Source organism: Lactuca sativa, chromosome 4, assembly GCF_002870075.4.
Source record: "Lactuca sativa cultivar Salinas chromosome 4, Lsat_Salinas_v11, whole genome shotgun sequence".
Lineage (NCBI taxonomy): Eukaryota > Viridiplantae > Streptophyta > Magnoliopsida > Asterales > Asteraceae > Lactuca > Lactuca sativa.
The window spans coordinates 382,367,323-382,511,501 of NC_056626.2; the positions used below are offsets into that span (position 1 = coordinate 382,367,323).

General features: G+C 38.0%; 4 protein-coding genes and 2 non-coding genes across 17 annotated transcripts; 3 read left to right on the top strand and 3 right to left on the bottom strand.

Moving 5' to 3' along the window:
- Nucleotides 1-23,078: 23,078 nt before the first annotated feature.
- Nucleotides 23,079-29,706, bottom strand: LOC111885718 (uncharacterized). Of its 12 annotated transcripts, none has more exons than XM_052770678.1 (8): nucleotides 29,219-29,706; nucleotides 28,335-28,716; nucleotides 27,601-27,797; nucleotides 27,375-27,519; nucleotides 26,672-26,825; nucleotides 25,406-26,574; nucleotides 25,139-25,208; nucleotides 23,079-23,365 (listed from the first exon to the last, which is right to left on the bottom strand). In XM_052770678.1, the coding sequence occupies exons 1-6, from the start codon at nucleotides 29,275-29,277 to the stop codon at nucleotides 26,549-26,551; spliced, it is 963 nt and encodes a 320-aa protein (XP_052626638.1). In that variant the 5' UTR covers nucleotides 29,278-29,706; the 3' UTR covers nucleotides 23,079-23,365; nucleotides 25,139-25,208; nucleotides 25,406-26,548. The 12 variants fall into 12 exon arrangements, with proteins under 12 accessions (XP_052626638.1, XP_052626636.1, XP_052626635.1 ...); XM_052770676.1 differs by adding an exon at nucleotides 24,666-24,811 and having other exon boundaries at nucleotides 25,139-26,574; XM_052770675.1 differs by adding an exon at nucleotides 24,478-24,811 and having other exon boundaries at nucleotides 25,139-26,574.
- A 5,287-nt stretch (nucleotides 29,707-34,993) lies between these two features.
- On the bottom strand, nucleotides 34,994-36,268 carry LOC111885817 (uncharacterized). Its single transcript, XM_023882056.1, has 3 exons — nucleotides 35,413-36,268; nucleotides 35,307-35,361; nucleotides 34,994-35,192 (listed from the first exon to the last, which is right to left on the bottom strand). The coding sequence occupies exons 1-3, from the start codon at nucleotides 36,266-36,268 to the stop codon at nucleotides 34,994-34,996; spliced, it is 1,110 nt and encodes a 369-aa protein (XP_023737824.1).
- A 528-nt stretch (nucleotides 36,269-36,796) lies between these two features.
- On the top strand, nucleotides 36,797-36,903 carry LOC111885898 (small nucleolar RNA R71). Its single transcript, XR_002848261.1, has one exon. It is a non-coding gene; the product is annotated as a small nucleolar RNA R71 (small nucleolar RNA).
- Nucleotides 36,904-61,308: 24,405 nt separating this feature from the next.
- On the top strand, nucleotides 61,309-65,692 carry LOC111885701 (protein COBRA). The gene is made up of 6 exons (XM_023881945.3): nucleotides 61,309-61,546; nucleotides 62,165-62,244; nucleotides 62,744-63,200; nucleotides 64,193-64,352; nucleotides 64,921-65,198; nucleotides 65,274-65,692. Exons 1-6 carry the CDS (start codon nucleotides 61,456-61,458, stop codon nucleotides 65,555-65,557), a joined length of 1,350 nt encoding a protein of 449 aa, XP_023737713.1. The 5' UTR covers nucleotides 61,309-61,455; the 3' UTR covers nucleotides 65,558-65,692.
- Nucleotides 65,693-68,703, bottom strand: LOC111885708 (COBRA-like protein 4). Its single transcript, XM_023881954.3, has 6 exons — nucleotides 68,513-68,703; nucleotides 68,358-68,437; nucleotides 67,651-68,107; nucleotides 67,410-67,557; nucleotides 66,820-67,097; nucleotides 65,693-66,059 (listed from the first exon to the last, which is right to left on the bottom strand). Exons 1-6 carry the CDS (start codon nucleotides 68,562-68,564, stop codon nucleotides 65,782-65,784), a joined length of 1,293 nt encoding a protein of 430 aa, XP_023737722.1. The 5' UTR covers nucleotides 68,565-68,703; the 3' UTR covers nucleotides 65,693-65,781.
- Nucleotides 68,704-76,845: 8,142 nt separating this feature from the next.
- On the top strand, nucleotides 76,846-76,952 carry LOC111885888 (small nucleolar RNA R71). The gene has a single exon (XR_002848254.1). It is a non-coding gene; the product is annotated as a small nucleolar RNA R71 (small nucleolar RNA).
- The last annotated feature ends 67,227 nt before the right edge of the window (nucleotides 76,953-144,179 follow it).

A 144,179-nucleotide genomic window follows, 5' to 3' on the forward strand; every position in this document is an offset into this window, starting at 1 on the left:
AATTTATGAATATTTTGATGTCATAATTATGCCCATGTAAATGATGGTAAACTGGATCTAAGGTCAATGAAGTGCATATTTTTATGATATGAAACTAAAGTGAAACGTCATCGATTATGGTGTATAAAAGAAGGAAAAGCTCCAAAATTGTTATTAGCATATATGTGACCCTTGATGAATCTTCTATGTGTAGCCAAAGAGGAGGTGGTACAAATGTTGTAGGGGAATAATCAGGGTGCTAGCAAGAAGGTGGAGTTTATAACACAAACCCCAAATAGAGTTGTGATAAATTAGGAACAACTAGGAGACATAGAACAACATAGGCATGTGGAATATCATGAAAAACCCATTGAAGAAGAGCCTTATGATGATGATACTGTGATATGTGACTTGAAGGTGCTACTGAAGAATGAGTTTGTGATGAAGGATTTGGGAGCTAGAAAAAATATATTAAGTATGGAGATTTAGAGGGATATAAGAGTAGGATGGTTATACATTTCTCACTACATTGATAAAGTCTTGCAATCATTCTATTTTGATCAGTCCAAGCCTGGTGGTACTCCTTTTCCAGTTCAAAGTAATTATGGAAATTTTCATTGGGAAGCATTCAAGTGGATCATGAGACATTTGAAGGAAACATTTAATGTTTTTCTTGTGTATGGTTCTAACGTATGACATACTGACTTGGTTGGATATGTATACTCGAACCTTGAAGGTGATCTACTGAAAATAAGATCAATGGTGTATTGTCATGTTTTGAAGGTGGAGAAACTTATCATGTTCTGGTATAGATTTTTCATTTAAAGTATTGGTATCAAGGAGAATCCAATAAAAATGTTGACAAGGTCATTGCATATAAAGAAGTTCAAACTTTGCTTGGACTTGGTAGATGTTCACAGGAGTTAAGTCCCTACAAGGCAAGATGGGAGGACGGGAAAGAAAGTTTTTGGTTTCTGGAGTCGTTCAGAGTATTATAAATTCAAGGTGGAGATTTGTAAATTTGACTTGAGCATAGTAACGAAGCATTATGGAAGAGCATTATGACAAAGTATTGTGATTGAGAATTGTTGCAAAGCATTTTGAAAGAGCATTATGGCAAACAATTATGACAGAGCGCTATGGCAAAGGTTTCTGTCAGAACTTTCTAACGAAGCTATCCGGCATAGCTTTGTGATGGAGCATTATGCCAGAGCTTTCTCACAGAGCATTCGAAATAGCTTTCTGGTGGAGCCTTTCTGAAAAATAATTTGAACGAGCTGATGTTCCTAAAAGTATTGATGTTCCTAAAAGCGTTATGATGTCACTGAAAGCATTGGGATGTCTCTGAAAGTGTTGGGGTGTCCCTAAAAGTGTAGCTTAGGTCTAAATGTGCTCTCTGCGGTGCAAAGGTGCTCTCCAAATTCAAAGGTTGAAGATTCTAGAAGCAAGTACATTGCGATTTGTGATTTTTTAACGCCTTTATGGACATATGAATTGATGGGCTTAGCCTATTAGGGTTTTAGTTCTGATCCCTTGTCTGTAAATAGGAATGTTTATTAGTCATTTATTTTATCTTGATTCCTTAGTGAGTAGGTCGAATCTCTGTTTAATTGTACTTGTAAACTATGTGTTGAGAACTCTTGAATAAGAATACTCCCTCCTACCTGTGGACATAGGTTATCTTGATCGAACCACATAAATACTTTATCTTTGTATGTGTGTCTGGTTTCGTGAGTTATCCACTTTACTTCCTAACAACAAAATACTATACTTTTTAGCCAATGTAGCAATGTACTTATAATAAAAACACACTATGAGTTTTATAACTCTTATAGCAATCAATTTAATCCATAATAACAACATATTATAATTTTTATCCATTATAACAATGTACTTTATCATAAGAACATGTTATCAATTTAATCCATAAAAAACATACCTCCTTCTTTATATGGACAACATTATCTTAACCACTTCTTCCAAGATTGATTGTAATTAGACCTTATTGGTTGTCAAACTGGAGATCATCCATACCATATTGAGCCTCGCCATCTCACATCATTGTCTAGTTCATCGACTTGATGTAAAAACACGTTTTTATACGGTTAACTAAATGGGACTGTTTATATGCATCAACCTCCGGGTTTCCATGACTAGCAACACCCATACTATGTTTTCCATCTTTAGAAGTCTCTCTATGGCTCAAGTAATCTCAAAGAGTATGTTCCATTGGTTTGCCTCTTTTATAAGTAACAATTGATTTGTTCATAACAATCTGATTAGTTTTTTGTTTATTTTATAGAAGAGATCTCATATGGCTTACTTTAATTATGTTAACGACATGAATTTAACAACTTCCCCCAGAGAGCTGCTTCACCACATTTTTTATTTCTTGGGCAGAGAATTATACTTATTGGGTAGCTCTGTCACCAGAAACTCCCATGGAATGTTTCTCTCTTAGAAGTACTCCCATGAGATACTTAAAATGTCAAATATGGATAATTTCAACCATTTCCATACTCCCAATGACATGCAATCAAAGCTTCATCAAATGGGAACACTAGTTTCAAACCCGACCTTGTACCGTAAAATGGTTGATAACGTGCAATAATTGGCTTTTACCCAATCGAGTCTCTCTTTTTGTTGTTCAAAAAATATGCCTCTATGTGTATCATCCTCAAGAACCTCGCATATATACACTTAAATGCAACTTATGATATGTGTGTGCGACTTGATTAAGGAGATATCCTTCATCACGTCTCTCTACTAGCAGCTATTGTAACACCTGGTTCCTAGTATGTATTTAAATTCAAGTAATTTTGTGATTTACTCTGGGACTCAGCGAGTTGGAGGCCCAACTCATCGAGTAGACTCGACATTATGCGGGGCTTTAAGTGGCCTACTCGACAAGTCAGGATACCGACTCGACGAGTAGGAGCTGTTTGGAAAAAACCCTAATGTTTAAGGTTTGCACCCTATTTAAATAGTTTATCTTGTCCTGAACCAGCCTCCATCACCCTTCCAACTCAGAGAAGCCATAGATTGAAACCCTAAGCCCTTATTGAGTGTTCTTGAGCCTTTTGGTTCCTTTTTGTGTGTGTTTGAAGTTGGAGAAGAAGAAGGAAGCTTGGAAGTTCAAGTAGAAGCAAGAAGATCCAGAAGTTTTACTCCATTCTCAGTTCATTCAAGGTAAAAAGCTGGAATCTTGACCATCCATCTCTTAGATTTTGATCTGGGGCTATTTCCACCCTTTTTATGAGTTTAGAGAAGCTAAAATCGGATTTTGTGGGTGTGCTTGGAGTTGCACTTTGGATCTAGAGCTATTGGGGGTCCTTATGGAATAAAGGTGCCAACTTTGTTGCCATAAGCACTCCATGCATCTTGTAGACCTCTTTTTATGGCTTTTTGAGCCAAAGGCCCCATGCATTGACATCAAGTTTATAGCTTTACGTATAAAATGGACCCTAAGAGGCCAGATCTATGGTTTTGATGCATTAAGACCCATTATAATCGACTGTATAGTTTTGGATAAAGAGGGACTCGACGAGTCGTTCATGGGACTCGGCGATTCGGGGTGTCTTTTTCACCAAATCCTTTCTGTTTATGGACTAGATGCTAAGATCGAAGGTTCCCCAATTGTTTAGGTTCACTAGGGACCTGGAAATCATAGAACTCAACGAGTGGATGAACAGACTCAGCGAGTTCAAGGCAATGTCCCAACGACGGACTCGGCGAGTTCAAGGGGAACTGGACGAGTCATAGACTGAACACCTTCTTATGGATGAAGATGAAGTCGGCGAGTTCAAGGACAAACTCGGCGATTCGGTTGAAGATAGTATGATGTTTTGTTGAAGGCAAACTCATCGAGCTCTTGCTAGACTCAACGAGTAGGGACGGGATTATGGCATTTTGCGGATATGGGGACTCGACGAGTTGGCGGGCCAACTCGGCGAGTCGAGTCAACCAGATGTTGACTTTGACTTGGATTTGAGTGACTCTTGTAAGGGTTATGAGTATGATTTGATAACTTAAAAAAGTTTTCATGTAGGGATTGAGGAGTCAGGGAGAGTCGATTTTCACACCGAGGACAGTGCAGACCCTACACAACGTTGAGGTGAGTTACCTTTTAGTAGAAGTGGGTCTAAGGCACCAAGGCCAACCCACTAGTATTTGATTACAGTTGAGATGATTGTCTTTGTGATAATTGTCTGGTTTGTTTTTACTTGATGTGTTCTATGTGCCAATATGATATGTTCTATGTGATAGCGGTAGTAGGAGGGGAATAGTCACCCGATTCGGTCGTTAGGACTGAAGGGTAGGTCGGACACCCCAAATAAGTCTGACAACATGTTTATGATATGTTATTATGTGATAGTAGTAGGGGGTGAAATAGTCCCCGTGACCGGATGAGATAGACCGGAGGGTAGGCAGGCACCCCAGAATGGCCTAACACGGGTAGGTCAACACCCCAAAATGGCTTGACATGGGTAGGTCAGCACCCCATAATGGCTTGTCATGGGTAGGTCGAGAACCCCATAATTGTCCGACAGTATGTATGATTGTATGGTATGTAGTATGATGGGGGAACTCACTAAGATTTGTTCTTACAATTTTTTGGTTTGGTTTCAGGTACCTCTTCAGCTAAGGGGAAGGAGTTGGCAAGGTAGCAGCACATCGCACACACATGATTTCCTCTTTGAGAACGCTGGGATTGTACTCTAATATTTTACTATTAAATGATACGGTTTTTGAGACTTGTGATTTGTGACTTGATGTTTGAAATGATAACAATGATGTTTTCCGTAAACTATTTTCATAAGTAATATATTTAAGTAAAAAAAACTGGGTCTCGATTTTGAGATGTTACAAGTTGGTATCAGAGCCTTGGTTTGAGGGATTCGGGCACACCTTTGGGGTGTCCGAACTCAAATCGAGGGCTTGAAGGATTTTTACAAGAAAAATATTTTTCTAAAGTTTAAAATAAGGATTTTTGAGAAAGAACAAGGTGTGTGATGCGTGCGACCGGCCGAGCTCAAGTAAGTTTTCCCCCAAGATACCCATACATGCTATGTTATGTTATATGATATGATTATGAGAACTGCATGCTAGATTAGGGATAAGGATCTAGGAAGGATGCCTTATGTGCTTGCTATATGAGTTTATTGAGATATATGCTAGGGTTGGTTAGTCCGCAGAATGGTAGCCTGATTATGTTATGCTTAGTAATGGTTACTCAATGCTTGAATGTTGGTTGCTTTGTGTTGATAGGGGTTCCGGCTAGCTTTAACTAACTAGTAAGCGGATATTTAATAGTATCCGCAAGCGAGTTATGGAAAGATGGTATTGACTTCTTGTGCAACTGATAGCGGAGAATAGGTCGGAGAGTGCCCTAGGAAAAGCCTAGGATGAGACTAGTTGGAAAGTTGTATTAGTAAAAGGGACTTGGTGAAGTCAAGGCAATTCTTGAGGAAAGTAAAGATAGATGTGGAAGGTAGTATGGGCCCGTACTACTAGAAGTAGAGGAACCGTACTCGAATCAAGGAGGGTTGAGATAGAACCAGGAAACTTGGAGAGTGTGTAAGACCTCTCGAGAGTATGTATGACCCTGACTTCATTGTGTTTATTTTCAGTATGGCGATTACGCGACGTGGAGCAAGATCTGGGTCAGGATCAGGGTCAGGCTCAGGTGCGGAATCCGAGTAGGTTGATGACGGGCTACGCGATTTCATCGCGTTTGAGATCATGAGAGGTATCCTTGAGGCGACCCCAGTTATCTTCGGGTCGATCAAGGAGGGGATTATTGAGCTAATGGAGGATCGCCTCCGAACATTCAGGAGTGATTTGGCGTCCAGCCAGTCAGGTACGCGCACACTGTCCTTCAAGGACTTTCGCGGAAGTGGTGCGCCAGAATTTCATGGGGCGAAGGACCCCATTGCTACCAGGAGATAGATCGCATACATCGAGTCTATGCAGTTGATGAGCTTCTGCCCGGAGGGGTCGAAGGTATGCTTTGTTGTGGGTTGCTTGAGGGACAGAGCTAGGGATTGGTGGGAGTCAGTCGGTGACCCGTTGGGATCCCCAGCCATTGAGGCTATGACCTGGTCAGACTTTGTGACTAGGTTCAGGGCTAAGTTTGCGCCAGTTGTGGTGCTTCAGCAGCTGGCCAGGGAGTTATTTGATATGAGACATACTACAGAGTCAGTGGCAGAGATCACTGCCAAGTTTCGGGAGAGGTCCTTGTCGGTACCTCAGTATGCAGGAGATGAGGACATGCGGAGGACCCGCTATCACGACATGTTGAGGGCTGATATCCAGGAGCATGTCAGCTTCTCAGCCTGTCTGATCATGGAGTCCATGATTGCCAGGGCGAGGGAGAGAGAGATTGACTTAGAGAACCTCAAGAAGAAGAGGGCAGAGACAGAGTAGAGTACTGAGGTTTCGGGGAAGAAACCCAAGGGATCCGACGCTAGGTCGAAGGGCCATTCAGGCTAGAGCCGGTGCAGGAAATGCGGCAGGCCACATGAGGGAGATTGTAGAGCGGGATCATCAGGCTGCTACAAGTGTGGAAAGATGGGACATTTTGGCAGGGATTGTACTACTCCTCCCCCCATTGTTCATACTTTGGATCTGATTTGCTTTCATTGCAATCAGAGGGGCCATAAAAAGGCCAACTTCCCTAGATTGACGATAGCAGCAGCGCCATTAATGGTGCCAACTCCAGCGACTACATGGGTTACGGATGGCCGGAAGGTCAAGCCAGAAGCTCTAGTGGTGAGGAGCCAAACTTTTCAGTTGACAGCCGATGAGGCACGCGTCGCACCCGATGTGCTGACGGGTATGGTTTCTTCTCTTTAAATTTTATTATATGTCGCTTGTGATATTGATGTGTTATGCTTTATGTTTCGTTTAGGATCGTTCCATGTGAATGGTATCTCGGTTCAGGTGCTGTTTGATTTAGGTGCTACCCAATCATTTGTTTCTCTTGCGCTTAGCAAGAGGTTTCCTGAGTCTTCAGGCATGCTAGATTGCCCTCCAGAGGTTGAAATTACGGACGACCGATCAGTGCGGGCGTCAGAGGTTTTCAGAGATTGTGTTCTGATGTTGTACAAAGAGTGTTACTTGGTAGATTTTGTTCCCATACCATTACGGGGGAACAAGGTTATCATAGGGATAGATTGGTTGAGCCCCAATTAGGCGGTGATCGACTGTAAGCAACAGTTGGTTCGTATCAAGACCCCAAGTAGGGGAGAGCTAGTGATTCAGGGAGAGAGGCCACAACGTGGACCATCTTTATGTTCAGCAGCAAGGACTGGGTGCTACCTCCAACAGGTTTGCACGGGGTATATCGCCTATGTTTTGGATACTCAAGAGGTGGGTCAGGCAACGGTGAGTGATGTGTCAGTGGTGCGAGAGTACGCGAATGTATTTCCAAATGAGCTGCCTAGGATACCTTCGGAGAGGAAGGTGGAGTTCAGGATCGACCTGGTCCCTGGTGCGGCTCCGATAGCCAAGGCACCGTATCGGTTGGCTCCTCCTGAGATGTTGGAGCTGTCTACACAGCTGCAGAAGCTGTTAGACAAGGGATTCATCAGACCGAGCAGTTCGCCCTAGGGAGCCCTGATAATATTCATGAAAAAGAAGGATGGGTCGCATCGAATGTGTATAGACTACCAGGAGCTGAATAAGTTAATGGTGAAGAACCGTTACCCACTCCTGAGGATTGATGACCTCTTTGACCAGCTCCAGGGAGCATCATGGTTCTCCAAGATCGATCTACGGTCGATTTACCATCAGATGAGGGTCCGAGAGGAGGATGTGCAGAAGGTTGCTTTTCAGACGCGATATGGTCATTATGAGTTTGTGGTGATGCCTTTTGGGCTCACTAATGCTCCTGCCGCATTCATGGATCTCATGAACTGCGTGTGTAGACTGATGTTGGATCGGTCTATGATAGTTTTCATTGATGACATATTGGTCTATTCCAAGACTCGGGAGCAGCATGATGAGCACTTGCGGGAGGTATTGGATACTCTTTGGAGGGAGACCTTGTATGCCAAGTTCTCTAAGTGTGAGATCTGGTTGCGTGAGGTGCAGTTTCTGGGGCACCTTGTCAACTAGGACAGGATTTCATTCGATCCGGCCAAAGTGGAGGCCGAGGTGAGGTGGGAGGTCCCGAAGTCTCCATCTGAGATTCGGAGCTTCCTGGGATTGGCATGGTACTATCGGAGATTCATTCAGGACTTCTCCAAGATAGTTGTGCCTTTGACCCGGTTGACGAGGAAGCTGTGGTTTTTTGCTGGGGGTCAGAGCAGCAGGATACATTCGAGACTCTGAGACAGAGATTGTGTGAGGCGCCAATCTTAGCTCTGCTAGAGGGTATGAATGATTTTGTGGTATATTACGATGCATCCATTTCGGGTTTGGGTGCAATGTTGATGTAGAGGGGGCATGTTATCGCCTACGCTTTGAGGCAGTTGAAGCCTCATGAGGCAAACTATCTGGTGCATGATTTGGAGTTAGGGGTAGTTGTTTTCACCCTCAAGATTTGGTGTCATTATCTTTATCGGGTCCGTTGTACCATTTACATAGACAATAAGAGTTTGAGGTATCTTATGGATCAGCCAAATCTGAACATGAGACAGCGTCGATGGCTAGATGTGGTGAAGGATGATGACTGTGAGATCCTTTACCACCCGGGTAAGGCCAATGTTGTGGCCGACGCGCTTAGCCGCAAGGCAGCCCTGATCAGAGGTGTTTGCCTAAGGATGACCGTGGTGACTCCGCTATTGGAGCAGATCCGTGAGGCGTAGGTCGAGGACTTGAAGGAGGAGCGCTGAAAATGCGAGCGGATCATAGGCCAAGTGGCCTCGTTTGACTATGATAGTAGCGGATTGTTGACCCTGCATGGGAGGGTCTGGGTACCGTACTGGGTCGGGGTACGACAGATCTTGATGGACGAGGCCCACAAGTCCAAGTTCTCTATCCAGGGGCGACGAAGATGTACAGGGATCTTTGTCCCGATTATTGGTGGCCCTGTATGAAGCGGGACATCGCATGGTACGTTGAGAGGTGCTTGACCTGCAGAAAGGTCAAGGTCGAGCACCAGAAGCCTCACGGCAAGATGCGGCCGTTGGACATCCCCATATGGAAATGGGAAGATATTACTATGGATTTCATCATAAAGCTTCCCAGGACTGCACGAGGAGTGGATTGGATTTGGGTCATCGTAGATTGGTTGACCAAGATTTCCCATTTCATACCGATCCAGGAGAGCATCTCTGCCAAGAAGTTGTCCGATATCTACATCCGAGAGGTAGTAGCTCGGCACGGAGTGCCAGTCTCAGTGATTTCGGACTGATAAATGTGGTTTACTTCCAGATTCTAGAAGAAGTTTCACGGAGAGTTGGGTACTCGTCTGCACTTCAGCACTGCTTTTCACTTGCAGACGGATGGTCAGAGTGAAAGGACCATCCAGACTCTGGAGGATATGTTGCGGGCGTGTGTTTTAGACTTTTGAGGTAGTTGGGATACTTACCTTCCATTGGCCGAGTTTTTTTTATACCCTTTGAGATGTTGTATGGAAGGAATTGCAGGACCCCAATATGCTGGGGTGAGGTTTGCCAGAGGGTCATGGGGAGTACCGATGTGGTACTCAAGACTACGGAGAGGATCCAGCAGGTGCGGAGCAGACTTCAAACTGCTCAGAGTCGGTAGAAAAGTTATGCCAACAAGCTTCATTCGAACCTGGAATTCCAGGTTGGGGATATGATGCTCCTGAAGGTGTCACCTTGTAAAGGTGTCAGCCGATTTAGGAAGTGGGGAAAGTTGGGCCCCAGATACATTGGACCTTTCAGGATTGCAGCCCGGGTGGGTAAGGTAGCGTATAGGCTAGACCTGCCAGCTGAGCTCAGCCAGATTCACAGTACTTTTTGTGTTTCCCAATTACGGAAGTTCCTGGTGGATGATTCGGCGGTGGTTCCTTTGGAGGATATTCTGGTGAATGACAGCCTGAACTACATCGAGCGGCCAGTAGCTATCCTCGACATGAAGTCGAAAGATCTGAGAAGCAAGAGGGTGGAACTAGTGAAGGTGCAATGACAGCACCGTAAGGGCTCGAAATAGATCTGGGAGCCGGAGGGCGAGATGAGGGAGCACTACCCTGAGCTTTTTCAGGATCTAGTAGCAGACTTCAAGGACGAAGTCTAAAATAAGTGGGGGAGATTTGTTACACCCAGTTCCTGGTACGTATTTAAATTCAAGTAATTTTGTGATTTACTCTGGGACTCGGCGAGTTGGAGGCCCAACTCTTTGAGTAGAATCGACATTATGCGGGGGTTTAAGTGGCCTACTCGACAAGTCGGGAGACCGACTCAATGAGTAGGAGCTGTCTGGACAAAACCCTAATGTTAAGGTTTTGCACCCTATTTAAACACTTTATCTCGTCCTAAACCAGCCTCCATCACCCTCCCAACTCAGAGTAGCCCTAGATTGAAACCCTAAGCCCTTATGGGTGTTCTTGAGCCTTTTGATGCCTTTTTGCGTGTGTTTGAAGTTGGAGAAGAAGAAGGAGGCTTGGAAGTTCAAGTATTAGCAAAAAGATCCAGAAGTTTTACTCCATTCTCAGTTCATTCAAGGTAAAAAGCTGGAACCTTGACCATCTATCTCTTAGATTTTGATTTGGGGCTATTTCCACCCTTTTTATGAATTTAGAGAAGCTAAAATCGGATTTTGTGGGTGTGCTTGGAGGTGCACTTCGGATCTGGAGTTATTGGGGGTCCTTATGGCATAAAGGTGCCAACTTTGTTGCCTTAGGCCCCATGGCACCCCATGCATCTTGTAGACCTCTTTTTATGGCATTTTGAGCCAAAGGCCCCATGCATGGACATCAAGTTTGTAGCTTACGTATAAAATGGACCCTAGGAGGCCAGATATATGGTTTTGATGCGTTAAGACACATTATAATCGACCGTATAGTTTTGGATAAAGAGGGACTCGGCGATTCATTCATGGGACTCGGCGGGTCGTGGTGTATTTTTCACCAAATCCTTTCTGTTTATGGACTAGATGCTAGGATCGAAGGTTTCCTAGTTGTTTAGGTTCACTAGGGACCTGGAAATCATAGAACTCAGCGAGTGGATGAACAGAATCGGCGAGTTCAAGGCAATGTCCCAACGACGGACTCGGCGAGTTCAAGAAGAACTGGGCGAGTCATCGACTGAACACCTTCTTATGGATGAAGATTAAGTGGGCGAGTTCAAGGACGAACTCGGTGAGTCGGTTGAAGATAGTCCAATATGTTGTTGAAGGCAAACTTGTCGAGCTCTTGTTAGAATCGATGAGTAGGGACGAGATTATGGCATTTTGTGGATATGAGGACTCGACGAGTTAGCGGGCCATCTCAGCGAGTCGAGTCAACCAGATGTTGACTTTGACCAAAAGTTGAATTTGACTTGGATTTGAGTGACTATTGTAAGGGTTATGAGTATGATTTGATAACTTAGAAAAGTTGTCATGTAGGGATTGAGGAGTCGGGGAGAGTCGATTTTCACACCAAGGACAGTGCAGACACTATACAACGTTGAGGTGAGTTACCCTTCAGAAGAGGTGGGTCTAAGGCACCAAGGCCGACCCACTAGAAGTTGATTACAGTTAAGATGATTGTCTTTTTGATAATTGTCTGGTTTGTTGTTAGTTGATGTGTTCTATGTGCCAGTATGATATGTTCTATGTGATAGTGGTAATAGGAGGGGAATAGTCCCCCGATTCGGTCGTTAGGACCGAAGGGTAGGTCGGACACCCGAGATATGTCTCACAACATGTTTATGATATGTTATTATGTGATAGTAGTAGGGATGAAGTATTCCCTGTGATCGGGTGAGATATATCGGAGGATTGACAGGCACCCTAGAATGGCCTGACACGGGTAGGTCAGCACCCCAGAATGGCTTGACATGGGTAGGTCAGCACCCCAAAATTGTTTGACATGGGTAGGTCCGGCACCCCAGAATTGCCCGACAGTATGTATGATTATATGTAGGGGTGCAAACGAGCCGAGCCGAGCCCGAGCCTGGCCAGGCTCGGCTCGGGCTCGTTTAAGTTATATGAGGCTCGAGCTCGAGCTCAGCTCGATTCGAGCTTTCTTGTACTGAGCTCGGCTCGAGCTCATAAAGAATTATCCAAGCTCGGCTCGGGCTCGGGCTCGCCTCGTTTGTTATCTGACGTGCCTAAATAAGCTTAAGCTCGGCTCGAGCTCGTTAAGAAGCTCGTTTACTAATACCCTAAATCCGTAATTCCTGTAATATATATTTATTTTAATATATATAAATAATAATAAATTATATTATGTAAAGGCTCGTTTAGGCTCGCGAGCCTAATCGAGCTTAATGACATAGGCTTGAGCTCGAGCTCGTTTAATAAACGAGCTTAATATTAAGCTCGAGCTCGGCTCGGGATCGTTTAAAATCGATTTCGAGTCGAGCTTTTAACGATCTGATCCCGAGTAGCTCGCGAGTAGCTTGGCTCGTTTGCACCCCTAATTATATGGTATGTGGTATGATGGGGGAACTCACTAAGCTTCGTGCTTATTGTTTTTAGTTTTGGTCTCAAGTACCTCTTCAGCTAAGCGGAAGGAGCCGGAAGGGTAGCAGCGCATCGCACACACATGATTTCCACTTTGAGAACCCTGGGATTGTACTATGATATTTTACTATTCGATGATACGTTTTTTGAAACTTGTGATTTGTGACTTGATGTTTGAAATGATAACAATGATGTTTTCTGTAAACTATTTTCATAAGTAATATAATTAAGTAAAAAAAATTTGGGTCTCGATTTTGGAATGTTACCGCTACTATGGTCATTGATGATAATATCATATCCTAGTCCTCTAAGCATCAACCTGTTGTCTCCATATCCAGTGTCGAGGCTGATTATAGAAGAGTCATGAATGTAGTTTTTGAAACTTGTTAGCTTCACAATCTTCTGTGTGAACTACACAATCCTCTTGCCAAAGCCACCATTGTTCACTATGATATTTCCAACTCCATGTATACCTCCAACAACTAGGTTCATCATCAACGAACCAAATATATTGAGATTGAAATCCGTGACATCCCTAATTTTCACGGCTAGAAATCACCGATTAGTTTGTGCTTATTTAAAAATTAGGGTGTAACACCCCAAGATTCATGTACATTTATTTCACCCTTATTCTTTGTCAATTGGTCATGATTTGTCCTTGAGTGGAGGAAGCCTTGCAAGTGAGTACGTTGGGCGTACCAGAGGGGTACGCTGCGCGTACTCATGCGCTTATTTTGGACACGTAGTAGCTAGGTATGTTGGGCGTACCCCTAGTTACGCCGGGCGTACCCGGCCCAAATGCAAAACCCTAATAAGACATGTGCACTATTTAAAGGATGCTAAGTCTCATTTCTCAGCCTCCATATCAGTGAGTAAAACCCTAAGAGAGAGCCTTTCATCATCCTTAGTAAGTGTGTGTGTTCTTAGAGCTAATAATGCCTTGGTGTGTTATTGAAGAAGGAAGAAAGGAGCTTGTGGAGACTAAAAGCTTGAAGTGTAAGTTTAGATCTGAGATCTACAGAGAAAGGAGCTGCATTTAGAGGTATAAAGTTCAAAACTTTCCTCTTCTTTTTGGTTGTTGTTGCATGTGCCATTTCTAGGGTTAAAAACCCCAAAGGTTGAGAGTCTATGAGTGTAAGGTGCTTCATGGTCCGAGATCTGTCCCTTTTCAGTAGTATTTGTGGTCTAGATCCATAAAGTCCCCATCTTGGTCGTTGATATGAGGTCATGCTTGAGTTATATGCCTTCTAGGGTTAGAGAATGAGATGTTTTGGGTGCTAGTGACTTATTCAGCCATGCAAGGGCTTAAAGTCATCGACTTTATGGTTTTGGAGGCTTAGAAATGGTCAGTTCTAAAAGTTGGACGTGGGTCTTAACTGTTTAAGACCCCAAGAGCTGAAGGACTGAAACTGGGTATTACGTCGGCCGTAATTCCAATACGCACAGCGTAGGGGGCGGCGCACCCCGATCCTCTGAAGTTAGCGGTTACACCCAGCGTACATGTTTGGTACGCGCAGCGTAACCCAAAGGGTTGACTTTTGTTGACTTTTAGGGTTTGGTCAACTTTAGGGTATTTGAGCCATGTGAAGGGTAAAATGGACTTTTACCCTCATGAGAGTATTAAGAGAAGGGATGGTCTAGCCTTAGGAAATGTGTTGATATCGAGTACTTATTTCATATGATTAGGCGAAGGCTAGGTCTTATCCCACAGAGTCCGAGATTTCCAAGATTTACGAGTTACCGAGCTACACGAGGTGAGTCTTCTCACTATACGTTACCTAGAGTGGTATTTATGTGGACCGGAGGGTCTTATGTGTTATGTATGAGATTATGTGAATCTATGTGCTATGTGATATTTGTATGCTATATGATTGTTTAGACCGGACCGGAAGGTCCAACGATACAGACCGGACCATAGGGTCCAACGATTTAGACCAGGCCAGAGGGCCCAACGAATTACGGGACTGGAGGGTTCCGTCGAGACACATCGACCAGAGGGTCGTACAGTAGCCTCGAGTGGCGTATGTGTTGTATGTGGTATTTTTGAGGAACTTACTAAGCTTTATGCTTACAGTTGTTGTGTTTTGTGTCTCAGGTACTAGTGAGGACCGTGGGAAGGCGCCGGCGTGACCCGTACACATTAGAGAAAGGATTTGATTTCATGTGATCTTGGGAAATGTTATATTTTGATAACAATTGTTGAATACTTTTTGAGAATGTTTTTGCTTAATTTTGGTTGTTGAAAAATGATAAATTTGTTTTAAAAATATCGTCGTTACACAGGGTATCCTTTTTGAAGAATAATAATATCGCGGAATTTGTTCCCAAAAACATAATAATGATATTATCATAGCATTTCCGAAGAAATGTATTTATTTATATTAAAACATTGAGATGGCATCGTCAATACATAAACATAAGCATAACGAAATATTACAAGCCTTAAAATAATTAAACTGATGGCGTAATACTCATTAAATCTCTCGGCATAATGTATCCTTAATGTCGTTACCTGTGATACAATAAACTGAGTTGGTCAGGTTGGGAAATATGGTGAGTACATAGGGATTTCAATCCCACAATGTTATATATATATATATATATATATATATATATATATATATATATATATATATATATATATATAGGGTTAGGATTAAATGTGGATTATAAATATTTTATGAATGTATAACCAAATTCTAGCCATTGGATAAAAGAAAAATCAAAGTATATGATCTTAGGGTACATGTTATTAACATGGACTACCACTTATTATATAATTACACTCATTTAATTATAATGGAAAATATGATATTTTATTAGGAGAGAGAAATATAAATTACCTATATTGTTGGCAACTAAAATCAAGGTAATTAATAAAAAATATCAAATATTGTTTTTAATTAAAAAAATTCAAGTTAAATCACATTTTCTAAGAATACGGTATCATTAAATATATATATATATATATATATATATATATATATATATATATATATATATATGAACACATTTTTTCATTCTTTCATTCTTAAAAAATATGGTTTCATTCACAAAGTTTTTCTAAGTATTAACATTCATAAAGAATATGCATTCATATAAAATAACATGTCATTCTTTAAGATATATGTATCGCCATATAACCAATAATATATTATAAAATAAGAACCATTCTTATTACTTTTATGACAATAAACAAGAATGTATATAAAACACTTTGATGAATATAGATAACCTTTTATTTTACATAATTTAAGAATATCTAATCATTCTTACAGAATATACAAAAAATCTTATAATATATACTACATTCCTTAAGAATATGTCGTGATTCTTGAAGAATTCGTCTTTGCTTTTTGATGGTTTTCACATGTCTCTATCTTACCTTTGCACATCTGAACCGAAACCAACAAATAATTCAATTAAAACTTTTGTTTCCCTTCTATAAGCAAGAAAGAGAAACAGTTAGAATATTTTCTACGAAGGTTATATATTTTTTAATTAGGAAAAAAAGTTTAATCATAGAAAACCCAACTTTTCCCATGAGCCAATTCACAAATTTGGAATGAGCATTTTCAAAAAAAATATGTTCACTTTTAAAGAATAAGCAAAATGATCAATTTTAAAGAATGAACATAATTGATCAATAGAAACATATATACCACGACACACCGTCTTTAAGGTCCTACTATGTATGCAAATAACATTTTCATCTTGCACAACAAAATTACTTTAGATGAAACAAATGAAGCAACAAAAATAACAAATTACAAATGTTTTCTTTAAAGGTGTGCATGTTTATAAATGTTACAAACATTTTACCATCTTGGTTGTTTAGAGCTTTTTTGTATTCTTCACTAAGCGGGTCTAAGTTCGGATTTGGATTTGGGATTAGTGCCATTTCAAATACAAGTTCTGGACTATCTTCACTGCTTTATAAATAGTTTACAACCTGGAATTTGTAACATAAAATTAGGAATTGATAAAGTTATCAATAACTTACAATTATACAATATAAACAAACACTTGTAACATATAAATGAATTTCGATTCCAGGCTATAATAAAGCAAATAAAACACATATTCTTCTATTTCATAAAGAAGTTATAGACAATTCTAAATTAACTATAACTTTATCCTGAACAAAACAAAAGTGACATGCATTGATTTTATTCTATATTTTATAATAAAAACATGCTGTAAGTGCTAAATCGTAGCTATTTTATTCTAAAACTTATCATTTGGAGATAAAAAAATAAGTACAAAAATAAGAAAATTTCATGGGGCTATAGATATGTAACAAAATTCACATTATGCAAAAATGTATTCATTTATCATTTTATGCAAAATTCGTCATGTACCATTTAACAAAATGTCTAAAAATGATGGAATAAACACCATAAACTAAAAAGGATGGAGTAAACACCATAAACTAATTTAGGAACAAGGATAAAAATTACAGGTTACACATTGTTCTTATTCTCATGATTGTTATAAAAATCAAGGAATACCTTGCGAGTGTAGACGTAGATGAGAATGGCGCCCCAACCATCATTGTTGAAACATTAGAGAGAGGATAGAAGATACAAAAGGTAAAACACCATTCTTATGTAATTGACTGTGAAACGACTCCGATCAAATATAAATAATGAAACTCACTTCACATAAATCAATTACACAATGTGAACTGATTAATCCCTAAACAAGGTGGTTGCGGTGGTATTGATGTAGTTAAAGGAGATTAATGGTGGTGTCTGGTGGGTTGTAGTTGAAAAGAAGATGACGATGGGGGTGTTTGATGAAGACGGTGTATCTACGGTTATAAAGATTAGGCAAACGTAATTTAAGAAGATAAAACATGATTTTAGGGATTTTCATTATAATTAAACTTATTATTTTAATTATATTGTGATAATTTACATATTCACCATTAAATGAATTATTTAATATTTAATTAGTTCTAAATTCCTATTGGTTCATACATTCACACGATACTTGTGGGATGTATATGAACCTAACTCTATATATATATATATATATATATATATATATATATATATATATATAGAGAGAGAGAGAGAGAGAGAGAGAGACTTAGTTTATTCTATTCTAACTAATTACTGTGTGGTTGTAGGAATGATTGTGAGTCAATCATTTTATTTATTTTAAGAAAGTGAATAATACATATTATTAAATTAAAGATAATTAGAAAATACCATCTAATTTAATTTTAAGAGTATTTTAGTCAATTAACATAAATTAAAAAAGGAAAATTGCATAATATTAATTTTAAAAATCTGATTATAGGGATGATAATTATCAGATATTCTGACAGATAATGTTTATCAATATATTGAAAAATAACAAATATGCTTGAACTATAAAAGAGTACACATTCTGACAGAATATATATATATATATATATATATATATATATATATATATATATATATATATATATATTGATTTAATGAGTTTCTTGAAGATTAACAAAAATTTGGATACAAGTTCAATTTTTTTTATTACATTCTTAGAATGATATATTGAAATCAAGGTAAAATACTAATATATTCTAAGAGAATATTGTTGTTAATCCATTCTAATAAAATAAAATAAAAAATATATTCTTAATGCATAACAAATCAATTCTATAAGAATACAATGTCAATGACATTTTGTATAAATACATTATGCTAGAATATATTATCGTCCCTCCATGTTTTCTTTCTTTTCCTCTTCAAAACCTAAACCCACGTGTCATCTGAGCTTTGCAACTGCATAAAGTTAGGAAAAAATTAGTCACCTCGATCACCATGTGTGTAAATTAATATGGAAAAACTGAAGTACGGTTTATCATAGCTTAACAACTGTGTATATACCTTAATTTGAAGCTGCAAGAACGTCACATAGTGGACAACTTCTTCAAGCATTGTGCTAATGTCAAACTTCGTCCCATTTGGAACAAGGTTCTGAAGGACTTTCATCATAGAATTTCTTCCATAAAATCATCAGAAAAAACTTGGGCTAGTAATGAGGAGTTATAATCGTTTTCATCATAGAGATCAACCGAATCATGATGCAGATGAGAAATTATTGAGAAGATCAATGGAATTAGAATCTGAGAAAAGGATGAGTATAAACCCAAAACCCCATTGATTCAACCTAAACATCCATTCACATCATCATCATCATCATCAATTTCCTAGCAAACCCAAAACCCCATTGATTCAATCAAAATAAAGAGAAAGAAGACCCCTTACCTGTTAGTCATCGGAGCAGCAACCTCCTACCATTCCCACCGTCTCTAGTCTCATCCATCTCCGAGCCACCCTCCGATCCACTCACCTCCTATCAACCGGAGAAAAACCACCACCGAAGCCTCGATGCTTCCCCCTTCGTTCTTCAACGTTAGCTACTGTTGTTGTTCGTATTCTTCCCATTAGACCCTTCATCAAACACTTCCCTTCACACCCTACTGTCGGAGGAGGAAGAACGCAACCCCACTGCTCCATCACGTCCCCTTTTATGGCCAAACGAGAAGAGGGAGAAGAAGACTGGGCGACAACGACAAGGTGATGGTGGTCCGGGAGAATCGTACGAAGGACGGAATTGTGGTGGGTCGATGCTGATATATTGTATATATTGTAGGGTTTTAAACTAAAATCCCTAATTAAAAGGGGATATTAAATGTTTTCAAATTTTACTTAAATTAAATAGATTAAACATTACTATTATACCCTTTAAATAATTTATTAATTGTTTACTATTTCTTAAAAATTGATTTGTCCACAATCAATCCTACATTCACACAATAATTAGTTAGAATACTTGAACCTATATATATATATATATATATATATATATATATATATGTGTGTGTGTGTGTGTGTGTGTGTATATATATATATATATATATATATATATATATATATATTAGAACTCACAAGATACAATTTCACCTCATATAAGCAATTTACCCCACCGTGTCGATCCTCACAACGACACGATCCATACTTTCGGATATAAAATGAACGACTTTACCTAATCCATACTCCCTGATCAAGTATGAACAGCTATGTCTAATTTATGCTCTCGGATCAATGACAAATGACTATGGCAACTTCATACTCTCGGACTAGGGACGGATGACTATGACTAATCTATACTCACAGATCCGAGACAAATTTTAGAGTTCTACCCTCCGTTTATATCTCACTCGTACTCTTAAGGAGATACTACCCAGTATTCATCTTAATTAATTTAGGTTTATTTTGTAAGTCCTAAATCATCATATATTATTAGAAAATATCTCACACATAACTCTTTAACATATATTTAATACTTTAATTAATAATTGTATTAAAAATCATGTTCATGAAAGGGACTATGCACTCACTTGTTAAAGTGATGAATCGAAACTCGGACAACGCTTTGCTCCTAGCAACTGTCTTTACCTTTGATGTAACCTAGTATTATTATAACTAAGTCTTAGTATAATATTTCTTTTGACTAATTTTTAGCCTAGATTCATCATTAATTCAAAGTCTACTTCAAGATCTATCAATTAAGGATCAGCCAGGCACAACAGTTGGGAGGCATGATCTTTTCGGCATATAGCCTTTCTAAAATTCAACAACCGATCCAACGTAACCATTTTAGACACCTCTCTCGTAAGTAGATCAACCAATATAATGACTTGGAATCACTAATAAATGTTGTTTATATGTTCATAATAACGATAATGAACTTAAACATAGGTTAAGTATAACTTAACTTACAGGTGGTTTAGCGAGAAACCAGACTTTGCATGGGCAGAGCTTCTGAGCCGAAAGCTCTACTTCTCGAAGCTTTCTGATGCTTCGGAGCTTCACTACTAACACCTAGGAAGTGCTAGAGAAAGGTCTTGGGACCTTGGAAGGGTTTTGGAAGAGTTTGGATGGAAAGGTGTGAAGAAAAGAGTGAAATTTGGCTCTATTTATAGGTTGTCTAGGGGCCTCTCATGTCATGAGACATGCTTCTCACGTCATGAGCTTGCGTAGGCACCAAGGCTTCGTTTGGTGCTAATACGTGGCACCGGATGCAGGTAAAACTGCAGATCTTCAAAATTTCATAACTTTTTTATACGAGCTTTGTTTTTTACGTTCTTAATATCCACACATAGGTATTTCCGAGTACTACAACTTTCTTTTTGATCTTGTCATTTAATCTCCGACCGATCTGAAATTTAACAGTCTAAGAAGATTAATGACCATGTAAAATTCATAACTTCTACATACGGACTCCGTTTTCGACTGTCTTTTTATTGTTGAACTCCTATTATTGAGATCTTCAATTCTCGTTTAGATCATCTCAGCTAAAAATCGACCGATCTAGAATTCGATTTCTGAGTTGTATACTGCTACGTTGAAACTTCGGAAAATCATAACTTCCTATTATGAAGTCAAATTTGGACGTTCTCTATATGCACGCTCTTGGTTTAACGATTACTAAGACTCTCGTTTAGATAACTAAGGCTAAAAATTATTTTATCAAAAATTTACTTTTTACGTTACGCAGAGTCATACCGGTTTAAATCGCAAAACTTCAATCGGTTATAACTTTTTCGTTATAAGTCGATTTCAGCGTTCTTTATATGTACAAAATCCTTGTGACATATACTATAACTTTTATTAAGATTATTTATTCTAAATAATCTTCTATCAAAAAATCATTTTTAACGCTTATTATCTTTAAATTGACAACTCGAATTTGTAGCCATTACAACATCCACTTCATTTGTGTAAAGGTTGCAAACACACAAATTTCTGTCCTTTATCTTCTAGCCATCAGTATGTCGACGTCTTCACGAATGACCTTTCCACGTTTTTATTCATGAATTTCATATCCAAGACCTCCCACTCAAATTGTAGTGACATATTAGTGTATATTACTTAGCCTTATGGAACCTACTTTAATGATGGCTATTTTTCACGAAAATTGTGATTTTTTTTGTACAAAGATTATTGCAAATTATAGTCAATATTTGTATCCGCATTGCAACATAGATTAATGGGTATTAAATCGTTCCCAAGATTCTTTTATTTACTTGCCGTTTGCCCGCGCCAAACGATGGGTACGAATAATTTTTCAGAATTTAATTTGCAGGGGCGATTAGTTCTTTACACAAATAATTTACTACATCGAAACTATCATATCACCTCCTTAGTTGTTGGTACCACCACCCTATATTTTATAACTAAAGTAAAATTAAACAAAAAATAATAATAATAAGGGCAATGATATAAAACTTATCACATTTATCTATCCAAACTAATTTCAAAGTTAATCATAAATTTACAAATAATTGTTTTTGTATAATGTTGGATAGTTGTTTAAATGTTAAGTTTCTTCTTTGAAATTTTGAGTTGGATTCTTTAATAAGTCATTATTCGAATGCATATTCACCATGTTACATGTGTTGAATAAATTAACAAAAATATGAAACATGATTGCGTAAATATCCCTTCTAAATGTATCAAAGTTAGAAATGTAAATATATAAATGTTATTTTTTTTCTTAACAGATAGAAGGTATTAATAAAAGTAAATAGTTTTGTTTTCTCAAATAAGTGTCATATTTTCACATATTAACTACTATATGCATAACTTGAAACTAATATCAGGTTGTTAAAACAAATTAAATAAATAATATAAACTAATGTTTTTCGATATAAATTCTCAACAATTTTTAAACAACTTTTAATATTAAATTAAATAACAAATGTTAATTGTACTTTTATAAATAAGATCTTTATATTCTCTCAAATGTTAATTGTACTTTTATAAATTAGATCTTTGTTTTCTGTATTTTAAATTTAATTTTACATATTGGAAAGAAAAATTGATTATTTTCTTCGTTGAGTTCAGTTCAAAGTATTAAATTTTGATTAATGTTTAATAGAATATATATATATATATATATATATATATATATATATATATATATATATATATATATATATATATATATATATATATATATATATATAAAGATTAAGAAACACAATACAACTTAAAACATAGGAAAAGCTACCGCATACCATTTGTATGGACATAACTAATATGATATATAAATCCACTTATGATAGACTATATCTATCTTTACCCATGTTGTGCTAAAACCATTAACTTGATACATACCATATGTGTGTTTATAACCTTCTAAATAGGTTCACTTCCATGAGCACTTGTGTTCAATGCTTTAACTCGCCAATTGGAGTAATTATCTATTTGCCCTTTGATGACTCTAAATTTGCCATATCTATATAGTTAACCTATGACGCTAAGTTTATAACCATAGACCACATAAGCGGAATTAAAAACCAAACACACCCAACCATGTTGCAACTAAAACCTAACTGTACAAAAGTGAAGCAATGGAACAACTTTTACACAACATGTATGGCACGATCCGGTACAAAGCATGGATATTGGAAAAATGCTAAAAATTGGTTGATAAAGAATATTGAGGGCCAATACAAAGAATAAAAATAACTTTTTATTAGGTTTGGATATCAAAGAAAAACAAAACAGGAAAAACTCAAATACTCCTTGGTGTTGGTCTCTAGTTGCAATAAACTTTTTTGGTGAAGATTGTTTTAATCGCAGTTAGGTATTAGGTCCAAATCAAATTTCAATTTAATGCATACATGCAACATTTCATCAACATAACTGCCAATTCAAATGGTTATTGAGTTTTTTCCCTAAAGATGGTAATCCTCAAGATAACGAAGTTTAAGATCGTCCATCGTTTCAGATTCTCCGTTTACCTACATTGCCAATCACTTAGCTTAGAAAATTTTGTAGAATGCTATAACAAATTTTTCTAAGCTTCAAATTGTGCAACATTTAATAGTCATGAGAAATATGGACAATTATTAAAATTCATGAGAGATAACCAAATTTTGTTAAAACTAACGAAAATATATAATATTTTTAGAAAAAAATATATAAAGCAGAAAATAGAAGACCAACCATAAGTTGAACCAATATAAGGCATTTGAACATAAGAACAAAGGTTACATGAAAGGAGGCAAACTATCAAGACAAAACACAACATAAATGGACAAAGATATTGCATGATTCATATTGTAGTATTCCCATTTAAATATGTATGAGGCTCTCACAATCCAATAAAAGCAACACATAAATTGCATCAGCATGTAATAAAAGGTTCAGGAACTTATCAAACAAGAATATGAAAACAGTAATCGACAAAATCCAAACAAACCTGAGAAAATGGTCAGCAAACACTTTATAGTCTTGACCCCTTTATAATTTTGTCATTCAACAAACAAATAAAAGCTTACATGATTATCTCTAGAGTAAATTACACGAATAGTCCCTATGGTTTAGGGTAATTTGAGCGTTTGGTCCCTAACTTATTTTTTTAACTCGGAAGATCCCTATTGTTTGTTTTTGTTACACGCTTGGTCCCTGTCTTACCTAAAAATACTATTTTTCCCTTGATTTTTTGATTTATTTAAATAAACACACCCCCAATCCCACCGTCCTCACCTTACCTTACCTACCTCACCATTTTTTCCTACTTAAATAATAGTCTTTTTACGTAAGATAGGGATCAAACGTGTAACAAAAATAAATAGTAGAGACCAAGCGCGTAACAAAAACAAACAATAGGGACCTTCCGAGTTAAAAAAATTAGTTAGGGACCAAACGTGCAAATTACTCCAAACCATAGGGACCATTCGTGTAATTTACTCTTATCTCTATTTATTTGCCTGCAATTCAACAGATCGAAAAGCTAATCTGAATGTAAACATAACAATAGAAACTATTTATTTGTATATAACATTAAAATTCCCAATACAACAATAAGCCAAGAAAAAACCAACATCAGGAGAATGTGAACAATCCATACCTGAAACAACTTGAAAAAAAAGGCATGTGAGTGATAAAATCCAACATATAACAGGGCTAATCTCACCCCGGTTCCTTTTCTGTCCCAGAAAGAAATTAAGATACTAAATCTAATTCTCAATTTGCTCCCTGAAAAAATTAACAAAACAAATAATAAGAATTTTTATTTTCAATGGAGTTAGGGCTTACACTTGAATATGAGGGGAAACAGAGGAAATCATTTGGCAACAAAAGGAGAGTTTCAGGGTGTGGAGACATGTTCTCATTATCACCCGATTCTTTGATCATCGTGTTCAACTTTAGAATTGGAGTAGATGAATCATCTCCCAAATGTTCTTACACAGAAACAAATTGAAAGCAAATAAAACACAAATAGTTAGGCAAACTAATAGAAAAGGAAAGAGAACTAAGAGGTTGAAGCAGACTATCGTACACATTCTTTGAATGAGAGGAAGGCATAGTCAAAAATACAAAAAGAAGATGAAGTAGAGGAACTTGAAAAATCAAAAACTAAAAAGAAACTTGAAATCGACAACAACAAAGTTATATATATATATATATATATATATATATATATATATATATATATATATATATATATATATATATATATATATATATATATATATATATATAGAGAGAGAGAGAGAGAGAGAGAGAACATGGGTGATGAGGGCGGCAAATTTGTGGTGGTAAGCTGCTTGTGTGATGGACGTTGGTAAACCTGCAAGTCTGCAACGATTACAAAATATAATCTTGTTAACTTGCACATGAAAACAGATGCAACTGACAACGGCTAGAGAAGGCAGATTTGACAATTGACAATGGCTATGTTTTGTGGTCTAGGTTTTTCACATATGTAAGGTTGAATAAGGATCAGCATTTGAGTGAGTACATGACAATTAATGGAGGAAGGGATGTTCGATGACCTTCTATAGGTTGCAGCTACGGCGGAAGGAGGGTGGTGGTATCGAAGGTCCATTGGAAACTGAAGTGAGTAAGGAGAGAGATAGAAGAGATGTGGGTTTGACGGCGTCTAATGTTGTGTCGATAAGGTTAGGATTAAGATAGGGTAAAGATACCATGAGTTACAAGGTATGATCATGTTGTAATAGAGGAAATATGTTTAATAATATAGTAAAGATTTTTCATGACTTTATCATCTTTGTAGAGCAAGATATGCTTTCAATACTTGTAAAATAATTTTCTGGAATAAATTTTTTCTAGCACCTTATTAGTTGTTTTGAATTATTCTTCGTTTCATATATCTCAGTCTTATTATTTAAATTTATTTATCCTACTTTATATCTTTTTATTGTGCGTTATATGCTTTATACTAAAAGGATTTTACTTTTTGTAAATAATTAAATTATAGGCATGGAAGACAAACCTTGAATACACAATTTTATTTAGTTCCAATTTGTAACTTCCCTACTATGGGAGCTTCATGTTAACTTTTAAAGATTTTTACAATTAGTTTGCAAATTTCTTCCAAATCTCTATCTTTTTGATTTTTTAAATTTGCTTGGTGTGTTAATATGGATATGTGTAATAGGAACTTTGAGCAAGTAACATGAATTAAAAACGGTTGACCTTTTAACCAAATGTAAAAATGTAACACTTGAAAAATAGTAACAACCAAAATGAAAGAGAGTTTAGAAACAAGGGTTAAAGATGTAATTTCACACTTATTATTAGCCTAGCTTTTAAAAATACCAACTAAACATTCCAAAAACACCATACATTTAGCTATATAAAACATGAAAAAAAAAAACATCTACTTATCATTTATGTGATAAAAAAGAGATTACAAAATACAACCTTGAATCATCGAATCAATTCTAGTATGTCAAAAATGGTTAAAAGAATCAAGAATGATGTATGAATCCATACATTTGCTTTTTTATGTGAAGTGATCTAATTCTTACTCTTCATGTAAACCAAAGAGAGAGAGAGAGAGAGAGAGAGAGAGAGAGTATATGTATACATGCATGCATCCTCAACAAGTAAGAACCACAAAAGTATATCCAACAAACCCCATGGATTGAAACGCGTAGTCAACGACGCACTAACTACAAATCTTGAGCACATATCCGCTCTACAAATAAAAAAAACAAGAAAAAGGGTTATTTATATAAAATTAGATTGCTAATTTTGTTGCATTTAGGGTTAAAAGAAAAGGGAAGAAATCGTACTCAAATATTCATATGCGAGTATCATGGAAGTTCCCCATGCGGACATGCTAAAAAACCTCGGACCAATCCCTCTATAGAAACCTTTCCAACCGTCATCCGCAATCAATGTTTTGATGACTTGGCGGGCAGAGGGTCGCTTTTCTTGTCCCATTACCTTTTACAAAAAAATTAAATTAAATGAGCATCAAAGTGTATGGATAAAGTGAATGAATGCCATGGGTAATGTATAGAAAAAATGTTGTATACATAAGGTATGTTGTTTTTCTAGACGAAATAAACCGTCTGAATCAGACTAAATGACCATTTTACCCTTGCATTCCAACAAACAATTTTCACAAGATCATCAATTTTAACAAGTCGGTGGAAAAAAGAAGGGAAAATAGGTAAAGGGTTGGTGTCTTAATACACTACGTCAGGTTTTTTGGCTTAACCCATTAAACCATTCTAACATTTGTCCATGAGTTTGGGTGATTTTTCAATTTTGGTCCCGAAAAGTTTTCTCTTGCAAATTTGTTTTTGTAACGTTTTTGGTCCCTGTCCTAAGTAAAGTAAAACGAGTCGCTTAAAATAAATAAACTTTTGGGACCAAAATTGCAAAAATCAGCTATACTCAGAGTCCACAATAGTAGTCATTTTATCTAGAACACGGACCAAAAACGTTACAAGATCCTCAAATAAGGACCAAAATTGTATATTACTATACCTGAAGTCGAGTCTTTATAGTATCAAGTGGAGTTGTGACACATGACGCTGCGGCCCCCGCGAATATTCCACCCGCACCTTGAACCATAACAACTGTCCCTTGGCTTGGAAGAGATCCATTGCTATCATTTCCATGACCTAATAAACTACAAAAAAAAAAAACAAATTATACAACAATACGAATATATTTTTGTTTTAAAAAAATAATAATAATAATAAAGACCTACTTCCATATAAGACGTTGACTAGAGCCATAGCTGGCCCACCAAACGGCACTAGAAGGTGAATAAGTCATGACAGACAGACCGAATCCTCTGTATAGCCCGCGGATTCCATCTTGTTTTAAGATTTTACGGGCAACATCTGCCCCTCCATTGTAGCTCGCATGCCCTGAATACCCTTGAACCATCAATCTTTGACTTATCTGTTCATGTTTCAATATTTACAACATTAGCCCCTACACTACCTACTATTTACTCTTTTTACCCTTATTATACCAACTTACTTACATTTTCTACAAAATAATATCAATATGATGTAACCACTTATTATAGCAACTTACTTACATTTTCTACAAAATAATATCAGTATCTAACCAATAATAGCAACGCCCTCACAATATCTACAAAATACTATCAATATGTAAACCAAAAATAGCATCCTACTTACATTTTCTACAGATAATATCAATGTGCAAGTGCAACCAATAATACCATGACACGTAAGCAATTTGCTATTATTGGTTACATATTGATACTATCTGTAGAAAACTGAATGTTTTTATTTGTAAAAAAATAAAGTAACATTGTCTATAATGGTAAAAAGAGCAAAGTACACATTGGAAAATCTAACAAATTATCTTGCAAAACCAAAAAGTCACCCCATTTTTGGGTATTGATCTTGAATCTTGATGTTAAAGTTGATTAGTATAATAAAGATATGATGAAAGCAAAGAGCATACCACATCAATAGGAACAAAGACACCCTGAGAGCAAAGGGAAGCTGTCATTCCAGCAAGTCCATTAGCAATAGCAGCTTTTGTAGGATCCGAAAGCTTAAACGGGTCAACCATTTTGAAAGCAGCAACTTTTGTGGTCTCCAATGCTGTCAGAAATATAATTCTTGCCGGAATTGCCCCTGTGATAACTGTGCCAAAACCTCTGTATAAACCTGGGATGCCTTCTGTTTTCAGTAAACCTCGAATAACATCATAAGCACTCTTTTCAACAGACTCTTTTGTAGCTACCTGCATTCTTGTTTTTACCACAGATATTGGGTAGAGTGCAACTGTAAGTCCTGTAAATATTCCTGCTCCTACCACGTAAAACTTAGTTTTATCAAGCCTGTATAAAAATTAAATTACATGTTATTAGATTTTAGAATAATCAAAACAGAATAACAATTCACCACAAAGTGTAAGGATATTGATGACCATGGGAATGTTGTAAATATATAGCTTACCCTATTTAATCTAAAGTAAAAAAGAAAAAGCACAATTAATGTAGTCATCGTTTTTTTTCTTAAAAACATTCGCTTCTTTGATTACTTTGATGCACCTAATAATCTTAACTTTGTAAAACTCATATATGCAAATACCCCCTTAAATCAATTTTTTAAAGTTAGAAGTAGATATTTTATTCAACACAAAATTCATAAGGAGGCTTTTATTTACAGAGAGAAAACAGGATTCATATGCAATGTCAAGATATTACCCAAAATTTGCGATATGTTCACAAAAATACCTTCAAAACCACCCATAAAAGAGATGACAAACTTCGTGAAATGCATGAGGAATGAATATTAAATGGAGATAATATGTCGAAAAGGGAATAACAGATTGCTTACTTGTCCCAATTAATTTCGGTTTGGGCGAAAGATCCTGTTTCCGAACGAGCGGTCTCCATTAACTCGATCAAATCTTTTGCTAAATGTAAAATTTCAAGAACCCACGACAGAAATAGAAAACAAAACCCTAACAGAACCCCAAGACAATTATTTTCTTCCAATTACAAACAAGTTTCTCGTTGTTAGGGTTGTTGAAAATCAAATCGCGCTTGATTACGGTTTTAGAATCTCAGCAGAAAAATTGGGGGAAGAACAAAATGGTCCAAAAGAATGGGAAATGAGAAATGGGAAATGGGAAAGGGGAAAGGGGGAAGAAGAACCATAAATCAACTGTCGAAAAGTTCCACGATGACAGTTAGGTTTTTCAGTCCAATTGCGTCTGCCAATTTGATTCTTTTTATTCCTTTTTTCAAAGAAAGAAGGAAAAGGAGGTGGATTTAGATCCACGGTCTCCGGCTCATCACGATTCACGCCTACAAAATAAGCCCAAACATTTGTCCACGCCTTGTCCACCAAGTTATTGTTAAATTTATAGGACAAATTTTAAACAAATAAATTTAAAAATAGATATAAATAAATAAATAAAAATACTATATTTCAGCTTTTCACTTGAGAACTTATAATTAAAAAACATCAGACAAAATATTGATGATCAAAAACATTTGTTGGAACCATTATATATTTTTGTTAATACCGGTTAGCATGTTACTAATATTAATTTGGATACATCTAAGGTGGTCTTGTTATTTCGAAACAAAAATATATGAAGTCTTTAAACCACATTTGTAACCATTTGTTGTAGAAGACGTGAATCAAATAGTTGCAGCCTTTAATAAATATATATTTGTTTTTTAATATTTGCAGACTGCTGAGATAAATTGAAATTGACCATGTAGTAGTTACAATTAATTATAAATCAAAATTTTATTTATTTTAATCATATGAAATCAACTATAAAGATCATTGTGACGAAATGATTTTTAAAAACGTTTATATAAAATAATTAAACATAATATTTGCTAAATACCAATAAATAAAATTATTAATTTAACGAACATGTTCATTTTATTAAATTTTCAAAGACGATGGTTACCTTTTCGGGTAGCTTCAACAAATTTGGTAATTTTAGTGATTAGTGGCAAGGGGTGACACTCTCAAATGAGAAGTCATGGGTTCAAGTCTCATTAGGAGACATAGGTGGTATTTAGGAGTAGGTTAATTTGTCGGTTCAAAAAAAGATTAACTATATAATTTATTAATATTTGGCTATAAGCGATAGGACACAAAAAATATTTATATGACATTTACCAAATGATTTTGAAATTATGTAAAATATACTCCAATTGTTAATAATATCATTCATAATATTATTAAAATAATAAACATATTGTTTAAAAAAAATTCAAACAAATCTATATTGAATAATATAACTTAAAGTAAGGTTGGAAGTGGTTTGAAGATGAAAGTTGTGTTGCACCATACAACACACGCGCATCACACGTGCAGCAGTTTTTAAATCATTAATCTTCTAAAAAACAAACAACTGTGAAAGACCAAATGATGCGTGTGTGTTGTGCGGCACAACCATGCAAAAATGGTCAAAAGTGGTTTTTATTAAAAAAAAAAAAAACAAAAGGAAATGACATATTAGCCTTATTATGTATTGCACATTTGCTCATTCAGTCTCTTAAGTTATTTTCGAGCCTTTTGAGAGAACAATATTAGTTTTCACCTGCTTATTTAGTCCTTCTCACCGACTATTACCAATTTCATGTACAAATGGCTTTTACTTAATTAAAATAAATAAATTAAGTCCATTTTATATACAGTTTTATGTAAAAATGGCTTTTGATTAATTAAAATAAATTAATTAAATCCATCTCACCTCTTTACCTCCTAACAACGTCTTCCCGTCTTCAACAATTATCTTCAACCACCTTTCAATACAAACATAATTGGTAAATGAAACACACGATCAATATTGATTACAATAACCAAAACCTACAACTAGATAAACATATATGTGTACCCAACTCTTTGAATGTTGTACATGTGGTTGAAGATGATGTAGACCATAAACATTAATGTGTTTGTAATCTCCCAAATCATCAACCTTGGAGAACACAAGTCAGGCCAAGCTGCCTCTTTCTCCTCTCCATTGTCTCTTTTCACTCTATTCTCTTTTGAATATACTCTTTGTATCTCTTTTTCAGGTCATCGCCTTTCCCATTGTACCTTGTTTTCCGCCGCTCCGCCACCGTGTGTCCTAAGTAGTTAAACACGTCCCACTCACGTATAACTCCCCGCTGGTTCTTTTAACCCCGATGATGTTATCGACGATATGTTCGTCGATGAGTTCTTCTTTGTGTTCCATGAAAGAACCCAACAAGTCGTTATGTTATGTTGGTGATTTTAGTGTCATCATTATATGGCCAACTGAGGTGCCCAACGGGAGAGGGAGATTTTGACTAGTAAGTCGGTATGTGTGTGTATGTATATGTGTGTGTGAGATGGGGAGGGATACCTGGGTAAAAAAGAGAAGAATCGGCAACAATCTAACTGTTATTGGCTTACACAATCAGTGAATGGGACACTAATCCAATTTTTATTGGTCAGTTATTACATAAACAGCGAGAATACCAAAAGAGGGACCACAAATGTCAAAATAAAATTTTAAAAATTAATTAACCATACGATAGTTAAAATTAATTCTAAATCAAAATTTTATTTAGTTTAATATGTATGTAAATCAAATACAAAGATCATTGTGATGATATGATTTTTAATTACGTTTATATAAAATAGGGAGAATTTCATATATGCCCTTCTTAAACATCAAAATATCATATTTACCATTTATAAAATTTCTAAATATCATATTACCCTTTATAAAATTTCAAAATATCATATATATATATATATATATATATATATATATATATATATATATATATATATATGCCTTTTTTAAACATCAAAATATTATATATGTCTTTCTTAAATATCAAAATATCGTATATTCACTTTTTAAACATCAAAATACTAATGGTAATATCTAAAATATCCTCCATCTACAACATATTAATAAACAACAACAACAAAAACTAAACGATCAAAATATATATTCCATAGAAAGGGTTGAAGATGAATCTTTTTGTCTGTCAAGAGGCTGACATTCCAACAATTTAAAAGTTCACATTCTATTATCATAGACGTAAGGATAATATAGTTAAATTTTTAATTATTATAATAATTCTAAGGTATAAAAAATGATTATAAAATATTAAAACATTATAAAAAAGGATTTTGGCAAATATTATATTTTGAAAGTTTATGAAGGGTAAATATGATATTGAGAAATTAAGCTGGGCAAATATGATATTTTAAAGTTTAAGAGGGATATATATGAAATTCTCCCTATAAAATAATTCAACATAATATTTGTTAAATATCAATAAATAAAATTGTTAATTTAGCAAACAACATGTTCATTTTGTTATATATTCGAACACGATGGTTATTTTTTCGGGTAGCTTCAATAAATTTGATAATTTTAGTGATTAACTTTATAATTAATTAATATTTGGTTATAAACGATGTAACACAAAAAATATTAATATGAAAATTACCAAATGATTTTGAAATTATGTAAACATATTATTGAAATAATAAATATATTATTTACAATATCTTTTATAATATTATTAAAATAATAAACATATTGTCGAAAAAAATTAAAACAAATCTATTTTAAATAGTATAACTTAAAGTAAGGTTATAAGTGGTTTAGAGAGGAGAGAGTCTGGTATTGCGCCACACAGCACACACGTAATAGTTTTTAAGTCAGAAATTTTCTAAACAACAAACAACTACAAAAATCCAAGTGTTATGTGTGTGTTGCACGTAGGGATGTCAACGGGAGCAAAAATAGTTGCCCCCGGTCCCGCTCCCGAAATCAGTTATTGCCTCCGCACCCGCCCCCGACCCCGATGCCCCCGTTTCTAATACATAGCCCCCGATCCAGCCCCGGATACCTTCATCGCCCTCGGTCCCGCTTCGATTCCCCGTTTTATAGGCTTAAAATTGACTTTTTTGCTAAAAATTGTTATATTTTGGGCTAAAAAACTATTTTTCATAACTTTAAAAACTTAAAATCTAGTTTTTTAACAACTAAAAAATTAAAAATCCAACATTACAAAACGACAAATCCAACATACTTACAAATATAAAATACAACAAATCCAACAAAAATATATGACCAATTCACTGTCTTATCGTCGTATGTTGTGAAGTGGAAGAAAGTCAAGACACCCTAAAATTAGATAATGTATTGTTATATATATATATATATATATATATATATATATATATATATATATATATATATATATATATAAATTGTCCCCACACGGGAGTACGGGATAGAAATACCTACTCTGGCCCCCGCCCCCGAAATTTTTAAAAAATTAATCTCGTACGAAATCGGGGTTTCACGTCCCCACACGGGAGTACGGGATGGAAATACCTACTCTGGCCCCCGCCCCCGAAATTTTTAAAAAATTAATCTCGTACGAAATCGGGGTTTCACGGAAGCTTTTGACATTCCTAACTGCACGGCGTAACAAAAAAATATCAGAAATAGTTTTTCTGAGAAAAATAAACAAACCTCTAAGTTTTGTCGAAAATATCATAGTCCAAATCAATTCACCCAAACAACTCAATAAAACGTAACAATGTGATATATCTTAAGTTGGTCAAAAGTATAGTGTTTTTTCTAATGAAAATATAAAATATTTTTAAAATTGTTTAAAATACATGGCAAAATGTATAAAAACATAATATTTTTTATTTAGATATTATTTGGAGTAATTGAGCTCTTATTTTTGGGTTATTTAAAAATCACCCAAAATCTTCATGTTTTTTGGTTTAAACCAAAAGATTTTTTCCAATTAAAACCTATAACTTATTTAATACTTTTATTTTGCACTATTAATTTGGTGGGTTTGGGTCGGTGTTATAAAATCAACAAATTATTACTTCACATGTCACGTCATCCTTAATATCATATTATTTAGATAGGAAATGGTGTTCACATGTTATAACATAGAGAAAACTATATACCATGCATGGTGCGTGGTTCTTTTGGTGGCAAGATAAGATCGCATGTCGTAAGGGTGACACCACACCCTCAAGCCTACTAACTCCAAATACCCCATTTTTGGATGTACACTTCATTACAAGTTGGACAATCATGTAGGGACAAAATTAACAAAAATTGTTAAAATGGTAAACCGTTGAGTGACTCAAGTCAATCCGCCTAAAGTCTATATGGGAGGTCAATCGTAGAACTCTAGCAATATTTTAGGCGTGTCATGATTTTAACCCCGAACCTCCTGTGTGGAATATTGCACTCAATAACTAAGCTCTCATCACAATGGCATAGAGCATAGTTTAGATGTTTTAGAATCTAGAAAATCAAAGTTTAGACCAATTTAATAGCATGAATAAATACCATTCTATCATAAATATATGTAAGGTTTATAGATTTTTTATTGACTTATATTATGTAATTGTTGTTATGGAAGTGGAGTTACATTTTAGAGATTAGATAACTTCCAATAATGCATACTCCATGTGTTCGGGCAAAGCTTTAATCTCGACTTTTTGTTTTTCGTCATATGCCACGATGTGGACCTCTTGCCACGTCGTGTTGTCGAAGTTTTTAATGTCATATCGGGAAAAAAATGATGACCACGATGTGTTGATAGTGTCACGTCATGTTGCTTCTTCTGCCTCTTTCTTCACTTCACAGTACTCACTTTCTTCCAATAATTTCACCAATTCTTTTATATCAATTTCGGCATCAAAATCACCGTCTCCTAGCACCATATATCCCTCGGTCTCTTTTTCTTTCCACCCTCTTAGCTCTTTTTCAAGTACATCATCAATTGAAAAAGCCATGTCATCATTTATCCTTGAATGTTGAATTGCTCGATTCAATCCAAAAGTGACTGCTTATTCTCCAACTCAAAGAGTGAGTTTGGACTATGTAATATCTACTAAGTCTCGGGCGGTGCTCAAGAAGGACCTTCCAAGGATGATTGGGACTTGTTCATCTTCCTCCATGTCTAATACAATAAAATCTGTGGGAAATAAAAACTTGTCAACTTTTACTACTAAGTCTTTACAAATACCTCTTGGAAAGGTCATAGTCTTGTTAGCTAAATGGATGACCATTCGGACCGGTCTTGGTTTAGGGAGATCAAGCTTTTTGAAAAACAAATAAGGCATCAAATTAACACTTGCTCCCAAGTCGACTAGAGCATGACTAGTGGTTATGTTCCCTAATTGGCACGGTAAAGTTATGCTTCCTGGATCACCCATCTTCTTTGGTAGCATGTTTAGCATTGCAGCGGAGCAAGTTTCATTCAGTATCACCTTAGATAATCCCTCCATTTTCTTGCGGTTTGTTAACATGTCTTTGAGAAACTTAGCATATTTTGGCATTTCATCCAAGGCTTCAAGGAATGGAATATTGATTTCAAGGGACTTGATATGATCTAAGAACTTTTGGTGGTCTTCTGCGTTCTTTTCTTGGATTGCTCTACTTGGGAAGGGCAATGGTGGGTAGTATGGCTTAACGGGTTCAGAATGTTTCTTTTCAGAATCTTGCCACATCGTGGCATCAGAACCACGTCGTAGTGACTGCTCAGTTTCTTTTCTTTGTCTTTCTTCTCGAACTTCCTGCTCCACATCCGAGTTGTTTTTGTTAATAGGAGTCAGATATGTAATGATTTCCCCACTTCTTGTCGTTACAGTTTGGATGTGATCTCCCTTCAGATTTTGTTCAGTATTTCCTGGAAGTCCTCCTAGTGATCTTTCATTCATTTGCTTAGCTAGTTGCCCAAGTTGTTTTTCAATGCTCAAAATGGAAGCTTGTTGATTTCTGAGTAGAGTTTGTTGTTCCCTCATCATAGTTTTTTGCTCTCTAATTGTTGCTTTTGTTTCCTCATGCCTTTTTTCGGATGCAGCAGCAAAACAGGTAAGCATTGACTCGAAATCGGGTTTCTTATTAGGCTTGGTTCCTCTCGTTGGTAAAAGCCTCTTCTTCTTTGTTTATATTTCTCTTATTTGGCTTTCTTGTACTCATCATAAGGTAACCACTTCTTCTTAGGCTTTCTCTAGTCTTCATCAAATCTATCGTCGCTCGAGTAGAAAGCTTGAACCTCTCGGTTTCCATTCTCATCAAGATCATAATCCTTATTTAAATGTGGCCCATTACAGTTTTCACACCCAACTCTTATTGCATGGATTGTTTGATCCATCTTAGTCATCCTCCTATCCATGTTTTGCAACATTGCCAAAACTGCTGACATGTCTTCCAAAGCAGCATTAGTCGATCCCCTTATTACATCATTTCGCGGGTTATGGTATTCTTTAGAATGTTTAGAGAATTCTTCAATGATCTCCTTGATTTCCGTGGGATTTTTCTTAGTTAAGGGGCCTTGAGAATTAAGGAGTTGTCTAGTTGTGACATGCACCCCATCGTAAAAGATAGAAACTTCTTGTTGTACATTGAGGTCGTTTTGGGGGCAATTTCGAAGTAGACCCTTGTAGCGCTCCCATGCTTCAAACAGTGACTCCCTCACTTGTTGTTCAAAGTTAAAAATGGCCTTTTTGAGCTTAGCCACCTTGGATGGTGGGCAAAACTGTTCTTGAAATTCCTCACACATTTTTGCCCATGTAGTTATCGCGCCCGGTGGTAGTGCCTTCAACCAGTCTTTAGTTGCTCCCTTGAAAGTGACCAGAAGCATTCTCAACAACATCGTTTCTCATGGAGCATTCAGAATGTTGAATTAGTCGGCGATGTCATTGACTTCATCAAGATCCTTGTAGGCATCTTCATGATCTTTTACGGTGAATAGAATCTCCTTAAGTGCAGCAAGGATGTGCCCCCCTGAGTTTAAATGTGGCAATGGTAGGCATGGTGGGTTGCACAAGTCTTGGTCCAGTGTCATCACAAATTCTCTTCTTGTATGCCTCCATCAAAATGTCTACAATGTCTGTCATGATGTTGTCGGGCTCGCTTTCTTGATTTCTACCTTTTTCCGATTTGTTTTTGCTTCCTTCCTCTTCTGTTTCGTATGTGCTTTCGTCTTTTGGTGCCTTGATGGATTCTCCCACTTGCTTTCCCTTCTTCTCACTAAAAACCTATTTTAGATTCTTAAAAGGTGATTTCTTTGGTGTTGCACCTCCTCCTACGATTTTATCCGTGTGTTTACGAAAGGCAAACTCTGGGTCTTCAAGTGGTGGAATCAGAGGTGTGTTAGATCCTCTGGTCATAAACTTCTACAAAAGAACAAATAAAACATGTAAAAAGAACAAAAACGAAAAACAAAAGGTTTACTGTTACGACCCCACGACGTGGTGCTAGTTATCACGACGTGGTGAGTCAAAAAGAAGAAAAACCTAAAACGAAAATTAAAAGCAAATAAACAGAAAAAGTCCTAATAAAATAGCAGATTTAAAGTAACTAAAAAAGAACCGTTCTCTGGCAACGACGCCAAAAACTTGATGTGTGTTTTTAATGTATATTTTAGTTATGCAAGTTTTAGATTTATAAAAATAATTTTCTTTAAACTAAACTATTAAACACACTAGGCAGTATACCTAATCATGTAACAGTATAGCTATGCTAAGAACAAGTGTCAAACTCAAGGAACGGTGTTTTAGCTAAATTTTATCTACTACTAACTATATTACTAATAAAATAAGAAAAATGGCACTACAAGAAAAAGACCCTTTTACGACGCGCAAAACACGACGCTCTTTGATTTATGTTACGCATTAGAGAGCGACATTAAAAAAGTGTCATCTCTTCAAAAAATTTAAGGATTTAGGTCGCGCATTCCTGAGTGCCCTTAAATTAGTGTCTCATGTAAAAATATTAAAAACACGGAAGGCACTTGTGCGTCGTCTGTGAATGTTGTTTTATATTTTTTTTAAGAAACGCGCGTCTCGGAGGGAAAATGAAATCCCTAAATTTTTTAAACCCCCACCTTTTTCTCCCTCGTCTCCACCCCTCATCCACATCCACTACCTCCAATCCTCATTTCCTCTTCTAGCCTCAAACTACGGCAATGCACCTTCCTTCTCGAAGAATGCTTCATTTACACCACCGTCTGATTATGTGAGCCCAAGGAATTGACGGAGACGAAGAAAATTATGGATCAATTTCTTCACATCATGTTTAAGGTTAAGGATTTGAGATTTCTTCCAAATCAACCCTTACACTAAATGGTTCGATCTCCTCTCTTTTTACCTTGTTCCCTCTACTGACGCCTCCACCTTCTACCATTGATGTTGATCTTTGAATTAGCAACAAGAAACCCTAGGGTCTCCGCCTTCACCCACCTCCAGTGCCTCCAACAAGAAGCCCTAGGTCCCCCGCCTTAACCCACGTTCTCACAGTCGATCGTAAATCAGTTTTCATGTTCTTCCAAGATTCAACCAATATGTAGGTGGAGGTAGGTTCCGATTTCGTATCAAAAGACTTCACTTTCAGGCGGAACAAAAACCTAGGGCTCAAATCGATTAATCTGTAGAAAAAGTGAGGCGTAAGCTCAAAACTTGGCATGGAAAGAGTCTCGAAATCCACTTCAGGTAAGTTATTCAACATGGATTGTCTATCCCCTGCTTCTTCTCTCAAATTAATAGCAGCAGGAAAATGAACTTTGAGAATGATATCTGGTGCTTTCTTGATTTTCACCCAAATTTTGATTTCTTCTTATGATATGATAGGTTTGTTCATTAAGTTGCTACCTTTTCACCAATGAGGGTGGAGCTAGAGAGAGAGTTTATGATGTGCAATATAAAGCCACACATTTTTTTCGTGCAATTAGTCTCTCTCTCTCTCTCTCTCTCGCTCTCTCTCGCTCTTTCTATCTCTCTCTATAATTTACTTATATAATGATCCAATCTCACAGTTTCAGGCTTTGATGTACCTCAAACCTGCAATTTGGTCTAAAGGCTGTGTCTGGAATCAGAGTACGTTTTTTCTCACTACATAAATAAATTCCTGTGTATTAATTACAATTACAATCACAAATATCTTTTTTAGAGAAGAAGTGTATGAACAATTCAAAGAAGTTAATTACAATTACAATCACAAATCTCTACAGAGTTTTAGCCTTGAGTTATGAGGTTTAAGTTTAGGAACTAGGCAATAAACTTTTATTTTGGTAATTAATGATAGATTGAAAAATGTCTTAACAAAAAAAATGATTTTTTGATAAGATTTCAGTCTAAAGAAGAGATTCTTACCAATAATTCAGACCAGAAACCACACCGAGGCTCTCCAAGAAGAGATGAATGCCTGGGAGATGGAGAAGACTCGGTTTTCTCTGTTAACCCCTTTTAAGTATGTTTAAGTGTGCATCTTTTAATTTAGGGGTACTTTTGTCTATTAACATGTTTCTTTTTCCATTTTCTTTGATTTCTAGCTTTTTGCCTTCTATTTAAGAACTCGTTCCTTCCTTTCCACCCCTGTACTTTTGCTAGATCTTTGATGCTGCAATGTTCATATGCAAATAGTCTTTATAATCATGTGTTTTCTTGGCCTTCTATAAAGAAGTAGTAGTAGAAGAAGAAATAATCAACAACAAGTTCTTCAGTTTCTACCTTATTTGCTTGAAAACACACACTCATAAAAAAAATCTTCTTCCTTCAGGATATTTGTTACCCTTTTAGATTCTATTGCCATCATTGCTACCAATGTTGTCCAATCCATTCCCTACTTTTATTCTGGTTTAAAAGGCGTCACTAGATCACCACCATTCTTCATATTTTATAATTTTATAAAGAAAATAATGTATTTTATTTATTAATTGTGAGTTTTATCTTTGTGTAGGAGCATGCCTTGATGTTGTAGCAAAAAGTCTCAACTTAAAGTTTTTGAAGTTTCAACTGGATGGATATTCTTTGGTAACTTGATGGATGTTGGACTATGTTTTTTTTTTGTGGTGAAGAAAGTTTCAGAACAGGTAAATAAACTAGTATATATTTTTTCAAGAATCTTTCACTACATTTCTAATTATTTTGTTTTTATTTGTTATAGGATCGAACCATATATGTGATAAGCAACTTACTTAAAGCACATGTTTTCAAGGGGTCCCACAATGTGGTCAACCCTACAACAGTGAAGTCGTGGAAAATACTAACTATTCAAGATTTGGTTTGTTTAAAATGCAAGCAAAGAGAAGGATATGTGGCAATTAGAAAAACATAATCAAATAGATGATGACAAGGTTAGTCCATTTATTTTGGTTTCCCATGTTTTATTTACTTGTTTGTTTCAAAATTTATTTTTTTAAGATAAGAGTTGTAGTGTCTTTATATAATTATTATCTAAACTTGTTAAGAATATGAAATAAAAACTTTTTAAAAGCAATTACAGTTAAAAGTTTTAACTAAATTAATTCTCACGAATGATGATGTAGAGCTGGAGGGGTTTGCAAACTTCTTTAGACTAAAATCAAAACCATTCCAATAAAAAATGTGGCTTAATTCTGTATTCAGATACTACATCATTTGTGTTGCAATAAATGACTTTTTTTTGCCCTTTTGAACATTTCTTGTTACGTTTTGTAAATGTAGGAACTAGAAGTTGTGGAGGCAAAATATTTGAAGGCATTTGATCTTGCCTCCAAACTTGAAGGAAGTGGGACCCCAACAAAAGACTTGATTTGAAGGTGAATAATATATTGTTTTACATAAATGGCAGTCACAAAAAATAGAAGAATTGCTTCTTGACTTGAAGTTGAAATCAATAGTGAGCAGCCTGCAGCCCTACAATCATTCCAAATGAAACTACTAATGCAACCGCTTGTGTAAGTCTCATCTCATACCAAGTTTATTTTTAGGGGCATTTGTGTCTTTTCTGCATAGACTAGTCTAAATGGAAAATATGTAGAAACCAGGGATGTAAGTTTGACCCGTAGGGACCCGATCCGAACATGGCAGTATTCCCCGACTTGACGCGTAATCAGGGGGGACCAGTTCTATTTTTCATATCCGAAGCGGGTACGGGTCAGTGACGGACTGATGGGTATGACAATATCTACCCCGTTTAATACCTGATTATATATATATATATATATATATATATATATATATATATATATATATATATATATATATATATTAAATTTTAAAAATTTATGAGGATATTTTATTTTTATTAGTGTTGCAATTAAAACCTAAGAAGATGATCAGTACAATATTAGTCTAACGAAGATTTTTTTTTTAATAGTTTGCTGCTCCAGCTGGTATTTATTTCATAACCTGTATATGATAGTTTACCAAGTTCATGCTTAATAGTCTTTTAGATAATTTAGATATTTTGAGTTATGTATGTTCATGAAGAAATTTTATCATTAGGAAACCTCATATGTTTAAAATATAATATCTAATTGATGATCCTAAGCTCAATGCATTCAAGATAATCGTTATATATAATTTAGTGATAGTCATTTTTAATATATCTTCAAGTTATGCTTCTTAAATTAAGAATACAAAAAAGAACAAGCTATTTCTCGTAAACCTTATCTTTTTTTTTTTCCAACAATTATTTAAGTTCAAAGATGTGCATATTGAAAAATGAACATGAGAGTATTTGTGTTTTCCTTTAAAAATTAATGCAAGACTTGATAAAGAGGTTAAATGGATAAGCAAATGTTGATCTTCTAATGTTGTTCTTTTACAGGTGGTTAGAATTGGACCTAAAGTTGGTTGCTGATATAGGAATTGTGGATGCTCCAAATGCAGGAAAAAACATGTTTTTAAGTGTTATTAGTGTTGACATGTAGTGTTGTTTGACATGTAATGCTTAGGTAACTTGTTTGACATGTGATATTTTTTTGAAATGAATTATCGTTCTTATGATAATTTCAATATGTTGTTAAAAAATATTATTTATAGATTTACTAATTTTCAAATTAAATTTGCATTTAATATTAAATGCAAATTTAATTTGAAAATTAGTAAATCTATAAATAATATTTTTTTTAACATTTAAAATTACGATACGCAAAAATGAGTGTCATCTTTATTTATGACATGGCCTTTCTTGACAGGGGCTTCCTTGATACGCATTGCGTGTCATAAACACGTGCGTCGTAAGGTTACGACACGCAAATGCGTGTCGTCTTCCTTTATGACAGGGCCTTCCTTGATACGCATTGCGTGTCATAACCGCGCGTCGTAAATGCGCGTCGTAAATGCGCGTCGTCTCTCTTTATGACAGGGCCTTCCTTGACACGCATTTGCGCGTCGTCTGAGCGTTTTACGACGCGCAATGAGCGTCGTAAAAGGCCTTTTTTCTAGTAGTGTGGATTTTTCTCTAGTTTTGCAAGACTGGAAACTTAAATTACCAAACTAACTATCACTATTAACTAATGAAGTAATTACTAAAATTGAAGCAAGGAAGACAAAGATGATTTAATCAAGGTAATTGAGATACTTCCGTTTAGCTTCGGATTATTTGTTATTATGATTGATTTATTGAAGTGAAATGGATTTTAGTTTCATTGGTTACCGATTTCTAAGATGACCAAATTAGTGTTCACTCATTTAATCCTTTAGCAACCAAGCTTATTTATATAGTGACCAGGAGGACAAACTAACAAGTTTACTAGTGTTCAGTTCGAGTTGATTAGACTTATAAATAATTGATCAAATTGGTTGTTTGATTCAATTCTGTATATGATTGGTCGTCATACATTAGCTCCTACACTTTTCTTTACCAATTTTCCTACTTAAACCTAAGTTTTGTTCAAAACTCTAGTCCTACAATTTGGTGGTCAAAAAATCATAAGATACAAATTTAACTAAGAAAGATGGTCATGCAAACTTAGTTAAATTGAGAAATAAATAGAGAAGATAGTTATCACAAGTACGCGAGGTTCCTTAATAAGGTAGATCAACAAATAATTAATAAAAACTAAATCCTATCCATAAATCAATTCATAATTAAGCAGACAATCCTAGGCTAAATGAAGGTCACGAGGTTTAGCCCATGATTTTAGCAACTAAAGTAATAAAAACGAAATTCATAAGTATAGACATGATTAAATTAGAAAAGAAAATCATAACTAAGAGCTTATTTGCCTTAATGCTCTCAATTCCCAAGCTTCAATTGGTTTCTTCACTTCCAAGCCTTAATTTTGAACTTTGGTCTTCGAAAACTGTCAGAAGCTTTAGCCAAAAGGTTCTTAATTCGGTGGATAATGAGTTACATTTATAGTTTTCCCGAAATCAGGGCACCACGACTAGACCTGACAATTTCAGACACGAAGACACGAATCTGTGAGAGACACGACACGACACGAGTACACGACACGAGTACATCTTAAAAATTGAGATAAAGCTTATTTTTCAATGTGTAATTGTATCATGTAAAATTCACGGCTGGCACGTTTTTATGACACGAATACACGAATTTCCAGGTCTAACCACGACGTGTTGAGGCCACCACGTCGTGGTGTTCGTGATTATCATGTATTCAGCAAGCCTTCAAAATCAACTAGGAAACTTCAAAATACCACGTCATGGTAGGGTCACCATGACGTGTTTAGTATATTTTCTTCATTTTAAAATATTAGCTTAAACCCCTAGCTTCCAGCTTTCTGCTTCCTTTTTGCTCCAAGCATGTCTTTTACCCATACAACACAATTCATAAGAAATTAAGTACCTTTTGTTCAATAAAGGGCATAAAAGTAATTAGGACTATTAAGATATTATGTATAATTATGTCTATAAATACACACATATCACATATAAAGTTTCATTTGAGTGATTCAGCAGCTAGAGGTTAGTTTCCTCATTGTATTTAGCGGGTCGGAGGCATCAATGTCAGCCCATGGTTTGTTATGTTAGGATGCTAGATGTCTGTGTGACTCTTGCATGTCTTATGTGCTTGTCGGGTAGGTCCCGATGACCATTTTGTATGCTATTTATCTTTGTGACTATTGCATGTGTTATGTGTTTATCTGTTATATGATTATATGTATACCGAGTGGGGCTCCGATCACTGAAAAATCTGTATACCGAGCGAGGCTCGATGTCCGGTGGGGCCCATTATGTATTTATTATGTATGGCATGTGATATTTTGGGGAACTCACTAAGCTTTGTGCTTATGTTTTTCAGTTTATTGTTCAGGTACTTCTGGTTTGAATGCAAAGAGCCCGAGATGATTGTAGTGCACACACCACCTTATTCCGCATTTTATGATTACTTTGATGTTTTATGATGTATTTGATACACTTTGTTCCATTATTGTTTTATGATGAAGTTTTGGAAAATAGGTTTATTAATTTAAAAACAAAAATATTGGTCTTAATTTTGGGACGTTACACGATCATTGGTCATTCGTTCATTATCAATAGACGAGTTTATTTGGGAGTTTCAAGATGTATCAGCGAAAGTCAATGGATGCGTCAACCATCGTCAAAATATGTACATTATACCTTTTAATCTATGGGTATGGGTACCCTTAAATGTTAATTATGGAAGTATTGTTCGTAGCAGACCCAAAGTTTTAAAAACATTTATGGATAACTTTGGAAGATTTATCGAGTTAGTTACGTATTGGTAGGATCTATTTAGTTTCAATTAAAGTATGAGATCTTTGTTTGGGCCATCCATGAGGACGTTTATATTAGTGGCGGAGGTTCATCATTTCGGTTAGATCTACTGGTATCTTACCCTTTGGGTAAGGTTGTAAGGAAGGAGGAATATTGTAGTTCTAAGTTTGGTTGTGTGTTTCCCTTGGGGGTGTATGTGGACCGAGTGAGATAGCATGAGAACACTTGGTCAAAATTTATTGGTATGGTTCTTATTCGGTTAGTAGATTTTGATTTATATCAAGAGTACAACCTCCTATCTATTTTGTTGGTTGTGTGTGACATGTTTTCGTCTAATTTTGTGTTGGTAGATGTAATAGGAATTGTGCGTTATAGGAGGGTATGGCGCGTGATGTATTTAATTAGTGATTGAGAGGGATGTCGATTGGATTCCTACAAGTCGGTAGGTTGATGGTTAAGTACCTTTAGGTTCCTGTGGTGTTAGTCGTGAGTCCTTAGGATAGTGATGGAATAGTGGCAAGATCGGCGTAGTACTGTGAGCTTATCGTTTTAGTGGTTAGAAGGTGTCACGATCTATCGTGAACCAACGGTTGTGTGATTTACATGAAAGGGACTTGGAAGTCATTTGATTGAGACTCTTTGGTCTAAGATCATTAGTCTTATTGGCATGTTTGGGTGTTAGTGCATTGTTGGGAGTCGAAAGACCCAGTGACCAGTTGGTTTGGATCATGTGAACAGTAAAAGGTTGTTGGGAGTATTAATTCTGCATCAGAAGTCTCCTTCCAAATGTTTGCATTATGAACCCCATTTTTTCATGTGGGTTGTTTATTAGGAGTTTGGGTACCAATGTTAGGTATTGGTTCTGAAATCTCGATTCATGAAGTTCGTGTGAACGCCTCGAGAGATTTGTAGGGGATGTACACCTGAACTGATGAGCGATTTGGATTCAGTGTAAGATGCTTGGAGGAATAATCATTATGCTCACGGGGGAAATGGGTTGGTGATGACTTTTCAGGAAGTCAAGTGTATATTTAAGGTTTTTGGGCACATTTCCGGATTTAAGGGTTGTTGGAATTTCACGATCGACATGTTTTGAGTATTTCTTTCTACATGATTTGGTGGTATTCTATCATAACTGGGAAATTTTAGAACCAACAAGGCCTAAACCCTAACCAAGCATAAGTGAATTCACAACATAACTTGATGCAATGGAACTTTGAAAACCAAGAGAGCATTCTTATACAAGTTCATATGTATATACACGTGTGATAGACAAGTTGTAATGAACCTTTGAAAGGTAAATGAAGTCAAAAAGCCATCAAGGATTCAAAGGAGTCAACACAAGTCCAAGTAATAAATCTATATGCATGTTATTGTATATTACTTAAAAGATTTTGATTTTTAGAATGTTGGAACACTATAGAACCGAAATCAACTTCTTTGGAACACTATAGGACCGAAATCAATTACTTTTAAGAAGCTAGAACTAAAATCACCTTCAAGGAACTAGCCAAGACCGAAAAACCAATGTCTAAAGCCCAATAGGGCCGAAAACCCAACCTTTTGGGACCGAAATCTCTTCTTTAAGGTCCATTAGGACCGAAATCACTCTTTTGTGAGTGATTTAGGATGATTTCGGTCATGTTGGATAGCAAACACATTCTTTATGACTGCAAACCCCTTCCTGTGGCAGTAAACCCATAAAGTAATTCACTAAAAAGTAGTTCCATGTAACACCCGAAATCCGGAAGAACAAGAAAGGAAAGGAAACCCCTAGGTTAAAGGGGTCAACTCTTCAAGTCCATGGGTGAACTCGACGAGTCTGAGCGGGTTCCGCGTCGAGATTTAAGTGACCGACTCGGCGAGTCAGAGGGACTGACTCAGCAAGTCAGGTATGGGTTGGAAAACCCTAATTTCCGGACTTAGTACCCTATTTAAGCATCATTTTAGGCCTCCACCCCAGCCTCCATCACTCCCTTTACCTACTCTCGAAACCCTAAGCCTCCATTGAAGTGCTCTCAAGCTTTCCTTGCCATTAGTGAAGCTAGAAGGAAGAAAGGAACCTTTGGTGATTCAAGAAGGGGCAGTAGATCCAGAGTTGGTGTGATGTTTCAGATCATTTGAAGGTGTGAAGCTCATATCTTGGCTGTAACTCATTTAGATCCCCTTTCCTAGTTAGATTTTGTCACTTTTGGGCCATTTCCAAGGCCAATCCGAGTATTGTGCCTTTGAGGATGAAGAAGACTTCAGATCTGAGTACTTTTGGGTTCTAGAAACTCAGAGTTGTTAGCTTTTTTTCATCCATGGCTCCATTCTATGTCATAGACCACCATTTTGCTTGGATTTGGTGTTTTAGCTTCATAACCTTTTGCATGCACGTAAAGTTAGCAACTTTACGTGTGATGCTAGCCTTAGGAGTCCAAATCTACGATTGGGAAGCAATGGAATGGACTGAAATCGACAGAATGAAAATGATGAAGGTGAACTCGACGAGTCTGTTCTTGGACTCAGTGAGTCGGGTCGAAACCCTAACCTCTTCTGGATGCTAGTCTAGTCAGTGAGTTAAGGCGGTGACTCGGTGGATTGGTCAGAACCAAGACTAGGACTCATAAGTTGAAGGACTCGACGAGTCGCGGGGTGACTTGGCGAGTCAAGTTGCGATTTTGGGGGATTCTGAATCCATGAACTCAGCGAGTCAATAGGCTGACTCGGCGAGTAGGGTCAACCTGGAAGATTGAATTTGACCAGGACTTTGACTTTGACCAGGGTTTACTTAGTTTGACTTCTGGAGGTCAGTTTGGTACTAAATGTTATATTGATATTGAAGCTCAGGGAGCTATTGGAGCAGCATTTGGGGAGTTGTCAGATAGCAGTCAGAAGAGTATCATTCAGAGCTTCAGCAGTGGAAGGTGAGTTTCCTTTTGTGTGGATGGGTCTACGGCCATAATGCCGGCCCATGTAGTTATAAGTAGGAAGACCCGGGGGTTAGCCCTAGGCACAGTATGCTAGTATAGTATTCAAGACCAAGGCCCAATGATAGAGGGCGGGTGCCCAAGGAATGGTTTATATGATAGCTTATACTTGTTGTCTATGTGATACATGTATGTGCCTGGTAGGGAGGTGAGTGTGGGCGAAGTCCCGTATCTCACCAATAGCAGGGTATGGACAATGTTCCATATCTCATTAGCAGCAGAGCAGGGGTGAGGCCCAATTTAGGAAGGGAGTGAGTGTGGGTTGGGCCCGTATCTCACTATCAGAAGGAGTGTGGACTGGGTTCCATGACTCATCAGTAGCAGGACAAGGGTGAGGCCCAAGATAGGTGAGGCCTTATAACAGGATTCAGTAGTATATGTTTAGTTTATGTGTTGTGGTATGTTTATGTGTTAATATATGTTAGCGGGCGGGGCCCAGAGACAGACGGGGCCTGAGAGAAACATATTTGTACACCGAGCGGGGCTCGAAGCCAGGCAGGGCCTGTTGTAGCGGGCAAGGCCCAGTATTTGCAGTATGCAGTTTTGTGTGGTATGTGGTAGGTTGGGGAAACTCATTAAGCTTCGTGCTTACGGTTTTCAGTTTTGGTTTCAAGTACTTCCGGTAGTGGAGGGAAGAGCTCGAGGTGATCGCATGGCACACACCATTGATTAGTCAGCCTGGGATGTTTTGCTCTGATAATGAAAATATGTTTTGGAATTAACACTCTGATTTATGTTATGATTTTATTTATGGGTTGACAATTATGTTTTAAGTAATGTTTTAAAAAGGAAATTTTTAAACTATATTTTTGGGTCGTTACAAGTTGGTATCAGAGCCTTGGTTTGAGGGATTCAGATATACTTTTGGGTGTGTCTGAACTCAAACTAAGGAGTTGGTATGGAAATTTTCAAAAGGGAAATCATTTTTTTATAAAAGGAGTTTTGAGGAAAGAAAAGAGTTTTAGAAAAAGCAAAAAGAAATTTAGAAAGAAAAGAACTTTGAAAAGAGAAAAAGGTTGTGGTGCATGCAATCAGCCGAGCTCAAGTAAGTACTCCCAAATTACCTATACAAGTTTATGTTATGATTATCAGTTTCAGTTTTAGTAGAACATCATGCTAGAATAGGACTAAGGATCTAAGAATGATGCCTTATGTGCCTGCTATATGTGTTTCAGCTTTATGGTAATTGCATGCTAGTATTGAGTAGACAGTAGTTGGATAGCCTGTTTAGGTTATGCTTGATAGTATGAGCTTAGCATTGTATGCTAGTACAGTTTCTCGTTATGAGAATATTTTTGCTTGAGTAGTTCCTGTGTCTGAATGCTACTTGCTTTGTGCTTTGTGGGACTTTGAGTGATGGGAGTTAGCCATTAGGTGAATACATCATGTCACATGTGATCAGGGTTGAATAATCTCAGAGTGCTGGATTTGGCCCCATTGCGCAACTCTTGTTTGAGTCTAACCGTTGTGGGGACGAGTCATTTACTCGAAGGATTATCCGAGCCTCGTCACATGTGATAGTATTCAGGTGATGGCTAATTGGCATTACAAGGAGGCCTTTAGTAGCTGAGGACTAGTTTGGTTCGGAGATTTCCCTACGGTAAGCCTAGGATGAGAGTAGCAGAGATCGGTAGCAGTAGTAGTGACTTTGTGGAGTCGAGGCAGTTCTTGAAGAAAGTACGGATAGATGTGGAAGGTAGTATGGGCTCGTACTACTAAAAGCAGAGGATCCGTACTTGATTCGGGAAAGGCTGAGATGAGACCAGGAAACTTGTAGTGTGTATGTGTATGATCCCTCAGCAGTGATGAGTATTCTGATGGTTATTGTGATATGTTTTCAGCATGGCGACATTACGTGAGAGACCAGTGGGCGGATCAGGTGCTAGAGAGGGATCAGGCTCGGGTTCAAGAGCCGAGCAGCTCGAGGAGCAGATGAGGGAGTTTCTTTCAGCTGAGGTTACACAAAATATTCTGGATCAGACTCCTGTCATCTTCGGTTCGGTCAAGGAGGGTATTTTGGAGCTTATGGATGAGAAGTTGAGAGCTTTCCGCACTGAGATGATGGCTTTGGTAGGGGCGTGTACCTTGACTTTTCGAGAGTTCAGAGCTTGTGGAGCACTAGATTATCATGGGCCTAGGGATCCCATTGCTAGCAGCATGTGGTTGGCCGATGTTGCCAACACTTTCCGTACGAGTCGGTGTCCCAAGGGGGACAAGGTCAGATTCGCCTCCTGCCTTCTGAAGGACAGAGCTTGGGATTGGTGGGAGGAGGTTGGACATACCATGGGGGATGATGTCGCATTAGACGCGATGATATGGAGTGATTTCTCAGCCAGGTTCAGGGCTGAGTTTATACCAGTTATTGAGGTGCAGCAGTTGGCACAGGAGATTCAAGACCTTCAGCAGACGACTGAGACTGTGGCGGAGATCACCGCCAAGTTTAGGGAGAGGGCTCTTCTGGTCCCGCAGTATGTAGCGGACGAGGAGATGAAGAAAGCTTGATATCACGAGATGCTGAGGAGTGACATCAGGCAGTTTGTGAGCAGGTCCAACTGTAAGACGCTGGAGGATATGATTGCTCGAGCCAGAGAAAGGGAGATTGATTTGGAGACAGAGAGGAAGAAAAAGCCAAATGAGGGTCAGGTAGCCACAGGTTTCGGCAAGAGGACCAAGGGGCCAGATGGGAGATCGGGGGATATTCGAGGCGGCAGTCGTTGTGGCAGGACGCATGAGGGTGCGTGTAGGAGTAGTAGTGGTGGTGATTCTGGCTGCTTGAAGTGCGGCCGAATTGATCATTTTAGCAGAGATTGTACTACGACCACCACCCATGGATCAGACATGATATGTTTTCATTGCAGTCAGCGGGGCCACAAGAAGGCCCAGTGTCCAAGTTTGCTTTCAGCAGGACGGATGATAGCACTTGCCCCTGCGGCGTTGAGGATTACAGACGGCCGATAGGGTCGAGCAGAGGCGCCTGTGGTAGGAGGCATGGCTTTTCAGTTATCTACAGTGGAGCCACGAGTAGGACCAAATGTGGTAGGTGTGTATCTTTTACTCTTCTGATTAATTTTTATTCATGATTATATTGTTATGGTACTGAATTTTGATGAGTATTTATATATGAATTATTCCTGTTTGTGTTCGGAAACCCTAATTCTCTGGGGCTGAGTCCTATTTAAAGGGCCTTAAGCCCTCATTACCGCCTCACCAGCCACCCAACTCCCTTTTGTGACACCCTAATCGGCCATAGTGAGCTAAGAGAAATAGGGCTACGATTTGAGTGTTTTTATGATACAATGGAAGAGAAGAAGAGAGTATCAAGCTTGGATCAAGAGGAGGCTTTTGGATCTATAGGTTTTCAGGAGTTTGCTTCAGTTGGAGGTAAAGATATGCTAACTTGATCATTTCCTTATGAGATTTTGGGTTATGGTGTTTTTAGGGTTTTCTCCCATCCATTGTGATGGTATTGAGTCACTTGAGCATGTATTAAGGTTGAAACCTCAGATCTGGACTGTAGGTGGTCAAGTGAGCCCAAAGACCCGAACTTTATTAAGCTAGAGGCAAACTTTTGTGCATCTAACCCTTGTTGGAGCTTGTATTGGCATTATGAGCTTAATATGCCATGCATGGATGTAAAGCTCGCATATTTACGTGATATTCGAGCCTTAGGGAGCCAGATCTAGAGTTTGGGGTCATGGGTCTGCCTTAAAATGTCTGAATGATCACATGGACTGAATGGACTCGCCGAGTTAACGAGCTGACTCGACGAGTCGGCTAGGGTTTTCCCCAATGAGTCTGGAAATGGGTAACTCAGCGAGTTGATGAGACAACTCGACGAGTTAAGTTGGATTTTCACGACAATTCTGAAGGAACAATGGGGACTCGGCGAGTCACATAGATGCACTCGGCGTGTCAGGTCAACATGGACTGTTGACTCGAGTGTCGACTTTTGTTGACTTTAGAATTGGTCAAGACAGGGATTATTGGGGACCATGGAGAGGTAAAATGGTCTTTTACCCATTCCAAGAGTTTGAGAGAGAAAATAACTTAGTTTATTTAGAGTCGTGATTTAAGTGTTAATTAGAGACAATTATCCTATGCGTTAGGCGGAGCCTAGTTCGAGATTTGTGTACAAGATTATTTGCTTGCTTGCTTATGAGGTGAGTCTTCTCACTATACTTACCTAGAGTGGTAATCTTTGTGTGACCGGAGGGTCTTATGTGTTTATATTGAGTATTGTGATATCTTGCATTATGTCTTTGTGATTTATGATGTGTATTATTCCGAGCTTACTGAGTTAGGACTGGAGGGTCCCTGATATTTGCATATTTAGCTTTATTTTTTGTTGGATTTTTATCATTTATTGGCTAATTAATTGCATATTATGGACAAAGGATACTTAATATTGTTCAAATTATATTTTCAGTCCAAAAAAGAAGCTCGGAAGCAAAAGGAAGCAGGAGATATGAACGAAAGCTCGGGAACGAAAGAAAGAAGAAAAAAGGCTTAATTTTGAAGCTACTCGACAAGTAGGGTCGTCTACTCGACGAGTAGACATGAAGGTTCGCGAAGCAATACGTGGAATCCTTGCCGTACACGGGTTTTAGGTGACGAACTCGCCAAGTAGGTCACTGGACTCGACGTTTAGCCCCTGTTTTGAGAAAACTATAAATAGACTTCACAAACCCGAATTCAGGACTTTTCTGGATATTTTTGGTGGAACACTTAGCGATCAAGGAAGCCCTTGGAGCTCTGGAAAATGTTGAAGAACCCTAATACTTCATTCTTAAGAGATTAAGGCGCTTTAGGTTTAATTTTCCACTTTACCTTTGAATAGAATTATGTTAGGTTTATTTGAATTCGTTTTTAAGCTTTCATACACTGAAATCATGAACTAATTTCGTTAGTTTCTGTTTGGGGAATTTTTTTTTCTCCTATGGTTTAATTTACTCTTTTGATTAATTGTTAGTTGGTGATATTGTTAAATTAAGCTTGTTAAAGACCCTTATGCATTAACCATAACTATTTTCTGTTAATTGCTAAGTGATTAAGCTGCATGAACATCTCTTAATTGCTTATCTCATATAATTTATGTGAACACAATACTATATTCCTAGGAATAATGAACATGAAACTAGGATTAATGAGAGAATGGTAAATTAATGTGTGAGCTTGTGTGATACACCATCAATAAGAGGTTAATTGAATCACCAAATTTAATTAGCTAACTACAAGTCTTATTTAACCCGAATAACTAACCTAGGAAATCTATTAGTTTAATCAACTGGCCACTGCTTGAATTGGTATGTTTTCTAAGGATTAGTAATAGTGAATGCGAATCTAATCACCAGAGTCAGTAACCAATAACAATTAATCTATTATATTACCATAAAAATTAACCATAGGAGTAAATGAGTTGAACCTAAACAGAAACCCTTTTTGATCATTGAATTTAGTTTGTTTTTACGTGTTTTCAACTTTTAGTTGAGTAGTTAAGTTTTAGTTAAGTTTCTAGTCTTGCAAAACTAGAGAAACCCCTATTTTCTATTACTTGTTTTTAGTTAATTCTAATTTTTAGTTTTAATTTTCCATTCCCTGAGTTCGATACCCTACGTATTTAGCTACACCATAATTGATAGGTCCACTGCCTTTGTGTGTCAATTTTATAATTAAAAGTAGGATTAAAACTAGTTGAGTTCACACACATCAGTCCCACTGAGACACATTGACCGAAAGATCTTATTTGAGCATAGCCATGAGAGACTAAAGAGATATGTGTGGTATTTTCGGGAACTCACTAAGCTTCGTGCTTACCGTGTTATGTGTTATGTGTTTCAGGTACTTCTCAGGATCACGGGAAGGCATCGACTTGATTGTACACACACGACTTGGAGATGTGTTTTGGAGGATCCTGGATTGTGTTATAAACAATTTTGAACATGTGTGTATTGATAACTTGATATTTTTGGGGATTTTTGTGATTGTGCTAATGAGATTAATGTGATTTTAAATGAAAATTTTGTTTGAAAATTTACGGTGTTACAAGTTTGGTATTAGAGCCTTGGTTTGAGGGATTTAGATATACCTTCGGGTGTGTCTGGACTCAAACTGAGGATTTGAAAAAAATTCATAAGAATGATTTTTCTAAAATGAGAAAGAGTTTAAAGAGAAAAATAAGTTGGAGTAGTGTGTACAATCAGCCAAAGCTCAAACGGTGATTTCCCAAAATACCCTTACTTATTTGTGTTATGAGATATTTATGAGATGTTAGGGATGCATGCTAGAGGATAGGCTAGGTATTTCATATTTAGGGCTAGAGTTTCCTGATTTGTGATGCCTTAGCCTAGGAGTTGCTGCTATCTGTTATTTGCCTTGAGTATATGTTGAGTAAGAGTATTTAGCAGGAAACACTTAGAGAGAGTATTTCTGAGTTGAGGGATAATCTAGGAGAGATACCTAGATGAGCATATGAGGGGTCTACTGAGAGAGTAGTTTGTTATGAGTGAGAGATAAAGTACTTATGAATTGGGATCTTAGGAGGAGGACTTAGGGTGACTACAGGTTGGTGTGGAAGGTAGTATTGAGCCCGTACTATTAAAAGCATCGGATCTATATGCAACGCAAGTAAGAATCCTTAGGATGCTAAGGAGCAAGTAGGGACGGGTGATCGAGTGTGAGTATACTCAAGCGAGTCTCTGATGATTTTTGTGTTGTGTTTCAGAGACATCATGGTGGGTACACGCCACAACCCCAGGAAAAGGGGGACTAGTGATGAGGAGATCCGCCAGATGATTCATGAGGAGGTGGCCACAACCATTCGAGAGGTGATATCGGTGATGTTTGGGTCTATTAATAACACACTGATTGAGACATTTTGATGAGCGATATGCTTCTGTTACTGAGGCGGCAGCTGCTGCAGCCACTGTAGTTGTCGCCGATGATAGGGCACCGGGAGGTGACTCGTTGTTGTTCCAGGAGTTCAGCAACACGAAGCCACCAGAGTTTGATGGGACACGGGATCCGATTGCTGCCATGAGATGGATCTCTGATATTGATGGGTGTTTTATATGTGTTCATACCCTGATCATTTGAGAGTTCGGTTTGCGCTGAACCAGCTTCGCTCGGGGGTGAAGGACTGGTAGAGGTTTGTGACTACCAGTTTTACTCCTGCATAACATGTTGCAATGACGTGGGAGAGGTTCACTCAGTGTTTCTGAGATGAATATGTTCCCCTAGTAGAGAGAGAACGTTTGGCACATGAGTTTCTGTCTCTCAAGCAGAATACATAGTTAATGACTGAGATTACGAGGATGTTCCACGAGAGGGCGTTGTTCGGCCCTGAGCACGTGACCACCGAGCAGGCACCTGTGAGTCGATATCTAAGCATACTGAGGAGGGATATACGAGAGTTCGTGGCGAACTCATCATACCAAACATTGGCTGAGCTTCAGACTAATGCCAGGCGGAGGGAGATTGAGCTAGAGTTACAGACCAGGGAGGAGGATGAGTCTTGAGGTAGGAGACCAGTACAGTCGTAGTCGGCGACGAAGCGGGCTAAGCATACTGATACGAGAGTTGTGGGCAGAAGGGTCGCATTTGTGGCAAGTGCAGCAAGAGTCACGAGGGGTTGTGTCGGGCAGGGATTCGCTAGAAATGTGGCAAAGAGGGGCACATTGCGAAGGATTTCCCCAAGGGGTTTACAGTTTGCTTTCACTGCAACCAGACCGGCCATCAGAAGGTCGAGTGCTCTCAGCTCATTCAGGGATCAGCACAGGGATCTACACCTGTCGTTTTGCGTGCTACTGAGAATCGGCCAGCAAAGGTCGAGACACCAAGGGTTCGTGGGAGAGCCTTTCAGTTGATAGCGGAGGAGGTCCGCGCAACACCTGACGTCGTGGCTGGTACGTATTTGTTTATTTATACTATTTTGAGATATGTTGTGCTTATATTGTGCTGTGTATAGGTACTTTTCTTTTGAGTTCTGTACCTGCTTTGGTGTTATTTGACTCGGGTGTGAGTCGATCCTTTGTGTATTTAGCTTTTAGTCATCACGTCACATCAGTATCCGACATGAGGCGTTGAGTCGACCTCTGAGGTTTTCCATAGCTAATGAGCATGCAGTTTTTGATATTGATGTGATCCAGGGGTGTGTACTAGAGTTTTTTGGTGTTGAGTTCCTGATAGACCTAGTACCGGTCATGATGGGTGATGTCTGTGTCATTGTGGGCATGGACCGATTGAGTCGTTTTGGAGCAGTGATCGACTGTGAGCATCAGATGGTGACTATACGAGACCCTAGTGGGGGAGTGCTTATGGTGTATGGCGAGGGTACCAGATCTAGATCAGCCTTCTGCTCTGCTTCTAGAGCGAGAAAAAGTCTACATCAGGGTTGTATGGGCTTTTTGGCATACGTGATGGATATGCGGGTTGCTACAGAGAGGCCGAGTTCTATCGTCGAGGTTCCAATAGTGTGCGAGTTTCCAGATGTTTTTCCCGAGGAGTTTTCGGGTGTGCCTCCCGAGAGGCAGGTGGAGTTCCGGATTGATTTGGTTCCGGGAGCGGCGCCTATCGCCAAGGCACCTTATCGTCTTGCTCCACCAGAGATGCAGGAGTTATCCTCATAGCTCCAGGAGCTTCTAGGCAAGGGTTTTATCAGACCGAGTAGCTCACTGTGGCGATTGACGATCCTTTTTGTCAAGACAAAGGATGGTTCAGACCGGATGTGTATTGATTACCAGGAGTTGAACAAGCTGATGATCAAGAATCGTTATCTACTACTGAGGATCGACGATTTGTTCGATCAGTTGCAGGGGGCGTCTTGGTTCTCCAATATTGATTTGAGATCTGGATATCATCAGATGAGAGTTTGTGAGGAGGATATCCAAAAGATGGCCTTTAGGAATCGTTATGGGCACTACGAGTTTGTGGTGATGCCTTTCGGACTCACCAACGCATCGACAACGTTCATGGACCTCATGAACCGGGTGTGTAGGCCTATGTTGGATCGATCGGTGATCGTGTTCATTGACGATATTCTGGTGTATTCGAGATCTAGAGAGAAACATGAGGAACATCTTAGAGAGATTCTTGGAGTATTGAGGACAAAGATGCTTTATGCCAAATTCTCAAAATATGATTTCTGGTTACGAGAGGTCTAGTTCCTGGGACACCTCGTTAATCAAAATGGGATATTGGTCGACCCGACCAAGATTGAGGTAGTTATGAGATGGGAGGTGCCGAGATCCCCGACCAAGATCATGAGTTTTTTGGGTTTGGCCGGCTACTATCGGAGGTTTATCAGAGATTTCTCCAAGATTGCCGTCCCTCTCCCCAAATTAATCCGGAAGGTTGTTACTTTTGCCTGGGGGCTCGAGCAGTAGGCATCATTTGAACTTCACCAGAGATTGTGCGACTCCCCAGTGTTAGCCCTCCCCGAGGGAGTGGAGGACTTTGTAGTTTATTGTGACGCTTCTATATCCGGGATGGGTGCGGTGTTAATGCAAAGGGGGTACGTGATAACATATGCATCGAGCTAGTTGAAGCCTCATGAGACGAGGTATCCCATCCAAGATTTGGAGTTGGGGGCGGTGGTATTCACCCTCAAGATCCGGCACCACTACCTGTATGGAGTCTGGTGTACCATATATACGAACCACAAGAGCCTAAAGTACCTCATGGATCAGCCCAACCTGAATATAAGGAAAAGGAGGTGGTTGGATGTAGTGAAGGACTATGACTGTGAGATCTTATATCATCCGGGCAAGGCTAATGTGGTAGCCGACGCCCTGAGCCGTAGAGCAGTGAGTGCTTTGATCCGAGATGTGTGCATGAGGATGACAGTGATGACTCCGTCTTATATACTATTCAAGAGGCCCAGGTGGAGGCTGTGAGTCCGGAGAACCACAAGAGGGAGCAGGTGATTGGGCAGGTTTACGAGTTTGAGACAGATAGTCTTGGGCTTATGACTTTCCGAGGGTGGATTTGGGTGCCCTATACAGGTGGATCCCCTCGTATATTGATGGAGGAGGCACATAGATTGAGATTCTCGATCCACCCCGGGGCCACTTAGATGTATTTGGACATGAAGAGAGATTACTGGTGGCCCTGTATGAAGAGGGATGTGGCATGATTAGTTGAGAGGTACTTGACCTATCGTCGGGTTAAGGCGGAGCACCAGCGTCCGCATGGCCCGTTACAGCCACTAGAGACTCCCTAGTGGAAGTGGGAACTGATTTCGATGGATTTTATCACCAAGCTATTGAGGACTGTGCGTGGGGTTGACGCGATATGGGTGATTGTAGTCCATTCAGTCCATGTGATCATTCAGTCCATGTGATCAATGAGAGCTCTTCTGCTGAGAAACTGGCCGAGATTTATGTGAGAGGGGTGGTAGCACGACATGGAGTGCCGACCTTGATAGAGTCAGATTGGGATGCACGCTTTACTTCCAGGTTCTTGAAGAAATTTCATGAGGAGTTGGGTATCCGTTTGCATTTCAATGCCGCTTACCACCCGCAGACAGACGGGCAGAGTGAGCGGACAATTCAGACGCTCGAGGACATGCTACTTGCATGTGTTATGGACTTTGGAGGAAGTTGGGACACCTATTTTAGCTTGGTTGAGTTTTATTACAACAATAGCCACCATGCCAGTATCGATATGCCTCCCTTTGAGCTCTTATATGGGAGGAAGTGTCAGACTCCCATCTGTTGGGGAGAGGTAGGGCAGCGAGTGATGGGTGGCACTGTCATAGTGCTAAAGATGACCGAGCAAATTCAACAAGTCAGACAAAGATTACTGACAGCCCAGAGTCGCCAGAAGAGTTACGCAGGCCGACGATGATTCGAGCTAGAGTTCCAGGTCGTAGATTTTATCCTCCTAAAGGTATCCCCATGGAAAGGGGTGATCCGATTCAAGAAACGGGGCAAGCTGGGCCCTAGATACATTGGTCTTTTCAGAGTGACCGCTAGAGTGGATAAGGTAGCTTACCAGTTAGAGCTACCTACAGAGTTGAGCTAGATTCATAACACTTTCCGCGTGTCTTAGTTGAGGAAGTGTGTAGCCGATGAGACTGCCGTGGTACCATTAGAGGGCATTCAAGTGGACGCGATCCTGAATTATATCGAGAGGCCGATAGCGATCTTGGATCGGAAAGTGAAGGTTCTGAGGAATAAAGAGGTGCCTCTGGTTCAGGTCCAGTGGCAACATCGGAAGGGATCCGAGTGAACTTGGGAGCCGGATTCCGAGATGCGAGAGCAGTATCCTAAGTTATTTTCGGAGCATGACTTCGAGGGAAAAGTCTAATTTTAGTGGGGGAGAATTGTAACACCCCAACTCCCAAATATAATATTTACATATTTATTTATGAGTAAACTGAGCGACTCGACGAGTGGGTGCCCCAACTCGTCGAGTAGAGACGAATTTACCACGTGGGTTTTACGACCAACTCAGCGAGTCGGAGAGACATCCTCGATGAGCTGGCACTGAGTGTGGAAACCCTAATTCTTTGGGGCTGAGTCCTATTTAAAGGGCCTTAAGCCCTCATTACCGCCTCACCAGCCACCCAACTCCCCTTTGTGAAACCCTAATCGGCCATAGTGAGCTCAGAGAGAAAGAGGGCTAAGATTTGAATGTTTTTGTGATACAATGGAAGAGAAGAAGAGAGTATCAAGCTTGGATCAAGAGGAGGCTTTTGGATCTATAGGTTTTCAGGAGTTTGCTTTAGTTGGAGGTAAAGATATGCTAACTTGATCATTTCCTTATGAGATTTTGGGTTATGGTGTTTTTAGGGTTTTCTCCCATCCATTGTGATGGTATTGAGTCACTTGAGCATGTATTAAGGTTGAAACCTCAGATCTGGACTGTAGGTGGTCTAGTGAGCCCAAAGACCCGAACTTTATTGAGCTAGAGGCAAACTTTTGTGCATCTAACCCTTGTTGGAGCTTGTATTGGCATTATGAGCTTAATATGCCATGCATGGATGTAAAGCTCGCATATTTACGTGATATTCGAGCCTTAGGGAGCCAGATCTAGAGTTTGGGGTCATGGGTCTGCCTTAAAATGTCTGAATGATCACATGGACTGAATGGACTCGCCGAGTTAACGAGCTGACTTGACGAGTCGGCTAGGGTTTTCCCCAATGAGTCTGGACATGGGTAACTCAGCGAGTTGATGAGACAACTCGACGAGTTAAGTTGGGTTTTCGCGACAATTCTGAAGGAACAATGGGGACTCGGCGAGTCACATAGATGCACTCAGCGTGTCAGGTCAACATGGACTGTTGACTCGAGTGTCGACTTCTGTTGACTTTAGAGTTGGTCAAGACAGGGATTATTGGGGACCATGGAGAGGTAAAATAGTCTTTTACCCATTCCAAGAGTTTGAGAGAGAAAATAACTTAGTTTATTTGGAGTCGTGATTTAAGTGTTAATTATCCTATGTGTTAGGCAGAGGCTAGTTCGAGATTCGTGTACGAGATTATTTGCTTGCTTGCTTACGAGGTGAGTCTTCTCACTATACTTACCTAGAGTGGTAATCTTTGTGTGACCGGAGGGTCTTATGTGTTTATATTGCGTATTGTGATATCCTGCATTATGTCTTTGCGATTTATGCTGTGTATTATTCTGAGCTTACTGAGTTAGGACTGGAGGGTCCACCCGAGTTGTAGGACTGGAGGGTCCCACTGAGATAACCGAATGATGTTATTTGAGCATAGCCATGGGAGACTAAAGAGATATGTGTGGTATTTTCGGGAACTCACTAAGCTTCGTGCTTATCGTGTTATGTGTTATGTGTTTCAGGTACTTCTTAGGATCACGGGAAGGCATCGACTTGATTGTATACACACGACTTGGAGATGTGTTTTGGAGGATCCTGGATTGTGTTATAAACAATTTTGAACATGTGTGTTTTGATAACTTGATATTTTTGGGGATTTTTGTGATTGTGCTAATGAGATTAATGTGATTTTAAATGAAAATTTTGTTTGAAAATTTACGGTGTTACAAGATTTCTCCTGATGGTAGATGGTAGACATGGAAGAAGAAGAAACCATGGATGAAGAATAAGAAGAAAAGAAGAACTCGTGAAACTAGGGTTTCTAAGAGAGGACTTCATGTTTTTATCATATGCGACGCAATATCCACTTGTAACCGATTCATGACATAAAAACTTAATGAATACGGAAAATAAGAAATCTAGTCATACTATAATGTCTTTTTTCAGAAAAAATACTTAATATTTAATATGAAAAAAAAATCAAAATATAAGTTATTTTATAATATTAACCCTATTTATACTTGCATTATATAAATGAAGTTATATGAAACATTTGATCTAACATATATATCTTTGTACTTTTATATAATTAATCAAAAAGAATGTCCGGCATAAAGTCAAAGAACTCAAAACAACACACATCCTGTACAGCATTATCCAGGGCGTGTAATGTTTTTTCTATTATTATTTTTTTAATGTTCCCACTCTCTTTTTAAAGTCTCGAACACGTTTTTCCTCTCAATCACTGGATTTGTGAGGGCTACAAGCTCATCCACCGCCCCCACAACAAAATCTTTCTTTTCCCCGCTAAGAAACTAACAAATCAATCAAATTCCTCATCAAGTGATGGATTATTGCTTTAGATCCCTCACACGATTCTCGATTTCCACCATTGTTCTTGCGATCATTCTTTCTTTATTCAGTTTCACATGCACAGGTTCGAATTTCTTGTTTTGTTTTTGGTTTTTGAATTACTTGAGTTCTCGAAGCTTCTAATTGCGAGTTTAATCAAATTTGCTTCTAGGGTTTATTTGATAGAATTGATCTGAGTTTTTATATCAAGAAATTTTGTTCATTAACTAAATTAACTAATGGACATGCAAGATTTTGATTATCGGTGAATGAGGAAGTTGTTCTTCGATCAAATTGGTTTATGGGTTACGAAATTTAGAAAAAAAGGTTTAATCTTTCCTCTTGACTGACTTAGTTGACTAATGGATTTGAGAAATTTCAAAGTTTTATGAAATTAATGATAACTAATTGGTAAATTCAAGTGGGTGTTCTTTAATTTACGCCGAAATGGTTTCAGTTCTCATTTCTTCTTGACGATTGAAAGAAGAATGTAATCCATCATTTTTCGATATAAGATGGTTTTTATAAAATAAGATCAGTAAAGGTCAAGTGAAGTTTTCTAATAATATTCTAGCTTAGATTCTCAACTCTAATTTGTATATCTAATTCTAATCATATAGAAATCGTTGACCAAAGAATAACTTACTAATTACAAAATTTTTCGGGATTATTAAATAAAACCTTCTTCTTTTTTTACTTGCAGAAGCCTATGATGCACTTGACCCAAATGGAAATATCACAATCAAGTGGGACATTATTAGTTGGACTCCAGATGGCTATGTTGTAAGTATCATTAACTCAAATTCTCCCTCAGTTTAAGTTTCTTAATAAAAAAAATTGTATGGGGATTCAAGATTTCTAGTATTATCAAACGATTTAATCTATGATTCAATAATCAAGTTTTGGTTAAATACAAGAAATAGCAACCAAATTCTTTTTTCTTATTACAACATTGTACATCGAAAAGTCAACCAATTTGTAACATTGTCATCTAAATACAAAGCAATTTCCATTACTATATTTGGGTAAAAATTTCAAAATATAATGTCACAACAAGAAAAAAAAACTTGAAAATACAATGCTATAATTGGCTAGATTTTTCAATGTTGTAATATGACAAAACTAAAGTATAATGCTATAACAAACAAATTCAAGAAACTACATTGCTATTTCTTTCTTAACAACAAAATTTCAAGGTGAGATACACACTTCACATGGACATATTTTAATTTTCAATTTTCATGTTGTTTAAATTTCCTAATTAGTTTAACAATTCCTATAGGCGGTTGTTACAATGTACAACTTCCAACAATACCGCCACATATCACCGCCAGGGTGGACGTTAGGGTGGACATGGGCGAAAAAGGAGGTGATATGGAGCATGATGGGCGGTCAAGCCACCGAACAAGGAGACTGTTCAAGATACAAAACCACACCACCACATTGTTGCAAAAAGACCCCTTCAATTGTTGACTTATTACCCGGAACACCTTACAATCAACAAATTGCAAATTGTTGTAAAGGTGGAGTTATTAATTCGTGGGCCCAAGAGCCCAATAATTACGCGAGTTCTTTTCAACTTAGTGTTGGTGCGGCGGGGACCACTAACAAGACGGTTAAACCGCCTAAGAATTTTACTCTGCTTGCACCGGGTCCCGGGTATACGTGTGGGCCCGCTGTCGTTGGTAAGCCATCAAAGTTTGTAACTGCGGATGGAAGACGAGTGACTCAAGCTATGAGTAAGTTTTCGTTTGATTGTTGTTGGAAAAAAGGTTAAATGCAAGAAATAGCAATGTACTTTTGTTGATTTGTTTATGGGAAATCTCTGATAAACTCCTAATATTTTTCGGTCAGTTTACGGTTTAATCCCGATTTTTATTTTTTGAACAGAAAAGTCCTAAATATTTTGTATTTTGTACGAATTAACGAAACTTTTTTTCAACATAAAATGATAGATTATCGTATAAAATTAGATGATTGGGAGTTTTCTGTTCAAAAAATAAATGTTGGGATTAAACCGTTAACTCTGACCCAAAATATTGGGACTTTATCGGAGATTTTCCTTTGTTTATTATGGCATCCTGCCTTCGTTTATTCATATTAAAGCATTTTAATTTTGAAAAATCTAGTAGTATCATTATATCATTCATATATAAGCAAATTTTTATTGTTATAATTGGATAGGTTTTTCAAAGTATAATGTGGTAATAAGAAAAATATTGCAAGTATTATGCAATAATGAGGTGGATTTTTCAAAGTACAATGACTTGATAAGAAAAAAAATTTGGAAGTGGAATGTTGTAATAGAAGGAAATTAAAGTAGGATGCCATATTACACAAATAAATGAAAGTACTTGGCTATTTTTGTTTTTTTGCATTTAGTCGTTGTTGGAAATTACAATTCTACCCTTAAAAGATTTCTAATTCTATACTCCCATTTCTTCATATTGGCTAATAATGCATTCTACTTTAGAAATCTACCCGATTATAACAAATATCGTCTAGATACAAAGCAATTTTTCTCTTAAGAAAAAAAGTTGATATTATATTTGCTATAATTGGGTTGATTTTTAAACCACAATGCCTCGATAAGAAAAAAAAATTGAAAGTATAACGGTGTAATAGAAAGAAAAGAAAGCACGATACTATTTTTTTTTTGCATTTAGCTTTTGTTGGAAATGACGATTCTACCCTTAAAAGATTTCTAATTTCATTACTTGTGTTTTGGCAGTGACATGGAATGTTACATGCACATATTCACAATTTTTAGCTCAAAAAACTCCTACTTGTTGTGTCTCTCTTTCATCCTTCTACAATAATACGATTGTGCCATGTCCAACATGCACTTGTGGATGCCAAAACAATGACACTCATCCTGGAAGTTGTGTAAAGTAAGCATTCATTTCTTTTCTCTCATACATAAAACACAAAAAATAATTAGCTTTTCTTTTCTTTGAGTAAATTACCCGAATGGTCCCTATGGTTTGGGGTAATTTGCACATTTGGTCCCTAACTTATTTTTTTAACTCGGAAGGTCCCTACTGTTTGTTTTTGTTGTGCGCTTGGTCCCTGTCTTACCTAAAAAGACTATTTTGCCCTTGATTTTTTTAATTTATTTAAATAAACACACACCCTCAAACCCACTTCCACCTCACCTTACCTTACCTATCCCACCTTATTTAAATAAATTAAAAAATCAAGGGCAAAATAGTCTTTTTAGGTAAGACAGGGACCAAACGTGCAACAAAAACAAACTCTAGGGACCTTCCGAGTTAAAATAATAAGTTAGGGACCAAACATGCAAATTACCCCAAACCATAGGGACCATTCGTGTAATTTACTCCTTTTTCTTTTAAACAATATCATTGCTAAATCTTCTAATGTTTCTATCTTTATCATCATCATCATCATCATATCAAATTTGATAATTTCTCTTTCAAATTTTCAACTATTTTGCAGCCCAAACTCACCATATCTAGCTTCAGTTGTTAATGGACCTGGTAAGAACAGCTTAACACCTCTTGTTCAATGCACAAGACACATGTGTCCAATTCGTGTTCATTGGCATGTGAAACTCAACTACAAGGAGTATTGGCGAGTGAAAGTCACAATCACAAATTTCAATTTCAGAATGAATTATTCACAATGGAATTTAGTTGTTCAACACCCCAACTTTGATAACCTCACTCAAATTTTCAGCTTTAACTACAAGCCCTTAACCCCTTACTCTACTATAAGTAAGTAAATCATTCTCTTCTTCTCTTTGATAACTTGTTATAAGTTATAAGTTTAACATGTGTGTTGTGTTACAGATGATACTGCTATGCTATGGGGAGTTAAATTCTACAATGATTTTCTTAATCAAGCGGGACCTTTGGGAAATGTTCAATCCGAATTACTTTTTAGAAAAGATAAAACTACTTTTACTTTCAAAGAGGGTTGGGCTTTTCCACGTAGGATTTATTTTAATGGAGATAATTGTGTTATGCCACCTCCTGATGCTTACCCGTATCTCCCAAATGCAACTTCTCGTGTAAATTTCACTTTATTTGGTCTCTTGATCACATTTTTAGCGTTTTTCTTTCTCTTTGAGTAGGTAAATCCATGCATCATTTGTAGTGTTTGAATATATATGAAATTGTAGTACACAATAATATAAAACTTATGATTTTTTGTTCTTGGTTTGTAATTTAAACTTATTTATCGTGGTGGTAATTATTGTTGCGTGAAATTGTGTATCTTAACAACATTTGTATATAATCTCTTGTGTTGTTACAAAACTTGAAGTACTAACAAAGTGGGAGATAAATTGTGTGGAGATTAAAAGAGTAAGAACATGCACAAAGAAATGAATAATGTTAAGGGAGCAATTAGGGTTTTGGGAGTGGAGTTTGGTAGGAATGGATATGATTCGGGTGGAGGTAGAATGCATTCGTCACCATTAAAGTAGACTTTTCTAGGAAACGCCCATCCTTGTTTGAATGTGAATGTGTTTTGATCCTTTTGTAGTAGGACTTCGGATTGTACGTTTCCTGTGGGCCCGGCTTCCATTAGTAAGTCGTTGAAGAATTTCATGCCGTAGAACATACCCGTGTCATCTACATTGTGAAATTACAAAAATGTCCTTTAGCACATTGATTTCCAACTTAGCACTAACAAATATTTTGGTCTTTGTGTTTTCTTAATAGTGATACCATCACCATCATTGTTCGATTTGTTTGATGAAATTGATGATTAGATTGACAAGTGGCATTACATGTTTATCCATGTGTTAAGGTGGCATTGAGAATAAAAGATAGTCATCTCATTGCTACATTTGCACACAAATGCACATATGATTCCATAAATTCATCCGATCAACAATTTTGTCAAGTTTTGATAGAATTGTTGATTGAATGGACAATTGTTCTACTTATGTATGTGTATCATTGTGCTAATGTAGTATTGAGAATAAAACATAGACAATTCATTGCCACATAGCAAGTAGATGCACAAGCAATGCCATATGATCGTGCAATCAATAAAATTTGTCAGATTTTGACAAAAATGTTGATTGGATGGATATGTGACATTATACATGTATCCTTGTGTTGATTTGGCCTCATGAATAAAAATCCATCTAATTGCACGTCAGCAAAAAAATACACAAGTAATGCCACATGTTCATTCTATTAACAATTTCTGTAAGCTTTTGTAGCTTTTGATAGAATCGTTAATTGGATGGACATGTGACAATTATCCTTGTGCCAACATGACATTGACATGAAAAAGGCATTTCATACCCATGTCAATGCAAGTAATGCCACATGTTCTTCCGATCAACAATCAAATAATTTTTTTTTTGGAAGCACCACTTACTTATAGACGCGTATGGAACAAGGGGTTTGTAGTCGAAGCTAAAAACTTGAGTAACATTGTTGAGATTAGGATGTTGAACCACAAGCGTCCACTGCGTGTAGTTCATCCTATAATTGAAGTTTGTTACCGACACCTTTGCTCGCCAATAGTCTTTGTAGTTCTGCTTTACGTGCCAATGAACCCTCACGGGACACATATGTCGAGTGCATTGAAGCAATGGTGAATTATCTTTTTTCGGTGTGTTTACTCCAACAACACTTAGAAGCTTAGATTCACTCCTACAATCATCATCAAAACCATTAGGTTATCAAAAGATTATAGAAACCCTAAGGTCTCTTTTGTCACATGGGACATCAAAAAAACATGGTGTACAACATTTTGCATGCATTAGATTTTAAATTGGACATAAGATTGATGTCAATGAACACCCACAAAAGGTGCAAGACATACTCGCTCTTGACATCTGTTTATGCAAAAGATGTGAATGTCCTTCTCATTCTCATTATCCGAAACAACCCTAGAAGACTTGTCCAGTTATGTCCCATGTAACAAAAGCAGCCTAATTTACATTCAATAAATGTTAATCTTACTTGACACATTTGTTCTTATTTTCACAACCACATGCACACGTAGGACAAGCCGTGATAGTTTCATTGTAGAACGATGAGAACGAAACACAACAACTCGGGTGTTTTGTAGCCAAAAATTGTGAATATGTACACGTCACATTCCACGTCACTGCATCAAACATACCCCACCCATAAGTCAAAGTCAAAGTCAAAGCCAAATTCAAACTTAGACTACATCCTCTTCAAAACAAAGAGCACTTACTTAAGGCTTGAGTTTTTCTTCTTCGATCAGGAGTCAAGAAAGTAGTTGGAGGAACCACCTTTGCAGGTCCACATGTGTACCCTGGTCCAGGACCTAGAAGAGTGAAATTCTTCGGAAGTTTGACCGTTTTATTTGTTGTCCCGGCTAGCCCAACGCTGACCTGGAAGGCTGAGACTGCAGCTGACGGATCTTGACCCCATGCCGCCACAACGCCGCCTTTGCAACAGTTTGCAATTTGTTGGTTGTAAGGGACTCCAGGTAGCAAGTCAACAACTGTAGGGGTCTTTTTGCAACAATGTGGAACATTGGCTTTGAACTTTGAACAGTCGCCTTGTTCGGTGGTTTGAGCCCCAACCATGGACCATATCACTTCTTTTTTAGCCCATGTCCACCCTAGGGTCCACCCTGGTGTCTGGATATGGCGATACATTTGGAAATTGTTCATTGTTACTGTTGCCTATAGTCAAAACATCAAGAATCTTCAAGTGATAATCAAGAAAATATATTGTTTTCATATATAGATGACCTCCTAACATACGAAAAAAAACCCGGGTCCATGCTCATGGGTCCATAATAGATATGTGACTAAAGTGAAAAAAAATATACAAGCAATAAAACTGAAAGTAAAGATGAACTAGAAAATATCAAGAATCTTAAAGCAAACATTAAGAATGTTCAAGAAACCATGAAGATAATATTTTTCATACCACATAACCATCTGGGGTCCAAGACATTATATCCCATTTGATCGTTATGTTTCCAGTTGGATCAAGAGGATCAAAAGCAGCTGCAAAACGATCAAATCTGTTAGAAAAACTCACATTCTTGTAGCTTTATGAATTTGAAAACTCGTAATACGTACCTGAGAAAGAACATAACACAAGAAAAACACAAGTAGAGATGATAATTCTCATCTCAACTTCTCGCGTTTCTTGAAATTTCCTCAAAAATTAAGATTCAAATTGACAAATTCTGATATATTGAGCAAGTTCACAGCTTTTCTGTTGGGGATGGGGTGAGTGTGTTATAGAGCTTGAAGATCGATGGCTTACCTACTGGTTGTTAGATTTTGAAATATTTATATAATAGAATACATACACACACTAAAAACACATATATATTAGATGTGGACATGTGGATTGACATTCATTGTGTGAATTTTAAATTTGTCTGTTGGGGTTTCTGTTTCTTGAAGCAAAGACTTTCTGTGATCAGATGAAGCAAAGAAAATAGGAAAAAGAAAGCGGGAGCTATTATTCCCAACGGCCACCTGTTCTGTCAAGAATGTGACACTTAAACTGATCGCATTTTACTCAATCATCACTTGACTAGGACTTGTCCTTTTTTGTAATTTGAAGTTCGATTGGACTTCTAGACATGTGAGAAATAGGTATTGGTTTCGGGTTTTTGTTGACAATTTTGTGGGGTATAACCGTCATTTTCATATTAAATTCGAAATGAACATGCTAACCTAATTATAATGTGATTAACAAGTTATAAAGATCGACTAATTCAAATTGAACTCTCGAATATGAAAGATCGGGTAACGACCATATGGAAAAAAGATCGGTGAGTATGAAAGATAGGCATAATGAACAAAAAGACCGGCTTTAGACAGGTCCTAAAAAAAGACCAAGATCGAACCGGTCTAAAACGATACCCGACCGAAAAAAGACCGACATGAAAAGACCCGTCTTTCATATATATATATATATATATATATATATATATATATATATATATATATATATATATATATATATATATATATATATATATATATATATATATATATATATATAGGAGTAGGATTAAATAAGAACACTAAAAAGGTTGAGAATGCGAGAACAAAATATATTCATTTGCAATTCCATGTATTCATTTGAGGAGAAATGATAAATTTTTACGCCTTTAATTTCAAATGAAGAGAAAAAGCATATTCATGTTGATTGTGCATAAAAATTTATCATTTCTCCACAAATGAATACATAGAATCACAAATGAATATACATGTTCTCGCGTTCTCAACCTTTTAGGTGTTCTCATTTGATCCTTTCCCTATATATATATATATATATATATATATATATATATATATATATATATATATATATATATATATATATATATATATATATATATATATATATATATATATATATATATATATATATATATATATATATATATATATATATGAGGATTTTTCTTAAATATGCTAATCATTACCTTAATATATACAAAAACATCTTTTTTTTTTTCGTTTTTTTTTTAATTTTTAGAAACTATTTTTATCAAAAAAATGATTTTAAATATACCAAAATTCATGATTTTTTATTCTCTATAAATAGACATCCATATTGATATAGTTTTAAGATAAAATATATATTTTTTTATATTTTCAGCTATCGTTATTCATAACCGAATAAAAATGCATCAGATTTTATTAAAGTACATTTGTTATTCACTTATGAATAAAAAGTATGATTTTTTTTTCCAATTTAAGTATCATTTATATATGAATATAGCATATAATAAACATAGTATATTCATATTTTAATATTGGACGATGCATTCACTTGTGAATATTAACATAGTATATTCACTTATGAATATTAGATGATATATTCACTTATGAATATTAAATGATATTTCATATGTGAATATTATATAGTATTACATGATATATCACATGTGAATATTACATTGTGTATTCATTCGTGAATATTAGATGATATATTCACTTATGAATATTACACAGTATATTCACATATGAATATTACAAGGTATATTCACTTGTGAATATATTCACTTATGAATATTTAAAGGTATTTTGACAAATATATATAATTTTTATATGTTATTCACATATGAATAACATACAGACTTGCATATTTGTTAATAATCATATACTGATTCAGGTGAGAAAACATATTCATATGTGAATATAACGTGGTAATTTAGTTTATGCATTTCATCAAACAGTTGGAATGCATACAAGTTAACTATTTTAAAAATGTTAAAAACATCAAGTTATCAATTCCAAATCATCATATACTTCCGATTTCGACTTCAGATGCGACATCCTATGTCTGATCGATTTCTCATTTTGATTTTGATTTTCGAAAATCCGATTGGGAACCTGTGAGTACCGATTCTGAGTCCTTCAGTGTCGACTGTGACTGCGAGTCCAGAATTCCGATTCCAATTTCATGAACAACGAAGAAATTCTGGTTTAGTTGAAAAAATCTGGATGATTATTGAAGGTTGGAGGAAAAATTTTGATGGTGAACGAACTGTTATCGAATTCTCTATAGTTACGTATTTGAGATTGAAGGTTATTAACATATTTACAAGTTTGCCACCATGTTTTTTTATGCTTAAATTAAATAAGTAACTGAGAATGATTCCCCCATTCTCAACCTTTTTTATTTTCTCAATTGAACCCACCTATATATATATATATATATATATATATATATATATATATATATATATATATATATATATATATATATATATATATAGGTGGGTTCAATTGAGAATGGTTTCAAATGGACCTATATATATCAAGGTTGTAAAAATCGTTTGACGGTAGCTCGATGGTCGACTGGTGTTAAGGGATTAATCGGTCTTGGCGAGGATTAATCGAGGATTAATCGGGGACCATAAATTATTAATAAAATATTAAAATTAATTAAATATTAATATATCATAAGAAAAACAAGTACTTCAAATTAGAAAATTGGAAAAGTTGTAATTTGGAAATTTGGAAATACGAAAATATGAACATTTTGGTATAATATTTGAAATTTTGAAAATTTGAAAATTTTGGAGTAAAAAAAGAAAGTTCGTTTTTTGAATTTTTCTAAAAAAAAAATTAATTTTTTTGACCTTTTTTTGACTTTTTTTTTTTCGATTTTTTTGACTTTTTTTGGATTTTTTTGACTTTTTTTGACCGATTAATCCCGCCAAACCCGATTAATCCTCAATTTCCGATTAATGCCTTAATCCTCGACGGTTGAAGAACACCAAGCGACTAATCCACGATTAATCGCCGATTAATCCACGATTAATCGCCGATTAATCCCGATTTCTGCAACCATGATATATATATATATATATATATATATATATATATATATATATATATAGGTTCAGGCTCATTTGAAACCATTCTAATTTTGTGAGACCGTGATACCAAATCTAAAACTAATTTTAAAATGCAAAATAAATGGAAAAAATCCAAAAAAAAAAATTAAATATTATTTTCGGAACTTGAATTAACTAAACAAAATTAAAAAAAAAATCCCGTTTTTTTTTTGAAAAATACGTGAAATATTCTAATAGAATATTAAATTGACATATTCTAAAAAATAATTTTAAAATGCAAAATAAATGGAAAAATCTAATTTTTTTTTAAAGATTATTTTCGGAACTTGAATTAACTCAAAAAAATAAAAAAAATCCCGTTTTTTTTTTGAAAAATACGTGAAATATTCTAATAGAATATTACACAGTACATATTCTAAAAAATAATTTTAAAATGCAAAATAAATAGAAAAATCCAATATATATATATATATATATATATATATATATATATATATATATATATATATATATATATATATATATATATATATATATATATATATATAAGGAAAAGTTTAATAGAAAACCATTATTATTCAAGGAACCAATCCAAAGCGTCAGAATATAAAGCGATCAACGGCAAAAGGAAGAGTTTTAAATTTTTTAATGGACGCACATGTATCGGATTATAACAAAACCCACTTCCTTTTTTTCATTTTAAATTTTTTTTAGGCCATGTTTTTTATCGAAAAAAATCTGAATATACCGTTGTTCACGATTTTCGTCCTCTTTCCATAGAGATTTATGATGATATATAAAAAACGAATTTTTTTTCGAAAAAAAAACCCACTTAATTTTCTTATTTTTTTTTCAATATTTAACTTTTTTTTTTCTAAAAAAAACTAATTATACCAAAAATATTAATTTTTTGTTCTCTATTAATAAACATCAAGACCGATTAAAAAAAAACCTCGAACAGTGTAGATTCACACTGTGAATCTAAACTGTAAATATTTCAATTTTTAACATTCACAATATGAAAAATATCGAACAGTTTAGATTCACATTGTGAATCTGAGAAGGTTCACAAAAAAAAAAAAAACTCGATCAGTGTAGATTCACATTGTGAATCTAAACTGTAAATATTTTAAATTTTAACATTTACAGTGTGAACAAACTCCGATCAATTCAGATTCACACTGTGAATCTGATTTATTATTATACACACTGTGAATTTGAGGAGGTTCACAATGTGAATCTGAACAGGTTTACAATATGAATCTGAATAAGTTCACAATGTGAATCTGAACTAAAATATCGTTTTTTTAATATGAATATGAATCCATGTTTAAAAAGTACAAAAAATATGAATTTTGATATATTGATTAATTTTTTCTATAAAAAATAGACCTTAACTTTTTTTCATTAAAGAAAATGAAGTGGGTTTTTTTTCGAAAAAAAAATTCGTTTTTTACATATCATCATGGATCTCTATGAAAAGAGGGACGAAAAATCGTGAACAACGGTATATTCGGTTTTTTTTTTTGATAAAAAATATGGCCTAAAAAATTTTTTAAACGAAAAAAAAATGGTGGGTTTTTTTTGTAAAGGGTGGATTTTTTGGTATAATCTAGTATGTGTGCGTCCAATGTAAAAGTGTACATTTATTTTTTTAGCCGTTGATCGTTATGATTTCCGATGATCACGATTGGTTCCTTGGTTAATTATGGTTCTCTATTGAACCTCACCATATATATATATATATATATATATATATATATATATATATATATATATATATATATATATATATATATATATATATATATATATATATATATATATATATATATGTTATAATGTAGATGGACAACTATTGTGCGGACGTGTGGATAATGCTATTTTATGAGAATTACTAAGAGAATATGTTGTTTAGTAACATGAATACGTTCAATCTCATAGAACTATTGTTATTTTAATGGATTCTAACTAATTCTAATTCATTTTTTTTCTCATGCATCGTTTTTCATTTATTTTAATTCTTACAGAATAGAACTCAATAAACATCCTGATAACATTCTGACAGAATGAGAATAATTAAAAAAGTCTATAATAACCTTATAGACAATTTAATTAGTGGAAATGCTTAACAATTACAATAATTATATAATAATGAACGTATTCATATTATCAAACAATATATTTTATTTGTCATTATCACAGAATAGTATTGTCCACACGCCCACACAATAGATGTCAATCCACATTTGAACCTATCTCTCTCTCTCTCTCTCTCTCTCTCTCTCTTTCTCTCTCTCTCTCTCTCTCTGTATATATATATATATATATATATATATATATATATATATATATATATATATATATATATATATATATATATATGCTTAGGTTATTTTGTTTCTACTAAGTATTGTGTGGCTATGAAATTGATTCTGAGCCAATCATTTGGGGTAATTTAAGTATGAATTTTATATTTATTAACTAATTAAAAATAATCAATTTAATCACATAAATTTTAGCATAAGGGTATTTTGGACAATTAACTATATTTACACAAGGAAATTTTCGGAAATTTAGGGATAATTAATTCTCTTACTTTTTACAATCTAATTTTTTCAAGTAATTCAATATTAATTCTAACGTATTTTTTATAATAACCGAATTTATTCTGTTAGAATGACATTTTGTTAGAATGTTATATTCTATGAGAATATCAGATCATATCATTTTTCAAACGAAATAACAATATTTTTTGATTGAATGAACTTTTTAAGATTAACAATTTTTTTTTTTGATACAAGTTAAATTTTTGTCATTACATTTTCAAAAAAATAAAAATCTTAATATATTATTCTATCGTAATGAAACACTCATTAATAACAAAACAAACACAATTTGTAGATTATTTTAACCGAATATTCTAGAAGAATATACTATAAAATATAGTCTTATCATTATATTGTAAATTATTCTGCCAGTGCTTTCTTTTGTGAAGATCATTAACCATTGTTCATCTTAATCCCACAGACCATCATCCAACCATCAAGCACTTGATCATCATGTTCCTTTCATGCATTCTTTGAGAATAACTTCCTTAAAACCGAGCATTCTATGAGAACAACTGTCATAAAATCGAATATGTAAGAGTAACATTCTATACATTCACCATGAGCATTCTAAATTATGTACATTATAAAAGAATAAAACTATAAATTCTAATAAAATATGGTAAACAATAAAGAAGTGAAATCTTTCTTAAGTACACAATACAACCATTCTGATAGAATGTGATAGATATTGAACCTTTGTATGTAAATTTGATCAGAATAAAACTATAAAATCAGATGCAACCACTCAATTTACTTTTTAATGTCAAATAATCAACTATTTTGTGTACACACTCAAACATTCATCCATTCGATTTCCTAAAGAACTATGGAAAGAAAACGATTGAGTGGGAAGAGTCAATTTAAATGATTCATCACACATTTTATTATATACTGAGTTTCTTATATGAAAGCTAAGGCCTGTTCATTCTATGAGAATAAATATTACATAAAATATATGTTACCAGTAATTTTGACAGAATACATATTATATTACAGAATACATTCTCGTAGAATATGACATAATACATAGAATATGACATAAAAATAGAATACATTTTGACATAATACATAGAATATGACAAAATCCATGTCTAAGATTACTAGAAACTATGTTTTAAATATGGAATTAGTCAATTAATGAGAATTTGGCTTGAAACATCTCTTATGCATTCTATCGAACACCTTCTGTGCATTATCCAATTGTCTTAGCTTTAATCTGCAAGAATGATATCGTAAATATTCTCCCAAAATGGTTCTAAATATTCTTAAAAAGTATGAACTTAATCCAAATAAATTAAATTAAATCATCATGTTTATGAAATAACTAATCATAAGCAAAGTCAAAATAGATAAAATAAAGACCTTATTAGACTAACACCAGATCATATTAACAAAACTACATTGGCTGATTTTCAAATGCGTATAAATACTTGAATGAACGAAATATTTGATTCAAACATTTTAACAAACAGTTGGCGGGCAAAAATAGATGCCTTCTAAATCTGAAACTATGTGTGCGAAAAATAAAAATTTCTTTGCCGAAATCAATATTAACAAATATGATTTCGTAACAAATTTCTATGAAAAAGAATATGGAAATAAAACACTCAAAATACATACCTTCAACGATGATGAAACCTTAAGCTTCAAGCCTTGTTGTCACGATGTTTATATGTGCACCTTTCGGATTATTTCCGGTATTACTAGGAAGTCCACCCGGTCGTCTCTCATTTATTTGAAGTGCAAGTTGGCCTAGCTGTTTTTTCAATGTTGAGAATGGAGGCTTGCTGATTCCTAAGTAGAGCTTGCTGATCTTTCATCATAATTTGGTGCTCTTTAATCATGTTGTGTTGATCTCTCAACATGTTTTTGTTGATCTTCTATTGTAGCATCGGTATCGTTGTGCCTTTTTTTGGATGCAACTGCAAATCTTGTAAGCATATCTTTAAAGTCTAATTTCTTTTCTTGCATCGACTCCTCCTTTTGATAAAAACCTCTTGCTTTTTTGCTTATACTTTTCTTCCTTCGCCTTCTTCTATTCATCATATGGTATCCATTCTTTCTTGGGTTTTCACCAATCATCATCATATCTATCACCGCTTGAGTACCATACTTAGGCTTCACGGTTCCCGTTCTCATCAAGATCACAATCCTTAGTAAGATGAGGTCCTCTACAATTATCACATCCCACTCTAATGACATGGATGGATTGGTCCACCTTAGTCATTCTTCGATCCATGCTCTCCAATTTTGCCATTACTGCTACCATATCATCGGTTATAGCATTCACCACCTCTTGAGTTGAGTCATTCCTTGTGTTATGATATTCTCTAGAGTGCTTAGAGAATTCTTCAATGAGTTCCCTAATTTCAGCCGGATTTTTTTTGTTAACGGGCCTTGAGAGTCAAGGAGTTGTCTAGTGGTGATGTTTACCCCATCATAAAAGATCGATACTTCTTGTTTCATATTGAGGTCATTTTGTGGGCAATTCCTAATTAGACCCTTGTAGCGCTCCCATGCTTCATATAGCGACTCACCCATTTGTTGTTCAAATTTTGCAATGGCCTTTTTGAGTTTAGCAACTTTAGATGGTGGGCAAAATTGTTCTAAAAATTTCTCACACATTTTTGCCCATGTAGTAATCACACCCGGTGGTAGTGCTTTCAACCAATCCTTTGCGGCCCCTTTAAAGGTGACAGGGAGCATCCTCAACAACACCGTTTCTCTTGGTACATTCAGAATGTTAAAGTAGTCAGCGATGTCATTAACTTCATCGAGATGCTTATAAGCGTCTTAATGATCCTTTCCGGTGAAAGGAATCTCCTTTAATGCACAGAGGATGTACCCCTTAAGTTCAAATGTGGTAGTGGCAGGTATGGCGGGTTGCACAAGCTCCGGACCGGTCTTGTCTTTAATCCTCTTTTTGTATGCCTCCTTCGAGAGGTCGGCAATTTCCGCCATGGTGTTGTCGGGTTCGCCTTGTTGCTCACTTTCTTCTTCGTATTCAAACTCGTATTCGGTTACTTTTGGGATCGGATTTTCTTCAAAACTCTCAAACTTGCTTTCCTCGCTCTTTTGTCTGCTAGACTCACCTACTTTCTTGCTTTTCTTCTTCTCAAATACTGATTTAAGGTCCTTGAAATGTGATTTCATTGACAGGTTTGAGTCTTCAACGACTTTATCCTTGTTCTTCCTAAGAGCGGATTCCGGGTCTTCGAATGGAGGAACCAGAGGTGTGTTTGTACCGCGGGTCATATAATACCTGCAAGAAAACAAGAAACACGCGTAAAAAGAACAAAAAATGAAATAAAAACGAAATTGAAAAATTGCTTTGGACTCGAGTACCTATGACTGGACTCGACGAGTCAAAGATAAAACATAAAAAAAAAAATCAAAAATCCTAAAAACAGATAAACTAAAACTCAAACCTAATAACTAATTTACTAAAGTAGTAACTTTGTGTAAGATAGATCTCACACAAAGGATCGATAACACTAGCAATTAAAATTTTTATTTTTGAACTGTTCCCCGACAATGGCGTCAAAAACTTAATGTAACGCCCGTAGATTAGGGCTAGTTAATTTAGAGACGATAAACATCAAAAATGAATTTTTGATGAAAGATTATTTAGAATGAATAATCTTAACTAATTTATATTATATGTTACAAGGATTTCGTACATATAACGAACGGCGAAATCCGAGTTATAACGAAGAAGTTATGACCTGTCGAAGTTTCGCGACAGAACCGACACGACACTGAATGAAGTAAAAGGTGAATTTACGTTAGAGCGATATTTAGCCTTAGCGATCTAAATGAAAGTCGTAGAGTTCGTTAAACTGTGAGCGTGCATAGAAAGAACGTCCAAATCTGACTTCGTATGAGGAAGTTATGATTTTTCTAAGTTTCGACTTAGCGGTATGCAACTCGAATATTCGATTTGAGATCGAGTGGTTTTTAGCCGAAACAATCTAAACGAGAATCGAAGATCTTGTTGATAGTAGTGCAACGGTAACAAGACAGACGAAAATAGACGTCGGATGAAGAAGTTATGAATTTATAACGAAATTTTCTTGTCCTGGCCTACTAAAAATAAATAATAAGAATAAAGTCAAAATTAGCTGACAGGGTCTAAACGAAAGTTATAGAGTGTAGTATCACCTACGCGTGGATATAAAGAATGTCGAAAATGGAGTTTGTATGAGGAATATATGAATTTTTGAAGTTTATTAAATAATTAAAATATTAAATTTAATTATAAATTTCAATATTATCCAAAGGGAGGGGAGGGGAGTCAGCGACCTTATCCAGGTTATGCCCATCGTAACTAGAGATTACGCCCAGCGTAATCCTTCTTCCAGCACCCTATAAATAGATGTTGAGGGCTGCCGAGTTTTGGTGCTTCATTCTTCCCTTTCTCTCGCGTTTTTACCTTGTTTTGCGTGAAAGAAATATCCTGAAGCCCCAGTATCATTCCCGAGACCCGAAGCAAGTCCCGAAGCCCCGAACATCCCGAGAAGTGAAATTCCCGAGCCGAAGCTCTGCCCGCGAGAAGCCCGGTTTTTGTGAAGATCTCCCGGTTTCACCGAAGAATACTACTTCTACAAGTCGTAGCGCTGTCCGATCATCTTCTGATCAAGTGAGTGTATAGTTACTTTCTTCTAACACATAAATATAAAGTACTAGTTTATAACCTGTGAGAACCACGGTTACAAAATTAATTAAAATTTCATTGTAAAAATTCAAAATTGCTAATCAATTATTTTAAATAAATTATTAATTAAGAGATATTTTTATTAGTTATGTAAAATTATATTCGTTGATTCAAATAAATATGTGAAATTAATTTTTAATTTATATCGGATAACTTTTATTTGTGAATTAATGTAAACAATAATATAAAATTTAAAATGGAAAATAAATAGATTGACAAGTAATATCACATTAATTAGGAGGTCTAATAAATTTGAAATGAAGAATTAAATGATTGACAAGTGGCATCATATTAATTAGGATGTCTAATATGGTGACACATGGCAAAACAACTACTCTTTTATTAGTATAGGGATGATTAACTATGAAATACGTGCTATGTGTTATATATTATTTGTCTATTTGAGATGGGCTCAGAATTGATGTTTTTATACGGGTGTTAAATGATTTAAACTGTGTTTGTATTTATATCTACAAAAAATGTTGGGTAGAACTGTTGGGTTTTGAGCATTCTAACACTCCTAAGTGTACATGCAACCCTAAATACCTTGGATCTATGTTTTCTCTATTATACATACAAATATGAACATCCAAGGTATTATCCTAATCTAGCATACAAGACAATGAATATAACAAGATAGAATACATACCTCTTTCATGTAGAAAGTCTTCATGAAGCTTGAGTGCCTAGTGCCTCAAGTGTGACACCTCAAATGGTTCACACAACACCAAATACACTTGGAATAACTTTAGAGAATTCTACACTTCTTGAGAATTGGCTAGCCCTCATACTCACACATAATGCACGATTTCTTGATCCATGGGATTCTTTTGTATGGTGGCTATTAGGGTTACACCATGTAACTCATGACTTTACCCATTCCTCATGCTCCATGGATTTTAACCTCCATGGAGTATCCATGGGTCATCCCATGGACTTAGTCCAACATAAGGAATCTTGGATCATAAGCCCACATATATAAGAATAAATGATTTACACAATCAACCCATATATTTAATTAGTCTCCTTTTGATCACTTAATTAATTCCAAATTAATTCTTGATCAATACTAATTAAATAACCTTATTAATATATTAGAACTTATAATATATTACAAACCTTAAGTGTTATTTCTCTCATTATAGTCTATCCAAATGCATGATGCCATGCAACCCAAATGGACCATGCCGGGTCGGGTCAAGTCTTACCAATTATAGTTTTGGACTTAGACATTAATCCAACAGTCTCCCACTTGGATAAGTCTAAAACTATTATTGCGTATGACTTCAGGAACCGACTGGCAATCGTAGCTCTCAAAAGCTTATGTCGAACTCTGACCTTGTAGATGAACTCTGACCTTTGTCAATGACTTGTCCATTAGATAAGGGATCATATATTCCTCCATTCTAGATATCGTATGGACTGAGACATGGGTTATAATCATTCTCTCTGTCCATTTGTTGTTTCCCGATTTCCGATTTATGACGACTGACTAATTGAACAAATCAAATCAGTCCTGGCCCGGCCGAGCACTTCCATTTGTCATCATCAAATCATCGAAGGGCCCACAGATATCGCTTTTATCCCGAAGGTAAAAGGAATGGATAAACTTTGACTCATATGGCTTGTTCTACTACTTGTTAAATCATACACAAAGGCACGCTTTATAACACTGAGTTACCGAGTCCGTTTTCGTGCAATCAATGTACAACCAACTCATAGTAACAACTCATATCTCTAGGTTTGAAGAATATAAGATATTGTCGTCTCATGATCACTCGTGATAAAATCCATGAAGTGATTCCAATGAGCGCGGGTTGAATCCAATACTCAGAAATTATGAGCACTCATGAGTGTTGTAGCCCTTTGTCCAACACCTTAGACCTCTACAACCCAACTCATGACAGTCTTGATTCATATCTACTTCCAACATATGACCGACTGTGGATGGTTTAAATAACTTAGTCAATCAGAACAATGACCTAGTTATTCTGGAAGTCAAAACATGCAAAGTGAAACACAATAATAATCGAATCCAATATGGTATCAAAACCTATGAACATAAATAAAAAACCTTTTATTTATCACCATATGATTACACATTATTCATTGTATACTGTTTCAGCTATCAACTTTATTCTTGAATTTAAAACAATAGTAGTCCCATGCTCCAAGCATGTACACTATGTTTTCTAAACACTAGTTATGCCACATACCAAGTATGCATACTATGTTTGTCTATGATCTTTACTTTGTGAATTAGATCAATTGAACATAACTCCAATGATCCTCTTTCACAGTCCCAAATCCTTACTGCAAATGCAAGAATTCCAAATTCATGCCATTTACTGAAATCTGTTAGATTCTAAACTTATATGCATTGATCTTCTTGTAATGATTATGCACAAAGTCAGAAAGACTTGACAACAACCATTACAGAGCATTCCAAAGGAGATCAACTCCTTGGAAACATCCTTCTTGCATTAAGTTTCCTAATCTTACATAGATTGAATAATTTCTAACTTTGAAACATTTCCAGATTCCATTTTGACTATCACTTCTGAACAAGAGTTGCCTCCTTACAGATTATGTCAATATATACTTCCAACTGTCCTTGAGCAACCAATATTTGGTAAACCTTAGATTGTCCTCGACAATTGTTTAATCCTTTTAGTCATATCCAATTCTAAACCTTTTCCCTTCTTAATGCCCTAGGCATTTGGAAAATTTTAGAAAGGATGAATATATCACATGTAATCAATCCTATATCCGAAGCATATGGGACACGATTCATGATGTCTCACATAAAGACTAAACCAGTCTTTTGCTATAATATTTCCATTTCTATTTGCCAAGTTCTCATAATTTAGATTATGAAAAGGGATGCTGTAATCATAATCAAATTTTAGAACGCAAATAATGGACCCATATATAGAATTTCCTTATGTTGAGCCATTCCAACATGAAATTCATATATATATATATATATATATATATATATATATATATATATATATATATATATATATATATATATATATATCCTTGACTAAATGATTAAAACCTCACAATCTAAGCTTATAGATTTGAGATGAGGTATAATTTCCTCTCCCTTAATTATAGCAAAACAACTCTTCTCCAATTGAAACTTTTGTTTTCTATAATTAACATTGCTAACTTGCAATACTTATCATAATTATCATGCTCCCACTTTCATGATGATTATTATCATGACACTTATGCTCCCACTAGCTTTGACATGTACTCAGAAATCAACTGACTTTCTTACCAAAGTTCAGATTTCTGATACTAGATTGTTTTGATAAAACTTTATCAAAATCATACACCTTCCCTTAGATAGCACACTTGTTTGTCTAAACAATTATGAAGAGGGATGCCGTAATCATAATGGTTAGACCTTTTTGCCACTTCTCACAAGTCCAGGTTAGTGTGCCGGTAAACCACACACACTCCAATAACGACTTTGAGAATGCAAATATTACAATTGCTATCTAGCTAAAATCTACTTAGTGAAAGTTTTTCCTCACCATCATTTTCATGAATCGGAGAGAAACCTTATGACACTTAGATTTAATGGTGTATGTGTTCTTATCCATGTGAATTGTCAAACCCATAGTCACAAGACAAGGATAATGACAAATCCAAACTCATATGGACTGAACTCAATCTTAATTTCTTGCCATCTGGCAGCTCAAGGGCCTGCCATTGCTTCCAAGTTGTTATGCAACCAATTGAGAACTCTAAGAACTCATATGCAAAGCCAACTTTAACTGGAATGGGCACATAATATGTCAACACGATAGGTTATAAACCTCAAGTCGTGTGCTAGTGAAGAACTTTGGGTTTTATTCTTGATTCGTTCTTGAGACTTTCAAGACTCTTAAGACTCCCACTGTCCTCTTGACATATAAGACTTTCTTGTCAGTTATTCAAGAGATAGTGTGGATTCTAATCAAGACAAACACTTCACAAAATTGGCCTAAGTTGGTCTTTGTTTTATCCAAAAGATCACAACTTACCAATTTCAAATGTACAAGAGTAGAAAACTTTTACTCTTACATTTGACAAGTGTTTTAAACCTTCTTTAAGACATGTCACTCAAATTACAATCTTGGAGTATGACTCTAAGACTTGTATTGGAACGAAGTATGACTCATATTCTTGATTTAACCATTTCAAAAATTCAAGTTCCTCTTCTTAGTCATAAGAATGCACTAAGATTTCCTTAGAGAACTAATTGTGCTATGGTTTCTTAATCATTAAGATGATCACAAAACTGATACTAAAGTACTCTCCCATCTTTTCAGATTTGAGAAACTTTTATCTTTCTGCCTAAGTTGATTCTTGTTATTCGCTCTGCTATACATTGGAACCTTTTTCCAATGTCTCAGAATTTATTCTTAAGCTTGTAAGTATAACCATATTTACTAAACCTTAGTAAATAATGATGAATAGTCTTATCGATCTTTTGTGGTGGACTTAATCAGTGCACAAGAATGTGTACTCGATCCCTTAGTCCATTACTTGACTCACACATCCATGTGAACAAATAATTAGTCTTAATTTTTCAATACTTGAAAGTTCTCATTCATCATGCTATACAACTTGCATGATTCCAAGTTCCGGTCCAATTGAAACTTGGGTGATGAGAATCTTTCCTTATTTGGTAAATTTAGACATTACCACAAATGACATAATCAATTTCGTATTTCCACTCTTGCTATTAATGAAATCTTATAAGCAACAAATTTTTTCACCAAATGCCATTGTAAGGATATTTTAAAATAAATAAAATCTAAAATTTCTTTTTATTTTAAAAACTTTTCGGAAAAACTTATCCTTACAATCCATATGAAAACTTGTTATCTATTCCTAAGCAAAATATCATAACCCCTAAGAAGTAGCTCAAGAATCCGATCTTTAAACTATGCGATAGAAATCCATCTATGCGATCAGATTCAACATATTCTTTCTTTAAGTTTCTTCACTTTTCTTTGATTCTTAAAACATCACCATGTGACCCAGTCACATCATGTATCAAGAATCTCAGAATATAAACTTAGCTGTAACAGCTCAAATTTTCAAATGAATTTTTCATTAAAAACAAAACATCATTATTCGACAAAAGGGTTTTATTCCAAGTTTATTTCAAAAATATAAATAATAAATCTCCAGGATCTTCAACAGTGGCAGTGTGTACGTGTCACGCCGGCGCCTTTCCACGGTCATCACTAGTACCTGAAAAACATAAACACAACTAGTAAGCATAAATGCTTAGTGAGTTCCCCAGTATACGACTTACCCACATACGCCTTCCGGCCCGAACCTTTCGGTCCACATAACATTGCCTTCCGGCCCGTAATATAATCGCCTTCCGGCCCATAATATATATCGCCTTCCGGCCCGTATAGATTGCCTTCCGGCCCATGATAGTATAAAACATAATACATGTAACATAATACACATAACACATAAATCATATATCATACCGTCCTTTCTATCACATAGAGTCTCGCCTTCCGGCCCGTATAAGCATGCATCACATATAAGCACACATCACATATAAAGCATCTACCTCTCTAGACATAGTATGAATATAACACATACGACCTTCCGGTCTCACGGTCAAACCCTTCCGGGTGAAGTATAGTGAGAAGACTCACCTCGTAATATGCAAGCTATAGACTCTTCGAGTTACTCGCACACAATCCACTAATCCGCAGGTTCCCTATAATACCACATCCTTTGTTAATGATCTTATCAAACAAGACAACTGACCCTACTAAGTTACACACAGGTCAACGGTCAATCTTGACCAGACTCGTCGAGTGCAAAGGGTAACTCGACGAGTATAGACACCCTGACACCACTCGCCGAGTCTGAAGAACGACTCGACGAGTTCCAGCAGATCTTCAAGCTACTCGCCGAGTCTGAAGAACAACTCGGCGAGTCCTAGTGAACCTTCAAGCTACTCGCCGAGTCTGAAGAACGACTCGACGAGTTCTAGTGAATCTTCAAGCTACTCGCCGAGTCTGATCATTGGACTCGGCGAGTCCTCGCCATGCAGTCAATCCGCTGCCTCCTGTATTTCGCATGATTTCGAAGTATATAGATATAGGGCTTCCTGGACTTTCACATATACTATTACAGGGGTTTTTAATACTTATAACAATAATATAATCTAACAAATCCTTAAATGGGTTTCCTAAACCCTAACTCGCATACAACGTAAAAGTTACAGATTTCGATCCGAAGATTACCTGGAAACGTGTTCCCTGTGTCTCCAAACCTCCAGTACTCGATTCCTTTGATCACCACCTTGCTCCTCCTTGTCTAACAATCTCTTCAAGCCCTCTCAAGTCCTCTCTCTTGCTTCAGATGCTCACACACTCCCAAGGGATCTTCAACCGGCCAAAAGATGCGACATGACGGCCATAAGATCGTTATATACGGTTCAGAATCAAAACGGCTAGGGTTTCAGCTGAACAGCGTCGACTCGCCGAGTCCCTATTGGACTCGTCGAGTCCAGTCGCGAATCTGTGACCAAGACCGCGGTCCTACTCGGCGAGTCAAGCACCAACTCGCCGAGTCCCCTCCTAAATGTGCCCCCAAAAATAATTTAAAGGAATACCTGAAATTCCGGGCTGTTACAACTCTCCCCCACTAGAACTAGACTTCGCCCTCGAAGTCTCATTCTGCGAATAACTCCGGATGTTGCTCCCGCATTTCTCTTTCCGGCTCCCAAGTCATCTCCGATCCCTTCCGATGTTGCCACTGAACCAACACCAGAGGTATCTCCTTGTTCCGTAGAACCTTGATCTTCCGATCCCTGATAGCTACTGGTCTCTCAGCGTAATTCAGGCTCGCATCCACCTGAATATCTTCTAACGGAACCACTGCCGCTTCATCGGCTATACACTTCCTCAACTGTGATACGTGAAAGGTATTGTGAATCTGACTCAGCTCCGCTGGCAACTCCAACCGATAAGCCACCCGGCCTACCCTTGCAATTACCCGAAATGGACCTATGAACCGAGGCCCCAATTTGCCCCTCTTTCTGAACCGAATCACTCCTTTCCAAGGAGAAACCTTTAGGAGAACGAAGTCGCCGACCTGGAATTCGAGCTCGGATCGGCGTCTGTCCGCATAACTCTTCTGTCGGCTCTGGGCGGTCAATAACCTCTGCCTCACTCGCTGAATCTGCTCGGTCGTCTGAAGTACAATCTCTGTACTGCCCATCACTCTCTGTCCCACTTCTCCCCAGCAAATGGGAGTCCGACACCTCCTACCATACAACAACTCAAAAGGTGGCATACCTATGCTCGAATGATGGCTGTTGTTGTAGGAAAACTCAGCTAACGGCAGGTGCGCATCCCAGCTACCCCCGAAGTCTAACACACACGCTCTAAGCATGTCTTCCAATGTCTGAATCGTCCGTTCGCTCTGACCGTCGGTCTGGGGATGGTATGCGGTACTAAAATGCAGCTTAGTACCCAACTCCTCATGAAATTTCTTCCAGAACCTGGAAGTGAAACGTACATCGCGATCCGAAACAATCGAAGTCGGCACTCCATGCCGAGATACTATCTCTCTCACGTACAACTCCGCCAACTTCTCTGCTGATGAACTTTCACTAATGGCAAGGAAATGTGCACTCTTTGTTAGCCTATCCATAATCACCCAAATCGCATCGACTCCCCTGGCAGTTTTCGGCAATTTGGTGATGAAATCCATCGTGATCTGATCCCACTTCCACTCAGGGATCTCCAAGGGTTGCAACTTACCGTGCGGTCTCTGGTGCTCGGCCTTAACTTTACGGCAGGTCAAACACCTCTCCACGAACCAGGCAACGTCTCTCTTCATGCAAGGCCACCAGTACTCCTTTTTCAAATCCAGATACATTTTCGTAGCACCGGGATGGATCGAGAATTTCGATCTATGTGCCTCCTCCATCAAAATAACACGCGTACCGCCCACGAATGGCACCCAGATCCGACCCTGAAATGTCAGAAGTCCCCGCCCATCCGTAACGAACTCTGAAATCAACCCGACGACCCGCTCCTGTTTCTGCATCCCAGACTTCACAACCTCGGCCTGTGCCCCACGAATAGTATCTAATACCGGAGTCATCACCGTCAATCTCAAACATACGTCCCGCAATGGAGTACCCTCCGCCCTACGACTCAATGCATCGGCTACCACATTAGCCTTGCCTGGGTGGTATAGGATCTCACAGTCATAATCCTTAACCACGTCTAACCATCTCCTCTGACGCATGTTTAGGTTGGGTTGATCCATCAAATACTTCAAACTCTTATGGTCCGTGTATATGGTACAACGAACTCCGTACAGGTAATGAGGCCAAATTTTGAGGGCGAACACTACTGCCCCCAACTCTAGGTCATGCGTGGGATATCTCGCTTCGTGAGGCTTCAGCTGCCTCGATGCATAGGCTATCACATGGCCCCTCTGCATCAACACTGCACCCAGTCCTGAAATCGACGCGTCGCAATATACGACAAAGTCCTCCATCCCTTCCGGAAGAGCTAATACTGGTGCTTCGCACAGTCTCTGACGAAGTGTCTCAAAGGAAGTCTGCTGCTCGGGTCCCCATGAGAATGTAACACCCTTTCGGGTCAATTTGGTAAGTGGCACCGCGATCTTGGAGAAGTCCCTAATGAACCTTCGATAGTACCCCGCCAACCCAAGGAAACTCCTGATCTCCGAAGGTGACTTCGGTGCCTCCCATCTCATCACCGCTTCCACCTTGGCCGGATCGACCAATATCCCTGCCTGATTTACAACGTGCCCCAGAAATTGAACTTCCCGTAACCAAAAGTCGCATTTGGAGAATTTTGCATATAGCTTCTCCGACCTCAGTACCTCAAGGACCTCCCTCAAATGTCCCTCATGCTGCTCCCTCGACCGCGAATACACCAGAATGTCGTCGATGAATACAATCACAGACCGATCCAGCATCGGCCTGCATACCCTGTTCATGAGATCCATGAACACTGCTGGGGCATTGGTGAGCCCAAAAGGCATCACCACGAACTCGTAATGCCCATACCGCGTCCTAAAGGCTGTCTTCTGGACGTCCTCATCCCGCACTCTCACCTGATGGTACCCTGATCTCAAATCAATCTTGGAAAACCAAGATGCCCCTTGCAACTGATCAAATAGATCATCGATCCTCGGTAACGGATAGCGATTCTTAACTGTCACCTTGTTCAGCTCCCGGTAATCGATACACATCCGGTGTGAACCATCCTTCTTTTTGACGAACAGTATCGGTGCTCCCCACGGCGAGCTACTCGGCCGAATAAACCCCTTCCCCAACAACTCTTGAAGTTGCGAGGACAATTCTTGCATCTCTGGAGGTGCAAGACGATATGGCACCTTCGCAATAGGCGCAGCCCCTGGAACTAGATCGATACCAAACTCCACTTGCCTCGCAGGAGGTATTCCCGGCAAATCCTCGGGAAAAACATCTGGAAACTCGCGCACCACTGGAACCTCCTTCAATGTCTTCGGTCTCTCGGAACTCTCCCGCGTATCCATCACATACGCCACAAAACCGTTACACCCCTGCTGTAGACATTGCCTCGCCCTAGCGGCCGAGCAAAAAGCTGATTCCGAACGGGTACCCTCGCCGTATACCGTAAGAACTCCCCCACTAGGGTCTCGTATAGTCACCAGCTGACGCTCGCAGTCGATGACAGCGCTGAATCGGCTCAACCAGTCCATGCCTACGATGACACAGACATCACCCATCGCAATAGGAATTAAGTCAATCGGAAATGCGACCCCGAAGATCTCTAGCACGCATCCCCTAAGAACCTCCGTAGCACAAATCACCCTCTCAGCCGCAATAGAAACGCTCAAGGGCCGACTTAACGGCTCACAACTAATGCCGATGTGCTGACTAAAAGCTAACGATACAAACGATCTACTCGCACCCGAATCAAATAATACTAGAGCAGGCATAGAGTTCACAAGGAAAGTACCTACACATACATTAACATAAGCATAACATTTCGACCTTTAATTAAATACATGAATGATAACATACCTGCCACAACATCGGGCGCAGCGCGGACCTCCTCCGCAGTCAGCTGAAAGGCTTTCCCGCGAGCCCTCGGGGCCTCGACCTTTACCGGTCGGGTCTCAGTAGTCCGGGTAGTAGGTGTAGCTCCCTGACGAAGTTGCGGGCACTCGGCCTTCCGATGGCCTGTCTGGTTGCAGTGAAAGCAAACCATAAACCCCTTAGGGCAATCCCTGGCAATATGTCCCTCTTTGCCACACTTGTAGCAACCACCAACTCGACACGCCCCCTCGTGACTCTTGCCGCACTTCGCGCAAGTGCGACCCTTCGAACCTCCCCTCCTCGAATCAGCGAACTTAGTCCGCTTGGCTGCCGGCTGAGACTGGGCCGGTCGTCGATCCACCTGCCGAGACTCGGCCTCCTCCCTCGCTTGAGTCTCCAACTCGATCTCGCGCTTCCTGGCGTTCGCCTGAAGCTCAGTGAAAGTACGATAGGTGGAGTTTGACACAAACTCCCGAATTTCCCTCTTCAAAACACCCAAATAGCGGCTCATCCGCGACTGCTCCGTAGATACCAGCTCGGGGCAGAACATTGCCCTCTCATGAAACTTCCGTGTGATCACTGCCACGGAATCAGTACCCTGCTTAAGGGTCAAGAACTCCTGAATCAATCGCTCCCTCTCTACCGGGGGAACGTGCTCATCCCTGAACATCTCCGTAAACCTCTCCCATGTCACCGCCGAAATCTCTGCCTGAGTGAAGTTCGCTGTCACGAACTTCCACCAATCCTTCGCTCCCAGACGGAGCTGGTTCAAGGCGAACCGTACCCTCAAGTGCTCCGGGCATGAGCAAGTATAGAAGCACCCCTCGATGTCGGCGATCCACCTCATGGCTGCAATCGGATCCTGTGTCCCATCAAATTCAGGGGGTTTCGTGTTGCTGAATTCCCTGAATAGCAATGAATCACCCCCTTGCGGCCTGGCAGCAGCCACTGCTGCGGTAGCGGCAGTAACTGCAGCTTCAGTAAGTGCGGCGTACCGCTCCTCAAACTCCTCCATCAGCGTGGTCTTAATAGACCCAAACATCTCCGGGATCTCGGCCCGGACCGCCGCAGCTACCTCTTCCTGAATAATCTGACGAATCTCCTCGTCACTCGCACCGCTCGAACTCGCCCCATTGCGTGTGATAACCATGATGTCTCTGAAATACAACATAAAATCATCAGAGACTCCACCAAGTACAACTGTACTCGATACGCGCCCTACCCAGTCTCCGATTTCCAGGGATTCTTATTTGAGTCTTCCACTGATCCGGTGCCTTCGATAGTACGGGCCCAATACTACCGACCACACCGTATCAGTATTCGTCCCAAATCTTCCTCCCCCAAATCCCGAATAATGAGTACTCTACCTCTAATATGCACTATCTACTTGCACGCTACCAAATATCTCATATAAGCAATCTCCCTAGACTAAGGCATCACAAAACAGGCAATTTTAGTCCTATCATGAATACCTAGTCTCCTAGCATGCATAACAATTCATAATTCAGTGCATAACATAACATCGTAAGGTATTTTGGGGATCTTTGCCGTTCGGACGCTGGCTGCTCGTACACACTGTTCCACCCTTGTTTTTACCGCCTTACCCTTTATAAAATGTTATGTCCTTATTATTTTTAAGAAAAAGTTTTTCCTCAAATCCCCGGTCTGAGTTCAGTTGCACCCAAAAGTACACCCGAATCTCTCAAACCAAGGCTCTGATACCAATTGTAACAGCTCAAATTTTCAAATGAATTTTTCATTAAAAACAAAACATCATTATTCGACAAAAGGGTTTTATTCCAAGTTTATTTCAAAAATATAAATAATAAATCTCCAGGATCTTCAACAGTGGCAGTGTGTACGTGTCACGCCGGCGCCTTTCCACGGTCATCACTAGTACCTGAAAAACATAAACACAACTAGTAAGCATAAATGCTTAGTGAGTTCCCCAGTATACGACTTACCCACATACGCCTTCCGGCCCGAACCTTTCGGTCCACATAACATTGCCTTCCGGCCCGTAATATAATCGCCTTCCGGCCCATAATATATATCGCCTTCCGGCCCGTATAGATTGCCTTCCGGCCCATAGTATTTTGCCTTCCGGCCCATGATAGTATAAAACATAATACATGTAACATAATACACATAACACATAAATCATATATCATACCGTCCTTTCTATCACATAGAGTCTCGCCTTCCGGCCCGTATAAGCATGCATCACATATAAGCACACATCACATATAAAGCATCTACCTCTCTAGACATAGTATGAATATAACACATACGACCTTCCGGTCTCACGGTCAAACCCTTCCGGGTGAAGTATAGTGAGAAGACTCACCTCGTAATATGCAAGCTATAGACTCTTCGAGTTACTCGCACACGATCCACTAATCCGCAGGTTCCCTATAATACCACATCCTTTGTTAATGATCTTATCAAACAAGACAACTGACCCTACTAAGTTACACACAGGTCAACGGTCAATCTTGACCAGACTCGTCGAGTGCAAAGGGTAACTCGACGAGTATAGACACCCTGACACCACTCGCCGAGTCTGAAGAACGACTCGACGAGTTCCAGCAGATCTTCAAGCTACTCGCCGAGTCTGAAGAACAACTCGGCGAGTCCTAGTGAACCTTCAAGCTACTCGCCGAGTCTGAAGAACGACTCGACGAGTTCTAGTGAATCTTCAAGCTACTCGCCGAGTCTGATCATTGGACTCGGCGAGTCCTCGCCATGCAGTCAATCCGCTGCCTCCTGTATTTCGCATGATTTCGAAGTATATAGATATAGGGCTTCCTGGACTTTCACATATACTATTACAGGGGTTTTTAATACTTATAACAATAATATAATCTAACAAATCCTTAAATGGGTTTCCTAAACCCTAACTCGCATACAACGTAAAAGTTATAGATTTCGATCCGAAGATTACCTGGAAACGTGTTCCCTGTGTCTCCAAACCTCCAGTACTCGATTCCTTTGATCACCACCTTGCTCCTCCTTGTCTAACAATCTCTTCAAGCCCTCTCAAGTCCTCTCTCTTGCTTCAGATGCTCACACACTCCCAAGGGATCTTCAACCGGCCAAAAGATGCGACATGACGGCCATAAGATCGTTATATACGGTTCAGAATCAAAACGGCTAGGGTTTCAGCTGAACAGCGTCGACTCGCCGAGTCCCTATTGGACTCGTCGAGTCCAGTCGCGAATCTGTGACCAAGACCGCGGTCCTACTCGGCGAGTCAAGCACCAACTCGCCGAGTCCCCTCCTAAATGTGCCCCCAAAAATAATTTAAAGGAATACCTGAAATTCCGGGCTGTTACATTAGCAGAGTTAGATAGTGGACTTTACCTGAAGTAGAGTCAAACTTATTGACTTTACCATCCTTAGGTAAGTTTGGCAGCTTCGTAACAAAAGCCCCTTCCTTTGGCAATAGAAACATATGGACCCTTAGGTAATAGTACATGGGACTATCTCAGACTTAGCCTTTCTCTTTAACATTTGGTCAGCCAAGTTGACTATGGCCAATCCCTTTCCATTGGGAAGAGAATGCTTTTCTGGATTTCCTATGTCACTATTGTCCTTGTCCATAAAGTTTTGGGAAGTTGATCTCCTAATAAAATTTGCTTTACTAGTACACCAAATCATTTCTGATTTAGCAGCACCAAGCAAATTGATAAGATCATTAAGGGTCTTGTCATAGTCTGTTTCCTAGGAGTCCCAAAAGAACTCACTATGTGACTTAGAAAGTAGTTGAGCCACCAACTTTCTCAAGACTCTGACACCCAACTCTCCTGGCTTGTCAATATGTGACTACATCTCCAAGATATGATCACACATAGACCTTTGCTTGCCAATAGGGCTTGAGTGACCTTAAACTTTTCAAGAACTTGTGGGTTGGGGAGAATAATTGGAGGAGGTGAAATAAGTATGATTTCCATGGGACATCATCTTCATTTAGGAAGCTTGTTTCAAGAGATTTGGGAAGATCATAAATGTCTAAACCAGACATCTTTTGGGAGATATTCAAGATAGTTGATCTAAAGTCCTTAATATGACACCCAATATGAAATATTAAGGCTAGGACCCAACAAACTATTTTATAACTTAGAAGAGGGATGCCGTAATCCAAGCTATAAAATATTTGAAGGTAGGTGAATGACGATTCACTAATTTCCACCAAGATAAACAAAATGTATTATTAGTTTTTAATTGGTTTTGAAACTCCTAGATCTTTGAGATTCATTGAACTTTTCAATGGCATGTTTCAATCTCGAGTGTGCCCTTCAGGTTTTGTGACCGGGATGCCGAGGATCACAAAACAAGGTGTGAAGTAACCATGCAAATTACGTGGTACCCTAAAGTGTTTACCCATCAAACGATGTGCCGGTTAACCACATACGCTCCATCGATACTTTGATAAACATTAAGTTACCCTTTGCCTACCTTGTTAAATACGAGTTAGTATGCCAGTTAACCACACACACTCCACTAACCGACTTAAACAAAGTGCAAAGTGTAATTTCATGGATTAGCACCTTATTCACATTTTCCTAAGTAACTAAGATTGGGTATTTATAAAAGGTTTAGTTACTTAGTATTTATCATTAATACTTTTAATGAAGGGAGAATTATAGTCCTTGTCCTACCCGTTCGGCTAATGACCCTCCACCAGTCAAGGAAGCGGTGGGTGAGAGTGGACACCCATTAAACTGCCATTTTATAGACAGTAACCTTATACCCCCCTTATAGACCGACTTCGTGAATGAGGCCTACTAACGGTAAGACTGACTTGCTCTTATACATATATATAAATATTATTAACTTATAATATTATAAAGTGTAAGGGTTGAATTTTAACTTTTAAAATTCTAAGGGCTAACTTGGAATTAAAGTATTCATAAGTGAAAACTTTTCGAATTCCAAAACTTGAGGGCAAGTTTTGAAACTATTCAAAACTAATTAATTCCATAACTTATGTGTTTAAAGTAGTTTTAATCCAAAAACTCTTCAAGTTCCATAACTTGAGGACAAGTTATGGAAGACTTTAAACTAATAAAAGAATTAACTTTTCTTTATTTTATAACTTATGGAATTAATTAAGGTTACACTTTTTCTAATTTATTATTTAATGAAGAGACTCTTGGTCCTCCATAACTTGAGGACAAGTTATGGAGTCATAAAACCATTTAATTAGAACTAGACTCTTCATTTTGTAACCTTTGCCAACTTTTATGAGTTTTATGAAACTTAAATGTGACTTTTCATATAACTTGAGGACAAGTTACAAAAACACATTTTAGAATCAACTCTTAGATTAATTTGGATTGAAAACAACTATTTCACTCAACTTTTCTATTAATCTAAGCAACTCATAAGAACAAGATAATTCAAATCAAACTTTTTCATGTAATTAGTCTAAACCTTAAACTAATACAAAACATGAATCTATTGACAATTATCTTTAAAATTGGATTAGCATGAACATTACCACACCAAAAACAAGTTTATAAGTTCAAAAACATCTTAGGGTAATGTTCCTAGTCCAATTCCAGCCAAAAAAGTTGAATTTATGTTGTCTGGGGGTCCAACCCGTCGAGTGCATGAACCAACTCGGCGAGTTGGATGCATTTTGCCTTGGACTCGGCGAGTCTGCTGAGTAGACATCATCAAAACTCGATTTTTCAGCTACTTTTGCAAGTATAACAAGAAAAAAAGCCTAGGCTCTGATACCACTGTTGGGTTTTGAGCATTTTAACACTCCTAAGTGTACATGCAACCCTAAATACCTTGGATCTATGTTTTCTCTATTATACATACAAATATGAACATCCAAGGTATTATCCTAATCTAGCATACAAGACAATGAATATAACAAGATAGAATACATACCTCTTTCATGTAGAAAGTCTTCATGAAGCTTGAGTGCCTAGTGCCTCAAGTGTGACACCTCAAATGGTTCACACAACACCAAATACACTTGGAATAACTTTAGAGAATTCTACACTTCTTGAGAATCGGCTAGCCCTCACACTCACACATAATGCACGATTTCTTGAGCCATGGGATTCTTTTATATGGTGGCTATTAGGATTACACCATGTAACTCATGACTTTGCCCATTCCTTATGCTCCATGGACTTTAACCTCCATGGAGTATCCATGGGTCACCCCATGGACTTAGTCCAACATAAGGAATCTTGGATCACAAGCCCACATATATAAGAATAAATGATTTACACAATCAACCCATATATTTAATTAGCCTCCTTTTGATCACTTAATTAGTTCCAAATTAATTCTTGATCAATACTAATTAATTAACCTTATTAATATATTAGAACTTATAATATATTAACAAACCTTAAGTGTTATTTCTCTCATTATAGTCTATCCAAATGCATGATGCCATGCAACCCAAATGGACCATGCCGGGTCGGGTCAAGTCTTACCAATTATAGTTATGGACTTAGACATTAATCCAACAAGAACATGGGTAGATAGAATAGTTGGTGACTATGAGACGTAGTGCCTATTGTGTAAACCCTGGTGACTATGAGACGTTGTGCCTATTGAGTAAAACTTTGGTGACGATGCGACTTCGTGCCTATTGAGTAAAACCTTGGTGACGATGCGACTTCGTGCCTATTTGATGAACCTTGGTGACGATGTGACTTCGTGCATGTTGAGTAAACCCTGGCGACTATGCGACTTAGTGCCTGTCGAGTAAACCTTGGTGACGATGTGACTTCGTGCCTATTGTATAAACCCTGGTGACTATGGAGTTAGCGCCTGTTAAGTGAACCTTGGTGACTATAGAGTTAGCGCCTGTTGAGTAAACCTTGTTGACTATGGAGTTAGCCACTGATAACTATGGATTTAGTATCTTATAGATAAATTTTGACAGCAATGGATTTCGTGCCAATTCCTTAGGTCAATCCTTAGGAATGAGTGAATGAAGGATAGTTGATTCTTAGGGTAAACCCTTAAGAAATAAAGGAGATATGGGGTTGGGTAATTGGGTTGATTGTTTGATGATTGAATATAATAATTGTATTATTGTAGGTTGAAAACCCTATATGCTCACCAGGCTCCCAAGCCTGACCCACTCAGTTTTCTTTGCATTACAGGTAATGGCACAAGAGTATAAATTGGTGGACTTGATGAGAGATTTTGGATTATAGATCAGTAGTTACAAATAACTGTTGTAAGGTCTGTATTGTACTATTTATGCTTTTGGTCTGTATCGGAACATGAATTCCCATGGTTTTATTATTTAACGAAAATACATTCTCTTTGAGAAACGTTTTGATAAATTTTATCATATTTTGTTTTAGGAACAAATTCCGCAACTCTTTTAATCAAAGGATTACTCTGATTTTATAAAACAAAGCATAAACAAATCGGTTTTTTCTGGCCTTGAAATTAGGGATGTCACACTTAATGTGTGTTAAATGCACCAGTTTTAATCCCACTTTTTAAATATAGTTTAGACACACAAAAGGCAGTGTACCTATCAACTGGTGGTATAGTTAAGTAAGAGGGTATCGAACACAGGGAACAATAAGTAAACTAACTACTAGAATTATCTAAAAAACAAATAATAAACGAAAAGAGGTTTTCTCTAGTTTTGCAAGACTAGAAACTTAAGTACTTAACTAACACTCAAACAAAACAATTAGCAGCTAAAATAAGTAAAAATCAACTAAATTCAATAATAAAGGAGACTTCCGTTGAGGTTCAACTTACTTATTCCTATGGTTGATTTTATGGCACGTGTAATGGATTAATTTGTCATTGGCTACCGATTAATGTGATTATGGTCATGTTCACTATTACTAATCATTAGAAAAACAAATCAATTCAAACAATGGCCAATTGGTTAAATTAATGAGTTTAATAGTTTATTGATTCGGGTTAAGTAATACTTGTAGTTAGCTAATTAAATTGCTAATTCAATTAACTTCTTGTATGGTTGTTCGTCACATAAGCTCACACATTGATTTCCTTATTTTCTAATTAACCCCTAGTTTCATGTTCACTATTCCTAGGCATATAACATTGTTTTCACATAAATTATATGAGACAAGCAATCAAGAGATGTTCATGCAATTTAATATACTTGATAATTAACAGAAAATAGTTATTGGCAACACATGAGGGTCTTTAACAAGCTTAACAAAACAAAATTCACCAAATTAAATTAATCCAACCACAAAATCAAACCATAGTCATAAATTTGACTACCCTAAATAGAAGAAACGAGTTTTTAGCTCATATTCATAGCAGAAACCATCTCATAAACTAAACCTAATGATTTAAACATGATGTAAACACTAGATGAAGAAAAGAGAATATAATCGTGCCTTTCGATCCCCTTAAAATTGAATGCTAAGGTTGATCCACGAGTTCTAGAGCTCCAAGTGCACTTTCAATCACAGGTCAGTCCCCAAGGGTTCCAGAAAGAAGTCCTTTTGTCGTGGGTTTATGCCCATTATATACTTTTTTGAAAACAGGGGCGACTCGTCGAGTCCATAGACCGACTCTCCGAGTCCCTCACTTAAAATCCGTGTGCGATAAGACACCCATTGGTTCACGAAGTTTCGTGCCTACTCGTCGAGTAGGTGTCTGACTCGTCGAGTACATTCGGTTTTTTGACTCTTTTTCTTCTTTCTTCAATTCTCAAGCTTCCGATTGCATTTCCCGCTTCCTTTTGCTTCTGAGCATGTCTTTTAGGCTGAAAATAAAATTTAAACATAATTAAGTACCTTTTGTTCATTAGTTGAAATAAAATAGCCAAAAGTATTAAGAATCTACATAAAATATATAACTAAATATTCACATATCAGCACTCAACCCGAGGAAGAAATTCCTGTTGAACCAATTGACGAGTCGTTACCTCTTAGGAGTTCTAGTAGGGTTAGCGTTCACCTGTATTGTATGGTTTTCATATAACTGCAAAAAGTGATACATTTATTAGTGATAGTACACTAATAAATTTGGATGAACCTGCTAACTACAAGGAAGCCATGTCGGGCCCTAAGCCTTCCAAATGGAAAGAGGCAATGGACAGCGAGATCCAGTCCATGTATGACAATAAAGTTTGGAACTTGGTTGAAAATGTATCAGGTCGTAAGATAGTTGAGTGCAAATGGATCTTCAAGAAAAAGACCGACATGGATGGAACGGTACACATGTTCAAGGCACGACTAGTTGCGAAGGGCTTTACTTAAACCCTAGGGGTTGACTATGATGAGATCTTCTCACCAGTGGCTAAGATCAAATCTAGTAGGGTTACGCTAGCCATTGATGCGTTTCATGACTATGAACTATGGCAGATGGATGTTAAAACCGCTTTCCTTAATGGAAAGTTGGATAAAGATGTTTACATGAGTCAACTAGAGGGTTTTATGGATGCTAAGTACCCTAATAGAGTGTGTAAGCTTGAAAAGTCAATCTATGAATTGAAGCAAGCTTCTCACAAATGGAATCTTTTCTTTGATGAGAAGGTCAAAGATTTCGGATTCTCTAGGAGTGAGGACGAGTCTTGTGTATATGTCAAAGCTACTTGGATTATATTTAGCTTTCTAGTACTGTATGTTGACGACATACTGCTCATAGGAAACAACGTTCCAACCTTGTAGGAAGTTAAGTCCTGGCTTGAAAAGTATTTCGCTATGAAGGATCTAGGAGAGACTGCTTATATTATGGGAGTAAGAATTTTGAGAAATAGGAGTAGAAGACTAATTGGAACTAGTCAAAGTACTTACTTGGATAAAGTGCTAAAGAGTTTTAGCATGGAGAATTCCAAGAAAGGAGAGTTACCTATCTAGAGCAACACCAAGCTGAGTAAGCCTTAGAGTCTGAGTACCAATGCTGAGATAGAAAAAATGAGTTGAGTTCCATATGCTTCCGCAGTTGGCTCGATCATGTATGCTATGACATGTACTCGCCCTGATGTGGCTTTTTCTTTGAGCATGGTCAGTCGATATCAAGGGAAACAGGTTAAAGCCTAGTAGATAGCGGCTAAAAACATTTTTAAGTATCCATGAAGGACTAAGGACCGGGTCCTTGTTCTTGGAGGTAGTGATGACTTGAGAGTTACTGGTTATAATGATGCCAATTTTCACACTGACCGAGACAACTTCCGTTCTTAGAATGGTTGGGTGTTTACACTCAATGGAGGAGCAGTGACTTGGAAAAGTTCCAAGCAGGAGACTGTGGCTGATTCAACGTGTCAGTCAGAGCATATAGCTGCGAGCGAAGTGTCAAAGGAGGCTATATGGTTGAAGAGCCTCATTGGATACCTTGGAGTAGTGCCATCCATAAAGGTGTTGGAATAGTGTCTAAGGCTGCAACTATATTAGGCAAGTATTTGACCCGATTGTGCATGGTCCTTTTGGGTTGCCTTCACCATAGCAACTTGATAGGATGATTTATTATGAGAGAATAAATATTATTAATATATTATGAGAATAATATAAGGAATAATAATATTTTTATTTGATTAATATAACTCATAAATTAATTAGTATTAATTTGGTGACTTAAAGAGATTAATTAAATAAGAGGGTATAAACTGTCAATTGTTTGATAGTTACACTTTAGACTGTAAATCCTTAAGGGATAAGGGATGGACGGATTCTAGGGCTTAGAATAGCTCAAAATCGTCCAAGGCTTATCTAAGGTAAGAATTTGGATTGCTTTAAGGAAAGATTATCGAACTAGGGTTTAAAGGTGAAACCCTAAGGAGTCTACAAGTATAAATAGATCCCTTGAGCAAGGGAAATCGGCATCACTTCAAAAGAAGAGAACCCCTGGCCGATTTCTTCCTAACCTCTCTCTCAAATCATCCTCTTTGCTAGTTGGTGTTTGTAAGCCATTAGAGGAGTGACAATTGTGACTCTAGAGCTCCAAGACAACAAGATCAAACAAGAGATTCAAAGGTAAACTTCTAGATCTGATTTTGTATTGTTCTTCTACCTAATTAGTTATTAGAAGTCTTGGATTCAAATCATGTTTAATTAGAAAGCCTAGATCCAAGCATTAGGGTTTTGCATGCGCACATAGGAAAGTTCTTATGGCTAAAACCCATCAGTGGTATCAGAGCCTAGATTGGTTTCTATTAAATTGTTGCTTGTTTGTTTGAATCTGGTTTGTTTGAATCTTGTTTGCAAAATTCGAATTTTGTGTCTCTGTGTCATGAACTCGACGAGTCCCATGGTGGACTCGATGATTTGGCCTGACTCGACGAGTCCAGTTGGGAACTCGACGAGTTCGAGCGTCAGGAAGGGCTAGATTCGGGATTTTTTCATATTTATCTTATGGAAACTTGCCTTTATCATATTAGATCAACCTTAATCCGATTTTCTGATATATATGACTATAATCTTGATATAATTAAAGATATTTATCAACTAATAAAATATTTAATTTCCTTATGTGATAATTAATTAATTATTTTGATTAAATTGGTAATTATCTTGCAAGAAATCATTAAATAAATCAAATATGGATAATTATGGAATTAATTGTTAATTGAGATTATTTGCTATTTGATCCTCCATGTTTTAAATGTTTAAAACTTGTCCTCAAGTTTTGAAATTTATGTTTTGTGATTAAAAGTTTTAATTTAGACAATTTAAATTTCAAACCCTAGAATTTTACAAGTTTAAAATAAAACCCTATACTAATATAATATTACAAGATTAATATATATATATATATATATATATATATATATATATATATATATATATATATATATGTATGTATAACTAAAATGCTAGTCTTACCGTTAGTAGGCCTCATTCTCGAAGCCGATCTATGAGGTGGGTATAAGGTTGCGGCCTATAAAATGGCGCTTAATGGGTGTACACTCACACCCACCGCTTGCTTGATCGGTGGAGGGTCGTTAGCCGAACGGGTAGGATAGGGCAACCTCATCCTTTCATTAAAAGTATAATATGAAATTCAAAGTAGCTACACATTTTTTAAAATTTCCCAATCTTAGTTACTTTAGGAAAAGTGAATTGGTGCAATCCCATGAAATTACACTTTGCACCCTTGCTAAGAAGTTAGTGGAGCGTGTGTGGTTTACCGGCACACTAATTGGTTCTAAGCAAAGGTGGCAAAGGGTGATTCATTGTTTATCATAGTTCGATGGAGCGCGTGTGGTTCACCGACACATCGAATAGGTGATCGTTACAATGAAGGCACCATGTGAATTTGCATGGTAATTCACACCCACTTTGTGATCCTCGGTATCCCAGTCACAAACAAGAGGGGCATATTGAGATTTAAACATGCCATTGAATAGTTTCAATGAATCTCATACGAACCTAGGAATTCTCAATACATTTAGGACTTAAAGTTATGCTTTTATGGTGGAGAATTAGTGAATCGTCATTCACTTACCTTCATATTATTTGCATGTTAGATTACGGCATCCCTTTTCTAATACGTAAATATTGTTGTTGGATCCTAGCCCGAATTTTTCTTATTGGGTGATAATTAGGGATTCATATTCTAATCTATCTTTGTCCTTCCTATTTGTAGATGTCGAACGCAAACAACGCTGCTGCTAGTTCATTCCCATTGATGAGCCTTTGTCAAAAGGTCACTTTCGATGGGACGAACTTTAGCGAATGGATAAGATACATTCGCACCATTGCTCGCTATGAGGATAAGGAGTATGTCCTCGATGAGAAGCTCAAGAAAATCAACCCTAAAATCGCTACTCCGGCTGAAATGACCGCTTTTGAAACTCATGAGTGCGATGCAATGAAGGTACATTGCATCATGATAGCCACCATGAACTCCGAATTCCAAAAGTCCTATGAGGACATGTACCCGTACGAGATGCATCAAGACTTATTGGAGCGTTATGAGATTTTCACTAACTTGATTTCCGCTAAGATGGGTCATGGAGAGTCTCTTACCGTGCACCTGCAAAAGATGCAAAGGTATGTTGACCGCCTTCGCAAGTTGAATGTTGATTTTGGGGAAGACTTGGCGATCGGCATGGTGCTTCACTCTTTGCCTCCAAGCTACAATCAATTTAGGATGACCTACCACATGAACAAAGAGGAGGTCACCTTATGCAAACTCCAAGGTCTCTTGAGGGTTGCTGAGAGCAACTTCAAGGACAAGTCTGTTGCACCAACTCCCAATCCGCCCGTTGCTCCTGTCTTGGCTATTGGACAAGGAAAGGGAAAGAAGAGGAAGGCTTCGTCTAAGAACTATCGTAAGGTTAAAGCCCGAGATGGTGCCTTTTCTAGTGGGACCAAAGTTGATCCTGCTAAACCGTGCCCTAACCCGAAGGAGGCAGAGTGCCACCACTGCCACAAGATAGGATATTGGAAGAGAAGCTGCCCAGAGTACCTGCAAGCCATCAAGGAAGGAAAGATCAAGCCGTCTTTCGCAGGTATATACACAATCAAATCTAATGATTCATCTCTTGCTATTTATTGGGTTCTTGATACCGGTTGTGGTTACCACATTTGTTCTAATGTGCAGGGACTAAGAAGAAAAAGGGATGTGGAGGCTGGAAGAATAAATCTAATCATGGGGAACAGAAGATCGTCGCATGTGACCAAGATTGGAGTGTATTATTTAGTGCTTAGGAATGGTTTATGTTTAGATTTGAACAATTGTTGCTATTCGCCAGAAATGGCTAGAAACATCATTTCATTTCATGGTTTGTTTAGACAAGGTTTTAGATTTTATTTTAATAATGAGAATGGTTCTATTTTAGCTTATCTAAATGGTGTCTTTTATTTTGAAGCTATACCATGTAATGGAATATATGAAACTGTTATGATTGTTGATAACTTAGGAAATGATGTTTTGAACATAGATTCTTCCAATAGTATGGATAGAGCATCCTTGTGGCATTGTCATCTTGGACATGTCAACAAGAAACGCATAGCCCAACTCCAAAAGGATGGAGTGTTGGAGTCATTCGACCTTAGGGAAGACGACACATGCGAATCTTGTTTACTTGGAAAGTTGACTAAGTCACCCTTCACGAGTACGTGTGAAAGGGGTGAGGGTCTATTGGACCTAATACATACCGATTTATGTGGACCGTTTAGATTAACCACGAAGGATGGGAACCGCTTCTACGTGACTTTTACCGATGACTATAGTAGATATGGGTATATCTATTTGATCAAGCAAAAGTTAGAAACTTTTGAAAAGTTCAAAGAGTTCAAGAATGAAGTGGAGAATCAATTGGGAAGGAAAATCAAGATGCTTCGATCCGATCGAGGAGGAGAGTACCTAAGTCTTGAATTCCACGATTATCTCAAGGGGTGTGGAATAGTTTCACAATTGACGCCACCTAGGACACCACAATTGAATGGTGTGGCAGAAAGGCGTAATCGAACCTTGTTGGACATGGTTCGCTCTATGATGAGTCGTGCTTCACTACCTATCTCTTTTTGGGGGTATGCCTTAGATACTGCCGCCCATATCCTTAACTGAGTCCCTACTAAGAAGGTTGCCAAAACACCTCACGAGATGTGGACAGGGAAAGCTCCCTCGTTGGCACATATCAAGGTTTGGGGTTGCGAGGCTTTCGTAAGACGAGATACTCACGACAAGCTCGAACCTCGAAGTGAGCGATGTATTTTCATTAGCTACCCGCAGTAATCCTTTGGATATCTCTTCTATAGACCGAAGGACAATGTTGTCTTTGTTGCAAGGAGAGGGGTTTTCCGAGAGCGAGAAATCATAGGCCAAGGAGACAGTGGGAGGCAAATCGAGCTTGAAGAGATTCAAGAGTCGATAGATGAAGGAACCTCCACCACTAGCACTCAACCCGAGGAGGAAACTCCGGTTGAACCGATTGACGAGTCCTTACCTCTTAGACGTTCCGAAAGGGTTAGAGTTCAACCCCAGTTTTATGGTTTTCATATTACTACCGAAGGGGATACGTATATTAGTGATGGTACACTAATAAATCTTGATGAACCTAATAGCTATAAGGAAGCCATGGCAGGCCCGGAGTCTGTGAAATGGAAAGAGGCAATGGATAGCGAGATCCAATCCATGTATGATAACCAAGTTTGGAATTTGGATGATTATGTGCCCGGACGTAAGACCGTTGAGTGCAAATGGATCTTCAAGCAGAAAACCTACGTGGATGGAAACGTACACACATATAAAGCGCGATTGGTCGCGAAGGGCTTTACTCAAACTCCCGGAGTTGACTATGATGAGACCTTCTCACCAGTTTCGAAGATAAAATCTATTAGAGTGATGCTAGCGATTGCCGCATTTCATGATTATGAGATTTGGCAAATGGATTTCAAGACCGCTTTCCTTAATGGGAAGTTGGCTGAGGATGTTTACATGGCTCAGCCAGAGGGGTTTGTGGATCTGAAGCATCCGAATAGAGTGTGTAAGCTTGAGAAGTCCATTTATGGACTTAAGCAAGCATCTCGCATATGGAATCTTTGCTTCGATGAGAAAGTCAAAGAGTTTGGATTTGTGTGAAGCGAAGATGAATCATGTGTATATGTCAAAGCCAGTGGGAGTATAGTAAGTTTCCTCGTTCTATATGTCGATGACATATTACTCATAGGAAACGACATCCCGACTCTGCAGGAAGTTAAGTCCTGGCTAGGGAAGTGCTTCGCTATGAAGGACCTCAGAGAGGCTTCTTACATTTTAGGAATAAGGATAGTAAGAGAAAGAAGTAAGAGACTAATTGGACTTACTCAGAATACTTACTTGGATAAAGTACTAAAACGATTTCGTATGGAAAACTCGAAGAAGGGAGAATTACCGATACAGAGTAACGCCAAATTGAGTAAGACTCAAAGTCCAAGTACCGAAGCTGAGATAGCATAAATGAGCCGAGTACCATACGCTTCCGCAGTTGGCTCGATCATGTACGCTATGACTTGTACTCGCCCTGATGTAGCCTTTGCTTTGAGCATGGTTAGCAGATATCAAGGGAATCCTAGTAGAGCACATTGGATTGCGGTGAAGAATATCCTTAAGTACCTTCGGAGGACGAAGGAATGGTTCTTAGTCCTCGGAGGGAGTGATGACTTGAAGGTGCGAGGGTATAGTGACGCCAGCTTTCAGACCGACAGGGACAACTACCGTTCGCAGTCGGGCTGGGTCTTTACCCTGAGTGGAGGAGCAGTGACTTGGAAAAGTTCCAAGCAGGAAACTGTAGCTGATTCAACGTGCGAATCAGAATACATTGTAGCGAGCGAAGCATCGAAGGAGGCAATATGGTTGAAGAACTTCATTAGTGATCTCGGAGTTGTACCTGCCATAAAGGAGCCCATGGAGATTTTCTGTGATAATGAAGGAGCGGTTGCCTTGACCAAGGAACCGAGGGATCATGGTAGATCTAGACATATCGACAGAAAATATCACTTTATTAGACATCGTGTAGAAGAAGGACAACTCGTAGTGAAGAGGATATCATCGGAAGATAACCCAGCAGATCCGCTTACGAAGGGACTGAGCAGGGTTAAGCACTTGCAGCATGCTTGGAGTATTGGGCTGAAGGATGATATTAGTATAGATTAGATAATAGTATTAGAAACTTGTAATAGATAAATGTAATTAACATTTGATGATTAAATAAAGGAGTTTTATTTATAAGTAATGTTACTGTCTTATGTTAATTGTTTAACTATTGTTTCACTTTGCATGTTTTGACTTCCAGAATAATTGAGTTTATTAAGAATAATCGAATTATTCAAATTGTCCACAATCGTTCATATGTTGGAAGTAGATATGAATGAAGATTGTCATGAATTGGTGCGTAGATTGTCTAAATGGTATTAGGCATAGCAAAGGGTTGCTGTGACGTTCATGAGTGCTTATGAACTAGTTTTGAGCATTGGAACAAACCCGTGCTTGCTGGAATCACCTTATGGAATATGATATATAAAAGGGTGATCGCAAGACGATAATGTCATATAGTCTTAAAACCTAGATATATGGTTTGTTATTTGTTAATTGATTGTACATTGATAATGCGAAAACGCATCAGTAACTCGGTGTTATAAAACACATTGTTGTGTATAGTTGATTAATGAATAAGTAAATGCATATAAGTCGAAGTTTATCTGTAACTTTTATCCTAAGAGGGAAAAAGCGATATCTCGGCCGCTCGATGATTTGATTTGACTTATGTGCCGGGCCCGGTCCGAACTGAATTGATGTGTTCGATTAAGTTCTATGTCAAATAAATCAGAGATCGAGAAACCTAAATGCTTGACTAATCATTCCATAGAATTGGCAGCATGATATCTAACAGAGGACTGTACGATCCCTTATCTAAAGGACAAGATTGATTAGATCAGAGTTTGACAGCGTCTTTGAGAGCTACGATTGCAAATCAAATTGTACTTGTGCATATAGTTACTAGACTTATCCAAGTGGGAGACTGTTGGAATAGTGTCTAAGGCTGCAACTATATTAGGCAAGTATTTGACCCAATTGTGCATGGTCCTTTTGGGTTGCCTTCACCATAGCAACTTGATAGGATGATTTATTATGAGAGAATAAATATTATTAATATATTATGAGAATAATATAAGGAATAATAATATTGTTATTTGATTAATATAAGTGATAAATTAATTAGTATTAATTTGGTGACTTAAAGAGATTAATTAAATAAGAGGGTATAAACTGTCAATTGTTTGATAGTTACACTTTAGACTGTAAATCCTTAAGGGATAAGGGATGGACGGATTCTAGGGCTTAGGATAGCTCAAAATCATCCAAGGCTTATCTAAGGTAAGGATTTGGATTGCTTTAACGAAATATTATCCAACTAGGGTTTAAAGGTGAAACCCTAAGGAGTCTACAAGTATAAATAGATCCCTTAAGCAAGGGAAATCGGCATCACTTCAAAAGAAGAGAACCCCTGGCCGATTTCTTCCTAACCTCTCTCTCAAATCATCCTCTTTGCTAGTTGGTGTTTGTAAGCCATTAGAGGAGTGACAATTGTGACTCTAGAGCTCCAAGACAACAAGATCAAACAAGAGATTCAAAGGTAAACTTCTAGATCTGATTTTGTATTGTTCTTATACCTAATTAGTTATTAGAAGTCTTGGATTCAAAGCATGTTTAATTAGAAAGCCTAGATCCAAGCATTAGCGTTTTGCATGTGCACATAGGAAAGTTTTTATGGCTAAAACCCATCAAAAGGAGCCCATGGAAATTTTCTACGATAACGAAGGAGCGTTTGCCTTGACCAAGGAACCAAGGGATCATGGAAGATCCAGACATATCGACATATGATACTACTTCATTAGACATCAGGTAGAAGAAGGACTCTATAACGCCCCGATTCCCAGGTATTGATTTCTTTTGTTATAAGATCTTTTTGATTTCAAGGTCTACTCGACGAGTTGGTTGCTCGAATTGTCGAGTAGCGGCGCGTTGGTCCACGTGTTTAAGTGGCCCACTCGTCGAGTCCAAGGAGGGACTCGATGACTAGGAACTGGAGGATGAAACCCTAATTTTCGGGGTTTTGCACCCTATTTAAAGGATCATTGGCCTCCCTAGCCTCCCCTCTACAACCTCTTGCCATTCCAAACCCTAAATTTGTGTGTGTGTGTGTGTGTGTGCTTTCTTGGTGTGTTAAGCTTTGAAGAAGGATTTTAGTGAGAGAAGCTTGGGGAAAACCAGTGATTAGAAGTAAGGAACCCATGGGGAATCAAAGATCTACTTTAGTGGGTACCCTTTTTGAAGGTATTAAGTTGTTACCTTGGCTCATCTATTCTTAGAACTCTTTTGGATGGTTTTTGAAAAGATTTTCTTGTGTTTAGGGTAAGATCTAAATTTGCAACTTCAGATCTGCAATCTCTTTGGCCTCTAAGTCCATAAAGTCGCCAGCTTTAGCAAGTATGAACCTCCCCTCACGTGCAAGACTTCTTTGCAAGCTTAGTTTTGTCACTTTAAGGCTTTAGAGCTTTGTATGCACATAAAGTTTGCAACTTTACATGATAATCATGCCTTGGGAAGCTGGATCTGCAATATGGAGCCTTTGCATGGCTTAAAAAGTATTTGTATGGATGAAGGACTGAAGGGACTCGGCGAGTGGCATGGTCGACTTAGCGAGTCCGATGAAGATTGTCGTGGGCTCGGCGAGTCGGATTGGGTTTTCGCAAATATTGGACATATATGAACTTGGCGAGTTGCAAGGGAAACTCAATGAGTCGACCAAGGAGTTTACGACCGCAAACCTTAGGCACTCGACGAGTCACTCTAGTGACTCAGCTAGTTGGTGAGTTATGCATGGAACTCAGCGAGTAGCTGAGGGTTGACCGATTGACTTCTGGGGACATTTTGGGTGATTGGAATTTACTAGTATGGTTTTTCAATGAAGATAGGTGGTGGAGTTTGGGACGGTAATCCGAGAGTTTGAGCTTATCTTACGAGTCGACAGTTGTGAGTGAGTTATCCTCACTATACTCAGGGGTCTAAGTCACGAAGGCCGACCCTTTGGATTGTTATCTGGTTATGTTATGCTAGTATGATTTGTTAGATCAGGTTCCTAGAGTGTAGGATAATATTATGTGGTATGATCTGGAAGATCGGTATCCTGGTAGATAGGATAATATTATGTGGTATGAGGTATGATCCGTTAGATCGGTATCCTGATAGATAGGATGGTATTATGTGGTATGTGGTACAATCTGTTAGATCAGTTGTTATCTATAGACTGTTATGTGATTATCTGTTATATGTGTGCATGTTTGCTGGGCGGTTGAGGCTTATCTGCTTTGTGCGAAAGCCAACAGACCTGAGCATTCCAACTTGTTGGTTGTGGGTCGTGAGTATTCCATCCCGAGGATGATTGGAATAATAGTAGTAGGCATTACAACCTATTGGTTGTGGGCCTGGGGTATTCCATCCCGAGGATGATTGGACCCATAGTATGTTGGCATTCCAACTTGATGGTTGAGGGCTTGGGGTATTCCAACCCGATGGTTGACTGGACCCATAGTATGTTGTTTATGATTATATGTGTATTGCTGTGCGTATGGGTATTTTGGGGGAACTCACTAAGCTTTCGGGTTTAAAGTTTCAGTTTATTGCTTCTGGTACATCATGGGATTGCGGCAAGGCAAAGGCATGATTGTACAACACCTCATGTTTTATTACCGTTTCCGGGGAAAACTTTGATATAGACTATTTTGGAAACAAATTTGTAATAGCTGTTGGTTTTAAATGTTTTTGAAAATGTTTTAAATTGGTCTAAATTTTATGGGTGTTACAAACTCCTCGTCATCAAGAAGGCATCATTAGAAGAGAATCCTGCAGATCCTATCACAAAGGGTCTGAGTAGGATTAAGCACATTCAGCATGTGAGGAACATTGTTCTGTAGGATGATATTAGTTTTACTGATTAGATAGATATTTTAGAAACTTGTAACAATATAAATGTAACTGACATTGATGATTATGTAATTAAGATTTATATATAAGTAATTGTTTGCTATCTTTTGTCAATTGTTTATCTTGTGTTTCACTTTGCATGTTTTACTTCCAGAATAATTGGATTGTTCAAATTATCCACAGCCAATCATACTTTATAGCAATGGTTTGCTGCAACGTTCATGAGTACTCCTAAAATGAGAATTTGAGTGTTGGATTAAACCGACGCTCATAGAACTACTTCATGGAATTATCATGGGTAATTATGAGACGATAATATTGTATAGTCTTTTAACTAAGATATATGAGTTGTTGTTTACTAGTTGGTTGTGCATTGATAATGTGTAAACGTATCAGTAACTTGATGTTATAAAATGTATTGTTGTGTATGATTTAATGAGTAAATAGTACAAGCATATAAGTCAAAGTTGATCTGTTCCTTTTATCCCAAGGGGTAAAAGCGATATCTTGGTCCCTTTGATGATTTTGTGTTGACTTAGGTGTCGGGCCTGGTTAGGACTGAGTTGATGTGTTCAATTAAGTTCTTTGTCATACAAATCAAAAAATCGGGAAACAAACTGTTGGAAATTGAAAATGATTTTATTCCATGTCTTTGTCCACATGATATCTTGCAGAACGGAGGATTATATGATCCCCTATCTTAAGGACACACAACTAACTAAGTCGGAGTTTGACAACGGCTTTTAAAAGCTACGATTGCTGGTCAATTTGAATTCATATTTGCAATTATAGTTACTACACTTATCCATGTAGGAGACTATTGGATTAGGTGTCTAAGTCTATAACTATAATTAGTATGTGCTTGATTTGATAGTAGCATGGTCCTTTTGGTTGCCTTCACCTGAACAACTTGACAGGATGACTTTTGGAGAAAGAGGTTGGATTTATTATTTGGAATAATAAATTGATTTATTAATGTATTATGAAAATAATATATTAATTAGAAACCATGTTATTTAATTAGTATTTAATCAGAAATTAATTTGGAATTAATTTTGGTATTAAAGGAACTGATTAAAAGAACAGGGGCTATTTTGCAAATCATTAATAGTTGTGAAACTGGGCTGATGGACTCCATAATTAGGAGTGGACAAAATTCTGTAGGGAGGCCCTATAGATTTTGTCCAAGGCTTCTTAGTGGGAGGTCCATGGGTTGCTTAAACCTTAAGCAGGAAATTAGGGTTTCCTCCAGCAAACCCTAGCAACCCACAACTATATAAGGAACCCCTAGGCTTAGGATTTTCGGCCATTGCTTTCCAAGATAGAACCCTATCCAAAATTCTAAGTGCTTCCATCCTCTATCCTCTCATCCTTTTGCTAGTGGTGTTTGTGAGCCATTAGAGGTGCAACATTTAAGGCACTAAGCTTTCAAGAGTCAAGGATCTACAAAGGAATTCTTATTATTACTACATAACAAGCAAGGTTATCATTCAAACCCTTTTGTTATATGATTTTCAAAAATTGTATTCTAGATATAGGGTTTATTGCTTTGGTATAGAATTGCATGTTCAACTAGTGAAAAACTAAGATCCAAAGTAATTAACGTTGCATAATCACATAGGATGCTATTATGCTCAAAACACATCACTTGTTACATAACAAAAATTACAACCAAATTAAACTTTTCAAAATGACCCATTTACTAAAAGAAGTATTTACAAAACCATTGTTTCCAAAACATTATTTAAAATTAGAGTCTCCCAAGATCTAACTGGTCATAAAACCAAGGATGTGTATGGTCGCACCTTCGCCTTGCCACGGTCCTCTAAAGTACCTGAAACAAAACTAAAACTATAAGCTAATGCTTAGTGAGTTCCTCCAAAGTACCACCATGAAAACATCACAAATAACAACATGTAATGGGTCCACAACTAAAATATTAGATTACCCATGAGCCCACAGTATGAGTCTGGCTTGCCTATCAGGCCCACAACTTATATCTGCCTTGCTCCTAAGCCCACAACATAAGTTTGGTTTTCCCTTGGAGCCCGCAACTTACGTCTGGATTCTCCGAGACCAATCCGTCATCAAACTGGAATGCCAATATACAACGGGTCCATTCAATCATTTGACTGTAATACCCTCGGGCCCTCAGTATGAGTCCGACATACCAAATGGCCCTCAACTCGTATCTGGAAGGCACCCAAGCCCTCAATGTGAGTTTGGCATGCCAATCAGCCCTCAGCTCATATCTGGAATGCACCCGGGTTTGATGGCTACAACACAACGAAGTACGACCTCAACCCAACACAATATATTGGCATATACATAACAAATAAACATATAATCAGTCAGCTATCAAGTAGGCAGATCTACAAATCATTACTGCATGGCAACGTCCTATAGACTAGGCTACATATCTAACATATCACTACAATATACCAACATACGATAAACCAGGATATTAATTCAATGGGTCGGCCTTGGTGCCTTTGACCCGAAAGTATAGTAAGGAAAACTCACCTCTCGATCTGAACAGTAGCTGATGAGGTCCCAAATCATAATCTCAGATCTAACCTTCACCTATCCATCCAAATGACCAATTCTCAAACACAATCCAAAAAAACCAAAATACCCCTAGGTCAAACTTGGTTAAAATCATGTAAATTTCAAAATTCCCAAAAAGTCAATCGAGTCAACCCAGCTGAGTATGCCCAACGTACTCAACTGTACGCCCAACGTACACGATGATTGACTAGTCATGGGCTGCGTACGCTGTTGGCTGCTAACCCAACTCACTAATAGCTTACTACTTCAGTCCTTAAGTCCAAAATGATGTCTTTGACCATAAAGTTTCCAACTTTATGATTTTGCATGGCCATTAAGTGCCTAACACCCAAGATCCTAACCTCTTAATCCATTAAGACCATGCATGAGAAGACACTGGTGTCCGAGATTACATATTTATGACTCAAGAGGCTCCATAACCTCTAAAAGGACGACTCAAATAGATTAGGGTAACCCCTACTCATAATACCAGGCTTACGGGGGCAAAAAGAACATAAAATCAAGCCCAAAAGAAGATCTAAGTAATACTTCACCAAGTTCAGAACTTTATACCTCCAGGAGATGTCAAATGATGGTGTTATTCTAGATCTAAGGTGCTTCACTCCTCAAAGATGGTCTCTACCTCCTTCTTTCTTCTTCAAAGGCACAAAACACATACACTCAAGCTAAAAAATGCTCACAAGGTAGATTGGGGTTTGTAAAAACGTTTTGAGAGGATGGAGGCTTATGAAAGGAACTAGGTTGAGAGATAATTACGAATAAATAGGGTCCAAAAACCTTGGATTAGGGTTTACATCCAGACGAGTTAAGCCTGATGTACACTAGGAGTACGCCCCGCGAACTCCAAAATGACAGAGTTTCCTTTTATGGGCCTTATGAATCATGCAAAGCATTTTCTTCCTTACGACGCATGGGACCAATTTTCCAGAAAAACTCGTTTCAAGGGCTAAAAGGTAAATACTTGAAAATCACATGATCATGACATCTTCCCGTTTTTATGAAATTGGATCTTAGGATACTCTGATTTTGAATAATACTTTTGAAACAATGGTTTTGTAAACACTTTACGGATGAAATGGGTAGTTTTTTAAATTTTAAATTATTATGATTTTTGGGTTATTACAAGTTGGTATCAAAGCCCTGTTTTGAGAAAATTGGATGAACATTCGTGTGAATCCAGACTCAAACTAAGGATCTGTGAAAGTTTTCAAATTATTTTCGAAGTAACTTTAAATTATTTCAAAAGTAACCAATGAAGGATGAGATGTGTACGATCAGCCGGAGCAAGAAAGTTTACCCCAAGATACCCACACACACTTTTATTTGCTTATGATGATTGTGATAGAACTGCATGCTAGTAGTAGGCTAAGTATCTTTAGGAATTGCATGATAGAATTTCCCAATGTATGATACCTGATAGCTTAGGAGAATTTCTTCTATGCAAGATGAAATTGACATCATTACTATAGTTGTTTAGTATGTAGATCACAATTGTACATAACTAAGATTTTATAGCCTAAGAATGTTTGGTTTAGCATTATTTCCTGTTCTTGTCTAATTAAGGGATTAGGATAGAGTCAACTATTCGACTGTCTATATGATCCAACATTAGGTATGATTAGCATGCACGAGGGGTTGCAGGGTTGGTGGAAGTTTCATGACTAAGTATGGGTGTAATGGGCCAATTGAGGAGTGATTAGCCACTCTTGAGAGAGTATATACAAGATTTATGTGTATACTAGATGCTTGGACCTAGTATTTATTGGATTAGGTGTCTAAGCCCATAACTATAATTGGTGTGTACTAGATTTGATAGCAGCATAGACATTTTGGGTTGCCTTCACCATAGCAACTTGAGAGGATGACTTTTGGAGAGAGAGGTTGAATTTATTATTTGGAATAATAAATTAATTTATTAATGTAATATGTAAATAATATATCATCTTATTTAGTTAGTATTTAATCAGAAATTAATTTTAGGATTAAAGGAACTGATTAAAAGAACGAGGGCTGTTTTGCAAATTATTGATAGTTGTAAAACTGGGCTACTAGAATCCTTACAGTGAAGTGGAAAAAAATTATAGGAGGCCAAATGAGATTTTTATCCAAGGATTCTTAATAAGGGTCCATGGGCTACTTAAGCCTTAAGTAGGAAATTAGGGTTTCCTCCAGAAAACCCTAGCAACCCACAACTATATAAAGAACCCCACATCCTAGGATTTTCATTCCTATGCCTAAGAACCCTAGTGGAACCGATTTCTAAGCGTCATTCCCTCCTCTCTCCTCTCATATTCTTGATAATGGTGTTTGTAAACCATTAGAGGTGCAGCATTTGAGGCACTAAGCTTTCAAGAGTCAAGGATCTACAAGGAGTTCTTGTTATTGCTACATAACAAGAAAGGTAAACATCAAAACCCTTTTAATATGTAATTTTCGAATTATATATGCTAGATCTAGGGTTTTGCTTTTGGTATTTAATTTGCATGTTCATATAGTGAAAAACTTAGATCCAAAGAAATTAGGGTTTTATGAACACATAGGTTTGTTGTTATGATCAAAACCCATATGCCATTCCCAAAGAGTCCATATGTTTCTATTGCCAATTGAAGGGACATTGGATGCGAAACTGTCTAGATTACCTGATAGATCTTAGATATAGTGAAGTCAAGTTGTATAAATCCACTTCAGGTATATCCAATATCTAACTCCATTAAGTTCCTATTCATAGATCTTATTACATGATGTGATAACCAAATTTTGATGTTTTCCAGAATCTAAGAGAAAGAAGGAAGCTTAAGAAGAGATAGTTGAATCTGATCGTGAGAGATGGATTTCGATTGCATGGTTCGAGGATCAGATTTTTGAGCTGCTGATTAGAAGTTATGATAATCTAATAGATTGCTTAGGAAATATGTCTAGATACATAGTTTTCATATATTTGCATTGTAAGGATAAATTTTTTTTGCATTTTATCAATAAAGTAAATTTTTTGGTTTTATCTTATTTGCTTTTCATTTCCTTGCAATGACATTTATGAAAATTGGTCATGATATTTCCATTATTAGCAATGTTAAATATGGACTGATTCTTAATTGTTTCATTTGTGGTAGTGTCATAATTAACCAAGTGAAAAGGAATTCTCATCGCCTAAGGTTCAGTTGGATAGAAACTTGGAATCATACAATTCGAATTGTGTGATGTATGAGAATCTTGATATTTGGAAGATTAAGACTAATTTGTTGATCACATGTTTATGTGAATCATGCGAAGGACTAAAGGATCTAATACACATTGATATGGGTTGGTTAGATTCACCACAAAGGATGATAAGTATATTCATCATGATTTATTGATGGTTCAGTAAATATGGTTATACTTATAAGATTAAGTGTAATTATGATACTTTGAAAGGTTTCAAAGAGTGGCAGAAAGATAAAGGTTTCTCCAACATGAAATGAAAGGAAATTACCTTAGTATCATGTTTTCTGATCATCTTAATGATTATGGAACCATGTCACAATTGATCCTCTAAGGACATCTTAGTGCAAATTGTTTTTACTAAGAAGAGGAATCAATAATTGTTGAAAAAGTTTTGAGATGAATCTTACTTCATTTCCAAATCAAGTTTTAGAGTCATACTCTCGTAACTGCGAATCATACCTTGAAGTAAAACCCAAACTAAGTAGGTTTATAACACCTCTTGAGATGTGGAGTAGAAATGTTTTCAGCATCAATAAAGAATAAACCTGTTAGTTATCACTAGCATATGCTTGAGGTTGATAACCTATCGTGTTAAGTTGACACATTCTTGTTTCTGTGCACCTTCCATTTAAGTTGGCAATTCTTATGAGTTATATAGTTCTCATTTGACTGAAAAAGGCAGAGCACATTGGTCAGTGATGGTACATTGGTCAATGGAAGTGATCTGCTTAAACAACAAGGAACACTGACAGGCCTTTGTGATGCCAGTGGGCAAGAAATTAAGAATAAGCAAAGTTCAGTCCATGAAAGCTAAATTTGATTTTAGTTTTGTCCTTAATATTATCTTATGATTATAGGTTGGAATGTGATGAGGTTCACATGGATAGGAACACATACACCATAAAATCTAGGTGGCAAAAGGTTTCGATCTAACTCGTGAAAATGATTACGAGGAAACACTTTCTCTAGTAGATTTTAAATCTTATTGATAACATTATGGTTAGCAGTTGTGATAATTGTGTTCTCAAATTCATATATGATTACGAAATACCTTTTTATAGTTCGAATTGTGAGAAATGGCAAGAAATAGTTTGAACATTCAGGAATTATTGTCATAAGTTCTGAAAAGGTTTAAACACACACGTATGCTATCTAATGAAGGTGTGTATGAGCTTGAGAAGTCTAGCTGAAGACTTATCAAAGCATTACGTATCAGAAATCTGCACTTTAGTAAGTAAGTCAAAAGGCATTGATTTCTAGAAGCCCAGTTGATTTTTGGGTACATGTAAAAGTTAGTGGGAGCAGAATCGTTATGTAGGAGTGAACATAGTTATTGTGCTGGTGGGAGCACAGTAGTTATGATTAGTGTTGCAAGTTGGAAATACTAATTGTAGGAAACAAAGATTTCAGATTTGCAAGTTGCAAAGTTTGGAATTGTTTCACTATAATAAGCTTAGGGGGAAGGAACTTATACTTCATTTCAAATCTAAAAGTTTAGATTAAGATTTTAATGGAACTTAGTCATAAACATATATGAATATCATGTTGAAATGCTTCAACATAGGAAATTGTATATGTGGAAATATTATGGTGAAAGACTAATCAAGTATTAAGTCTTTATGTGAGCAAGACAATATGTATCAAATCCCATATGCTTCAGATATAGGATTGATCACATATGCTGTAGTATTCGCTTGTTCTAATTTTTCCAAATGCCTAGAGCATTAAGAAGGAAAAAGGACTAGAACTGGATATGACTAGAGTTGCTAAACAACTATTAAAGGAAAATCTGAAGTTCGATAAAGATTGGTTGCTTGTGGACAATTGGAAGTATTGCATTCGAACGGACCATGCTGACATGTTTCTAATTCGGATAATTCTTGATCAGAATTGAGTGTCATATGGAAATATGGAAATGTTTCCATAATGGGAGTTGGTGATTGGAATCTGATTGTGAGTTAGAAACCTTAATGCAAAAAAGGTGTTCAAGGAGTTACCTTGAATCTAATACTTCATTACCATGAAATTGTTTTAATTAACAAAGTTTCAATGGTGCATTTTGTGACATCGTCGGCAAAGTCTTTGTGACTTTCAGGCCACGTCATCACAAAAGAATATTTGTGACAACCCGATACTTTTCCAGTTAACAAAAGTCAATCCGTTAAATAAAATTTCAAATTTTATTTATTCCATTAAGTTTGTAAGGGTTAGAAAACCATTAATATTATATAAATAAAATTTATATATAAGTTTCGGAACCAAAAACACTCGAAAAATCAAGTTTTCCCTTGAAAATCAGCAAAAACTCATTCAACCATGTGTTTTTGGCCAAAAACCCTCGGTTCGAAAACAAATTTCGGCCGAAAACCCATCTCAGACCAAAAACCCAACCGATATAATGGTTTTCATCGGAGAACTTGTTCATTTTTCACTATTTCCACCCGAAAACTCTCTCAATTCTCTCTTAAGGATCATCCACAAACATTCATATCTTCAAGAGGAATCCTTTAAATCTTCATATTTTTACCCAAGAACACCAAGAACAGCCTTCATATCTTCAAGGGGCCGAAAACACCAGCAGGACCAAGAACACGATTTCGGCCGCAAACCTGTTTTCGACCGAAAACCAGTTTTCGGCCGAGAACTCCCTGAGATCCGAAAACCTATTTAACACTTGATCCATTTTCGGTAACTATTCCTAACACAAGAAAAAGTGGTTTCTAACACTTTAAATTAATGGTTTCGCTAATTTTAAATACAATTATGTGTTTAATTATCATTAGGAATCCCTTAATCCCGTGTACATCAACTCGAGGGTCATCTTTCCAGTCTTGCTGTTCGACACGTGCACAAACAACTGTGAGTTCATACCCTTACATTTTTTTTACTGTTTTTAATGTTTTCACGGGGAATACAAGTAAAACACAAGGATTTTTGTGTTTATGCAAACGATTTCAATCAGATTTAAAAACTTTTGCAATTGATACAAACAGAGGAAAAACACTACACTTTCTAAAAATATTTAGGTATTTTTATCCCTTTTGTAACATGCTGAGCATAAGAACAGTTTCCAACATAAAACTATAATTGCAAAGTTTTCAGTACATACATAACATACAATCAAACTATAGGCGATATAGTTTGGGAACATTACCGAACTTTTACAAAATCTTATACAAGAGACAAGAACATACATGATAACTTATTTTATTTCCTTATTTTTATTAGTTTGTTTTAGTATTTTAGCTCTTTTTGGATATTATTGCATTGCATTTTATTTATTTTCTTTATTATGGATCATACAGGGGACTTTTTATGTTGCATGCGGTAATTGCAGGGTTTGGAGCTTGTGGCGGTTATGGTTTGGCTTGGAAATGGGCTTTGTGGGCTTTCGAGGCATTATTGGGCCTTTAGGATCCATTAAAGGAGATTTGGGCTTAAAAAGGCTAAAGACTTGGATGAAGTGGGCTTGTGACGATGGATCATGGATTGTTATTTTGGGCTTGGAGCATCCATATTTGAAGCTAAAAGATGATTGGTTAATTTGAATCATGTGGGATATGGAGGGGACCAAGGGAATCTTTGGTAGTGGGATGGTTAGTGGAGGAAAAATGAGCCAATTGCATTCCAGAAGCACTTGCGCGGGTGGAATTTCCGTCCCACGGGTACCCACGCAACTGCCCAGTTTTGGGCATATTGGTCATTTGGCTTGCCATTACCTTTGAGGGTTGGATCTATCAGCTATCACTTCAATTTTACACCATTAGAGACCAGAAGAAGGCGATTTTGGAGCTTGAGACTCATTTCTTTTCATCTTTCCAAGTTATTGGTAGTTTCTTTATGCAATTAGACTTTTATGATTGTTATTTTATTGCCATTAGTGGCTAAACTTTTTATTTTGGTTAACTTTGGCTAAAACCTTTGAATGTTTGTGAGTTTTTGAAGGATTCTTGTTTATTTGTCATTTATCTTATGTTTATGGTTCTAGTTCATATTTCTTATGCTTGTTTGATACTTTGATCATGCGCTTGGTACTTAAATGAGAAATTGTTGGTTTATTTCTTTGGTTTAGAATTGAATCATTGAATTTACTTAGAAAAAGAGCTTTATGATGGTAGAATAAGCAATCCATCCCTCAAATAAAAGTTCAATACATATCGATTGAAGGCAAACGGGCAACAAGCTGCGTCGCTAGCCCTTTCTGGATGGCAAAACCAATTCTTTTGAAAACAACATTTGTGGATCTAGGAGATATGAAATTAGAATGCATGAACCGTTGGACTCTATTAAGGAGCTCCACCGCCGCTGGTGCAAGAAAACCAAATGTATCGAATGCAAAAGGAACAAACACATGTTGATTTTCTCTACATGCATTCTCGTGCTTTGCCACTTTGCACGCAACGACTTTCAAAGCGACATGCCCAACTGTGAAACCCACGCTCCCCAAACCAACGAGAGGAGAGATCCCAGTAAGATCCACGCACACATGCTTCCCTCCTATCCATCCAAAGACCAAAATGTCAGCCGGTCTAAGTGTGGACCTGCCATCTTGCGGGTCCGTCAAAAAGTTCACTGACGCTTCTTTCTTCACAGAAATACCAGCACGCCGACAACCATCAAAGAGAACATCCCGAACCACATCATGTCTATACTTGAAACCAGGGAGCTCTCTACAATGAACCATGTGTTCCCCAAAGGTATCCAAGCATGCCTTGCGACAAACTGGGCATATCTCCCCAAAGGTAGAAATCATCTCTAGCTTATGAATCATAGCTCCTTTATGTATGTGTAAGCATTAACATCCTCTAGGAATTGGGGATTCCTTAATTCTTAAGGCTAATTAACTTCTTGGGTTCAATAGCTTCAATTGGATCTTTGATTTTGATTAAGAAGGTGTGTTGTGAGCTTCCCCAACCTCCATACTACTTATGAGGAATCTTGGTATATCATGCTTCATGATTTCTATAACCAATTTGGGATGAATGAAAAACTTCACGTTGAATCCTAATGATAAACACACAAATGTTCATTTTGTTGAATTGCCTTGGTTAACCAATTCTCATCAATGTTTTAGCATATAATCATATTGCTTAATTCCAAGCTTTTTAGTTATTCAAGTCTTTTAGTCTTCAAGGAATCACAGCACTCCCCCCTTTAGTTTAATTGTAGTTAATTAGTTTATTTACACTAGTTCTATTAGATTGCATTAATAATTGAATACAACCATTTCCCCGAGGATCGATACCCCTTTTTACCATTATATTACATTTTATTTGCAAACAAAGGGTGTAATTTTCTTGGTGGACTTGACATCCCACCAAGTTTTGGCATCGTTGGTTGGGAAATTGGTTATTGTTATTTGATTGGTTATGCCTAGGTCTACAAGAACCGGTGAACTACTTTACAATTCGAAAATTGAAAAAGAAGCAAAAAGGTTGAAAAAGTTAGCCAAACAAGAAAAGCAACAACAAATTGTTCAAGTATCTTCCTCATCTCCACTAATCAACATAGAAGATCGTGTTCATACTTCAAGTGATACTGACACCGAACTGAGTTCTTCAATTGTTGGTCAATCCTTTGAAGATATTCCGTTTGAAAACTACATAGCCATGAATTACACTCCACCTCATAACCCCAACCCAAACCCAAACAATCAAGACGCAAATACCCCACCCCAACAGCCAAGACAACAATAAGAACCTCTCATAGATATGCCACCTTAGAATCAAGCCCCTCCTTAAAACCAACCCAATTATCAACCACCACAACCACAAATCCAAAACTTCTACCAAAACAACCAACCTCAAAACAATGCTTTTCAAGTTCAACAACAAATACATTACCTAAATCAGCCTAATTACCAACACCCTCCAATGTACCAAAACCCAATGTACCCACAACAACACCCCCTACAACCAATATCCTAACTACCAACCTTATCCACCATTTATGTACAATCACCAACAATCCCATTCCTATCTTACCAACAACCTCCCAATTAAATGCAACAATACCCGAATCCACCCAACCTCCCTCAAGAGTTGACACTTAGGCAAATATTGGAGACAGATGTTACTCATACACCTCTTGCTATTTTATATCCCGCAAACCACCGAGGAATTGAATTGGAGTCAAGTTTCATACATAAACTTACCAAGTTCCATGGTTTGGATATAGAGGAGATCCTCAAAATCATTTGAAGTCATTTCATATGATATGTGTTAGCATGTTGCCCAAACATGTGACATTGGATGATTGCAAGTTAACCAACTTCCTGCTCACCTTGGAAGATAAAGCTATAGAATGGTTATTCAACTTACCACCGAGATCTATTCACACATGGGAAGTGTTACTCAAAACCTTCAATAGCAAGTTCTATCTCACCTCCCGGATATCAAGTCAAAGAAGTGAAATTTTGGGGATTCGTCAAGGGGAGAATGAGACTTTTTATGATTTTTGGGAGGGATTCAACAATTTGTGTACACGTTGCCCTTAACACAACATACCTGAACAAATACTTCTTCAACAATTTTATGAGGGTATGAATGAAAAAGATCAGAGGATGATTGATGCTTCAAGCGGTGGTGACATATTCAAGAAGACACCTCACAAGATACGTTCACTTTTTGGTACCATTTCTCAAAATCAACGGAACTTTGGAACTCACATTGAGATGAAGAGAAATTCTCCACTGGTGAATTTAGCAACACCCAAAACTTGGAATCAAAACTCTTGGATTTGACTAATGTGTTAAGTCAAATGATGGTGGGAAGTGGTCACTTTGATTGCAATCACTTTGAAAAGTGGGAAAACACTACCCTTCCCTTCCCGGTTAGCCTTTTCCAAGTGTTTTCCCACTTTTCAAAGTGATTGTTTTCCCACTTAATTAAGGTGTTGATTGACTAATTGCAATCCAATGTGGTGTCACATTGATCGAGGTTGATTTCTCTTGAATCCCAATGTGAGTGCAATCACTTTGAAAAGTGGGAAAACAATTGGAGAAAGCAACCTCAAAAGAGTTTCAAGAGAAGAAAAAGATGAGGTTATTGTTGTTGAACCTTCAAAAGTGGTAGTTCCTCCAAAGGAACCGGTTGTTCCAAACATTGAGCAACCCGAATATTCCAATAAGCCTATCAATCCATTGGTCAAACCACTACCCTTCCCTTCCCGGTTAGCCTTTTCCAAGAAGATAGAGGAAGAAAATGAATTATTTGAAACTTTCCACAAGGTCCAAATCAACATTCCACTATTGAATGCTATTAAGAAAATTCCAAGTTATGCAAAATTACTCAAGTATTTATGCACCAAGAAGAGAAAATTCAAGGCAAATGAAAAGATTCAAGTCAATGCAAAGGTGTTTGCGGTTATCCAAAAGAAGTTACCTCCCAAATGCAAGGATCTGGGAATCTGCTATCCTTTGTACCATTGATGATTTGCATGTCGAAAGTGCCATGTTAGATCTTGGAGCCTCGATCAATGTGACGCAATATTCGGTTTTTCAATCTCTCAATGTTAGACCTTTGGAAGAAACAAGAGTAATCATTCAATTAGAGGACAAGTCAAGTGTGTCTCCAAGAGGAGTGTTGGAGGATGTGTTTGTACAAGTTAATCAACTTGTTTTTCCTGTGGATTTTTATGTCATTTATATTGAAGAGAAGAATCCTTCGAAATCATCTATGATACTCCTTGGAAGACCTTTCATGAATACTTCTCACACAATCATTGATGTCCATAAAGGAAAGATAACTATAGAGTTTTGTGACAACCCGGAATTTCTATTTGTACAAACCCTACAGTCAAGCACTTCAATTAAAAGTCAAACTCATTTCTGCTAATTTTTAGACAGTTTAAAGTCCGTTTTAGTGTTTTAATATTAATTCTTGAAGCGAATGAAGAAAAGGAAGTATATTCTAGGATATTGGGGTAACAATAAATCAATCAACACCTTAATTAAGTGTTCACGGCCAAACAAATGGAGTTTGGGCCGTCAACTCCTCTTGGTCGTGAACTCATGCATATAGCATGAGTTTACTCTTCATTTCCCCCATTTTTGACTTCCAAGCTCAAGAACATCAACTTCTCTCTCAAGTATCATAACACCTTTCTTCCAATCTTCCAAAAACGTAAGTGTTTCTTCCTTTGATTTGTTGTTATAACACTTCATCTAGTTGTGATACATGATTTCATCCATGAAATCTTATCTTTTTCCTAGATCTTCAAGTGTTCTTCAAAACACCAAGAATACACACTAGTGTTCTTGGACCTTAAACACCCAAACAAGCTTCCATATTGTAAGTACTCTTGTCTTAGCTTGTAGTATACTAGAATGAACTTGTTTACACCTAAGAAACATCAAGAAATCTGGAATGGAATGGAGTTTACGGTCAGGGCATCTCCTAAGGCCGTAATCTCTATAAAAGGGTGCAATGTTGCCCTAAACTCCTTCCTAATGCTTAGATCTTGGACTAGAACCATTCACCATTGAGCTAAGGACCTTAAACAACAAGTTTGTGGAGTTTGCTATGGGTTTACGGCTGTAAACCCACTAGGGTCGTGAACCCTAGGTCGTAAACTCCATGCGGTTTGGTCCTTGGGCCGTAAACTCAAATGCAATGCCTTACACCCCTTTGATGAAACCCAATGGCCTTCTAACACTTAAACCAAAGCATTTTCCACGCTTTAGGGAGTTTATACTTACTTAATTAGTGTTATAATCACTAATTATATGCATACATATGTCTTTATATGTTAATAGGATCATTATGTGTGTTCAAGTCTTCACTTGACACCTAGCACCTTGTCCAACACTTCCATACAAACCACTCACTACAGGTGAGTTCATACCCCTTAATCAACCTTTTAAATTATTTTAAATGCTTTTATGGGGGGGATACAAGTTCAATACCATAGTTATTATATAATTCACATGTGATTAATAACTATCAAACATAACGATTTACTATACTTTCAAACTGTTTTACTAAACAAATGACTTCAAACTGCTTATGTGAATCTCTTAGAGGGATGAATAAGAATTTGGAAGTCAAGGGTGGCGGAGCCTTATATCTCATGGACCGAATCTGGACACCGAAACACGGTGGCTTCAGAGACTTGGTCATGACCGAAGCGCACAACACTAGATATTCCGTCCACCCATGTTCGGATAAGATGTATCTGGATCTTAAAAAGTTATACTGGTGGCCTAACATGAAAGTAGAGATTGCTACCTTTGTGAGTAAATTCCTTACTTGCGCTAAGGTCAAGGTCGAATATTAGAAACCCTCTATTTTACTACAGCAACCAGAGATACCAGAATGGAAGTGGGAGAGGATCACTATGGACTTCATAACCAAGTTGCCCAAGACAACGGGTGGACTTGATACCATTTGGGTCATCGTCGATAGATTGACCAAGTCTGCACACTTCCTGCCTATCAAAGAAACTGACAAGATGGAGAAGCTTACAAGAACTTACATTCGGGAGATCGTACGACTGCATGGTGTTCCTATATCCATTATCTCCGATAGAGATAGTAGGCTCACTTCGAGGTTCTGGAAGTCACTACAAATTTCCTTAGGAACATGGCTAGACATGAGTACAACTTACCATCCTCAGACCGACGGACAAAGTGAGAGAACCATCCAAACAGTGGAAGATATGTTGCGAGCCTGTGTGATCGACTTTGGGAAGGAATGGGATACTCATTTACCCCTTGTCGAGTTTTCCTACAACAATAGTTAACACACGATGTCACACCCCCGAACCAGGCGGCGGAAACGTTCGGGAGCTGCCGTGACTCAATTGAATACCATAACATTGAATATATATGAAACGTAACAACATTCGTCACCATGCATTAATATAATACAACCATTAAAGTTTACATGAAGTACATTGTTTAAACATTACATTCCCAAAATAAATTGTTCGGTTCGTTAATAAGTAAACTGCAAGCCATCACTGAGTACATTTTCCTTGAATTCACTGGTTACCTGAGAATACAAGTATTTTGAAAAACGTCAACATGTGAAATGTTGGTGAGTTCATAAGCGGTATTTGAAAAAAAAAACATGTTTCGTATCGTTTGAAAACCACCAGAAAATCCGATATTTTCTGAAAAGAAATACTTTTGAAAACGTTTGTGAAGATCCATAGGTATGCTTGTTTGTTTCTATACTTGTAAGAATTGTTCATTAGAGTTGTATGCTTTTCGAATCCGTATGTATTAAAAAAAAAACCCTAGGAAAACCCGATGTTTTCCTAATTCTTTGAATTCCATGAATTTACATTGAAACCATTGCAACGCGTGTAGTGTCAATCCCAGGCGACGTTGGATTATTTTTGAGCATGATTAATTACTACAAACACGCGTTACACAAACGACCAGTTTATAGCTATACTAACGATCCCGTAGGCGTCGTCCGTACTAATCACGTTATCCAACCGCCCTGACTACGTGTAGTCCCACATCCGAGGAGAAAGAGGACACGAAGACCCCGATGACTCCATTAACCGGTTGGGGATAAAAAAATGTACGAGGGGTCCCTGACCCACCTCGCATGAAATGTAGACTTTACTAGCAATACCAAAGGACCCTTGGGGACCACTAGTATACAAGCCATTGAAAGTCCTTTTACGTTGTGTTAGATCGGTAAAACCCAACACTTCGTAAGGTAGAGGTCTTCGGGCCTTAAGATCAGGTCATTGGGCTAGCTAGGCCCAACAAACAAGATTTTACACTTTTGGGGCCCAAAGATGGTGCGTAGACGTCTGTGCACACTCGCATGTATATTGAATTCCCAAACGTTACTTGTATGAATCGTAGTATCGTCGTGTTAGTAGTTTCGGATTTTTATTGGTTCGAGACCGAACCAATTCGTTTAACAACGACTTTTGGTATTGTTGTGTATCGTATTTCGTCGATAGTCGCGGTGCCATTATTTGATCAAATTACGTGTATTGAGTTAGCCTTGGAAGTTTTCTGTTTTCAGCCCCTCATGTTTGTAAAATTTACTTTTTCAACCCTTTAATTAAATAACTTTCCGGTTTGGTCCTTAAATCATTTTTTCTTGACATTTTAACACCAAAAATTATTGAAATTGATATTTTTCAGCACATTTTTCATTGAAAACAGTTTAAGTCCCTGAAAATGCAGTTTTCTCGGTTATAACCCTTCTTTTTCGCAACTTTGACAATTTTGGCCCAAATTGGAAAATTCTTGCAACTTTGGTCCTTTTTTAATTTAAAAAGCATTTTAAACCTTTGAAAAGGACTTGGAACACTAATAGTCCACTGTTTTACATAAAAACACAGTTTTGGCCCTCCAAAACAGAAAATTTCGCATAATGGGCCTTATTGGGCCGAAAATGTCATTTTTAGCCCATTAAGCTTGAAATTTATGTTTTTAATCCTCCAACAAGTATATTTTCAGAAAATACATTATGAAAACTATTTTGACTCATCTCCCCCATCAGATTTTGAAATATTTCAATTTGGGCCCTTTAACTTTATATTTTTAGCATTTTATGTCCAAAAATTGACTTTTTAGCCCAAAGAAAATGTTACTAAGCCATTTAGCTATTTTTTTTTCTTGGAACACTTTGTATGTAGAAATATACTTGATGCTAATATCATTTAACACAAAGTATATCTCGGTTTTGAGGGGTTTTATGGCTAGATCCAACATTATAACACACAACAACACACATATAAGCATGTAAATCATACAAGGCATACAAAACACATATAGATCAACACTTTCACTTGTATTCCCCCCCCCCCCCACAAAACTCATAAAAACAGAAAATGGGGGGTATGAAGCTCACCTTGTTTGAAGCTTTCGGTTTTGAAGAGAAGATGGAAGAAAAATGAAGTGATTTTCGGCCCTAGCACCTTTCCTTTGTAGATCTCGAGTTTGGTGACTTCTAAGGTGCATGATCACAAGTTGGAATAGATTTAGAAGAGATTTTTGATGGAATGAAGTAGCTAGATCATGGATATAAGTAAAAACTTACCTAAGATGATGATTAACTTGAAAGATCCTCTTGAAAGCTTCTATATTTCGAGATTTTTGAGTGGAGAGGGAGGAGTGTTCTTGAGGGAGTTTGAGAGATTTTTGTGAATGTGTGTGTGTTTGAGTATGGTCGAGAGCAAGAGAGAGAGGGAGAAGAAGAGACCTTGAGGTGATGTTTGCATGGAAGAATGAGATATAATGCATGGATATCCAATGAATAAAAATGAGGTGGCATCCAAAGTCAACACTTCTCCATCTCTTCTTGGATTTGGGCCTTGGGCCGAAAATTTTGAGGAAGAAAAGAAAAATTTTGGCCTTTTTCCCTTAAGCCCAAAATTAGAGTTAGTTAGGGTGTTCCTTGGCCTTATAGAACAAAATAGTGATTTTTACATTTTTGTTGGACTAGTTTGGGTTATTCATGGATCAAAGCTTTTAATTCATTTCATTCTAGGCCCAACATAGCCCAAAATGTTGAAATAAACTAGTGTGGGTCCAATTAGATCCCAATTAGGGTTCTAAGCCCATGATAGTCTAATTGGAAGCTTATTGGTCCATTTGGATCCAATAAGGAAGTCCTAGTCCAAAATGGACTTAAACAAGGACTTCTAGGGTTTCCAATTGTTTGATGACTATTTGTAGTACTTTTATGATGTATTTAATTGAAGTTTTTGATGTCATAATAGTAGGTGTCAACCAAGTTCTTAAGTTTTTGATTCACATTAACTTGAGTGTATAGATTACAGGACACAAAATTTCCAGTTGTGACACACGAGCATCAAGGCTGCTCCATTTGAAGCCCTCTATGGCCGGAAGTGCAGATCCCCTCTGTGCTGGGCTGAGGTGGGTGACACCCAGTTAGCTAAAGGACGAGTTCCTGACAACACTCTCACAGGTCTAGAAATCATTTGGGAAATGAAGGAGAATATCGTTCAAATTCGTGAACGATTGAAAGCCTCTAGAGACCGACAGAAAAGCTACGCAGATAATCGAAGAAAACCTTTGGAATTCCAGGTGGGAGACCGCGTTCTTTTGAAAGTATCACCCTGAAAGCGCTTGATACGCTTCGGAAAGCGTGGGAAGCTCAATGCAAGATACATAGGGCCTTTCGAGATTCTCCCAAGAATCGGACCTGTAGCTTACAAACTCAACCTACCCCGCAAGCTCAGTAACGTACATTCTACTTTCCACATCTCGAACTTGAAAAAGTATCTATCTGATGAGAATTTTGTAATCCCACTCGACGAGATCCATATCAATGAGAGCCTCAACTTCGTGGAAGAACCTGTAGAGATCATGGACTGTGAGGTCAAGCAGACGAAACAAAGCCGCATCCCAATAGTGAAGGTTCGCTGGAATGCCAAGCGAGGACCGGAATTCACTTGGGAGCACGGGATCAAATGAAACTGAAATATCCTCATCTTTTCGCTTAGTTAATTGTAACTAGTTATTGCTTAAACTCTAATTTCGGGACGAAATTCCCTCTAACGGGGGGATGATGTGACAACCCGAAATTTCTATTTGTACAAACCCTATAGTCAAGCACTTCAATTAAAAGTCAAACTCATTTTTGCTAATTTTTAGCCAGTTTAAAGTCCGTTTGAGTGTTTTAATATTAATTCTTGAAGCGAACGAAGAAAAGGAAGTATATTCTAGGATATTCGGGTAACAATAAATCAATCAACACCTTAATTAAGTGTTCACGGCCAAACAAATGGAGCTCGGGCCGTGAACTCCTCTTGGTCGTGAATTCATGCATATAGCATGAGTTTACTCTTCATTTCCCCCATTTTTGACTTCCAAGCTCAAGAACATCAACTTCTCTCTCAAGTATCATAACACCTTTCTTCCAATCTTCCAAAAACGTAAGTGTTTCTTCTTTTGATTTGTTGTTATAACACTTCATCTAGTTGTGATACACGATTTCATCCATGAAATCTTATCTTTTTCCTAGATCTTCAAGTGTTCTTCAAAACACCAAGAACACCAAGAATACACACTAGTGTTCTTGGACCTTAAACACCCAAACACGCTTCTATATTGTAAGTACTCTTGTCTTAGCTTGTAGTATACTAGAATGAACTTGTTTACACCTAAGAAACATCAAGAAATCTGGAATGGAATGGAGTTTACGGCTTGGGCATCTCCCAAGGCCGTAAGCTCTATAAAAGGGTGCAATGTTGCCCTAAACTCCTTCCTAATGCTTAGAGCTTGGACTAGAACCATTCACCATTGAGCTAAGGACCTTAAAATACAAGTTTGTGGAGTTTTCCATGGGTTTGAGGCTGTAAACCCACTAAGGCCGTGAACCCTAGGCCGTAAACTCCATGCGGTTTGGTTCTTGGGTCGTAAACTCAAATGCAATGCCTTACACCCATTTGATGAAACCCAATGGCCTTCTAACACTTAAACCAAAGCGTTTCCCATGCTTTAGGGTGTTTATACTTACTTAATTAGTGTTATAATCACTAATTAGATGCATACATATGTCTTTATATGTTAATAGGATCATTGTGTGTGTTTAAGTCTTCACTTGACACCTAGCACCTTGTCCAATACTTCTATACAAAGCACTCACTACAGGTGAGTTCATACCCCTTAATCAACATTTTAAATGATTTTAAATGCTTTTATTGGGGGGGGGGGGGGAATACAAGTTCAATACCATAGTTATTATATAATTCACATTTGATTAATAACTATCAAACATAAGGATTTACTATACTTTCAAACTGTTTTACTAAACAAATGACTTCAAACTGCATATCAAACTGTTTTACATGTTAAACTCTTTACTAAACTCACTTTTATGTATCAAACCTTTTCTATTATAGCTTTCAAACTTATATATTGTTAAGACCATTTCTATTACATATATAGTTATATAAGTAAGGATCGAAGGACTTTGGACTACCAACTCACTTTATTTCCTGTTCCTTGTTTGGTTGTGGACTTAAAGTACCCTGTTGTTTGTCCGAGTGTCGTTGGATCCTTAGTTATATATTATGTATATATGTATAGATATAAAGACTTTTATCTCAGTTCAATACATTCAGTCATACAAACGATTCTACTAGTAACTATAATAGGTATAGTTAAGGATATACTACTCATTACTACTAGTTCAATGAAGCATACAAAGAGTCAGTTCATTCATGAGTCAATACTTACTATTATGAGAAACTATACAACGATACTATTATGAGAAACTATACAATGATACTATTATGAGAAACTATACAACGATAATATTACGAGAAACTATACAACGATACTATGATGAGAAACAATACACTCACTACACTAGTACATACATTACATATACAAGTATACTATAACAAAAATGTGATCCACTATTTCGGGCATGTCTTCACTGCCATGGCCTGATTTGTAACCAGAATCTCTTGGAGGGAGAGCGTGAGTTTGCGTATAGATCTATAATGGATTGACTATCCTACACCTTGCTGCTAGCTAGACTGGGACCTGCAGGTCTTCGGGTGCCAAATGTCATTACTTTCGACGTCTTACATTGTCGTGTTCATAGTCGATAGCATGGTACAATTAATCACATAATACCTTAATATAAATCCAGTTTAAGGTAGTTAGTACAGGAGTAGTTACTATAATACAACACTACAGTACTACATTAATTTACGCTTTGCATTTATTTTGTGATCACATCACGTAAACAACAATGTACAAACTATATTTTGATAATGATAGTTACACTTGGGAAAATTATACACTTTTACAAGAAACAAACATACAAAGCAGTCGTGCCTTGGTAGAAGGCTACTTTTAGTAGAAAATATAGGATTTTCTAGGAGTTACAAACATTTACAAACATTCACGTACTTTTACTACAAACGTTTACAAACTCGTACTTCAAACACTATTACAAACATTTTGATACAAACAATTACACTAAAGCAATTATGAACTCACCAGCTTTAAAGTGGACAAACTCTTTCAAAATAACTTGTATTCTCAGGTCATCAGTAGACAAGTACCGATGCCAGATTTTGAGAAGATGGAGCGCATTCAAGACTCATCTTATATTTTGAATTACATTTTTTGGTTTCTTATAAACTATACAGAATACACTTGTACTAAATTCTATTATTAATGCAATGGATAATGTCGTTTGCTTGTTTACTATTATCTGTGTTGTGATACTATAGATGACGTCCTCCACCCCCTAACGTTTCCGCCATTCCGATTTTGGGGTGTGACAAGTTTGATGGAGAAACCATTCACTTCAACATCCTTGAGGCAATGAGGTACCCTAGAAATATTTCTCCATTGTACCAGGTTGATGTAATTAAGCCAATAACCCAAAAAGTGTTTGATTTGTCTAATGGGGATATTTTGGAGATTATACTCAACATGAACCTTGATTGTGAAAGTTTGAAGAAAACACTAGAAATGTTTACATTGAACTTCGATGTTGAAAATATTGTAATGACTTTGGAAGTAAGAAAATCCAACAAGGAAAGATTTCCCTCAAGTTGCCTTATCTCATTCTCCAAACAAGATTCCACATTTCATAATCCACCCACCTACACATCCTCCAATGACAGAAGTGATCAAGAAGAAGATAATTAAAAGTTTCAAAAGGTGCAAAGAGAAGAAAAAGGCATTTCATGACAAGAACATAATCCAAAACACTTTATTCGTAGTCAAAAAGTTCTTCTTTATCATTCACGCTTAAAGCTATTCCCAGGAAAATTGCGATCTTGATGGCACAGACCTTTTATTGTTATAAAAGTGTTTGATCATGGTGCGGTTGAAATTAAGAATTTGGAAACGAATCAAGTATTCACAGTGAATGGGCACCGTTTGAAACCATTTTATGAAGACTTTGACATGGGAGAATTCGACAACGTAACATTGGAAACTCCGATTTATGAGGATTGAAGGAAGCATGACTATGTCTTGGCAAAGACATTAAATAAATGCATTGTGAATAAATAATCTCCACTTGAAGTTTTGATGTTTTTAGGTGTAACGACCAGAAATTTCAACCAATTTAAAATTTTCAAAAACAACCCGATTCCATTAAAGTTTATTACAAAAAGGTTTTCAATACAATTTATTTTAAGTATTCCCAGAATCTCATCACAATATAAACACGAGGAGCGGTACGATCACGCCTTCGCCTTGCCACGGTCTCCTGAAGAACCTGAAAAACATTAAACCACAACTGTAAGCCCGAAAGCTTAGTAAGATACCCCCAAAATACCAACCACATATACCATACACGCATAACATGCCATAACATATCCGATCACAGAACATCCATGCACTTCGGGTCTACTGTGGGACTGGTCCGCCGTGCTGGCCAACAGTCGACCTGGTCCACCCTCCGAGTCTATCCACATACCTCCAGTCTACAGTGTGATTGGTCCGCCCGCACCGGGCCTTCAATCCACCTGGTCCACTCTCTGAGTCTACAGTATGACTGGTCCACCCGCACTGGGCCTTCAGTCGGCCTGGTCCACTCTCTGAGCCTCGGCACGTCTGGTCCGCCCTCTTGGGGCCTACAGCCTATCCAGACCGCTCGCTGGGCCTTCGGGACAACCGGTCCGCCCTGGGTATCTTGGCCTACAGCACAAAGCAGGACCCGCCTCAACCCAACTCCAGTCCAAACAACCATGTGCACATATACATACAATCATATAGCAATTCACAGTCAACAAGTAGATCAAACAGATCACATAACATATCATCATCCTAACCAGGATACCGACCTAACCGGTCACTATCATAGCATCACCCTATCTCTCAGGATACCGATCTCAATCAGGTCTCTAACATATACCATCCTAGCTACCAGGATGCAAACATATCAAAGCAATAACATAACAACAACTACCCGGATCTCAATCCGATAAGGGCCGACCTTGGTGCCTTAGACCCTGTTGATATAGTGAGGATAACTCACCTCGAAACTGCCAACTGAATAGATAACCCAAGCTGCTCCGATTACTGATACGACCTCCACCACTGGACAACCACCAAGGCACTGAACTCAAAACAATATCCAACAATTACCAAAATGCCCCTAGAAATCATTGGCCAACCCTTGGTCAAAGTCAAATTCAAAGTCAACCCCTGACTAACTCTACTCGCCGAGTCCCCATGCTCAGAATTCCCCCAATCCGCGACTCAACTCGCCGAGTCACCCCGAGACTCGCCGAGTCTAACGACTCTGAGTCCACTCACACACAACTCACCGAGTCATCCCTTGACTCACCGATTCACGGCTCAACAAGAAAAGATTGGGACTCTTCGACAAGACTCGCCGAGTCCAAGAACAGACTCATCGAGTCTAAGGCCATCTTCAACCTACTCGCCGAGTTGTTCTTCCAACTCGTTCGAGTTCCAGGCCATCTTCATCCAACTCGCCGAGTTGATCTTCCAACTCGTCGAGTTCCAGCCTATCTTCAAGCAACTCGTCGAGTCTACCCATGTGACTCGCTGAGTACCACCGGTCTGAATCCATACAGAAGCATTCCAGGCCATGCAATTGATCCAAAACGCATCACTTGGCATTAACCCAGCCAGGTTCCTCAAAACACAACCATCGAAACCGGAACTCACTCCCTCCTTTCTTGCGGTGTCCTGATCACCGTCTCAAGCCGGCCACCGACTTTACCCTCTGATAACTCCACTTAACAACTGAGTACTACTCATGATGCAACACTGCTCCAAATCACAACCATCACTCGACCCATATGAGCTAGAAATAACCATGCCCCACCGGATTCCCGACTCGAGTCCAACTCTAGTCATTCTGCTGACAGAAAGACACATTGATCAGAGGAAATCCCATGAGTTCTCCTCTTGCAATCACATACACATGCCGAACTAACCCTCGCACTCTCGGGTTGGGAAAACCCGCTATACTGACGACATCTCCAAACATCCCCAGGATGAACCACCACTACATACGCACTTCCCTGATTAGAATCACATTGAGAGCCCGAGACTCCCTCCCTGTATCCCTTCCGAGCCTCTTGGCTCTACACCCACGGAATTCCTTCCGCGCCCTCAGCTGACATCCCAAACCGGATGTGATTCCGTTCCACTGCCGCAAACACGCTGCTCAAAGACCATACACGGATCACCCTAATCATAACTCTGCTCTGCCACTTTCACTTCCGTGAACTTGCACTCCCTCTTGGAGTTACACTCCTCTCTCATTCCTTTACCAAGGAATCCACTTGGCCGCCTTGTCACTCCGACAAGTGCCACGGTGCTCGCCCAACGCTACACCATTCCTTCATAGCGTAACCGCTATCCATCCAACACTCAAGCTCTGACTCTGGTCGCAGGGACTCTCAAGCCCATGCATTATCTCAACTAGTCAAGATCACTACCCGGGGCCAGGCCTTCAAATGATATCACACCGCAACATACACAAACGATACCCTCGAACCGATCGAACAATAGCTGCAGAGTCTTCAGCATGACTGGACCGCCTCACCAGGCCTTCAGCTAATCTGGACCACTCTCAGAACCTTCAGCCAATCTGGACCGCTCTCAGCGCCTTCAGTTTAGCTGGACCGTTCTCCGAGCCTTCGGCCTGATTGGTACGCCCACTGGCCTTCAGTCTATCCGGACCGCTCAACTAGAATTCATCATTCCGAGCTATCTCTCCGGGAAATCTTCCCATGCATACCGTTCTAGCACTCTAGGGGTTCCGAACGCTATCTCCATCACACAACTCAATCCCGGCCTGAACCCAGACCCTCCGCAAATAAGTACCCTTGGTCTGTATTCCGCCCCGCATGTCTGCCACTTACTCATGCCAGCCTACGCTCTTCGCTGACAGAGCATTGCTGAATCCCAGACAGCTCAACAATCTCACATACTCATCGATCATCCGGAGAATTTTCCAATTCTCCCCCACTTAGGGAACTGACTATGAACCACCGGTCGCTATCACCGTCCTCCCAAAACAACCCTGCGCAACACCACACCTACACACGGACTGATTTCCCACTAGCACTAGCAACCTTCACAAAATCACAATTCCACACTAATCCTCCCGCTCGAAAGAAACTCAATCTATAGCTAACCACTCCTCAGAAGACAGATGCTACCCGGCCTTCAGACCAATGCCAGGTTTCCACTAACAACCCCTTATAAATGATAACCACGGAATTCCCAAAACTAAACCCTTAGCCATAACTCTCAAAAACAACAAATACCACACCAAGAACCACACAAAGATACAAGCACATAAATAATACTCCACAATGATCATAAGATAACAAGACATCAAGGAAGAAACATACCCGCAGTTGCATCCGGCACTGCTCCGATCTCCTCTACTGCAACCTGAAAAGCACGACCCTGAGCCCTTGGGGGCTCCGCTTCACCCTGACCTCCACCCGTGATCCTCAAAGTGGCCGGTGCTGGAGCCTGCACCGGTCCTGCAGCGAGCTGTGGACAGTTCACCCTCAAATGTCCAACCTGATAGTTCCCCTCCTTTCCGCACTTGCGACATGCACCACCGGACCTACAAACTCCGGTGTGACTCCTTCCACACTTCCCACAAGTGTGGCTACTCAGATCCCCCACTCTAGAGTCAACGGTCTTGGACCGTTTTGGCGCTGGCTGCAACTGCACTGGAGCCTGCCTCAACTCACGCATCTGCAACTCAATCTCTAACTCACGCCGCCTGGCGGCCTCCTATAACTCCAACAAGGTCTCGCACCTCTGCGTAGACACAAACTGTCTGATATCCCTCTTGAGCATGCTCAGATATCGAGACATCTGAGCCTGCTCCGAAGCGAACTCAGGGCAAAACATCGCCCTCTCAGTGAACATCCTGGTGATCTCAGTCACCGACTCCGAATCCTGCTTCAGCTCAAGGAACTCCTGAGCCAATCTCTCCCTCTCAACACGCGGAACATAGTGAGTGCTGAACATCTCCCTGAACTGATCCCATGAAACCGCAACCCTCTGCGCATCAGAATATGACCTCGTGGTCAATCTCCACCAATCCTTCGCCCCGAGCCTCAACAGGTTTAGAGCACACCTCACACTCTGATCAGCAGGGCATGAACACGTGAAGAAACACCCCTCCACGTCCGATAACTATCTCATAGCAACAATCGGGTCCTGAACTCCATCAAAGGTGGGAGGCTTCGTATTATCGAAGTCCTGATACTGAAAGCCCCGACCAGCTCCTCCCCCTGCCACTGCTACAGCTGTTGTAGCCGCCGCGGCCGCCGTCTCTGTGAGAGATGCATAGCGCTCATCAAAATACTCAACCATGGCGGTCTTGATCGACCCAAACAGCTCCGGCAACTCAGCCCGGAACAACTCAGCAATCTCATCATGCAGGATCTCACGAATCCTTGCATCCAACTCGCACGTGCTCATCTGACCAATAACCTCGGGCGATACCGACCCGCCCGGAACTCCCTCTCCTGCTCCCGATCCTGATCCGGATCCACTCCCAGCATGCCTCGGAATCTCCATACTGAAAAACACCACACAAAAACTCAGACACTTCCCAGTATCCCGGGAACCAACTCTCTCAACCCAACCCTAGAGGTCATGGTTTCCCTGATACGCGTATGGGTCCTGTGATTTCAGTAGTACGGGCCCATACTACCTTCCACACCTACCCATATTTGTATGAAGTACTACCACAACACCCTAGAGAAACATGCATAACAACGCTCAACCCTCACAACTAGAGGAACACTAGAAATCTCTCACAAGGAAACCCTAGGCTACAGGCATCACAAATCAGGCAACATTATCATGAAATCCTGAAGATTCCTAGCCTAGCACTAGCATGCTGTTCTAACAAGCTCAAAAACAAATATCATGTATGGTATTTTGGGGTTACTTACTGGCTCCGACTGATCGTACCTCCGCGTCCTCCTTTACTCATTTTGAAAACCATTTTAATACTCTTTTGAAAACTCTCCTCGATTTGAGACTGGAGTCACACGAGTGTTCCTCCAATTCACTCAAACCAAGGCTCTGATACCAACTTGTAACGACCAGAAATTTCAACCAATTTAAAATTTTCAAAAACAACCCGATTCCATTAAAGTTTATTACAAAAAGGTTTTCAATACAATTTATTTTAAGTATTCCCAGAATCTCATCACAATATACACACGAGGAGCGGTACGATCACGCCTTCGCCTTGCCATGGTCTCCTGAAGAAGCTGAAAAACATTAAACCACAACTGTAAGCCTGAAAGCTTAGTGAGATACCCCCAAATACCGACCACATATACCATACACGCATAACATGCCATAACATATCCGATCACAGAACAGCCATGCACTTCGGGTCTACTGTGGGACTAGTCTGCCGCACCGGCCCACAATCCACCTGGTCCACCCTCCGAGTCGAGCCACATACCTCGAGTCTACAGTGTGATTGGTCCGCCCGCACCGGGCCTTCAATCTACCTGTTCCACTCTCTGAGTCTACAGTATGACTGGTCTGCCCGCACCGGGCCTTCAGTCGGCCTGGTCCACTCTCCGAGCCTCGACACGTCTGGTCCGCCCTCTTGGGGCCTACAGCTTATCCGGACCGCTCACTGGGCCTTCAGGACAACCGGTCCGCCCTGGGTATCTTGGACTACAGCACAAAGCAGGACCCGCCTCAACCCAACTCCAGTCCAAACAACCGTGTGCACATATACATACAATCATATAGCAATTCACAGTCAACAAGTAGATCAAACAGATCAAATAACATATCATCACCCTAACCAGGATACCGACCTAACCGGTCACTAGCATAGCATCACCCTATCTCTCAGGATACCGATCTCAATCAGGTCTCTAACATATACCATCCTAGCTAACAGGATGCAAAGATATCAAAGAAATAACATAACAACAATTACCCGGATCTCAATCCGATAAGGGCTGGCCTTGGTGCCTTAGACCCTGTTGATATAATGAGGATAACTCACCTCGAAACTGCCGACTGAACAGATAACCCAAGCTGCTCCGATTACTTATACGACCTCCACCACTGGACAACCACCAAGGCACTGAACTCAAAACAATATCCAACAATTACCAAAATGCCCCTGGAAATCACTGGTCAACCCTTGGTCAAAGTCAAATTCAAAGTCAACCCCTGACTAACTCTACTCGCCGAGTCAACCCGATGACTCGCCGAGTTCCCATGCTCAGAATTCCCCCAATCCACGACTCAACTCGCCGAGTCACCCCGAGACTCGTCGAGTCCAACGACTCTGAGTCCACTCACACACAACTCACCGATTCACGGCTCAACCAGAAAAGATTGGGACTCTTCGACAAGACTCTCCGAGTCCAAGAACAGACTCGTCGAGTCTAAGGCCATCTTCAACCTACTCGCCGAGTTGTTCTTCCAACTCGTTCGAGTTCCAGGCCATCTTCATCCAACTCGCCGAGTTGATCTTCCAACTTGTCGAGTTCCAGCCTATCTTCAAGCAACTCGTCGAGTCTACCCATGTAACTCGCCGAGTACCACCGGTCTGAATCCATACAGAAGCATTCCAGGCCATGCAATTGATCCAAAACGTAGATCTAGCCTCCTACAACCCATCCATCACGTAAAGGGGCAAACTTTACGTGAATCCAAAGAGATCTAGGCCTTTTACACTCTAGGGCTAGGGTTTGGGACAAATAGCTCCTTAAAACACTCATCAACAGGGACTTTTATGCATTCAAGCCTTTCTCCATTCCAGATCTGAGGTAGCAACCTCAGATCTAACCTCTAAACTCCAATACATCACAAGATATGTTTCCCCATAAACCCTAAAATGATGCATCTATAAGAATACAGCCCAAGAACGAGATAATACCTCAAGAAAAGAAGCCCCAACAACAATGAAACCCGAATCTAAGCAAAGCCCCTTGTTCCAAGCCTCCTAACCTTCAAGATTTCCTCAATAATCACTTCTTCAAGCCTCTAAATGCACTTTGATCCTCTCACACATGGCAACTAGGGTTTCTGGACTTAAGAGAGAGTAAAGAGGCTGGGGGAATGGATGTTATGTTCTTTATATAGGGCCCAATCCCGAGAATTAGGGTTTTCTTCACCCAGCACCAACTCGCCGAGTCCAGCCGCCGACTCGCCGAGTTGGCCACTTAACACGCGACCATAGTCGCGACTCTACTCGCCGAGTCCACCCATGGACTCGCCGAGTTGCCCTTATACATTTTCATTTTAAACCCTAAACTAGCAACCCTGGATTCGGGATGTTACATTAGGCTTGAAGTTGGTTAAAAATAAGCATCTTGAGGTTTATCAATGATCTTGATAAAGTATGGAAGAAAACCGTGGAGCAAAAAATTACAAAAAATGTCAAAATCTGCAACTTGCCAGGGTACCCGCACAAATGTTGCACGACCTAGCCCCAGTCGCGCAAATCCGAGCTCCAGAATTCCGCCAACACGAGTTGCAATCTGATGTGCACTCGCGGCTGATCCCCCACCCGTGCAAGTTTTGCGATACCGGAACCCCACCTGCGCAATGATCTGCGAGACTGCCCCTTACCCACACAAAGTCTGCGATGGTACCCGTGCAAATATGCCGCTTCATAAGAAAATATCGAGCCATTTCATATGCTTCCTTTGCGTGACCATGTTTTTGATGGGTTTTGAGCATTCTAACACTTCCTAAGTGTACATGCAACCCTAATAACCATGGATCTATGTTTGTCTATTTATCATGCAAAGTTGATTTCCAAGGCTATGATCCTATCTAGCATACATGGGGAACCATTTTAACTTGAATAAAAGCTAGAAATACATACCTTGTTGTTGATTTTGATCCTTGAAACCTTGTGAGCCTAGCACCCCAAGTGTGATGCCTCAAATGCTTCACACAACACCAAATGCTATGGAGTAAACTTGGAGAGAAAGTATAACACTCTAAAAATCGGCTCTAGCCCTCAAGTATGCATGTGTAGCCAATTTTGGGAGAAACATGAGCTTTATATAGTGTTGACACATTTAGGGTTACACCATGTAAACCCTAATGTGTCATGACTCTTCATTTCCATGACCCATGGGTTCGTAACTCCCATGGAGCCTCCATGGAGCATCCAATGGGTTCAACCCAACTTGATTATCCATGGAGCCTCTTAGCCCACTATATAAGTTATGGATGATTTACATAATCAACCCATATATTTAATTAGTTATCTTTTGATCACTTAATTAATTCTAAAATTAATTCTTGATCAAACTAATTAAATAATATTATTAATATATTAGAACTTATAATATATAATAAACCATAAGTGTTATTTCTCTCATTTAGTCTATCCAATTGCATGGTGCCATGCAACCCAAATGGACCATGCCGGGTCGGGTCAAGTACATACCAGAAATAGTTATGGACTTAGACACCTTATCCAACAGTCTCCTACTTGGATAAGTCTAATAACTATAACTGCAAGTATGACTTCAGGAACCGATCGACAATCATAGCTCTTTTCAAGGTTTCTCGGAACTGAGAAGATAATGGTACGCCATTTCAGATAAGGGATCATATAATCCTCTGTTCTAGATATCAGTCGGACAAATACATGGAACAATGTCTTACTTATTGTCCAACAGTTTGTTTCCTGATTTCCGATTTGTTTGACAAAGAACTTGATTGAACACATCAACTTAGTTCTGACTAGGCCCGGTACATAGGTCAAAACAAAATCATCGAGGGGCCCAGATATCAGCTTCTAATCCAAGAAGGAACAGATAAACTTCGACTCATATGCATGTTCTACTATTTGTTAAATTACACACAAACGCACGTTTTATAACATCGAGTTACCAATGCGGTTTCGCATGTTCAATGCATAACTAACTCATAGTTAACAAGTCATATCTCTAGGTTTGAAGACTTACATGATATTACCGTATCACGATCACTCGAGATAAAATTCCATGAAGTGATACTAGCGAGCGTGGGTTGAATCCAATACTCAGAACTTATGAGCACTCATGAGTGTTGAGGCCATGTCCAACATCTTAGACCTCTACAACCAACTCATGGCAGTCTTACTTTATATCTACTTCCAACATATGAATGACTGTGGATAATTTGAATAATATGTAAAAAAACATAAATATTTTGGAAGTCAAAACATGCAAAAGAAATAATAGGAAACGATTGACAAGAGATAGCAACACTTTACTCATAAATAAACACAACTTTTATTCATCATCAAATGTCAATTACATTTTACAAATTTCAAAATTATCTAACTACTAAGACTAATATCATCCTTCAGCCCTATGCTCCTAGCATGCTGGAGATGCTTAACCCTACCCAATCCCTTCGTGAGGGGATCTGCCGGGTTCTCATCCAATGATACCCTCTTTGCCACGAGAAGTCCTTCTTCTATACGATGTCTGATGAAATGATATTTTCTGTCAATGTTTCTGGATCTCCCGTGATCCCTTGGTTCCTTGGCTAAGGCAACAACACTTTCACTATCACAAAAAATATCTATAGGCTTCAATATAGTTGGTACAACTCCAAGGTCTCCGATGAAGTTCTTTAGCCACATAGCCTCTTTTTCCACCTCGCTTGCCGCTATATACTCTGGTTCGCAAGTTGAATCAACCACTCTCTCCTGCTTGGAACTTTTCCAAGAGATTGCTCCTCCGTTTAAGGTAAAGCCCCAGCCCGACTGAGAGCGAAAATTATCCCTATCAATCTGGAAGCTAGCATCACTATACCCTACGACTCTCAAGTCAACACTCCTATCGAGGGTAAGGACCCAGTCCTTAGTCCTCTGTAGGTACTTGAGAATGTTCTTTACCGTTGTCCAGTGAGCCTTACCAGAATTCCCCTAATACCTGCTAACCATGCTTAAAGCAACGGCTACATCAGGACGAGTACATGTCATAGCATACATGATCGAGCCTACTACCGAAGCATAAGGTACCCGACTCATTTCTGCTATCTCATCCTCTGTACTCGGGCTCTGAGTCTTACTCAGTCTAGTGTTACTCTGGATGGGTAGCTCTCCTTTCTTGGAATCTTGCATGCTGAATCTCTTCAGCACCTTATCCAAGTGTGTACTCTGACTAAGTCCAATTAGTCTTTTACTCCGGTTTCTCAAAATCCTTATTCCTAGAATATAGGCAGCTTCTCCTAGGTCCTTCATAGCAAAACACTTCCCAAGCCAGGAATTAACTTCCTGCAGTGTTGGAATGTCATTTCCTATGAGTAGTATGTCATCCACATACAGTACCAAAAAGCTAACTATACTCCCACTAGCCTTGACATATACACAAGATTCATCTTCACTCCTAGAGAAGCCAAACTCTTTGACTTTCTCATCAAAGCAAAGATTCCATCTGCGTGGTGCTTGCTTTAATCCATTGATGGATTTATCAAGTTTACACACTATATTAGTGTACTCTGTGCTGAAAAAACCCTCTGGCTGATTCATGTAAACATCCTCAGCCAACTTTCCATTAAGGAAAGCAGTTTTGACATCCATTTGCCATATTTCATAGTCATGAAATGCATCTATGGCTAACAATACCCTAATAGACTTAATCTTGGCTACTGGTGAAAAGGTCTCATCATAATCAACTCCTAGAGTTTGATAAAATCCCTTTGCAACCAGTCGTGCCTTATAAGTGTGTACATTACCATCCATGTCGGTCTTCTTCTTGAAGATCCATTTGCACCCAACTATCTTACGACCTGGCACATTGTCAACCTAGTCCCAGACCTGATTGTCATACATGGATTGTATCTCGCTATCCATTGCCTCTTTCCATTTAGCAAACTCAGGGCCTGCCATGGCTTCCACATAGCTATTAGGTTCATCCAGGCCTACTAGTGTCTCATCACTAATAAGTGTCTCACCTTCCGCAGTAATATGGAAACCATAGTAATGCTCAGGTACATTCCTAACCCTTGTGGAACGCCTCAGAGGTACAACTGGAGGTATAATTGGATCAACAGGAGGTTCCTCCTCAAGTTGACTGCTAGGGTTTGAGGTTCCTTCACCACTTGATTTTTGAAGTTCTTCAAGGTCAATTAGCCTCCCACTTTCTCCTTGGCTTATGAACTCTCTCTCTCTCTCGAAAGACAACCCTCCTTGCTACAAAGACCACATTCTCACTAGGCCTGTAGAAGAGGTAACCAAAGGATTTTTGTGGGTAGCCGATGAAAATACACCTCTCGCTTCGAGGTTCGAGCTTGTCAAGAGTCTCGCGTCTCACGAAAGCCTCGCAACCCCAAACCTTGATGCGGGCTAGACTAGAAACTTTTCCAGTCCACATCTCGTGAGGTGTTTTGGCAACCTTCTTTGTAGGGACCAAATTAAGGATATGGGTGGCAGTCTCTAAGGTATACTCCCAAAATGAGATTGGTAGTGTAGCTCGACTCATCATGGAACGAACCATGTACAACAAGGTTCGATTACGCCTCTCAGCTACACCATTTAACTGTGGTGTCCTGGGAGGTGTCAATTGTGAGACAATCCCACATTCCCTTAGATAGTCGAGGAACTTAGTACTAAGATACTCTCCACCACGATCGGATCGAAGCATCTTAATGTTCCTGCCCAATTGATTCTCGACTTTCTGTTTAAATTCCTTAAATTTTTCAAAAGTCTCTGACTTATTCTTGATTAGGTAGACATATCCATATCTACTGTAATCATCAGTAAAAGTCAAATAATAACGATTAGCATCCCTTGTGGCATGTTTGTTGGAGCCACACACATCCGTGTGTACAAGATCCAACAAACCTTCACCCCTCTCACACGAACCTGTGAAGGGTGACTTTGTCATT

Excerpts from the sequence above, each read along its gene's own strand:
- LOC111885708 (XM_023881954.3), bottom strand. The coding sequence starts at position 68,564 with ATGAGAATTATCATCTCTACTTGTGTTTTTCTTGTGTTATGTTCTTTC. Across the intron at positions 68,438-68,512 it reads TGTGTTATGTTCTTTCTCAG|CTGCTTTTGATCCTCTTGAT; the intron begins GTACGTATTACG and ends ATCGTTTTGCAG. Across the intron at positions 67,098-67,409 it reads AATAAGAACAAATGTGTCAA|GAGTGAATCTAAGCTTCTAA; the intron begins GTAAGATTAACA and ends TGATGATTGTAG.
- LOC111885701 (XM_023881945.3), top strand. The coding sequence starts at position 61,456 with ATGGATTATTGCTTTAGATCCCTCACACGATTCTCGATTTCCACCATT. Across the intron at positions 61,547-62,164 it reads ATTCAGTTTCACATGCACAG|AAGCCTATGATGCACTTGAC; the intron begins GTTCGAATTTCT and ends TTTTACTTGCAG. Across the intron at positions 65,199-65,273 it reads AACCCCTTACTCTACTATAA|ATGATACTGCTATGCTATGG; the intron begins GTAAGTAAATCA and ends GTTGTGTTACAG.
- LOC111885817 (XM_023882056.1), bottom strand. The coding sequence starts at position 36,268 with ATGCTTACCTGTTTTGCTGCTGCATCCGAAAAAAGGCATGAGGAAACA. Across the intron at positions 35,362-35,412 it reads GACTATGACCTTTCCAAGAG|ATTTTATTGTATTAGACATG; the intron begins GTATTTGTAAAG and ends TATTTCCCACAG. Across the intron at positions 35,193-35,306 it reads GTCCCAATCATCCTTGGAAG|GATAAATGATGACATGGCTT; the intron begins GTCCTTCTTGAG and ends TCAACATTCAAG.
- LOC111885718 (XM_052770678.1), bottom strand. The coding sequence starts at position 29,277 with ATGGAGACCGCTCGTTCGGAAACAGGATCTTTCGCCCAAACCGAAATT. Across the intron at positions 26,826-27,374 it reads CTATAAAGACTCGACTTCAG|GTAATGGGACAAGAAAAGCG; the intron begins GTATAGTAATAT and ends TTTTTGTAAAAG. Across the intron at positions 26,575-26,671 it reads ACTCGCATATGAATATTTGA|AGCGGATATGTGCTCAAGAT; the intron begins GTACGATTTCTT and ends TTTTATTTGTAG.